General features: G+C 36.4%; 1 protein-coding gene and 1 non-coding gene across 8 annotated transcripts; one reads left to right on the plus strand and one right to left on the minus strand.

The window, feature by feature from the left end:
• Positions 1-19,778: 19,778 nt before the first annotated feature.
• On the minus strand, positions 19,779-105,854 carry PTBP2 (polypyrimidine tract binding protein 2). 7 transcript variants are annotated; one of them, XM_055585025.1, is made up of 14 exons: positions 105,789-105,854; positions 103,326-103,356; positions 77,992-78,067; positions 61,575-61,747; positions 60,485-60,628; positions 54,561-54,725; positions 54,359-54,469; positions 45,843-46,038; positions 28,606-28,760; positions 27,112-27,145; positions 26,600-26,692; positions 21,637-21,853; positions 21,452-21,529; positions 19,779-21,289 (listed from the first exon to the last, which is right to left on the minus strand). In XM_055585025.1, the coding sequence occupies exons 3-14, from the start codon at positions 78,011-78,013 to the stop codon at positions 21,157-21,159; spliced, it is 1,521 nt and encodes a 506-aa protein (XP_055441000.1). In that variant the 5' UTR covers positions 78,014-78,067; positions 103,326-103,356; positions 105,789-105,854; the 3' UTR covers positions 19,779-21,156. The 7 variants fall into 7 exon arrangements, with proteins under 7 accessions (XP_055441000.1, XP_055441001.1, XP_055440994.1 ...); XM_055585026.1 differs by lacking the exon at positions 105,789-105,854 and adding an exon at positions 105,736-105,756; XM_055585019.1 differs by lacking the exon at positions 105,789-105,854 and adding an exon at positions 105,042-105,706.
• On the plus strand, positions 55,815-55,916 carry LOC129656675 (U6 spliceosomal RNA). The gene has a single exon (XR_008716464.1). It is a non-coding gene; the product is annotated as a U6 spliceosomal RNA (small nuclear RNA).
• Positions 105,855-144,179: the final 38,325 nt, after the last annotated feature.

Below are 144,179 nucleotides of genomic sequence, written 5' to 3' on the forward strand. Positions count from 1 at the left end.
CAGCGAGGGAAGGTGAGGATGGGATGAACTGAGGAAGTAACATTAACATAAATACTCAATCCTGTGCAAAAGAGTTAGTGAAAAGTTGCTATATAACACAGGGAGCCCAGCCTGGTGCTCTGTGATGATCTAGAGGGGTGGTATGGGAATAAGTAAAAAACAGCAGGGAGGGGAGGGACGCTCACAAGGGAGGAGATATATATATATATATATATATATATATATATATATGTATATGTATACTTACACATCGGAGAAGGCAATGGCACCCCACTCCAGTACTCTTGCCTGGAAAATCCCATGGATAGAGGAGCCTGGAAGGCTGTAGTCCATGGGGTCGTGAAGAGTTGGACACTACTGAGTGACTTCCCTTTCACTTTTCACTTTCATGCATTGGAGAAGGAAATGGCAACCCACTCCAGTGTTCTTACCTGGAGAATCCCAGGGACAGGGGAGCCTGGTAGGCCGCCGTCTATGCGGTCGCACAGAGTCGGACATGACTGAAGCGACTTAGCAGCAGCAGCAGCGTACATACACATAACTATGACTGATTCACATTGTTGTATGGCAGAAACCAATACAACATTGCAAAGCAATTTTCCAGCAATTAAAAAATTGAAATAATAGTGTAACCTTCTGGTCATTAATTCTTCCTTTTCCTTCACATCCTCTCATTGAATTAATTCCCAAGTCTGTCTCTGAAAAAGTCATTAAATTCTCTTTCTTTCTATTGCCTGAGTTCAAATCATTATTTTTGGCTTGCACCGTTTCCAAGAGTTATTTCAGGGTGTCTTCACACAATCCATCCTCATCTTTCCTACTAGTTATCTAATATAAATCTGATTATATAGAGCCCTTATTTAAATACTCACAATTTCTATCTATAAAGAAGACTAAACTCCTCAGCATAACAGACAAGACTTACCTTGTCTAGTCTTATCTCTCCCTACTCCCATACTATATTCCAACAATATTGAACTATTCATATGAGTGGAAAATAAAGTCAAGTCTTTTCCATTTCTCTGTGCCTCTGCACACATATCTTTTATTGCATTAAGATGCCTTCCTTATCCCATTATTCCTTCTGGTAAATGCTTACTTACTTTTAGTACTCTAGTCAAATGTCACTTCCTTTGTAGCATTGTTTATCCTTCCCACATGCTCTCACAGCACAGTTATAGATACATCTCAATTAGAACCATGGCAATATGGTTGGTCTATGTTTTCTTTGCTAGACTGTGGGTTCTATTTGCAATTTTTGTTTGAGTTGAACAGATTTGGCAAATGCAGTGACTCAGATAAACAGTTTGTTAGGAGACAATTTACCAAGTCTAGGCTGAGAAATCAGGGAAGGATTCCAGTAACACAGTTCAGTCTCAAGAATAAGTAAAAACCAGCAGGCCAGGAAAGAGAAGTAAGAACATTATAGGCAGAACGACAGACATGCACAAAAAACAATGTTATGTACATTGATCCCTAAGTACTATTTGCTAGTGGTAAAGTTGGAAATATGTATGTATAGGCTAAGGGAAATACAAAAAGGGATTTTTTTAAAAATACAAAAAGGGATTAAAAAAAATTATTTTAAAATGTTGCAAAGTACTTGGATGAGCTGAGCTATCTGTGAGGATGTATTAAGATTTTGTTCAACTGTGCTTAGTAATTATAGCAAAAAAAAAAAAATACTGATCTGAGTTGGAATTTGCTGGTCAGATATGGCATAAGTAGACAGGTAAAAGGGAGGTGAATCTGAGTGAGAGTGGTTCAGATGACAGTTCTTAGTTCCAGACTATGTAGAAGAACTGGCAAGAATCAAGGATCATAGGCTCTGTTTTCAGAAAACCACATAAACTGAGATTGAAAAATTGAAAGTAGTAATTTGTGGAATGACTACATCTTCATTAAGCACTTCAATTCTGTTCACTCACTCAGTTGTATCCGACTCTTTGCGGCCCCATGGACTGCAGCACTCCAGGCTTCCCCACCTGTCCATCACCAACTCTCAGAGCTTACTTAAACTCATGTCCATTGAATTGGTGATGTCATCCAACCATCTCATCCTCTGTTGTCCCCTTCTCCTCCTGCCCCCAATCCCTCCAAGCATCAGGGTTTTTTCCCCAATGAATCAGTTCTTCACATCAGATGGCCAAAGTAATGGAGCTTCAGCTTCAGCATCAGCCTTTCCAATGAATATTCAGGAATGATTTCCTTCAGAATGGACTGGTTTGATATCCTTGCAGTCCAAGGGACTCTCAAGAGTCTTCTCCAACACTACAGTTTTCAAAGCATCAATTCTTCCGTGTTCAGCTTTCTTTATGGTCCAAGTCTCACATCCATACACAACAACTGGAAAAACCATAGCTTTGACTAGTTGGACATTTGACAGCAAAGTAATGTCTCTGCTTTTTCATAAGCTGTCTAGGTTGGTCATAGCTTTTCTTCCAAGGAGCAAGCATCTTTTAATTTCATGGCTGCAATCACCATCTGCAGTGATTTTGGAACCCAAGAAAATAAAGTCTGTCACTGTTTTCACATCTACTTGCCATGAAGTGATGGGACCAGAAGCCATGATCTTAGATTTTTGAATGTTGAGTTTTAAGCCAGCTTTTTCACTCTTTTCTTTCACTTTCACAAAAGGCTCTTTGCTCTTTGCTTTCTGCCATAAGGGTGGTGTCATCTGCATATCTGAGGTTATTGATATTTCTCCCTGCATTCTTGATTCCAGCTTGTGCTTCATCCAGCCCAGCATTTTGCATTGTGTACTCTACATATAAATTAAATAAGCAGGATGGCAAGATACAGCCTTGACATACTCCTTTCCCAATTTGGAACCAGTCTGTTGTTCCATGTCCAGTTCTAACTGTTGCTTTTTGACCTGCATACAGATTTCTCAGGAGGAGGTAAGATGGTCTGATATTCCCATGTTAAGAATTTTCCACAGTTTGCTGTGATCCACACAGTCAAAGGCTTTAAGGTAGTCAATAAAGTAGAAGTAGATGTTTTTCTGGAATTCTCTTGCTTTTTGTATGATCCAGCAGATGTTGGCAATTTGATCTCTGGTTCCTCTGCCTTTTCTAAATCCAGCTTGAACATCTGGAAGTTCATGGTTCAGGTACTGTTGAAGCCTAGCCTGGAGAATTTTGAACATTACTTTGCTTGCATGTGAAATGAGTGCAATTGTACAGTAGTTTGAACATTCTTTGGCATTGCCTCTCTTTGGGATTGGAATGAAAACTGACCTTTTCCAGTCCTGTGGCAACTGCTGAGTTTTCCATATTTGCTGGCTATTGAGCGCAGCACTTCAACAGCATCATCTTTTAGGATTTGAAATAGCTCAACTGAAATTCCATCACCTCCACTAGCTTTGTTCATGGTGAGACTTCGTAAGGCCCACTTGACTTCACATTCCAGGATGTCTGGCTCTAGGTGAGTGATCACACCGTCGTGGTTATCTGGGTCTTGAAGATCTTTTTTGTATGGTTCTTCTGTGTATTCTTGGCACCTCTTCTTAATATCTTCTGCTTCTGTTAGATCCATACCATTTGTGTCCTTTATTGTGCCTATCTTTGCATGAAATGTTGCCTTGGTATCTCTAATTTTCTTGACGAGATCTCTAGTCTTTTCTATTCTATTGTTTTCCTCTATTTCTTTGTATTGATCACTAATGAAGCCTTTCTTATCACTCCTTGTTATTCTTTGGAGCTCTGCATTCAGATGGGTATATCTTTCCTTTTCTCCTTTGCCTTTAACTTCTCTTCTTTTGGAACTTCTCTTCATTAAGCACTTGCTATGTGCCAAATACTGTCTTAAGCACTCAGGATACAGCAGAAAACAACAACAACAACAAAAAAGACAAAAAATCCCCATGATGTTTGTTGAAGTTCAAATTTTCAGAGGTAAAGAAAGTGCATATGTTGCCATGGGTATGGGTGACAAGTATTGTGAAGGTATGGGAGTTTAGGATAACGTGAAACTGTAAGGAGAATGTATTCCTCAAGTCATAAACATGGGTAGGCAATTAGTCAAGGCATTTGTTAGCGCTTGGGTGGTAAGACAAAAAGCCAGGTGCAAGTCTTCAATCAATGTGAAGGAGTAAATAGGAGGTTGCTATGTTGTTGAGATGAAAATGGGCAAAGGAAGGTGGGGTCAGATGCAAACGTTTCACTGGAGTAGGAATGTTTAACTTAAAAGGAGATGGAGAGAAGCTGTAGCTGAGAGGGAAAAAAAAAAAAAAAAAGCATGCCCTACCTTCTACCCCAGTGGTATATACATAAAATGAGAAGCATTAGGTTTTAGTTAAGGTAGTGGGAAAGGTGTTATATGAACGCATTAAGGACTGTGTTTACCATGGAGTGAGTGTTCCACACTCCTGGTAAAAAGGGCAAAGAGAAAGAGTATCAGTTGGAAGTTGGTTCAGAAAAGAAAAAGCACAGAAAATTATGAGGATGAATATATGGTAGGTGATAAATGATTTGAGGAAATTACATTTTGGGCAGCAATCAAGAAATGGAGTTGGCTGACTCGAATGTTACAAAAAAGTATAGGTGCATCAGGTTGAGTCCAGATTCTAGAGAGGCCTCCTAAGTTAGAGGCTCTATGACTTTGGAATTTATATAAATTACTTCATGTAGAGCTTGCACATACCAGCTCTTAGTTATAAGCTGAGAGTCCCTTGGACTGCAAGGCGATCAAACCAGTCCATCCTAAAGGAACTCAGTCCTGAATATTCTTGGAAGGACTTATGCTGAAGCTGAAACTCCAATAACTTTGGCCACCTGATGCGGAGAGCTGACTCATTTGAAAAAACCCTGATGCTGGGGAAGATTGAGGGCAGGAGAAGAAGGGATGACAGAGGATGAGATGGTTGGATGGTATCACCAACTCAATGGACATGGGTTTGGGTGGACTCCGGGAGTTGGTGATGGACAGAGAGGCCTGGCGTGCTGCGGTTCATGGGGTTGCAAAGAGTTGGACATGACTGAGTGACTGAACTGAACTGAAAGTCCAGGGGAGTGCTGCCAAGTTGAATGGAGCCAGTTACCAATTATAGGCTGATATCCTGGGAGGTCTAATCTGTGGATATTGAAGCCAGGGCAAGAGTAGGTCCCTGGTGGAAATGGAGGCCAGTGTACTGAGAAAGTCAGAATGGATTGAGGTCTCAGTGCATTAATGTCAATAAAAACAGAAATGCCCAACTTAAAAGACTCAATAGCAAAGAATACCCTCACCTGCTGTCTGATAACACACCTCCACCAGAAAGTGAGGCTAGTTTTGTTTGTCTCATCACTTGGCTCTAAAGCCTAGAGGCTGGGGTAGGCAGGAAGAACGGATAAAGAACATTCCAGTCAAAAGAAAACTATGCATTTTTATGGAGGTATCTGATAAAATGTTATCTCTAAAGGTCTGTGGGCTGAAATGATAGTGGGATTAGTTTTTAAAGCATGGGCTCAGGCTTTGCTGTGTACCATGCAACTTTGGTAGTAACACCTCCTGAGCCTCGTTCTCTAGTATGGAAATAATGTGTGCCTCACACTGTTGCTTGGCTTCCCGGGTAGTGCTAGTGATGAACAACCAGCCTACCAATTCAGGACACATAAAAGACACGGTTTGATCCCTGGTTCAGGAAGATCCCCTGGAGGAGAGCATGGCAACCTACTCCAGTATTCTTGCCTGGAGAATTCCATGGACAGAGGAGCCTGGCAGGCTGTGGTCCATAAGGTCACAAAGAGTTGGACACAACTGAAGTGACTGAGTCTGCACATACTCTGTTGCCACAGGAATTAAGTATGTAACTGTATACAAGATTCAGCATTGTGTTACTATCAAATGCTCTTCAAGTTCTAGCTATTATAATACATAATACAGGACCACAACTGTAAATCCAGACCCATAGGACATGAGATTTGTGTTTCCTGTTGTCACTGCTCCAACATGTGTCATTTCCTAAAGCTTTATTAAAACCACACACCCCCACCCCACCCCCACTATATGAAAAAGGAGACAAGATGTTTTCATGATCATCCTTCCTTTAGGAGAAAGATGGAATACAGCAGGAAGTTCTGGCTTTCCTGTGCAAAAATGCACTAAAAAGATATGATAAAAATGTACAAGATTTACATCGAAAGGACAGAAGAAATGTTACATATGTAAAATTACAGGGATAAAAGTTATATAGAGAAGCAACCAGGACCAAGAATAAAAAAAGATCTTTTATTCATCTTCCTTTGACTGAAGGGCGTGGATAGTTTGCTTTTAGTACTGGTTGCATAGACAAATTAAAGGAATGTGTCTCCTTCAGCACTGCAAATCTAACAAAGCTAGATTAGGTCCATGATTGATTTTGATCACGTCTTTATCTGTCAAAAAGCATTTAACAGGAGGCTTCCTGTGTACTGTTTTGGATCTGTCAGGAATCCTCTGTTCCTTACTAATTCCTGAATATTCAGGAATTAAGAGGAGAGGCAAGCCTCTCCCAGGGCTGAGGAATCCAGGCATTTCCTTCCTTAGTTTTTCAATACCATGATAAGTACCCTCTTCCTTTTTGTGAACCATACAGTAAAAGTGATTGTTTACAACTCTCTCTCTATTAAATATGGCTCACCTATGTTTTGTAAGTCTGGAATTTTAATATTTATTTTTGCTGAGAATAACTACCTTGTAATAGTCAACATGGGAAATAGATGGGGAAACAGTGGAAACAGTGTCAGACTTTATTTTGGGGGGCTCCAAAATCACTGCAGATGGTGACTGCAGCCATGAAATTAAAAGACACTTACTCCTTGGAAACAAAGTTATGACCAACCCAGATAGCATATTCAAAAGCAGAGACATTACTTTGCCAACAAAGGTCCGTCTAGTCAAGGCTATGGTTTTTCCAGTGGTCATGTATGGATGTGAGATACATGCTTTTGAAGAATTGATGCTTTTGAACTGTGGTGTTGGAGAAGACTCTTGAGAGTCCCTTGGACTGCAAGGAGATCCAAGCAGTCCATTCTAAAGGAGATTAGCCCTGGGTGTTCTTTGGAAGGACTGATGCTAAAGCTGAAACTCCAATACTTTGGCCACTTCATGAGAAGAGTTGACTCATTGGAAAAGACTCTGATGCTGGGAGGGATTGGGGGCAGGAGGAGAAGGGGATGACAGAGGATGAGTTGGCTGGATGGCATCACTGACTCGATGGACGTGAGTTTGAGTGAACTCCAGGAGATGGTGATGGACAGGGAGGCCTGATGTGCTGCAATTCATGGGGTTGCAAAGAGTTGGACATGACTGAGCAGCTGAACTGAACTGAAGTGAACTGAATGGTCAACACGGAAATCAGACTGATTATATTCTTTGCAGCCAAAGATGGAGAAGCTCTATACAGGCAGCAAAAACGAGATCAGGAACTGACTGTGGCTCAGATAATGAACTCCTTATTGCCAGACTTAAATTGAAGAAAGTAGAGAAAACCACTAGACCATTCAGGTATGACCTAAATCAAATTCCTTATGATTATACAGTGGAAGTAAGAAACAGATTTAATGGACTAGATCTGATAGATAGAGTGCCTGATGAACTATGGACGGAGGTTTGTGACATTGTACAGGAGACAGGGATCAAGACCATCCCCATGGAAAAGAAATGCAAAAAAGCAAAATGGCTGTCTGGGAAGGCCTTACAAATAGCTGTGAAAAGAAGAGAAGCGAAAAGCAAAGCAGAAAAGGAAAGATATAAGCATCTGAATGCAGAGTTCCAAAGAATAGCAAGGAGGGATAAGAAAGCCTTCCTCAGTGATTAATGCAAAGAAATAGAGGAAAACAACAGAATGGGAAAGACTAGAGATCTCTTCAAGAAAATCAGAGATACCAAGGGAACATTTCATGCAAAGATGGGCTCTATAAAGGTCAGAAATGGTATGGACTAACAGAAGCAGAAGATATTAAGAAGAGGTGGCAAGAATACACAGAAGAACTTTACAAAAAAGAGCTTCACAACCCTGATAATCACGATGGTGTGATCACTCACCTAGAGCCAGACATCCTGGAATGTGAAGTCAAATGGGCCTTAGAAAGCATCACTACGAACAAAGCTAGTGGAGGTGATGGAATTCCAGTTGAGCTATTTCAAATCCTGGAAGATGATGCTGTGAAAGTGCTGCACTCAATATGCCAGCCAATTTGGAAAACTCAGCAGTGGCCACAGGACTGGAAAAGGTCAGTTTTCATTCCAATCCCAAAGCAAGGCAATGCCAAGGAATGCTCAAACTACCGCACAATTGCACTCATCTCACATGCTAGTAAAGTGAAGCTCGAAATTCTCCAAGCCAGGTTTCAGCTATACGTGAACCATGAACTTCCAGATGTTCAAGCTGGTTTTAGAAAAGGCAGAGGAACCAGAGATCAAATTGCCAATATCCGCTGGATCATGGAAAAAGCAAGAGAGTTCCAGAAAAACATCTATTTCTGCTTTATTGACTATGCCAAAGCCTTTGACCGTGTGGATCACAATAAACTGTGGAAGATTCTGAAAGATGGGCATACCAGACCACCTGACCTGCCTCTTGAGAAACCTATATGCAGGTCAGGAAGCAACAGTTAGAACTGACCATGGAACAAAAGACTGGTTCCAAATAGGAAAAGGAGTACATCAAGGCTGTATATTGTCACCCTGCTTATTTAACTTATATGCAGAGTACATCATGAGAAACGCTGGACTGGAAGAAACACAAGCTGGAATCAAGATTGCCGGGAGAAATATCAATCACCTCAGATATGCAGATGACACCACCCTTATGGCAGAAAGTGAAGAGGAACTAAAAGGCCTCTTGATGAAACTGAAAGTGGAGGGTGAAAAAGTTGGCTTAAAGCTCAACATTCAGAAAACTAAGACCATGGCATCTGGTCCCATCACTTCATGGGTAATAGATGAGGAAACTGTCATTTTGGGGGGCTCCAAAATCACTGCAGATGATGACTGCAGCCATGAAATTAAAAGACGCTTACTCCTTGGAAGAAAAGTTATGACCAACCTAGATAGCATATTGAAAAGCAGACATTTCTTTGCCAACAAAGGTCTATCTAGTCAAAGCTATGGTTTTTCCAGTGGTCATGTATGGATTTGAGAGTTGGACTGTGAAGAAAGCTGAGTGCCGAAGAACTGATGCTTTTGAACTGTGGTGTTGGAGAAGATTCTTGTGAGTCCCTTGGACTGCAAGGAGATCCAACCAGTCCATTCTAAAGATCAGTCCTGGGTGTTTTTTGGAAGGACTGATGCTAAAGCTGAAACTCTAATACTTTGGCCACCTCATGCGAAGAGTTGACTCATTGGAAAAGACTGATGCTGGAAGGGATTGGGGGCAGGAGAAGTGAACAACAGAGGATGAGATGGCAGGATGGCATCCCGGACTCAATGCATGTGAGTTTGAGTGAACTCCAGGAGTTGGTGATGGACAGGGAGGCCTGGCGTGCTGCAATTCATGGGGTCACAGAGTTGGGCACGACTGAGCGACTGAACTGAACTGAAGACAGTATATATGCCCATAGCATGTTGATTAAAACACCTTTGCTCCATCAGCACTTTGGTCCCCGTGTCTTGTCTCTCCCACTCTTTCTGTCTCTCTCTCTCAGGCTATTTCTTTGGAGTGCAGAGGCCCTCTGGGTTCACTTTCCTGCCTGGGCTTCTAAGACCCTCTTGAGAAGGTGCTCTGTGCCTTCACCCCATCGAGAGGGCACCTGAGGCCTTCGTGAACAGAGCAAGCCCCGTGTCAAGGAGTTTATTGGTTTTCTGCATAAACCAAGGAATATCAGCTTCTTTCTCTCTCCTTTACTTACTTATCATCAACTCCAGACCACCAGGTTCTGGTCCATTAAAGGGCCTCAATATTTATCATAGCAAATAAAACTATAAATTTAGGTTTTTAGAGAACACATAATACTTTCTCCCCACTCAGACAGGGAAAGAAAGGGTACACCTGACTCCAGACCTCTATATTCAAAAATGGTGTAGAGTATAAATACAAAGAAGAAAAGGATGCATCTAACCTCGCGTTCTTTCAAAAATCCTGTTACAATATTGTATGACTGCTGCTTTCTGTGTCTTGTTCAAATCATCTGAATTGTCTCTTATCTCTTGCTTCAACAAATCTACAAGGAATCACATACTTAAGCTCTCCTTCCCTAATAGAAAAAAACTCTTTTTAACTGGTATACCAGTACTTGTGTATACATGTTCAGATTAAGAATTCATTAAAAATAGACGGCAAATGAAAACAAAATTTGGATTAACTTTGCCAAGTATTTTGCATTTATTACACCATGAGTTAGACCAAGATGGTATGGAATTTATGAAATAAATACATTAAATATAGACCAATGAGTCCTTTGATCTCCTTAGGCCAAACACTATTAAACTAATTAAAACTTTTCAAAAAATTGACAGCCTTTAGAATTTTTAAAGTGGGTTTTGACCTAAAAACAAATACGAGACACAGAAAGAAAATATAGAGGGAGACAATATATTGGTAAGGAACTTCTAGAATTCTAGTGATTTAGTGATCAGACAGAAAGCAAATGCCCATAAATATTGTTGGCAATTCTATTTATTATAAAAACTCAATATTCCCAAAGCCATCTTATTTGACTTCAAGTGTCAGTAATTCTCATTAAACTCAAATATATCTGGCTTTTGTGTACAGAATGATAAGCTGAGGTAAAGAGCAAATTTAGAATCTCAGATGGTGAAGAAAACTATGTTGAATTTTCAGTCAAGCTGGTTATGAGTGTGATTGTAAACTCAAGAATACATTGCATGTGTGATTCTGCTTGAATCAAACTAAAAATATGGTTGATATATTTATTTGGCAAGTAATATTTAAACTTATGGTGGGACTTGAAACTATTTTTAAAGGTTAAAACATTTTTATGGAGGGGGTCTTTGCTCTTTTACATTAATCCTTTTGACTCAACAAAATAATTATTTCAGATTTAAAATTTCTGTGTTATGTAAAAACAGTGATTCTATTGTAGAATTCTCAAGCCAAAAGAGTACCATGAACTGCTTAGGAGGGCAAACCAATATTCCTAGGGAAATCTGAGGCAGTCTAAAATGGTCCTAAAAGTACAGTGACTAAAATGGGTCTGAAATTTCATTTTAAATTGTTTGTTGTAATTGCTTTGTTTCCCATTCTTCCCATGTCTATGTTTTAGTGGGAAAATATTCTTAAATTACCATATAAAAAGACAATCCAAAATCATGTATCATGTTTGTTTCATGAATTTCTCTAATCCTTTTCATATAATTAGAATAGGATGGCAATGGCATTTAAATCATCCGAGGATAATGCAGCCTTAGAGTAAGGGTCTTCCTTTTAATGGCACCCAACAGGGTATTTTTAGAAGTCTTAATTTTATATTTGTTAAAATAATTTAAAATCAAGTTGAGTTTCTTGTAACGACAGGTTTAAATAAATTTAATACTTGTTTGATATTTTACAATTAGGAACAAAGAGCTTTACATTTAAGAGAGAGATTTTAATAAGCAGGATAAATTGATCAGTTTTGTCACTCCAACTCAGACCCTTCTCTTAAAGGGTCATTTTACTCATAATTGTTTGAAAACACTGATCTTGAGCCCAAATGCTTTAGCCTGGCCCATAATTTGAACTTTTCATACCAAAATACATTTCTCTACTGCTTCCTTGTGTCATCTCTGTATGACCTAGCAATGTTGAACTTTTAGTTTCTCCAGGGTGCCATCATCTTGATTCAGTACTATTTTTTTTTTAACAAACTATTCAGTCTTCAACACTTCCCTTCCTCACCCCTCCCTCTAACCCAGCTTTCAATTATAACTAGTTTACCCTTGGACAACACAGGTTTGGCCTACACGGGTCCACTTATACATGGGTTTTTTTCAATAAATTCATATTGTAGTACTACAGGATCCTCAGTTGAATCCCCACATGCAGAACCAAGGGTACAGAGGAAGGACTATAAAACTTGATAAGCACCTGACCCCCACGTTGTTCAAGTTTCAAATGTACCTGTGGGAATCCTAACAGATAAAAAAGATACATATATTCTAATAGCACCCTACTGTTCTTTAACTGTTGTGTTCAACTCCTTTGCAATCCCATACACTGTAGTCCACCAGGCTCCTCTGTCCACGATGTCCCAGGCAAGAATACTGGAGTAGGTTGCCATCTCTCAGGGGATCTTCCCTACCCAGGGATCGAACCCAGGTCTCCTGCAGTGGCTGTCAGATTCTTTATCACAGAGCCACCTGGGAAGCCAATAGTACCCAGTCATTTCTCCATAAAACTTTTTCAACTATACAACTGCTATTATTTCACACCAGGCTGAAAGCCCCTTGATAAGAATGAACTGTGTTTCATGCTTATTCACAGCATCTAGTTAGCATGTAATATTATTTGTTCAAGCAGATGTTAACAGGTCAGTATGGTTTATGTTTCTGGTTAGAAATTCAGGTTTAGAAGTTAGTGGTTCATCCATAATACTGGATGTTTTATACTGACAATCTTTTAAAACTGAAATCTACTTCTTCAGGTGCTCTCCTGTAATTTTATAAATGTGGACAAATAATTAAACTCAATTACTATCTAACAAAAAAAGAAAAGGAAAAAACTAACAATAAATAATCTATATCATTGTGGTGGACAGAGGAAACAGCCATGGACTTTGAGGTTAAAAAAAGACCTCCATTTGTTCAGAAAAATATTACAACCGTCTCACCCTAAAATTGATTCAAAAGGTGATTTTTAAAAATATTACTAGATATTTCCAAAGCTGTGTTTCTACAGAAGTTGATATTTTAAAAAGTGCTTGTATGAATTATTGTTTAAAACTAAAAATAATCCTTTTTATTTTGAAAATATTTTAACATTTGCCATGTTTTATTGCCGGTGCTGTTAATCTATATATTGATTTAGCAATAAATACACCACTGTTACATAGAGTGCAATATTTTTAGTATTCATGACTGGTTGAAATTAATGCTGCTATTATTTCAAGAAAGATAAATACCATGCCAAAATTCGAAACTCATGCTCAAAAGAGTAAGATTAACAAAAACTATGAAATAAACTATTGGGCATTATCTTTTTAAGCATGATTCCTTTGAAACTCCATGGACGGTAGTCTGCCAAGGCTCCACTGCCCATGGGATTTCCCAGATAAGAATACTGGAGTGGGTTGCCATTTCCTTTTCCAGGGGATCTTTCTATAATGAGGTAGATATTATCTCTATTTTACAGATGAGAAAATCAAGGCTTTGAAAGGTCTTGTAACTACTGGGTGGCAGAGAAAGGTCTTTGAATAGTCTAATGTCAATGTCTATGCTTTTTCCAGAAGAAAAAAGTTATAATTTAATGCGTTTATAATTATAAAACGCCAAACTTAGGCAAGAGACAACTACTGCAATGTAACTATGCTCTTCATGGAGCCATTTTACTTATATCTTTGAGAAACAACAGTAATTATTCCTTTGAACATATGTAGTTTTAACTTCTATGAATTGTGATTCAATGAATTGGAACCACCATTTAGAACTTTACAAGTGTACTTATAGGGAGCTCTTTAACCCCAATTCTTTGACAAATTCTCCTCCACTAGAACTGAACACACTAGTGATAAATACATTAATACTTGAGATTTCCGGATATTTTGGTGGTTTCTACCACCTGGAATTGTTATAATACCACAAGTTAAAAAACAAAATTTTTAAAAAGGATTTTAAGCTGAACTAGACAAAAACAGCACATTTGAATATTACATACAATGCATTATCATTTATCAGTTCATTAACCAGTTGAAAAGACTTTAATTGGTTATGGTTATAAAAATATAAGTCACAGGAGCAAGAAATTAGCTGCAAGGAAGAGACAGATGAAAGGTGAAGAGAAAGATAAATGTAAGTGACAGCTGAAGTGGTACCAAGGTTTAGAGAGCAATGGGAGTGGTTAAGCAGGAAATACTCAGCAAGACAATAGAGAAAACTGTTAGTCACAAGAACATGAAAAATTATGTTAAGGGTGTGGGTAATAGCCCCTGAAGGCATAGTATGGCACAGCTGAATCTATATATCACAGCTCTAACTCAGAGTATCAGCAGCATCACTCAATAAAGCTTAGGTATTCCAACTATAAAACTGTGCTATTCATTGGAGTGGAGAAAGGAACTGAAGCAGTACTCAATGAATCCAGGGAAGCCCAATGAATAGGCAAGTTGTCCATTTACCAAAATGACTCAAGGGTCATTTTATTATACCATATGATGTAACAGATGGAATCAAGATAGCTGGGAGAATTATCAATGACCTCAGATATGCAGATGACACCACCCTTATGGCAGAAAGTAAAGAACTAAAGAGTCTCTTGATGAGTGAGTGAAAAAGTTGGCTTAAAGCTCAACATTCAGAAAATTAAGATCATAGCATCCAGTCCTATCACTTCATGTCAAATAGATGGGGAAACAGTGGCTGACTTTATTTTTCTGGGCTCCAAAATCACTGCAGATGGAGATTGCAGCCATGAAATTAAAAGACGCTTACTCGTTCAAAGGAAACTTATGACCTAGACAGCATATTCAAAAGCAGAGACATTACTTTGCCAACAAAGGTCCGTCTAGTCAAGGCTATGGTTTTTCCAGTGGTCATGTATGGATGTGAGATACATGCTTTTGAAGAATTGATGCTTTTGAACTGTGGTATTGGAGAAGACTCTTGAGAGTCCCTTGGACTCCAATAAGATCCAACCAGTCCATCCCAAAGGAGATCAGTCCTGGGTGTTCATTGGAAGGACTGATGTTGAAGTTGAAACTCCAATACTTTGGCTACCTGCTGCGAAGAGCTGACTCATTTGAAAAGACCCTGATGCTGGGAAAGATTGATGGCAGGAGGAGAAGGGGACAACAGAGGATGAGATGGTTGGATGGCATCACTGACTCAATGGACACGGGTTTGGTTAGACTCCAGCAGCTGGTGGACAGGGAGGCCTGGCATGCTGCAATTGATGGGGTAGCAAAGAGTCGGACATGACTGAGTGACTGAACTGAACTGAATGATGTAATAGGGGCTTTCAACGTGGCTCAGTGGTAAAGAATCCACTGGCCCATGCAGGAGAGAGAGAAGACTCAGCTTCGATCCCTGGGTCAGGAAGATCCCCTGGAGAAAGAAATGGCAACCAACTCCAGTATTTTTGCCTGGGAAATCCATGGATAGAGATGCCTGGCAGGCTGCAGTCCACAGGGTTACACAGAGTCGGACACGACTGAGGCAGCACACACATATGCAAGCATGATGTAATACAGACAGGGCTGAAGAGTGTTAATTTCAAATCATTCAACAAAATCAATTCATGTGGACGATCTTTCATGAACTTGGTATTTATTACTAAATAAAAAAATCATTGATTACTATTATTAGCTATTTACCTATTAACTTGCACACTGAATTCCAGTAGTTTTAATTTATGAATAACAGCAGGTCTCTATTTGCTTTACACATTATAGGTCTGAACTGGAAACCCAGGGACCTGTATTCTAATTACAGATAAGTCAATACAAATGTGTTGCTAAACTATTCCTTTGACCTACCTCAACTACAGGTTAAAACCATATACCTAGGGTCCTTTTCAGCTCTACAGTTATTCCTTAGTGCTATTAACAGTACAGATCTTTCAAATAACTTGTTACATTTTCTTGGTAATTTTTTCACAAGAAGGAAAAAAGCTGATTTTCACTGAACTGAAAAGAACGTTCTACTAGCATAGAACTTTAATGTCCAGATGGGTCACACCTGCCAATCTTGTAAAAATGAAAATTCAGTAAGTCACAGACAAGGCTGGAGCATTTGAGTTTCTAATAAGCTCCCAAGTGATACTAACTGCCCTCGGTACGGGGACACCATTTTGAGTAGCAAAGTTCTAAGATCTGAAGAAATTGTAATGCTGACGAGCTTGGCTAGCCCCGATATTCTTATACAATTGCAACTATGAGCAGGAGTAAAACATGACATGGAAAATATCCCAGAAAGTCTGATGATGTTATGTGTCTGGGATTTGTGCTAATATGGGCAGTAAGTAGACAGAAGAACAAGAAAGATTAAGTTGGTAACCGAAGCTGAATGATGGAGCACTAACTAAGCACTAACACCAATTAAGGGGAATACTCTTTCTGTTCACTGAAATGAGAGGGAGGCATTAAGTTGCACCAAGGGTGGCTATAATCTAAAACTAGAAAGGGTAATGTCTGTATTTGAGGATCTCACACATAAAAATTTCTCATTTACTTTTCACAACTTTGCCTTAGAAGAAACTTGAGACTCAAAAAACTTAAACAATATTCACTGAAAAGGAATTGATTTAAAAACCTTAAAACTGGTTAAATGTCATGAGATTTGGTAAGGAGCCATTAATGTTCAGACACCCTAATCTTCAAACAATTACAAAGTGTGTTGAACAAAATATTCTTCCATTTAAACATAAATTTTGCAGTATTTTTTTTAAAGCCATAGACTATAGCACAAATTCCCTTTGAAAAACAACCACTGAGTTTAAAACATACTAAATTCAAGGCAATGATTACCTGTAGAAGGGGTATACAGGGGTTCAGATCAGGGAGAGTACAAAAATGTCAGTTCAATCTGTTTTAAGTCATATATTAAAATTACACAAAGTATGGAAAGTATTAGGCAGCGAGAGTAAATGTGTACAGGTGTTTATTATATGCTCTTCATATTTTTCTGCATATTTGAATACTTCATTTTGTCTTTAATGTGGGGCAACCTCTTTTTGTCTTTAACATTTATACTTTATTTGTAAAATATAAAACAAAAAAAAAGATAAAGGGAATAAGTGTATTTAGGAAAATAAAGAATAACTCCAAAATTAAAGGTTTTGATAACTGGTACACATACTCTAATCCTGTGGCTTAAAATTGAGATTTTTCTCCTGAATATGTCTTGAAACAGATATTTAGCCAAAATAGAAACCCATGTATGTTCAATTTCCCTAAACAGTTCCATATCCTTGTCTCCTGAATGAAAAACATGTTTTCAGATTTATGCTATTTAAAAATATTAAGGCAGTGAGGAAATCTTGACGTCCCAGGCTGTTCATGAGACAATCTTTTCTTTTCATAGCATTCCAGGACTTTAAGTGTTAGAATTATCTCCAAGTTGCACTGCAACCTTTAAAGGTATGTATATATAAAATTTTTAATGAAGTTCATAATTATGTATCTATGTTTTATTACTGGGCTATCAAATAATTCAAACAGAAAATCTAAGGCTAAATCCAGTCTTTTATTTGGCTTTGGGATGCATTATAGACTTGCTTTCTACATCTTTTTGCTTTACCAGATGCAACACTTTTTAAAAACATGAAAAGAAAATATTCCTCTGTAGCAAAAAGACATGAGGGTGTTATTTATTGCTGATAACTAAGATCTGGCAGACATGAAACTGGCATTGCAACTTTTCCTCCTACACAGCAATTTATCAATTGCATAGCATTTCTTCATTCGTACTATTTGAGCTTCACAGTACCTTGTGAGGTGGAAGAGCAGAATTTATTGCTTACATTTTGTATAAATACATAAGGGATACTGAGGCTTAGAAAAGTTAACATGTCCTTTCCCTTCAAACTGTATGGTGATCCAAAATAGAACTAATGAACCAATTAACCACCACATAATTAATAAAATTAATAAGGTTAATATTAAAATTATATTTTGAAGTTAAAATACCTCTAAAGTATTAATATATCTCTAATGTTATCTAAATATAATGATTCCTTATTATCCCTTGTTAAGCTAGGGTGTTCTTAGCTGCTTTCAAATACTGAATTAGATTTCTAACATTAAGTATACATGAATCCATTCCTTAAGTAGGTATTTAAAAAATTTTTGATGTCAAAAAAATCAGTTTTTCTCTGTTGAAGAAAAAAAAAAAGTTATCTCTTAACATTCAAGGTAAGGCCTCTACAAACAAGCAGCTGTGTCTTAAGAACACGTCACTGTTAGCTAGTTCACTCCTCTTATCTTAGAGATATCTAAGAGAGAAGACAGAGGCATCTAAGTGGTAATAATGACACAGACAAAGTTGTTTTCACATTAACACTTAAAACAATTTACTATATGCTGAAGGACTGAGTAAATGTATGAAAATATTCTAGAATGTCAAAACTCCCACTTCATGGGCTTGAACTTTGGAAGGAAGGTTGCACTGGAGTGCACTGCAGAAAAGTGAAGAATCTGTTACTCCTAGGCAGGAAAAACTTGGGTTTCTGGTCACTCCCCCAACAGAGACACTGGGAACTCTTCCCAGCTCAGTAACGAAGCAACCTCAGTTCCCACACATATTTCAGGACCTCTGTTTTCTTCTTACAAGCCAATCCCCGCCATAAGGGACTATCTGAAAAGGGATAGCACCCACTTGATTCCTGGTGGTTCAGATGCTAAAGAATCTGTCTGCAATGCACGAGACCAGGGTTCGATCCCTAGGTTGGGAAGATTCCCTAGAGAAGGGAATGGCAGCTCACTCCAGTATTTTTGCCTGGAAAATTCCATGGACAGAGGAGTCTGGAGGGGTACAGTCCAGGGGGTTGCAAAGAGTCGGACACAACAGATCAACTTTCACTTCACTTCAGATATTTCAACTACCCCCCAATCATCCTGAGAAAAACTTCACTTGAAGAAACTGCTCAGTTACTAGTCATTCATGGTACAGGTTTTTTTTTTAAATAGATATTAGGCACATCTGCTGTTGCTAGAGTTCTTCTGTACTACAGTGATACTTAAAAAAAAAATTGAGATTACTTACCTTTAAAATCACCCTCATGTTAACTCAAACGTACACAATTATTTTTATTTACTAGACTCTTTCTTTTCTGGAGATTACTAATTATTGCATTAATATAGCACACTGAAAGGTATTGCATACTCCTTCATTTGTTTTTAATTTCCCTAATGTGTGAGTTCTGCATACTTGTCAGTTATAACAGAACAAACTTCAGGAACATGAGTAACTGCAAAGTTATCTGACACCAATATGCCTAAATGCTGACAAAAGTGAACCCCCCCTCAAAAAATGTTTTAATACAAACAGTACTCTAACTGAAACCATTTAAAAAGTGAAAACTGTAATTACCCTTAAGTTTTTAAATACCCTAATGTGCATCTTCCCTCCCACCCAAAGCAAAAGCAGATGGTGTGATTCTGTTTCTTCCCAGTAACATCAAGTATCCTTTGTTAAAACTCACAAAGTAGGAAATCTTTAGCAGACACAAAAGATGAAAGATGAAACTGCAGCAAGAGAGCATGGCAAATCCAAAAGATCTATTAGTGCAGAAGTCTACTGGAAAAAAAACAACAACAACGAAAGAGATAGATAGAATTAACAAGATACAATAAAAGTTATGTCTTTAAAGCAGTAGATTGTAACAGGGTGGGAAATGTTTAATATGTGTCCTCCTGAAAAGCAGTTACCATCTTTCAAATTAAAAAAAAAAAAAAAAAAAAAACAGCTGGTATATTTTCACAGCATCTAGATTTATTTATGGTATAAAGTCATAGAATTGTATTATTATTATTCCTTTCCCACCCTGGCAGAGAATAAACATGAATTCAGAAGCACAGTGGAGTGAAAACAAAGGAGAGAGAGAAAAGGCAGCAGAGAAAGACAGAAAAGGTGAATACAGAGCTACAGAAGTGTTTATTGAGCATGCTACAGAGGTAAGCAGAGTACACACAAAAGGAAATTAAACAACCATCAAACCTCCCAACTTTGTTAGAAAATTAATTTTTAATTGTGCCGCTTTCAAACTATACTGAATTTTACATTTCTAAAGATGTAAAAACTCAACTAATAGAAAATATACATGACCATTCTGTCTACATAGATAACAGAATCTATGAATCTTGAAACTAAGTACATCAATTTCAAAAAAGTATTGGTCATTTAAACAGAATCAACAATTCAGATTGACAAGAACTGTTCAAATTAATTTGACCTGTAGATTCTGAGCCATGTTTTTATTAAAGTCAGATCTATTCCTAAATACAAAATATTTTGAAGATTTATTAAAACTGAATATTACAATGCAAGGTAAATTAAGACTAAAGGCACATAAACTTTGGTCCCACCTGGTTGTCAGTTTTAGAAAACTGCCACAAAATTAATCTTCCTGCAAATTTTCGCAGTACACTTTCTTTTATCTTTGAAAAATACATGCACCAGTTCCTGAACTAGCTAGACCGGTCTGCACATGCTCAGAAATCCACAACCATATTCCAAATCTTAATTACAAACTAAGGATGGCAATATATATTTAAATGCACATAAGTCATGTCAACTTCAAAACATCTACGAAAAATATTCAGCCACAAACAAGACATTACTTAGTGCTGACATTTATATGATACGTCCCACAAGAGTGTGTACAAAAAGGTTAAGATTCCACAATGCTTTTCCACATAGGGCTCAAACTTACAGAAATCACTTTGTTGTCTTAAGAAAGTAATACTCTGCATCTTGTTAATTTTAACTAATGCCTACATTCATAACTGAATCTAGACCAGAATTGTGAGATACAAAAGGCCAATGTTTTTTTTAAAGCAATAAAGCCTAAGGTAGTAAAAACTGGAAAAAAAAAAAAAAAAAAAAAGCTGCTTTATTCTTTCAGTATCATGTATCTTATTTGATTAAATAAAAAAATATGACAAGCCGATAATTCAAAATAAGTTCCAAGCAGGAGGAAAAAAAAACTTAACCTTTTTACACACCCCTGCCTAAACATATTGTTAATTCCCATTTAACAATGTGCCCTAGACAACCAATTCCTTTTTTCTAGTAAATGCACAATAGCAACACTAGTTTCCTTTTTAAGGCACGTATGTCAACTAAGTTGAAAAAGGAAAGTAAAATTAAACTAAAAGTTCAAACAGACAAAAATGGCTTCCCTACAGAACAGATGAAAGAGAGCAGTTAATAACTCTGCCTTTACATACGCCATTTCATTTTATAACCAAGGAATGATAACAGCATGGAAAAAAACAAAAACAAAAACAAAAAATCAAACTCTGGTCCCCACTTTTCTGAACAGTCAATAGGTGATGACACCAAACAATGTGATTCACCCTCAATCTTCATCTCCCCCCTTTTTTAAATTGTTGACTTGGAGAAAGACACTCTCAGATGATGGTTTTCACCAAGGTTATAATTATGAAGATCAATCAAGGCCTGAATAGCTTCTTCCACTGTTGCCATCTGAAGAAGGGCCATTTTGTGATCTCTTCTGAAACAAAATTATGAAATTAGATACTTCATAAAAATCAGAATGGCTTAAATACTTTTGCTCATTTCAGGATCAAAAGATATCTAGAAACGAAAACAACTATTTGGAGAAAACTTTTACTTCTATCAAGTCACTAATTTAAAGACAAGAAAGCTTGCTTACTGAAAAAACTTAAATGCTTTCACAGTGCCCCCAGTGTTAGCAAACAGTGTTCGGAGATCTTCTTCTGCTACTGAAGGACTGGGAAATTAGATGGAAAAAAAAGAGTAAAAACATTATTAAAAAAATTTTATATTTTATTCCTAAAATGTATATCCTTAATAAACTACTCCATCTTTAATACTTACGGGATATTGGATAGGTGAAGGGTTGCAGAAGGAGGGAAAATATTCTGAAAATTTTTGGATCCAGGTTTCTTAAAACGATGCAATGGGGAATTACCAAAATCTTTTGTTAGCCCTTGATCATCAAGTCCCTCTCGAGGTAGTTGTACAGTCTGATGTTTAGACAGAGTAACACGAATAATTTTTCCATACATCTTCTGTCCATTAAGATGATTCATGGCTATAAAGAGGAAGAATGCCTATTAATAAACAATATCAACATCCAAAGCAAAAATATTACAATAACTCTTAGAATAGTTGAAATACCTAATTTTGCTATGGTTTTAAAATAAATCATGAATTTACAATAGCCACTGGTGACAAAACAAATTCATTTGCACTCAACAAGGCACTGAGGCAAAGAAGCCAGCTTCTTTCATAGAATGAAAACCCAGAATGAGTTTCTTGACAGTCCTGCTGATAATGCCCAAGAAACTTTAGAAACTTTAACTTTTTCTCCCTTCTGCTCCACATCCTAATTACCAAGTCCTATGTAACCCTTTCTCCTAATTATCCCTCAAATTCATCTATTTCTACACTTTTCACTGCCATTACTTTTTATCTGTATAACTCAAATCAGTTTCCCAATTCATCTTGCTAGATTGTTCTCTATGTTCCTCCGTTCTATACAAATCTATGTCACTACCTGCTTAAAATCCTTAGGGATGAAGCCTCAACTTATTCTTCAACATGTCTTCTACATTTCTCAGTCTGACCCTAACATCTTTCTCAAGCCTCCCTGAATAAATATTTTATTGATGATTTATAATACTAGTAACTTTGTTAGTGTTGAGAATCAAATGGTAATATAAAAACCATCCTGACCCTCATGGAACTTACATTATCTTAGTACTATCCTCCTTGTACTTAAGTTTTCAGGTGTACAAAACATTTTTTTTTTAAACAAATGCTAGTATTTAACCTTTAGCCTGGTGCATGCTTTTCTATTTATAACAATTTCCTCTCTCCTTCACAATCTTTCCTAAGCTATTTGTCAGTGTTATTTCCTAAAGAGGACCCTTTCTGCACTCTTCAGAAAAGGTTCAGAACCTTAGTAGATAGTCCCCATACAGTTCTATTTCTTTTTATAAATTCATCACATTTTAATTATCATCCTCCTTCAGACTGTAAAATACATGAAAGCAGGAACCAGTGTCTCTACCCCAGCACACAGCACAGTGCCTAAACACAGAACATCACATGCCTACTTCTTGAGGCAGCAGTTGGGTTACTTTTGAACTAAATGAACTGGTCTGAGATTAGAGAACAGTTATACAGTTTTATGTTTTATTCAAGTAGTCACAACTGAAGAAAACCATGTCATAAGTCATATAGTTTAGCTAAACTGAACGTCTATTTGACTACTCAAATCAAAGTATTAGAGTATTAACAACAGAGAGGTAAAGACAATATGGAAGAGCAGGGAACTGAGAACAAAATCCCTACTCTCAAATGTTTTTAATTTGATTAGTACACTACAGTACACAGTCTGACACAGGAGATACCCAGAACTTGTTAAATCCATGCATCTTGTCATACTTACTTGTATAGAACAAACCAGTTAAATATAAAACAGGTCTGAAAAGGAAAATGCTATAAAAGTATAAGGTACCATTCTGAAAAATCTTTTTCATTTATAGCTTCCCTAATTTGTAAAATCAAATTTACTCTTCCAGTTATAAGATAAAGAGGTACTAAGGATGTAATGTACAACATAACAAATATATTTAACACTGCTGCATGTTATAAATACTCCCTCTACAGCACATTTTGCTAGAGAGTAGGTAAAGATCTATTATGAAAAACTATACTTTTAAGATGGCAGCTACATATGAAATAAAAACAGTTGAGGCTCTTTTGTAAGTAGTTCTTGAAAATACGAATTGGAGAAATAAGATAATTATTTTAACAAAGAACTACTCTTTGGTACTTCCTGAGAATTCATTTAATCACTGAAGATCAGTACACTATTTCAAACATAATTTACAAATTCTGTTATTCCTAAACTACCTAATTTAAGAAAATTCTAGTATATTAATTAAATAGGCTATAGTAGAAATGGAAACATCTTTAATGTCTGCAAATTTAAAAATTCTGGTCTAAAATAATTTAACATGGCCTCTAAGATTTGCAATAATTCCATTCACACTTGACTACTACTGACTATACCTTGCCATTTATTTCTCCCATACTACTTTCTGAACAAAAAAATATTTGCTTATACAACAACTGAGTATTTCCCAAATAGAGTCCCATGAAAACCAAGAACAGAGTTCATAAACAAAGTATATTAAAAAAAGTTTCACTTATTTTTTTCAATAGCACATCCTAGTTTTGCATAGGATTTGTGTGTGTTTTAAAGGCATTAATGCTGTGAGTCCATATTTTTATGGAGATATACTTCAAGAAAGCAAAATCTAACCTATCAGCAATGAGAAATTTGCCACTACATATAGTCCAAAAACTACGTCATGCTACGTAAGCAAAGCTTTAGTGAAAAGATAAAAATTTTATCTTTTTAATTTATAAAAATTAGGGATAAAACATTTTAAAATGTAAATAAATACTGTTAGGCAGTGAATTGCATTATCCCAAACCTCATATACTGAAGCTTTAACCTCTCAATGTGACTATTTGGAGGCAGGGCCTTTACGGAGGGAATTTAGGTTAAAAGAGGTCATAAGGGTGAGGCCCTAATCCAGTAAGACTGATGTCCTTGTAAGTACAGGAAAAGTTATCAGCACCTTAGAGGCTGAGGAAGGCTCCCAGGAAAGGCAGTGTGAGGACATATGGAGAAGGGAGCTGGTCTGCAAGCCAGGAAGAAAGTCCTCTCCAGAAACCAAATCTGTTGTCACCTAACTACTAGTCTCCAGAACTTAAGAAAATAAATTTCTGTTGTTTTAGTCGCTCAGTTTGTTGTATTTTGCTATGGCAGCCCAAGCAGACTAATACAAGTATAGTAAAAATTAAAGCATCATTTAAACAGTCCATATATAAGAAACCAAAAAGCATCCAGAAGAATTTGATTGAACAGGTACTTTCAACCATAATGACTGTGTATCCCTTATTTATAAGGGTAATGTGGAAAGACTGAAAGCAAAAGGAGAAGGGGGTGACAGAGGATGAGATCATTAGATAGCATCACTGATTTAAAGGATGTGAATTTGAGCAAACTCTGGTAGATAGTGGAAGACAGAGGAGCCTGGCATGCAGAGAATCGAACATGACTTAGCGACTGAACAACAGACACCACCCACAGTTCACACAATGAGAAAAAAGAAATCAAACATTTGAGACTGCTTTGTCAACTATGAAACACTGTAAAAGGCTTCTTATAAAGTACATAAAAATAATGACAATGACTATCCCTAACCAGAGTACAGAAGGGTACATAAGCAGAAAAAGAAAAGAATAATGAGCATCTATGACATAATCAAGGAGCTTCCCTGGTGGCTCAGATGGTAAAAAATCTGCCTGAAATGCAGGAGGAGACCTGCCTTTGATCCCCGGGTCAGAAATATCCCTTGAGAAGGGAATGGTAACCCACTCTAGTATTCTTGCCTGGAACATTTCATGGACAGAGGAGCCTGTCAGGCTATAGTCCATGGAGCTGCAAAGAGTCATATAGGACTGAATGACTAACACACACACAAACACACAATGACACAATCAGCACTTTTATATAACTTCCACTAAAGACAGACATCTCCATTTTTTAAAATGGAAAGCCAGATATATAAAATTTTACACATTGCCTGATGCTGCTAAGTCCCTTCAGTTGTGTCCGACTCTGTGCGACCCCACAGACGGCAGCCCACCAGGCTCCTCCGTCCCTGAGTTTCTCCAGGCAAGAATAGTGGAGTGGGTTGCCATTTCCTTCTCCGATGCATGAAAGTGAAAAGTGAAAATGAAGTCACTCAGTCGTGTCTGACTCTTAGCAACACCATGGACCATAGCCTACCAGGTTCCTCCGTCCACGGGATTTCCCAGGCAAGAGTACTGGTGTGGGCTGCCGACAATCCATTGCCTGGGCTACCCTAATAGCTGGTAAGAAACTGAATTTCAAACTTCTATCTGATGCCAAAGGCTAAAAGGTCTGGTTTATCATGTTGTTAGTCTGTGAATCTCACTGGATATAATAGCACAAATACACTAGTTTTTACACCAAAAATGGCAAATTTCAAAATTAATGATGTGAGTACACACGGTCTGGGGTACCATCATCCCCACATCTTAATGAACAGAATTATAAGCTAACATCATACTGACATTTACAGTCAATCACACTGTGAATATGCAACTACCTTCTGGATTTATGTGATTTGACTTTATGCATGAAGTTGAATGAGACGCTAATTAAGTGATCATTTATCTAATAATGTAAGTGCAACTTGTTGAAGTACATTTTAAGGTTCCAAAAAGGATTAAAGTGGGGCATTTGGTTTAAGTTTTTCATTTTATAGTAACCTGCTATCTCTAAAATACATTCATGTAACTCTTTACTAAGTTCAAATACTTTCAAATGACCTTAGAAGAATTAAATTAACATGGCGTTAATCAGGATCCCATGGACTATATGAACAGTTAACTTCAATTATAGGGAGTAACCAAAAATGAAAAATGCTAAGAATCTTTTAATATATATATCATAATTCGTAGGTGAAACTGTTATTTCAATCTTGAAGCCAAAACCTTTTTCCATTAAACTCTGAGCAAGAAATGGTAAGAGAATAGCACAAAAATACAAATATGTTCATCATGTACAACTATACACATGAAAATATGAAAATTAACAAGACACTGTGAACCCTGGCTATTAATAAACAGTTTCTTACTGATATAAAGGAATTTGTTTTTATTCACAGGTTTACATTATACATTTGAAATCAGATTGAAGCCGTATAGATGACACATAGTTTATTCTTACCCAGTTGTGACTGGTTTCCATCAGCCATCTGTATTAGAGCACTGTCTTTCTTATTGTACAAAATCTTCACACGCTGCACATCTCCATAAACACCTTTTTTGGAGCCACAGAGAGGTAATCCAAAAATGGAATTAATTTTTATGTGCAAGTCAGCTAAAGATTATCTTTCTGACATATTAATGAAACATTCAGACATCAACATGATCACTCATTCAAACTCATCATTCTCACAAATGAATAAAGAAGATCAAGATTTTGAACAGTGAATTTTGAAAAGAATAATTTCTGATAAACCCTCAAAGCTATGTGAATGATATTAAATTAAAGACCATGCAAAATAAATCAGCATGCATTAAAACAAATTTTGTGTCTATGGAAAGTTTTAAATAGCAAAGAAAAATAGCAAAAGATTTACTATTCAACTTTAAGCCAAAGTGCTAGCTACAAATAAGAATTAAGGTGAAACAAAAAATCAAATCAATAATAAAAGTATAGTGCTAACAATAACATACCGAAGAGGGTAAACAGACTTTGGGGCGTAACCATCTTTAGAAGGAGAGAAGAGCAAGCAGCGTAAGACAAGAAGAGAGAAGAGTCGAGGAAGAGCGGAGATGAACAGATCATCCATAACGAAGGGTGGTTCCCGCAGAATGGTGAGGTGGTCATGGATCATGGTTCAAGGCGGTTAATTGGGGCAAGTTGGTCCGAGGAACATTTGTTCAAGCACAGAAGCATGAACATAGGGAATGGAGACAGGGAATGAAGACAAGGACAAGGAAAATAAAGGATAAGACAGGGAAGGGAATGGGCATTTGGGAAAAGACAAGGAAAGGGAAGGTGAACACACAGGGAAAAGGATGAAATGGGGAAGGGAAACAGCAATGCAGAAGAAAAAAATAAGGAATCGGGGAACAAAAAAAAAAATAAAATATAGGTCAGTACATAGGAAATGCAGGATTTGGTCAGAAAATGGTTGGTTTATGTACTGTACAAGAAAAACTGAGTAAAATGTAGTCATCCAAGACAAATATGGGTAAAGTACATCTATATCAAAGAGTAAATTACAGCATTTCATCTCAACATAGGGAAGGAAAGCATGCATAGGAATTTTAAACTTTGAACTTTTAACTGCATAAGCATGGCTGGTTATGAAATGCAGGCAAAATTCTTAAAAGAAAATCAAAGGCACTCTGATTCAAACATTTTAGCATGCACAACTGTGAATGACTATAGTATTAAATGATAAAATAGCTTAATGTTCGTATTAACAGAGGCCAATTAAAAATGAAATATTCAAATTAGACATCATAAACTGATACACTGAGCTTCCCACATTTCATACCAGCTTCCATAGCAATCAAAATAAAATATACCAGACATAAAATGTACAACTAAAGAAAATAACTCAGCAATAAATTTTATTTAACAGGGTGGGAGGGGTTTGGGGAGAGGTAAAGTTGAAAAATATTTTTAGAAGACAATGACTAATAACTGCAAAGAAAAAATTACTAAGAAAGACTGGAAGAGTGCCTCGTCAAGATCTTTGGAAGAACCTTCAAAGAAAAATGTATTAGAGTAGTTCACATAAAATAAGATTTAAAAAAATGCAATGACACATAAGCATGAAATGAACAAGCAAATAATTAGAAAAGGCAAAGAGCAAAATTGTTTTACAGTTACATCTGCAAATTAGATATTTGCCTTTGAGAACAACAAAAAGATAAAAAGCCAAACTATAGTACTTCACCATATTTTTCTTAGGAAAAATAGGTAGTTAGGTTAAAAATATATATATATATATATTAAAAGAGATATGACTAGCTACAGAAATAAAGTATTACCTAAACAAGTACATAGATTTTATTTGGAAGTAGAAACACACAGAAAATACTTTGACTAATGAATGTACATAAAAAGAAAGGCAAGTGCAAAATGAAATAAACATGAAAAACTTTCACAAATGAAATGGAGTTAAAAAATAGACATTAGAAAATTATTTTACTAACCTCTTCATTTAAATTGCTAACCAACAGGACTGTATTGCCACCAGCTGAGACTCCAGGCATACCCACTCGGCCAGCAGCAGCTGCAGCAGCTGCTGCAGCAGCGTTTGGAATGGCCAAAGGACTCAGAGCTCCTGGAACAGCTGCAACAGGAAGCCCTAATTTTAAAATAAAGCATATTTTACGAAACACACACAAGTCGTTTACAAAAACCAATTTAAGCACGATGGCTGATGGCTTGGGGCCGACCGTTCCAAATGGTTCCTGAAAGTTAATTTTTGTAACATTTAGAAAAATTGTTTGTTGTAAGTAGCAGAGAAAATTCACTGGTTTCAATGAAATCATTAAGTATTAGAACCAAGGTACATACCTGTATTATGTCACAAATTAAATATATAACATTCCATTTCCTATGGAAAAGCAAACAAAGCAAAAACAATGTACTTCCAAGTCAGAGACTTATAAAATTCACTTCCATGGTTCACATAGTGAGGAGTCAAATCTAAAAAAAAATAACAAGTGCTATCTTCTTCAGAAACTTACTTGAAATCAGACAATTATAGCTCACAAAACATATATAGCAAATCCTTCATTCTTAGAAACAAATCACCCTGAACATACATTATATAATGTATTCAACTGACCTAAAGAAAATCTTACCAAAATTTGTTTTCCTTAATTCCATACTCAGGTAGGTGTAATATAAGTCTTTCAAACACAACATTTGCCCCACAGAAAGAATAAGAGAAAGTCAATATAGCACACTAGTATTTTCCTATCCTTTACCTACCAGTTTGAACATTTCCTTCTTATTTCTACTGTTCTACTTTCCAGTCTTACTATTGCTCTGTCATCTTCAGGATTCTTCATTTATTCCACAGAATTCCCTTTGTCTCAGCATCTTTAATCTACTTTTCAACAATTAATAAACTTTGATTCCTTTCATTCCTTATATTCTTACATACTAACTTATTTCTTAATAAATATTAGTTCACTAAAAAAAAAAAAATTACGTGTTTTTTTTTTCTTCCCATGATAAAGGAGATAAACATTCAACCTATATAAAATTAATTCATGACATACCTGGGTAGAACTGGCCCTTAGTACTGTTGTCCCATAAGTTCATGTTTTATTTCTTCTTTTCAGCTTTCTTGTACATGTCATAAGGATGTACTGTTAACTCTGGTGTCAGATCTTACTCTTTTAGCCACGTTTATGTTTTTACTTTACAGAAACTACTATGACCTTTTATTGGCAGGCTGAAGCTTCTTCAGGATTGACAATTCTTAACCTCTTTAGTTTTCGACTTGTAAAAATTTTCCCTCAGATTTCCTTTGATCTTTACTGAGTACCTTTCATCAGTGGAATGGTGTTTCTCATATATGTTCAAGCTCTGGGTGAGTTTACAGGTTTTTCTCCCCCAATACAATATTTTGGGAGTCCCCCCCTTTTTATTATTTCTTCACTTTTATTTTTTATATTTTTCAGTCTTTGTTTTGGAAAATTTCCAACATATACACAAGTACAGAGACTAGAATAATGAGCCCCATGTATCCATCATAACTGTTTAACAATTACTAACTCAAGGCCAATCTTGTTTCATCTATTCATCAATTTCATTTTTAAAGTAAGTGCAGAAATAAGGATCTAATTTTAACACAGAAACTCCTCATGTCTAATCATTACTATACATACTAAGTCATCTTTAGCTCCTTTTAGGATCTACCACTTTATTCTATGGTATTACTAACTTCTCCACGTTAAATGCCATAGATCCCGTTATACTTCATAGGTTGTTTCCATTTAACATTCAATGGATATCTTAAAATGCTGCCAATGTAAAGATACATTCCTAATTCCTAGGTATGTACTCACAGTCACTTTGTTCCTGCATATTCTGAGATATGTAGGTTCCCAAATTATAGTTCTAAGTAATTTATCATTTTTGTTGCCAATTCAAGAAAAACTAGTAATTCATGAAACACGTATAAAACATCAATACATTTGCTATATCAGTCTACAAACAACAGTCTAGGTAAACAAACGCTTCATTTCTATAGAAAATGGTTTCTTCTAAAATACATCTCTACCATGCCAATACACAATTAAACAATCATAAAACTTCACCAAAATATTCAAAGATGATGGAAATTTTGTTCAAAGAAACTTTAAGTCTAGGATTTATAATGGAGATACCTTGGTAGTACAATATTACTTAAATCATCAAGCCTTATCATGGAAAAATAATCAGAGAATTAAAAGAATAAGTAAAATTAATTTAAAATAGTAATTAAGAATTAAAGTCTAGGCTAAAAGCCCCCTTTTAAGTGTGAAAAAACCTGACTTAATGCCAGATTTTAATAAACATTACACTTGAGTAAAAACGAGACTAATAATTTTCTCATGAAATTTTGTGACTCAAAGCAGATACAATTTACCTCCTTCTAGTAAAGCAGCAATGGAAAGCTTAGCAAAAAGCGGAATGTAAGCTGTGACGTCCCCAATGTTGTTGCTACTACCCAAATGCTACTTCACAGTCTCCATATTTCTCCATTTATTCTTACCATGCTGGATCACTTGCTACTAAGCCAGATGATCTATCATCTTGCCAAATGATCTTCCTTCCTTTTAGGCAGTCCAGAGCATGGTGCAAAATACTTTCAGAGATGAGGGGAGTCACTGTCCTTAGTGCCACTAGCGTGTACTTCTCCTTCACTATTCCTTCTCCCAAGCGGGTAACTTAGAAAAACTATTTCAGTCATCTTTTGCAGTTCTAAGTCACTAGAATAGTCTTGCAGTTTTTACTGGACCTTTAAAAGCCTCTGAAGATAGATCCCACAATTTCTTTCAGTATATTCTTCTCTAAAAATTCTGTCAACCAGTAAATTTCAACGTCTGCTACATAAAAACAAAAACCTACAAAGTATTTCATGATGCACTATTTATACTGTAATAATAAACTCTGGAAAGAAATTCTGTATTGTATTTTTCATAGTAATGTTAACTTTTAGCCACGAGAGAAAACAATACATTTACTATCTTCTCTTTGTAAAAAAACATATAGAACATGGTATACACATTGCCTCTAATGAATTACTTTTAGCTGTAAAAACAATCTGAATGATTAACATCTTTAAGGTAGCAAATATGCTGTAAAAAACACTATCTATGCATACTGATGATGGGGGATAAAAGCACTTGTTTTACTTCTAGAACTGCTATTGCTGTAAGAATCAAGTAACATCAAAGAGCTTCATATACTACCAGATGCTAAAGAAAAGGAAGATGTGACAGGGATCCTTTCTATGTGAAATGATCTTCATTAGCTGGGCCACGCAGCATTTTGAGTAATTCAGCCATTTTATAAATTTCCTGTAATAGTTCTGACACATTACTAGCCACTCCCCCACTGAAACTGATGGCCACACTGCCACATATCTATCTGATAGAGACTCAAAGTCCATGGGGATAAAGTGATTTTAAGTTATACATCTATCCCTCTATCCCCTCAGGTCACATTCTGCTGAGGCACACAGACATTCCTTGTCCATCACAACAGAACAAAGAATTAAACTGTTTTTGGTAACTTCTCTTAAACCACTTGCCAATTTTATCTGTAATTTTTAATAAGCTTACTTTAGAACAGTTTTAGATTTGTAGAAAAATTAAACACTCTCCAAAATTCCCATAACCTGGGCACCCCTGTGCCCCCATTATTAACATCTTGCAGTAGTATGATATACTTGCTACAATTCATCAGCCAGTATTAATGTTATTATTAAAGTCCATAAAGTATTCATACTTCCTTAATTTGCATCTAATGTCCTCTTTTCTTGGCTTCCCAGGTGGTGCAGTGGTAAAGAATCTGCCTGCCAAAGCAGGAGACACGGGTTCGATCTCTGGGTTGGGAAGATCCCCTGGAGAAGGAAATGGCAAACCCTCTCCAGTATTCTTGCCTGGAAAATTCCATGGAGAGAGGAGCCTGGTGGGCTACAGTCCATGGGGTTGCAAAGAGTCAGACATGACAGCACAGAATGCATTCATGTTTTTTATTTCAGGATGCTATTATTAAATTTAGTCATGTCTCCTTAAGGCTCCTCTTGACTATGGCAGTTTTGTCTACGCTTTTTAAAGATGCATAACTTGTTTTATCCTTTCATTTCCTATTCTAAAACTTCCATCCAATGTCAATTATACCATTATTTTTTCATCTTATACTTCTTTTCCCTGTTCAAGACATCTATCTGTTGATTGTTATTCTCATATATGACTCAACAGAGGATTTGGTGGTGGGACTTTTGAGGTTTATCCTAATTCATGTAGTATAGGGTCCTGGGTGGGGAGGGCAGTTTTTACAATATATCTCCTGATTTGAAAATAAAAATTTTACCTTTGACAAGAATGACAACTGCTCTTCTTTCCTGAAACAACCCATTCCTCCTCTCCCACCAACTTTCCCTTCAATTTCTATTTTAGCCTCCAGAACCCATTTTTCTTTTGTCATTAACAATTTCACTTTTGTTCAATGTGTTCCTTAGAGAAAACATTTAACTAAAAGCTTGCTTGATCCTAATGAAACTTCTCTTATAACTCTCATTTTTATCTCCCTCAACTCTTCCCGAAAGGGAAATAAGGGATGCATTATTCATCCTACTATCCCACCATCCAATGTTACTTTCCAACTGCTGTTCTTCTATCACCAATTAGAATGCCTTTGAGGTTAATATCATGTAAACATCTCTCATCAAAACAGTCACTGGGACATTGTCTCTCCTGACATAAAAACTTTCACACCTTATTTCCTTCTCCTCGCTCAGCTCTTGTCATCCTGCAATCTGTCCGACATGCTGGTCTCATGATTCCTTAACTTCTACCTTGATTTTACTGTATCAATCTATTTTGTCAACTTCTTCTGCTACATCTTTCTTTCTTCTTTCGCCATTCATTGCTAACATTTAAATCCTCTTTCCTGACTTCATTCTTCCATCTTCTTGATTCTACTTCTATACCAACCACTTAAGCCATTTTTAGACTATATGACAAATCCACTTCCCTTTCTATTCTCCCTTGATTAGACTTTACTATGTAGCTGGAGCATTTTGGCTTGCTTGCTACTAATCTGTTAATGCTCTACTGTGCCAGGCTTGGATAAATTAAATCTTATATTGTGGACATGTCTTCATCTGGGTTTGTAAAATATTAAAGTGAAAACACACACACACACACACTCAAAAAGCACATGAGTCCACATTTTGTTATTCAACATTAGCTGATTTACTAGTCTGTTTTCAAGAATTCCCTAAAAATCCACTAGACTCCTGTACCCGACCCTCCTTCTTATGTTCAGCAAATATCTTGGAAGACTGAGATGAGAATTCCCTCAAAATGTTCAACCAACTTCAAAAGTTCTCCCTTCTTTCATCTGTTCCCCTTTCTTTATGAAGATACAAATGGTGAGAAGAAAGAATACAGACTGTAAAAAACTGACAACTTCCGTTCTGGCTCCAACTCTGCTCCTAAATTTCTATGTGAGCTTGACGGAAGTTCCTTTTAGTTCTCACAATGGTCCTAAAAATTTTCTATATATTTTGCCTCAACACTTCCATTATTCTCAATCCAATCCACTACAGTCAACTCTAGGATTTAAGCTAGCCTTCAAAACAAATACTAGCTAATATGAAATTTCCACTCATTATATATAGTCAGGCATTGTGAAAAGTTCTCTGTATGCATTAACACATTCAATCCTCACAACACTAGCTTTAGAACATGGGGATTACTATCATATCCATGACAAATGTGAAATCTAAGACAGCAAAGCTGAGCCAGATTTTGAATTGAGGATGTCTGGATTTTGAGCCTACACTCAAAATGATTATGCATACTTCCTTGCTTTTCAACTACCATCCCATTTTTCCTTCCTTCCAAGAGTGCATTACTTCAAAGAGGAGTAAATATTTTATCATATTTATATTCCTAATTCATTATAATTTGATTTATACCCATTCTTATGAATAAGAATAAACTTTATGGTCACTACTAAACTGAAAAAGCACTTCTAATTTTAATCTTATTTTATCCCTTGATCTCTTGCTTCTTTTCCCACAACATAAATGTACACTGCTTAAAGTTTCAAGACTTTAGCCCTCCTGCTCTTCTACACTTGGGAATCTTAAAGTTTTTTTTTTTTCTTTCAGTTTTATTGAGAGATAATGGACATACAGCACTGTATAAATTTAAGGTGTACAGACAGGCTAATGATTTGACTCATACACCATGAGATGATCACCACAGTTAAGTACAGTGAACATCCATCACCTCACAGATAACAAGAAGAAACAGGAAAAAAATTTTTCTCCTGTAATGAGAACTCTTAGGATTTACTCTAACTTTCATATATAACATACAGCAGTGTAAATTATATTTATCATGTAATACTTTATAACCCTAGTACTATTTATTCTATAACCGGACGTTTGTATTTTTTTGTCCACCTTTATCCCATTTCTCCCCATCCTCAAGCCCTCTGTCTGATCTGATCTCTTTAAACCAAAGTTTTAGGTATGAATCCTCTGGCCTTTCAAATTCTCAACCCCAAAGAACTCTTGCCTAAGTCTTAGGAATGAATATCCTACTGTCTAGGTCGACTTCTCAAGTTTAATTCCTCATGAGTCATCATATCATAAATTCCAAGTCTTACTACTTTTATGTTTAATTTTCTCCATGTTTCTTTCTTTCCATTCTCATTTCTATCCCTAGTATAGATTCACAATTTTATCTTACTTAGACTAATAGTCTCCAGTATACTCCTTAGGATAGCATCCATTCTAAAATCCTGACCCAAACTTAATTCTTTTCCTCCTCACTGCCTTTCATGTTTTCCTTTGCCCCTATGCCTCATTCACAACTGAATACTTGTCACTTCCTAAATATGCAAGATATATTTTTCTTCACATCTGCTCATGCAATGTTTTCAAAATCCTTTCTTCTGGACTTCCCTGGTGGTCCAGTGGTTACGAATCTGCCTGCCAATACAGGGGACATGGGTTCAATCTCTGGTCCAGGAAGATCCCACACGCTGCAGAGCAACTAAGTCCGTGAACCCCAACTATTGAGCCTGAACTCCACAACAAGAGAAGCCACCACAAGGAGAAGTCGCACACTACGATGAAGAGCAGCCCTCGCTCGCTGCAAACTGGAGAAAGCCCTCACACAGCAATGAAGACTCGACATAGCTAAAAACAAACAAAAAGTAAGTAAAAAGAAATAAATCCTGTCCTTTTATCCCAATCAAATGGCTTTTGGCCTACAATGCCCTTCAACTTTCTCTTTTGGATGATAAAGTGCCTGTTTAATTATGCTCTAATACTATAATAACTATTACATATTTCAGTTTGCCTCATAATAGATATATATTCAGATGCTTGCTGCCAGATTACAAGCACAGAAATTGTGTAATTTCTCTGAGACCCTACAGTACCCAGCACAGTGCTAAAACCATCAAAAAATGCAATGAATGAATAAAGCAGGATGCCACTGAGTTGAGGCAGAATCCTTCAAGGAATGTGAAAAGCTCAGTGCAATTACTTAAGGGTAAGAAAAATTCACAAGGGGGCAAAAAAGGAAAGGAAGACTCAGAGATAAAATACCATTTTAAAATTAAGATTAACAGGAAAAAGAAATATTGACAAATGAAAAGAGAAATATGAAGCTAGGAAGAACTCACACAAAAAAATTTATATGAAATTTCCTATATGTATCTATTGCTTTCTTGGTGCATCTTTAGAGACTCAAAACCTTCTGTATAATATTTACCTCCTTCAGATAAGAGGCGCATTTCATATTTGGTCACAATACATACTTTTTATTCTACTAATTGCAGAGACAGTAGTAATATACTTTAGAAGGCTTTTCTTTGTTTTAGTTGTACCACATATACATAAGTGTCAACTCTTAAAAACAAAATTTTTTTAAGATTAAATTTACCATCTGATTTGATTTAGAATTATCTTCTATATCTAAAGGCGGAAGTTGATTACCACTGAACTCAGGCTGTTTAGCTTTAAAAATACGAAGCCAGAATAAATAGGAAAAATGTTTTCAAATATGTGACAGGCTATCATGGAAAAGGAGAAGGTAAATACGGGATTAGTAAAAGAAATTCCTTAAAGCTACAGCTGAGAACAACATAATCAATGACCATAACAAAATCAGTTAAGCAAAGACTGTATTATCACCCATTAGGAACTCGGGAATGAAAATTTGCATCCAAGATAGTTAAAAAGCGGCCTATGAATTTACATTTTAGTACTACAGTTACAAGTTTATTCCATTTGAGAATGCTGGTGTATAAGTAAATGCAAACTCATGCATTAATGTTTTTCTCCTAATGTTTATCGCCCATTGTATCTTCAAAGTATGCTATTACCATTTCATTTGCTCAGAAGTCAAAAAAAAAAAATTTCCGATTTAAAATGTTAATTCAAATATTATTTAAAATATACTAACAGAATTAAATAAACTCTTTAAAAGGTCACTGCTTCAAGTTAATTTGTGATTCACAAGTGAAAATTTTATCCAAATTTAAAAATGAACAATTCAACTTTAGCTCTTGCAACTTCCTTTTTAGAAGAGATATTTTGAAAACTGGAAAAACCCAGTATTTTTAAAATTCAGCCATAGAAAAATAGAGGATAGTTTAATAATCCAAAGAACTCAACGTTTTCTAAAAATGCACACATGGAAAAGTAGGCAAGCTCAACTACAGTTTCTAAACTCTTAGATGTTAAAACAGAAACAAAATGAGAAAATCAAAGTTATTGGACAGGTATTTTCATGAACTTTGGATGAAAAAAATTCTGATTTATGTTGAAAATGATAAAATACTGGCTTTTAAATTATGTAGTTTTTAAAAACTTTTGTTAGTTTTGAGACTCAGTGATATACTTTAAAATGGGTGTGGTTCAGTACTTCCAGGAAATATTTCTAGGATGTTTTCATATTTGTGAGTAATTATTTTGGTCTCTTGGAGCTTTCAAACGTGACTGCAATAGATGAATTATTTGGTGTGATTTTCTGGCCACAACTGTCTTTGCTATAGTCTTAGAATATTATAGATTAGGATTCTGCTAAGTTTAAGACTTTGGTATGTAAGTTTTAATGTATATTTTGTGAAAAAATAAAAATATAAATTCAGTTTACTATCATATAATATACACATGTATATGAATGACCATATATAATTGGTTTACATATATCATATATATATGAATGATCATATATATATAAATACACAGGCACACAGCTCCTATTCTGGATCCAATTATAGAGTAGGTATATGAGTAATACTCATATTTGGTTTTGTAATCATGAAATAACCAGGTTAAACACTGCATGGACTTGGCAACAAAAAATCTGTCATGGCAACAGAAAACATCTCACTATATAAAAAAAGAAGGAAATTAAAACTACAGGCTTACCAATTTACTATATGCATGACATTATTCTACATGAACTCCACAGGGGGAAAAAAGGCAGGCTAAAAGGCTTAGCTAATCTGTAGCACATTTCATTTTAATGTTTATTAGAAGGACAGATTGTTGGAGCCATACTGCCTGGCTGGCTCAGGCCCTCACTAATGATGGGAATTTGAGCAAACTGCTAATCAATTTGTGTTCCAGGCTGTAAATCTGTAAAATGGGGGCAATAAGGATAAATTCATTTAAGAATGGTGAGGATTAACTCACAAGAGGGTTAAGAATGATGTATTGGCATATACTCAATAAATGATAGACTATTATCAATATCCATATGCATCTACCTTTTGGTTTCTGGGATTGGGACAATTCCATTCTAAAGCACAATATTTTAAATGTTTTTGCCTCAAAATATATGAAATGAAGAATTGTAAGCAACAAAGGTGAAATCTAAATAATTACTTTTAAACTACTTTTCTGAAAAGATATTCCTGTGGTAGGAACTATCCCAAAAAGGATCTCCCTAAGGCACTTTGATAGTGGAGCCAAACTTTTATAGGGAGAGAAAACAGTGGTAGAAAAAAAGCTAACCCCCTTCTATCAATACCAATTATCCCAAAAATCTCACTCCTTAGAAACTGGTACATGTGTATTTTTAAGACTCCTTTTTCACCACCATTTCTTTCTAGAAAGTGTGAGTCCTTCAGTTGTGTCAGACTTTTTGCAACCCTGTGGACTGTAGCCCGCCAGGCTTCTCTGTCCATGGAATTCTCCAGGCAAGAATACTGGAGTGGAATGCCATTTCCTTCTCAAAAGTATTTACCTACCTATATCATAAAGATGAACTTTAAGTGGCCTTACAATATACCAAGTGGCAATTTTATTCTTTCTAAGCTCTGGTGCTACTGAATGGTTCAGCAAAAACACTGAAACAAGAATTTCCAAATAACATTCATCTTTGGAGGATACAGAAACCATGAACAGCTTAAATTTATTACAAAGTATCTACAAACAACACCAAATGTATTTTATTTTCTAAAACATATACAAAAGGAAAATCACAGGCAGCACTTAAATATATTTGTTAAGACAATATTCGATTACTGCTCTATTAGCTCAATACTAATTTCCAACTTTGTAGTTCCCTGCCCCCACTGCTCTATTGTAATGGGATACATGAGACAGAAATGTTTCACAGAAGATATTTTTTACTGCACACCTACAGAGTCATATTAAAAAAAATAAAAAGACACAGAACAAACATACATATGGATACAAGGAAAAAGATGCTAACTTTTTGACTGAATTAGTAACACACTGGTGGAGGGGGGCCCCCCACCCCCGCCACAGTTAGTTTTAATAGAGAAGTGATTTTAGTCCACTAGGTTTTACAAAAAAAGTTTTTATGCTTCCTGGTTATTTCATGGGATGAATTCTTGTTTGAGATAAATATACCTAAATTTGATTAGCTCCCTTTAGTCCTTTAATCACCCCCCTCTTCCTTTTTGGGGCCATTAAGACCAGGTGTTCTTTGGAAGGAATGATGCTAAAGCTGAAACTCCAGTACTTTGGCCACCTCATGCAAAGAGTTGAGTCACTGGAAAAGACTGATGCTGGGAGGGATTGGGGGCAGGAGGAGAAGGGAACGACAGAGGATGAGATGGCTGGATGGCATCACTGACTCGATGGACATGAGTTTGAGTGAACTCTGGGAGATGGTGATGGACAGAGAGGCCTGGCGTGCTGCGATTCATGGGGTCGCAAAGAGTCGGACACGACTGAGCGACTGAACTGAAGACCAAATAATAATAACAACATAAATAAATTAAAAAAGTCACTTCTAGGGTAAGGTCACCATCTCAAACCACTCTAGGGCTATCAAAGCCTGGAAGTAACTAAGAGTTTAAAGTTTAAAGCAGAAGTAGGGAAGAATCTAGTCTGTACCCACTCACACATAATAAACTAAAAGCAAAATCTGGACATAACTTCTTCCACTAAAAACTAGCAAATAAATTCAAGAACTTAACGAACTGTCCTGCACAAACTGTAAATAGCCCTAGTTGACAAAGGAACACTAAACACTTTCAACCAATTATTGTAGAAGAAATGTTTAAATCAGAAGAAAAATCCAAAATTTGCAACCTCCAAATGAAATAAAGGTAGCAGCCATTAGTTGATACTAAAACCATTAATAGAAAAATAAAATGGAAGGATCAGAATGTCACCACCTGAAACCACAATCTTAAAGTATCACTAAAATCACTAAAAGTGACTCAACCATATATTTTACGCTTCCAACTGAGATCACAAGGAACATCATATTCCATATTCTTGTTTTAAAAATGTAAATAACAGAATCTGAATCTAATCAAGCTTTTGGAGCTAATTTCTTATTTATATAAAAGATGCAGTGGATTGAAGAACAAGTTAATGCTACTATAGCCAGACCAATCCAGACTGTGGCATTTTCTAAAAGGATATAACTAGGTTTCTATAATAAATAAGTCAATGAACCTGAGGGTTGGGTGGAAGAAGATGACTTTAATAACCTCTATATAAAAATAACCTCTATATCACTAATCTTCAGAATAATAGACACTCAGGAGACACAGCTACCAAATGCAGTATGTGGCTCTTGAAAAGATCCTATTCTGAACAAATCAACCCTTAAAAAACATTTTTTGAGACAATTGGGGAAATTCAAGATGAACTGGGTATTCAACATTAAGAGACCATTCTCAATTTTGGTAAGTTTTATGATCAGGTTTTAATCAACTTCCATCAGGTATGGCTGGTAAGAAAATGTCATTATTTTAGAGAAATTATGGAAATGTTTGAGATGACATAATGTTGAGGATTTGCTTTAAAATATAACAGGAAAAATGAATAGATACAACAAGTGTGGAAACTCGTGAATGGAGATGATGAATATATAGGGTTTATTACATCAGTATATGATAAAAAAAACTTTAATAAAAGCTTTTAAAAAATCACCATGTAAATAACCCATTCAAAAAAAAAAAGTTCACAAGTCATTTAAAGTTGTTTTAAAATATTAATTAAAAAACAAGTTTGCTTGTTAATTTTATACATCATAAACACATAGAAAAGAAAACCAAAGTAAAGTCAATATAACAGTTAAACTGAACATCTATCCAGTGGAACTGTATCAAGGCAGAGTTACAAGGCATGAATAAAAGAAAAGTATTAAAATACTGGGTCAACAGGTATGAGAATATTTTTATGAGAACACTAATAACTGTGCTAAAAAGCTAAAATAAAGCATCTTAAAATATTACATACTTTCTCTATAGTAGTAATGCTCAACTCCCACTACATAGTAAAACTATCTTGGAATCTTAAACAATTACAAATGCATGGAACCCCACTTGTAGTGATTTTCAGTCTAGGCTAGGGCCTGGTGACTTTGATGTGCAGGAAAACTGAGAAGCACAGATCTATAAGGATTACAGATTTATCTAGATGGTTGTTACATCTATTCTCAATCATCAATTATTTTAACATCAAAATATCTTATACAAAGTTTGCTTTTCTTTTAAAACTATATGATGAGAAAGGCTGCCACACAGAAGGCTCTAAAGTATTCTTGGAATGTATTAACTGCATTAATTTTAAAAATGTAGATAGCATGATCATGAAAAATTACTTTTAGCAATTTTCTAAAAGTGATCCACCCCTTAATAAATTAACTACACTTCTTAAACATGATAAAATGATCATTTTAACGACATCTCAATTTATAATCTCAAGGATTTTTGATCACCTTGTTCTTTGATGTAGAATATGAATAACTAATAGTCTGCCAGGTTTGTGATTATGGATTTAAACATCAGATTTCTAACTAATTACAAAGCACTCATCTCCATTCTTAAATAAACTGCATTTGTGAAGACACAGTGATTCCTAACTCTGAAAGAAGTAGAGAAGCCACATAAAAACTTACTGTGTAAAATCAACCAATTAAAATTTATAATATTGATTCCAAAATGACTAAACTCAGTCAACTGCTTAGATACATGATACAAAATAAAGTGAATACCCCTAAGTATTTGGCAGAAAAGAATTATCACCTAGTTATCTGTTTCCCTGGTGGCTCAGACGGTAAAGTGGCTGCCTACAATGTGGGAGACCCGGGTTCGATCCCTGGGTCGGGAAGATTCCCCTGGAAAAGGAAATGGCAACCCACTACAGTACTCTAGCCTGGAAAATCCCACGGATAGAGGAGCCTGGTTGGGCTACAGTCCATGGGGTCGCAAAGAGTTGGATACTACTGAGCAACTTCACTTACTTTCTTTTCTGTGTTCTTACAGAATTTTTGAAACACAGGGATACCTATAAATTATTTCACTTTGAACAAGTACAGCTTAAGAAAGACTCAAGCTGAAAATGGATCTTATCAATATTAGTTTGTTGTAATCTGAAGTCACCTGATTAGATATCAATGGAAGCAAATAAACAGAGACAAAAATTTAGTCACCATTCCAGAAGGTATGACCTTACTAAAGCATTACTGCATGTCACTAGTCACTAGAAACAGTGTCTGATGACTACTTTAAAAAGTAAAATAGTAAGTGATTCTTCATAAAGATTATACTATCCACCAAAGGCGAGTGAAGGGGGTGAGGGTGCAAAAAAAGTTACCTTAATGTCCTATAAATGGAAATGTTTGGATTATGATGAATTATTTTAAAACATTTTTTTCCATAACTGGCCAATCTATAGTAACAGTATAAAGTTGAATGCTTAGCTCATAAAATATGAGCAAAATATCCTTAATATACATTTAACATGTGTTATATACTCCAAAAGAAAGAATCCACACAACCAATTCAGATTTGTAAATATCTCATGAGCATTTAGAAATTATAAACTAGTTCATAAAATGATAAAAATTAAAATAATCTGACATCCTTATTAATACCCTAGCAAATAAAAATACTAATACTCAATGCTGAACAGGAAAAAGTAGAATAGCCAGCCTCACATACCATGTATGTTAAATTAATTATCACCATTCTGGAAAGAAATTTCAAACAAGAATCACAAGGCTTTAACATTTCTCTGACACAATGATTCTAGTTCTATAGTCTAAGTAAATAAAGGACAAAAATGTTACATACAGGTATTGGTGGTCACAATGCCATTTATATTAATGAAAAGTATGAAGGGAAACTAAACGTTCAACATAAATACAAAAGTATTATATATCCATTAGCAGTCTATCTTGCTATTACATATTACCATTTTTCAAAAAAAAAAAACCCTCAATAAAATGACAAACACAAAACTGCAAAGTGTGATTTTAATTTTTTACAAATATGTATTTACATAGAAAATAAGAAAAAATATATCAAAATATAGGTAGTTATCTTATAAATTATAAACATACTCCTCTATTTGATTTTTAAAATTTATAACTCACCTTTCAAAAACTATTTGAGGATATTTAAAATTTTAAAAATCCCAGTTAAAACCATTAAAACATGTAAACAATGAAGTCATTTAGTAAAGGAAGATGAATTCACATATTTTCACCCCAAAATATTTTTCTATGTTGACACTATATGGTAGTTTAAGTGTGCAAATAGTATTATGTTTTAAGAAAGTATATACCGTTATTACAAAATACTTTATTGCTAAAAAATGCTAACTATCATCTGACAATGCTGGGCTGCCACAAACCTTCAATCTGTAAAAGAACACAGTTATCTGTGAAGCACATTGAAACAAGGTATGCCAGAATATTATACTGAAATCTTCAAGACAGAGCAGCGACACCAAATTAATTTACTAAAAACTGAGCAACTTTACTCACATTCTTTTAATGCAAAAATGTAGAACACTTGAGAAATGATAAAAGCACTGAATAAGACAAAATTAAGTTATGCCAGGACTGTATAATCTTTTATGAGAAAGATTTCTTATTTATTATTACTCTAAAAAAGAATTCCACCAAGGCCATTACAAGAAAAATGATAAACTCCATAGACAAATCCATGACTCCAACCAGAATCCAAAAAACATACACATATTCATCAACTACCCCCCCAATAGGCAAATACACATAGCTCTTAGGGTCCCAGGAAGTGATTACGGGTCTAAGGAAGTACTATGTTTGAAACTAGCTGAAATTTCTCGGTCTTTTACCATTGTTTCTTTAATGAGTTGAATGTAAAATTTTAAACTCCTTAGAAACGACTATAAAATCTTCGTATCATCTTCTACTTTGGTTACTTTAAGAATTAAATAATGTATCTGCCAAGTACCTTGCAGAACCCCTAGGATCTAGAAGCTATTCAATAAATGTTGATTTTTGTCTTTTCTATAAGTTCCATCAGTAAAAAATTAAGAATTCATAGTAACAATTACAAGCAAAGGCCATGATTCATTCATTACTGTCTCATTCTTGACTTTAAAAAAATGGTACACCATAAAACTGTTAATATTATTTACTTACAAGCCAAGTTGAGGAAATAAAGCTTTAAACTAAGCCCACAGAGTGATGGAGATTCTCTCAGGAAAGAATGTTATCGACCTAAAGAATTCATTATGATAAATTTATCATGATAAATTTATTATGACAAACTGCTATAATTTCTGCAAGTTGTTATTAGACAATCAGAATAAGGTTAAGTTTTGTCTAAAATTATCAGAATTAATTTCAAATATCAAATGCTTCTCTTGTGCATTAGTGTCTCTCTGTTCATAGATGATGTATCACTTATATAACATATTTATAAATGGATAACACATGTTACATATCCATACTAAATAAGTGATGCTTTTTCTTTTTAAATTGATGAATGTAAGCTCAACTTATGTTCATCAAACTCTGGGAGACAGTGGAGGACAGAGGAGCCTGGCATGCTACAGTCCATGGCGACACAAAGAGTTGGATAATACTTTGCAACTGAATAATAGCAATAAGCTAAACTGTAAGAACAAGTTTGCGATTCATCAATCTTGGGTTCCATATGTCCAGAAACATTCATTTAATGATAATCTTACAAACTTCAGAAAACAAGAATTTCCTGAATTCATCAAAAGGAAACTAAAATTTCATCTGAAGTTATAAATCACTTATTTTACTTACAAAATAACATTTTCTGTTATTTTTTCTTCATCTTGACTCTGTCAACTATTAGTTGCAAATATTTGTGTTTTTTTATTAGGTGGGTCAAACCCATTGCTGAATGAGGTGAAATATAATAACTAAGACAAAATGCAAATAAATACCAAAATAAATTTTATATAAAATTCTTCCTAGTTAAACCTGTGTTTTAAGACTACGATATGTTTTGAAAAATCCATATAACTACGCCCATTATATGCTGCCTCTGTTAACTTTCTGGGTTTTTTTTGTGCAGGGCTAAACTGAAACAATCAGACTGGTTTTCCAATCTAACTGAAACAATTAAGACTGAATATGCACAATGGCCTCCAGATAGCATGACTTTAAAGTGTAAATGTTTTATTAAGAACTCAAATTTTTTCATTAGAGCCTTTCCTCTTCTATTTTGGGAGAGAAGATGAGATAGGTAAAAGGAATGTTACACAACTTTAATTATACTTATGAATTTAGGTTTTTCTTCCAACAGTATTCATATACATTCTTACCTGAGGCGGGGGGGGGGAATCTAACGTAATTTCTTAAATTTCAAAATGGGAGATTCATTATACTTACTGGAGTTTAACAGGCACTTGCCCATTTGGCAGAAGTGGTACAGACAATAAAAATCATACCTAAGAGAGATGTTTCCTTGGCAAATGCTGCAGCTATAGCTGGGTCCAATGCAGGTTGTCCATCCCCAGATGGAAGATCAGGTCGAGTATAATCCCTACTTTTATCATTGTTGTATTTTACATTCAAATTCACAAGTTTGGAAAAATCAATCCTTAGGGTACAGCAAGCATTATAAATATTCTGACCATCTAGGGCCTGTAAAAGTGAATAAAGTATATCAGCAATTTTAAGAGATAAAAATTAGAAAAAGTAAGACTCTGACAAAAAACTCAACAATGAAAAGCTGTACATGATAAAAGTTACCAGGAAAGGGATCAAATTCCATACTCTTTTCTTTGCTACACTAGCTGTATGTATATTGTTTTCCACAAATACTACTGTCTTTAAATAGAAAGTGCTACTTAAATATAAAATATAACCAGTTAAATATATGTGCTAATATATTTTCAATTTCAAAAACCTGCAAATATTTTAATTAAAAAAAACAAAGGTCACAAATATAGTTCATCCTGCCAAAATAGTACTGTAATATCAATAGTTTGCACAATAGTTAAAAGTTAATTTTATTACACATATAGTTTTTGCTGGATGGTAATACTTATGCTCTAGAGTTGAAAGACCACTCAATTAGGTCACCTTGAACAAGTTATTTAATATTTTCTAATCTCAGAATCTGGAAGACAGATGACAATGGCTGCCATGCTTCCTTGCAGGATTATTGTAAGGATTAGATAAAAGACCACATGTGTGCAAGTATCATGAATTATAAAGCACAGAAAAACGCATATAAAGCATATAAAAAAATATGCTGCTGTTATGTTTTTTTCTCTTCCTATATCATCGCCATTTATACTCCAGCTAGACAGAAGCTTGGAACAAACTAGAGAACAGGAGAATATATTGTTGATTTTTTATTAGAAGAACAAACATTTTCTTTATAAAGTAACAGTTCAGAAATGAAGAACATGTTTAGCTCTAATTCACTTCAAAAATAAAACAATTCTTCTGGTAACAATACATAAATAGATCAAGACTGATATCTATGTAGACCAAGATCTACTAGGTGTGTAAATATAGAACTATATTAATAGTAGATAAACATATTTTTCATACTTGATGTTTGAAAGAGAATTTTTATATTACTTCAGTATGACTATTTTAATGGCTATATTATTGGAGAAGGAACATTAACTGAAACAGACTTAAAAATAGTCAAGAGTGTTCTGTTATGGAAAAAGGAAACCTCAATAGCTGCTTTGCATATAAAGTTTATAGTTAAAATATTATATTTAAAATACTCCCACTCTGTGAAAAGAGGAAAACCCTTTCCTTTAACATACAAAATTAAGATTTAAGTGAATATATTTACCAAGCTAAAAGCTAACTTAAAAACACAATTCAACACAAGTTTCCCCATTTCTATATTCACATAAAGGGACTACATGCACATCAGGATTTGAATTCTATTTGAATTAGGGAAAGCACCTATCATCACATGAGAATGGGAAGTATCAACTCTCTCAGGCAGAGTAATATAAGTATTAATTCAATACTTCATAAGTAATTAATTCTTATTCAATACCTAATAAGTAATTAATTCAATACTCTGCTGTAAAAGCAAACAAAGCACTGAAAATAGGTCTTCATTTACTCATTCCTATAGGGGAAATGGCTAGCCATGTAATAGAATCTACGTCTCTACCTTATACATGAATGTCAAAATTCACTTTAGGCGACTATTTCAATAATATATAAAAAATCTGATATACTATAAGAAAAGACCTGACTTTGGATCATAGTACGTCTATTAATGCAAGTAACATACTGATACAAAATGACTAACTTCAAAACAAGCAGTTTCTTTGGGGCCAAGTTCTATCAAAGAGGTTGACTGCCAAATATCTTAATGAATATGCTAACTGCTTGAAAGCTGTCTAGAAACCTTTAACCAAAAAAAAAAAAAAAAAACCTTTATGTAGGTATTATACACAGGTATACCTAAGATACACACAAAGTATACACATAAGGCACACACAAAACTGTACCTTAGATACAAGAGCTAGAGAAATCAGGAAACAATATGTATATTAGCAACAGGGGAGAGGAAAAAGAGCTAAGGATACATGATAACAGAAATCCAGGCATTTTCAATAGCTGGCTGAGGTAAAATGACAAGTGAAGTAAGAAGAAAAATTAAAGTAAACTATATATGCAAGCTCACTTTAAGCTCATTGTTATTTGCCAACTTCCAGGAAATAACAGTAGCACACAAGTCAGTCAGTGTTCGGCAATCAAGATTGTAGTGATCTTGCTGGAGCAAAGATTTCTGACAGTAAAAGCCCAAGTTAATTTGCAAAAAAGCCTCTCAAATGTATCTATGCAAAGGGAAAGTTTGGAGAGTACATGAAAACAATCAGGAAAAAATATCTTCATAGTAAATATAAGATTTATGTCAAAAACATGATAAACTCAGTAAAGATGTTAAATATAGAATGCTTAATTAACAACACAATGAAACACTGCATATGGCTTAAAAATAGGAAAAACCACTAATGAAACTTAATGAAATATATTCTCCTGGAAGGAAATCATTAATGATAGGATTTCCAAAAGACACAGTGTCACTGTGCAGTGTCAACTGCACATATTCCTAATAAAAGTAGATAATACCCCTAAAAGCTGTGTTACAATTTTCTACCAAGTGTGTTACAATTTCAGGGTTGTATAAATTAAATAATTTTAAAAGATCCAGGTGAAAAGGAGTCTACTTCTATACCCTGAGGGCATCCCTGGTGATTCAGAGGTTAAAGCATCTGCCTGCAATGCGGTAGACCTGGGTTTGATCCCTGGGTCGGGAAGATCCCTTGGAGAAGGAAATGGCAACTCACTCCAGTATTCTTGCCTGGAGAATCCCATGGATGGAGGAGCCCGGTAGGCTACAGTCCACGGGGTGACAAAGAGTCGGACATGACTAAGCGACTTCACATTCTATACCTTGAAAATACAGAAACTGAACTAGAAAGCCACAGTAAGTGAATAATATTTTTGTTTGCCAATAAACTGAAAAAGATTTCTGAAAAAGGCATTAGGGCCTTTTCATTAATAAATGTGAGGATCATTTAAAATAATTTACTTTTTATTTGATAATCATTATTTTTACAATGATTGGTGATTACTGGTGGTGACTACCACCCTAAATGCCAACCTCAATATACATAACATTACCTTTTTGGTTGACTTAGGAGGGTTTTTATTTTTAATTAACTAATTAAACGATCACTACTTTACAATATTGTAATGTTTTTTGCCATACATAGACATGAATTAGCCATGGGTGTACATGTGTCCCCCTGACTTCAGAGGTTTTAAAAGAGACTGGACTGCAATATACACGAACCTCAGAACAAATTCAGGAGATGGTTAAATTTTTCCCCTCCAACCCTCACTAATACAACTCCATTTTTAAGATTTTTTTTCCTGAGTTACTATTCTCTTATAAAATAAAATGCTAGGGGGAAATAATTCCAATTAACTGAAAGTAATTGCCAAAGATCGTAACTAATACATGGCAAGAGTCTGGTTGGCAATGTCACTCAAGCTGCCTTTACACGGCAGTGATTCCCAGGGCTTGAAAAACTAAACAGAGCAGTGGGCTCCCAACCCCAAAGATTATAACTGTTAGCTCAGAGGAGCCTAAGAGTCCCATTTTTTATAAGCAATCTATATGAAAAGAAGGTTCTGAACCATACTTTAAAAGGACACTCTAAGTTCTCTTCCCCTCCAAACCTAAAGATATACCATGCCTGCTAAATGAATTCCCAAGGCACAGGTGATATTTTTTTCATTCTCTCAATCATCTGAACAACTATCACTATAGAAGTAGAGAAGCAGGCTTGAAATTCTCTTCCCAAACTATTATTCCTTACCTGTAAATTTTACATGATTTCTACTGTTTTAACAAGCATAAAAATGTAACACCTGAATTACAAAGTTTAGATCTAACTCATTTTATTACACACTGAGATGTACATGGATGGTTGAAAGGTAGGAAGAGATCTACAGCACACCAGCTGTCGGGTAAGTTGTGTCATGTTGAAAAAAAAGCCCTCATACCTATGTGTTAGGTACTAAGAACACAGCAGAGAACAAAACAGACATGACAACCACTCTTATACAGCTTATAGTCCAACAGATAACACAGACACTTTTTTGTTTAGTTGCTCAGTCATGCCCAACTCTTTTGCAACCCTATGGACTACAGCTCACCAGGTCTTCTGTCCATGGGATTTCCCAGGCAAGAATACTGGAGTGGGCTGCCATTTCCTCCTCCAGAATTCAGACACTTAATAAGTAATTATAAATTTGATCCGTGGTGGTGAGAACTAAGAAAAGAAGGGATCAAATCTAGTTGAAAGGTTATAGAAGACCTCTCTGGAGAAGAGATTTCTAAACTGAAACTTGAAAGACAGAAATGAGTTGGTCATAAAGAGATGAAGAGAAAAGTATTTTAGCACATAGAATATAGCAAGTTGTAAGCCCAAGAGATCAAATACACAAGAATTTAAAGAAGTTCAATACACATTAGATGCAAATACTGTTTGATTCCATTTATGAGATACCTAGAATACTCCAATTCATAGTCAGAAAGTACACTGGTAGATGCCAGGGGACTGGGAGTGGAAGTTGGGGAGGGGAACTGGGGAGTTAGTGTTTAATGGAGACAGAGTTTCAGTTTAGGAAGGTGGAAAATTCAGACATGGATGATGGTGAAAGTTGCACAACAATATGAATGTGCTTAGTGCCACTGAACTGTACAGTTAAATATGGTTAAAATAGTATTTTTTACGTGACTTTTTACCACAATAAAAATCATAAAAAAAAAAAAAAAAAAAAAAAAGCCCAATATGGTTACAGAGGTGTAAAATAAGACTGGAGAGGCAAGATTTAAGAGTTTTATATAAGTATGTTAAAGAAAGAGCATTTTTATACCAAGGACACAAATCAGTCATTGAAGGGTACAGAGAAAGGAAGAAATATGACTTTAAGTTGAGATCATTCTTAAAACTCGCAGTGGTGGATTTAGACTAGAAGGCCAATGAGGCACAGATTTAAGAGATGGCTTGATGGTTTAGATCAGTGCTAATCAAACTGTGGTTCATGGACTAGCAGCCCAGTTCACCTTGCATGAAAAGAAGTTTGTATCAGAATTTATGATCAATATTGACACTAAACAAACTATAGCTTAAAGTAAGCTAATTTGAATGTTGGCACAAGCTTCTTATAGCACTGGAGACTAGCACTTTGTAAAACACTAGCTTAGGCTACGGTGACGACAAGAAGAGTTGGAGGCAAAAGGATAGACTGAACAAAAATTTAGGATCTAAAATCAGTTAAGATTTGGTGATAGGCTGAAAGGAGGAAGAAGAAAGAATGATTCAATGTTTTGTCTTGTTTCTTAGATTGATGGTACTTTGTCCTGATCAATACCTAGAGAATGGTATATGAAATACAGATTTTAGTATTTTTGGTGGTGGTGGGGTGGGGGGTGACAGGAGTTTAATTGAACACACTAAGTCTGAAGGTGCTCCACAGTCCTAGCCTGGGTCTCTCAGAAGATGTGTGACCTAGAAATAAAGTTATGTGAGTACGTACTGTCAGAATCACAAAGTGTAACTAAGCTGTGTATAACAGGTGAGGTCCCCCTAGAAGAAGGGGAGGGATACAACAAATAATGAACAGAGAGGTGGGATATATCTAGGTGAGAAGTGTTCAAGACCAGGAGAAAAAAGGATTTTAAGAAAGGGAAAGACAGATTCAATGTCAAAGGTTACCTAGAGGTTAGGTAAGATAAGGACTGAACAATTCTGATGAGATTTAGCTACTCCAGTGATCCCTTGTTGAGTAAATGGGTGCTGAAACCAAATTACAATAAGTAGAGAAATAAGAAGGGAATAAGTATAATAAGCAAACAAAGACAACTTATTTAAGAAGTCTGGTTATAAACGAAAAGAAAGGGAGATAAGGTGTTAGATGGATAAATATATGAAATATGGAGTTAAGGGTAATAAATCCATTAAAAAAAAAGAGAGACACATTTAAGCACACTTGAAAAACTGGTGAGAAGTAACTAACATGGAGAAAAATACACAAGAAAGGGGAGATAAAAGTACAAAGACTCCTAAGAGGCAGAAGAGGGTGGTGTCTGGTGTTTACTGGTCTTAGAAATATCTATGCCTTATATCTAGAAGAAAGAAATGTGTGGGTATAAGTATATTTTGTGAGAAAAGCTGATAAGAGTTTCCATCTGATAGTTTCTATTTTTTTCTGAGAAGCAGTAGGCAAGGTCATAAGAGTGAAAAGCGACTTGGTAGAAAGACAAATTTCCATCTGATACAGACAATTGTGGAAAATGGGAGAACATGCTGACTGAAGAAACGTGGTAAGATTTTGCAGGCAGAGTAGAGGGCCTATTTGTAGTTAATGCTGATGAGTTTAAACTGCTATCAACTGGTTAGATTATGTGATATTCTCTGGCTACACTCAATAGTCCAGATAAGGTATGAAGAAAAAATACTGGAGTCGTCAAAAGTATAGGTTTTAAGAGGAGTCTGGATTACAAGATAATGGGACAAGCAAGATTAGAAAATAGACTCCTTTTTTCCTTCACCAATAAGTGCAATATAGTAAGCTCAGATACCAGAATAAAAGTTTAATAAAGTAATTATCTTTGTAGATTTTTGTAGAAAAGACCTGAGTGTATGTAAACATTCACAAACACTAGTTTAATGCTTATTTTCTGTGCAGAAGATCGGTTAAATGAAAACCTATTAAATACTGAAAAATATATATAAACTACTTTCCCCATTGAACCACATAGCCCAAATGAGGTACAATTCTGAAACAAATTCCATTTCACTGGTCCTTTACTAAACAGTGTTCCTCTGGATCAGAAGGGAATGACAAAAAGAAAATATTCCACATTAAGAAAAATGTGCACTATATTTAAATTTGTTTGAAGTTGTGAAAAATGCCATCAAGAACATGGCTTCTAGATTGTCTGCTATTGATCAAACCTCATAACACAATTATTTTGGTATCTATTTTTATCTCTAAAGTTGGAGGGCCGAAGCATGTTAGGAAAGTTAATTATTTTTGAAAAAACAACTCTATAATTGCTAATTTATTCCTGAAAAGGGAAATATGATTAGATCATGCAATTGGGAACCACTGAGTAGAAACATACTGGAGAAGAGTAGACTGAAAAAATGTCTACTTTACAGATGTGTACATTATAAATCATTTACCTCTTTGAATCTTAGCATCTGCTAACAGGAAAAATTTCTGTTCAGTTTACAATACAGAGTAGTCAGAAAAAGAATGAGATAACAGCACTTGGTAAATCATTTCAATTGTGCTATTATTACTAGTAAAGCCTTTCTGCTACCTGAAGCTACTTCTGCTCCCCAAATGAGATTCTAAGAATGGAAATGAAACAGTAGTTAAAAATGGCCTGGTTTCAAACAAGTTATCTTGATCTGGAGGTAGCACTGAAGTAATATACCATAATCAGTCTGAAAGTAAAAGAGTGAAAGAGAGAAAAAAGAGGTAAGACCATTTTAAGTGGAGACAGCTGATTTAATGGTTTAACCACTCCAGTATTCTTGCCAGGAGAATTCCATGGACAGAGAAGCCTGGGGCAGGCTATTATAGTCCGCGGGGTTGCAAACAGTCAGACACGACTAAGTGACTAACACTTTACACACACTTAATAAATATTTAATTTTTTAATAGTGGAATAAAAATAACAATATTATACTACAGCACAAGAAGTTAAAGAGACAAAGGAAGATTTAAATAAGACAAAGACTGGTATGCAGTTTTCAATGGTAGCTGTAACATGAGTAAATTTTGCTGCTTTGAATAGTTTCTTACCCTCCATATACAACAACAACAACAACAAGGTAAGTGATTGGAATAAAAAGGAGACCAAGAGCGTATCGAAAAAACCTATTTTTAAAAAATACTTAAAAAGAATATCGGAAATCAACTGAGAGCTTATTACAGCATTTGAGCCACATGAGCACTGATATATTTCAGCCGAAGTACCTTACAGCTAATTAAGTACTTTGAAACTCCCACTGGAAAATGTAAAATCTTAAACAGGTATGCATGCATAATATAATCCTGCTATATCCTCAAGAGCACAAAATATTTGGACCTAGATAAAACAAAAATGCAGAATATAAGCCTATATTATAGATAACTACAAATATGACAATTGTTAAAAATAAACATTTCTTTTTATCACAAATACTAAGCTTTCTAATACTATCTCTATGACATTAATCTGTGTCATCTAAAATGCTATATGGTACTGCTAAGTTATGTCAGTATTAGTTACTGACATAATATTAATATGTAAAATAATAATATTAATGATATTAGTTACATATATATGTGTGTGTATATATATCTGCCACTGAAAATTATTGCTCTCAAAAAAACCTAGACTTACTAGTTTTGCTTGCTGAGCGTTTACTGGATCGCCATACTGGAGAAGAGCTTGAAACTGGTTATTTTTTGTAAATGTGATTATCTTCAATACAGCACCAAACTTAGAAAATATCTGTTAAAATATTAAAAATCAAAACAAATTATATCTACTGTATTATTATTTCTCCATTTTATAGATAAAATGCAAATGAAATTAAACTTACTTGGTGAAGAACATCAAGTGTTACAGGATAATACATATTGTCAATAATTATTCTAAGCACTGGACTCTGGGCTGGAGTCACTGCACTCTCACTAACTGTGGTGCCACTAAGAGGAGTATTTGCCGTCTGGACAGCAGTCACAGCTTGAAGAACTGCTTGAGCACGCTAAAAATCAAAATATAAGCACTTCAGAAACATTCCTGGTATATTCACTTATACTTTGCTACATGCTACAGTATTAAATTCTTTTCTAGAACACATACGGATTAAATAAAATTTAACACTCACTCAGTAAATACACTTTTAAGCACCTGCCATCAGCATATATTGCCTGTTTACAATTCAAGTATCATACTAGTATTTACCTCAAAACAGTTATTGAGGGTTTGGGACCAATGCTGAACAAGATAGATAAGTCATGTAATTTATTCTCAAAACAACATGATGTAGTCTGACAGATTCAGAAAATGTTTTACACAGAAACTTTTAGAGAACAATGAAACTTTAACATTATTCATTCCATAAAAAAGGGAAATGGCAAACCTTAAGAGGAAATTACTAGATTATCCAAAAGAACACCTATAAAGCTTATTATTTCTAATAAATCCTAAAAGAGAAACATTCAGATACAAAATTTTTTTTTGATACTAGTGTAACTTTTGAAACCAAAATTTTTACAACAGAAACTGATGTATACCACAGTACACAGCCACAAAATTTTCAGGAATACTTCAAGATAAAATATAAAGAATCTTTCCCATCCATGTTATTGTTTCTAATATATCATTAATGGTAAAATGCACTATCCTTTTATGTAGGACTAATAAGATATTGCTAATTGAACCATGAAAGATCAACTTATAAGACACATCTTGATTTCTGAGATTTTAAAAAGTGAAAAAAATATATTCAGAATTGAGAAAATACAGTATTTTTAGGAAATATGTCAACTAAATCTATGTTAAATGCTCCAAAAACACTGCCTTTATTACCATTATGTCTTTTCTATTATTTCTCTGACAGATTCACTGATAAGGAAATAATTGTTTTCTACCTTATTTGGGGGCCAAAAAACCTATATAAAGGCAAATAACTGTTAAATATAATAGTAACTAACACCTCTATGCTGCTTTACAGTTTGAAGAAGTTGTACTGGCAGATGAATAGGCATATATATATAAACAAAGCACAGCGATAAATGAAAAGGAAGACAAACACAAAAGAATAAGAACACTTATGTATAAGGAAGGATCCGTGCTCCCTTTACCAGCACACATACAATACTGAAACAATACAGAGTTTAGCATGGTCCTATGCAAATATGACCCCCAAATTCATGAAGTGTCACATTTTTTTCTGGACCTGTTAGCTAAAGTGGTGTTGGTAATCATTTTGCAAAACATAAATAAATCATATAAATAAGTTGTATATCTTAAAACTTACACAATGTATATGTCTATTATCTCAACAAAGGTGAGGGGATGCTCATTTCACTGAGCTCAGCCTTGGGATTTCTTTGGAAGGAATGATGCTAAAGCTGAAACTCCAGTACTTTGGCCACCTCATGCGAAGAGTTGACTCATTGGAAAAGACCCTGATGCTGGGAGGGATTGGGGGCAGGAGGAGAAGGGGACGACAGAGGATGAGATGGCTGGATGGCATCACTGACTCAATGGACGTGAGTCTGGGTGAACTCCGGGAGTTGGTGATGGACAGGGAGGCCTGGCATGCTGCGACTCATGGGGTCACAAAGAGTCGGACACGACTGAGTGACTGATCTGATCTGATCTGATAACTAGGAAATCACACAGCATAATCTCAAAGAGATCACACACTCATCTAGTCAAACTTCGTCATCTAAATGGTAATTAAATACAACATGACCTATAAATTTATGTTAGCTAAAGTGACTAAAATCCAACATTTTGAAATATATGATAAATATTTAATACAATGGACACATTTACACGACTATTATAGATATTATAAAAGAGGGATGAAAGTATTCTAGAACAATGTTTGTTAAATATTTGAACATATTTAGTCCAATACAAATTTAAATAAAGTATTTTAAGTAGCTCATTGCAATATCACTTTCTTCATTAGTCAACATGTCTACATACATTTATTATTAATAAGCATGGAAATATTACAACTTAGAACAACCCTTCTGCTGCTATTTCAAATAACTGAATCAAATAATCAAATACCTTTCTAAACAGGAATCACATGATCATGGTATACTATCCAAACAGTATAAAAAGTTAACTTTCCTCTGCAACTCACTCATCCTGTATGCTTTCCCCTACGAACCCTCACAATAATCTTGGGTATTCTTCCAGAGACATCACTTACATATTCAAGCATGTATGTACATATATACTCCATACAAGCATATAAGCACTTATCTACTGCATATCTTTCTTTCCAATACTATACTCACTCTCTACATCTTCCTTTTTTTACCTTAACAATTATGTTCTCTATTAACAAATAACTTCATTCATGTTTCATATATGTTTTAAAAATATTCATGGAGCAGAGGTGACCTGCCAATCTAGATTTTAATTAAACTTTGTATTGAAACAATCATACACATAAAAGGACACAAATCATGAGTATACACAGCTTAATAAAATATCAAATAAACCATATCGTGAAAGCACTATCGAGATAAAAAATAGAACATTACCAACATGCCAAAAGCCACACACATGTTTTCTCCCAGTTATGTAAATGGAATGTACTACTCTGGTCTGGCTTCTTCCAATAAACATAATTTTTATGATGTCCATTCAAGTTTTGGATGCACCAGTAGCTTGTTCATTCTTTTTGCCAGGGAGTATTCCAACAAATAAATATACCACAACACATTCTACTGCTGCTCAACATTTAGATCATTTCCAGCCTTGGGTAATTACATATAGTGTGCGATGAACTTTCCCATACATATCTTTTGATGCACATATATATAAATTTTCTCAGATATATGACTAGCAAAATTACTATGTCAAAGAACAGGAATATGCTCAGCTTTAGTTGATAAATGAAGATTTAAAAAACTATTCTACCAACTTACATTCCCATCACTTATTTATAAGAGTTCAAGCTTTTCTACATTGTTTCAACACTTGGAATTACCTCATTGTATCCAATACGGTAGCACATGGCAGTATCTCACAGTGATTTTTAAATTGCATTAAAGGTTCTTAATCCAAACCTAATCCACTGTGTAGATCAGAGGATGGCTTTCAAGGAAACTGGCTTATGGAAACTTGAAGATGTCTAACAACTGGTCATATGAAGTATGGGATGGAAACTTGGCACAAACATAGGCAGGTCACAATATTTCAGGCAAAAGTTACATCACAGCAACAGTGGCCTCCAAAGACAAAATAAGAGAAGGTATGCCAAGTTATAGGATCCATCATTACTACTGAGATAGAAACACAGGAAAATGGAGTGGGGAGCAGCCACAGACAGAAACAGCAGTCATCTCAGAAAGGACCTTTATCCTGAGCATGAAAAGAAACTGCTGCAGGGGAGCAAGTTAGATCTGTGCATTTTAGAAAGAGATACACACACATTTGTACTAGGGAGAAAGTATTCAAGACAAAAATTAAAGATCAGTAAGAGAGTTACTAACTTTCCTAGTGGCTCAGACGGTAAAGTGTCTGCCTACAACGCAGGAGACCTGGGTTTGATCCCTGGGTCGGGAAGATCCCCTGGAGAAGGAAATGGCAACCAATCCAGTAATCTTGCTTGGAAAATCCCATGGACGGAGGAGCCTGGTAGGTTAAAATCCATGGGTCGCCAAAGAGTCAGACACAACTGAGCAGCTTCACTTCAAGAGAGTTATTAGGTAAGATTATTATATAGCTAAGAAATGGCTGTGTCTGGGCAACTGAAGTAGAAAAAAAGAAATGAAAGCTGGGCAGATATTGAGATGAGTGAATTCATAGGACTTGTGACTTGATAAAAGGTTGTGGAAGAATTCATGGTTGATGTACATATTCGTCTTTCGTTATAAAACACTATTAAAATGCCTATAAATAAATAAAAAATGGAATAAATGCAGACACTGAAGAGAGGTCATCACTGGCCAAGAATAATTTTATCAGATTCCTGGAACACAGAAACTGCATGGACTGAAGACACAGTGAACACACAGCAAACAGCATTTGCATTGGTAGCAGCCATAGGAATCAAATTAGAAACTGGCAGGTACACAAGAGGTGAAATGGAATGTGAAAATAAAAGGATTAACAGAAAGCCTGGCTAACAAACAGCTAAACTCTTCTTCCTCCTCACCATCAACCAACTTAATAAAAACAAAATCAACAACTAAACACCCCCTTAAAAGAACAGAAACTCTAAAAGAGGGTTTTAAAGGCCTAAGTAAAGACCTCTTTGGCATTTGGGGGGATCCCAGCTTAGTATCCAACTCATTACTTTACTCTAGAGGAAAGCATGTAAAGTCCAATAAAACCTAACTGCCCATTCTGAAATATAAAACAAGCAATGAGAGCGGGTGGGATGAAGAAGGAGAGCAAGATAAACAGCTAATACTAAGCAAAGTAAAAGATAGCGGAGTGTTTAAAAATACCATTAATTAGTATCCATAGACAATGACCAGGTGTAATACAAAAAGGCTATCAAAGAAGAACTTTTGTAAGTCAAAAATATGGCTGTAACCTTTTTTTCAACAGAAGGAACGTTGCACTGATTATTCCCTATGTCAAAAATAACCAAAACTGTAATAAGTGTTTTACTCTTTAATTTCTGAGGTTACTCAAATGTCACTTATCAGGCTTCCACTGGTTATCCTATTTGAAATTACAAGGCCCCCTCCACACCCCACCACAGACATCCATCTACAGATGTTTTATCTTTGTCCTTTCAACATCCTTTTCATTTCAATCTTTTAAAATGAGAATGTATTCACTAATTACTTTACTGAAAATATTAATATGTTAAACCCAACTGGGATATTAAATGCCACTTTAAGTAAAAAGAATAGAGAACAGGTATTTTCTTTTGATAAATTTTAAGAAGTACAACTTCTGGTTCAAAAGTAACGAAAATTACCAAACTTAAAAAAAAACCAAAAAACTGAAATGTTAGCCTATCTTTTAGGCAAAAAGTTTTACAAGCTTATTGTTCATATACTATCAAAATGATCTTAAGTTATTTTTTACAAAGGTTAAATTTTGTGAGGATTATTTTCCATTTGCTAAGGCAGAAGTCAAACACAGCTTTATATTTTACTAAAACAGATATAATTAGCTAAAAGCTACATTAAAAGAGCTAAAGTTTCTATATCACTGTTTACTGCAATCCTAAGTGTTTATATCTAAAACCACTCTTCTATGATATTTTTTCTAAAGAAACATTAATTTTAAATAACTAGAAACTACCTTGCATTTTTTAAAGATAACACATTCATATATTCTCAATTCTTTTATTTCCCTCCAAGAAAATCATTAATTCATCTTTAATAGGAATTTATCCATAAGAAATTAAAACCTATAAAAAGTCAAATAACCAAAGGTACTGAATTTCACACATTAAATCTAATCAAAGTTGTATAAACAGTTTATAGTTAAGTCCTACCTCAGACAGTTTCTGTACAAGTTTTAATTTGTACAAAGAAAAAGAACTTTGACCAGAACCTTAAAAAAACTGAAAAGATACTATTTAATTTATCCAGTACTAATTTAAAATATGAAAATAAAAGACTGCACATATGTTCTGTAAAGTAATATAAAATTTAATACTTAGGGACATACTGTAAGAAAATATAGCAACAACAACAAAAAATTAAAAAGATCATACAAAAATCTTCTCAATGGTTAAAAATTTTCTCCTAATATGAGTCTTAATACGCTCTAGGACATTTTGTTTATGAACCTACACATACTCACTTGGTTTAATGTATTATCTGTTTTTAGTTCCTTGTGATTGGAGTACTGGATATAAATCGGTTGGTTACGAAGGTGAGGTGTCACAGCAGAATAATAATTAACCATGGTAATAGCTGCTTCCTCTGTTGCTAGTTCCAAAAATGCCTGAAAATTTAAATAGCAAAAATTATAATACTATGAATTAAATTCAAATAAACTTCCATATCTGTGTAGCCTATTTGTCTCATTAAAAAAATCACTATCGAGAATTGCCCTAATAGGTAGAATCAGAAATCCTTATTGAAGCTTAGAAATACAATTAAAGCTAACCTCAGTAGAAAGCTCTTAGCATACACAGTATTTCTGCCTTCCATCTCTGATTTCCATACATTACAAATGTAACTCCTCAAAAAAAGGCTAGAGAAAATAAAATCCAAACATTTTCTAGAACCAGAATTTTACCATGCCTAACCTAGAAAACATGAGATCCCCAAGTCATTTTTAAAGCATTTATAATCTAGTAGAAAAAAAAATTAAATGCCATCTTATTAGTGATATTAACTATATTTAAGAGAGCATTAAATTTCTCTAAATTCTTCTAAATGGTATTAGGAACTTTAAAACAAAATTTGATTTTTAATACACCTGGACCCTACTGCTACAGATATATCTATTCAGTATAGAATATCTGGGACTAACACTATTTTTTTCTAATGCTATCAGATAAATATTTCCCTGGGATAAGCTTAAAAGGTAAGATGATACTAACGTCCCTACTGATTTCTGATATTACAAAGAGCAAAGCCACAACAAAAAAAAATATTTCATCTGTATTTCCCACAATCTCCTTGAACAATAGTTCAACTACAGTCCTAAAGTGAATTTACGAAGCAAAATTGGAAAACTATGGTGACTTACTCATTTTAATTCCCTAGCATTAATTTCTTATACACAGCTACCAGGAAAAGTCAGAGTAAAACTTCCGTCATGTTCTTTAAGAAAAGTAACCTTATGTATAATTATATAAACTATCATTTCATCAGGCCACAGCTAAATCCACTTGCTGGATAGTTTGGAGCTTAACATGGTATAAGTCCAGAAGTAAGTATACCTGATTTTTTCCTTTCAGCATAAGGATGTTGGTCACCTTACCAAAAGGTAAGCCTAAAGCAATAACTTCAGTTTCTGTCACTTCACCAGGCAATTTTCGAATATGAAGTACACGAGAAGGAGCACCATCCATTTTATCTTCTCCTTTGAATTTTTTACTATCATTACCATTGGCTGAAAGAAAGTAAAGAAACAGTTGTGTTTATCTTATGTGCGTAAAAAAAAAAAAATCACAAAACAAACTTCAATAGAGAACTTAAAAACATAGCTAAGCATACCTGTGATACTAAAAATTTACAAACACGGTTTTCAGAGTAATGGAAAAAACTCTTATCCACCAATTACTACTAAATGATCTCATCAATTAAGATTATTATTGGGTAGAGACATTTCTGGATAGCATATGTAGAGTAACAACTGACAATCAAAAACATTAAAATGAAATTTCATAAAGAAATGGTCAGTGGCTATACAAAACAATTATCTTACAATTCAATCATCTTAACAGACTAAGGAATATACAAAAACAGTGAAAATTTTGACTTAGCAAAAATTAGGGACACTATATTTTACCTGAAAAATTCTAAGTTGCTCAAATTGGAAAATGTACTAAAAAAATGGAATCAGATAATGCTTTAAAAATTATTATGCAGTCAATCCACAGTATGGCTTATATTCCTCTACCTAAATATTTTATCACTATCAACATCTACCTACTATATTATCACTCATGGACTTGATTATCTTTTCTGTTACTCTGTGCTTTAGAGTGATATATTCTGAACAACAAATTAGTTGCCTACCTTTATCCAAAACTATACCAAAACACAAAATAACAAAAAAACAAAAACAAAACTTATGAAAGACGCAATAAACAGAACATCATCTAAGACTCAAGGATAGTTCTAAGAATCTATTAAAATGAAAAACTCTTACACACAGAGAAAAATACATGTATTCTCCATTTTTGTATACAAATTTTGGTACTTCACAGTACATACCCCCAAACACTCAATACAATAAAACTAAGACCATCTTGATCTTCTAAAAGTGTCCTTAAAATTTATTCAAACATCAACTCTTTAAACAGTTACTTTCTTGAGTATCAAGAAAATGTCTGGCCTTTTAGATTCTGGAGTACATCAATGACAGCAAGCAATAAGAGCCCTGATGTTCTCTTGTTGTCTAGTGAGACAGATGGCCTACCTAGTACTTGAACCAGATCACTTCTACAAGTAGTAGTGCTATGGAGAAAGTAAAGCACAGTACTGAGATTAAAAGTAACATAACAGAGGATTGGAAGAGGGTGATATTGTAGTGATTTTACTGGATGATCAGAGATATGTGAACTCATCTGATAACTTGAAGTGTCAATTAAGTCACAGTTTAAGAGTTGCATTCAAGTTTATACAGACAACGCATTTAAAAATTGCGTTGGTTGACTCTGAACATAAAACTAGTAAGTTCTACTTCAGTCAGTTCAGTTCAGTCGCTCAGTCATGTTCGACTCTTTGCGACCTCATGAAATGCAGCACGCCAGGCCTCCCTGCCCATCAACAACTCCTGGAGTTCACTCAAATTCATGTCCATTGAGTCGCTGATGTCATCCAGCCATCTCATCCTCTGTCGTCCCCTTCTCCTCCTGTCCCCAATCCCTCCCAGCATCAGAGTCTTTTCCAATGAGTCAACTCTTCGCATGAGGTGGCCAAAGTACTGGAGTTTCAGCTTTAGCATCATTCCTTCTAAAGAACACCCAAGACTGATCTCCTTTAGAATGGACTGGTTGGATCTCCTTGCAGTCCAAGGGACCCTCCCAACACCACAGTTCAAAAGTATTAATTCTTCAGCACTCAGCTTTCTTCACAGTCCAACTCTCACATCCATACGTGACTACTGGAAAAACCATAGCCTTGACTAGACAGACCTCTGTTGGCAAAGTAATGTCTCTGCTTTTGAATATGCTATCTAGGTTGGTCATAACCTTCCTTCCAAGGAGTAAGCATCTTTTAATTTCATGGCTCCAATCACCATCTGCAGTGTTTTTGGAGCCCAAGAAAATAAAGTCTGACACTATTTCCAGTTTCCCCATCTATTTCCCATGAAGTGATGGGACCAGATGCCATGATCTTCGTTTTCTGAATGTTGAGCTTTAAGCCAACTTTTTCACTCTCCTCTTTCACTTTCATCAAGAGGCTTTTTATAGTTCCTCTTCACTTTCTGCTATAGGGGTGGTGTCATCTGCATATCTGAGGTTACTGATATTTCTCCCAGCAATCTTGATTCCAGCTTGTGCTTCCTCCAGCCCAGTGTTTCTCATGATGTACTCTGCACATAAGTTATATAAGCAGGGTGACAATATACAGCCTTGATGTATTCCTTTTCCTATTTGGAACCAGTCTGTTGTTCCATGTCCAGTTCTAACTGTTGCTTCCTGACCTGCATATAGGTTTCTCAAGAGGCAGGTCAGATGGTCTGGTATTCCCATCTCTTTCAGAATTTTCCACAGTTTATTGTGATCCACACAGTCAAAGGCTTTGGCATAGTCAATAAAGTTCACTCAAACTCATGTCCATTGACTCGGTGATGTCATCCAACCATCTCATCCTCTGTCATCCCCTTCTCGTCCTGCCTTCGCTCTTTTCCAGCATCAGGGTCTTTTCCAATGAGTCAGTTCTTCCCATCATGTGGCCAAAGTATTAGTTTCAGCCTTAACATCAGTCCTTCCAATGAATATTCAGGACTGATTTCCTTCAGGATGGACTGGTTGGATCTCCTTGCAGTCCAAGGGACTCTTAAAAGAGTCTTCTCCAACACCACAGTTCAAAAGATTCAATTCTTCTGTGCTCAGCTTTCTTTATGGTCCAACTCTCATATCCATACATGACTAATGGAAAAACCATATCTTTGACTAGACAGACCTTTGCTGGCAAAGTAATGTCTCTGCTTTTTAATATGTTGTCTAGGTTGGTCATAACTTGTCTTCCAAGGGGCCATCATCTTTTAACTTCATGGCTGCAGTCACCATCTGCGGTGATTTTTGGAGCTCAGAAAAATTAAGTCAGCCACTGTTTGCCCATCTATTTCCTATGAAGTGATGGGACTGAATGACATGATCTTAGTTTTCTGAATGTTGAGATTTAACTTTTTCACTCTCCTCTTTCACTTTCATCAAGAGGCTCTTTAGTTCTTCTTCGCTTTCTGCCATAAGGGTGGTGTCATCTGCATATATGAGGTTATTGATATTTCTCCCATCAATCTTGATTCCAGCTTGTGCTTCATCCAGCCCAGCATTTCTCATGATGTACTCTGCATATAAATTAAATAAGCAGGATGACAATATACAGCCTTGACGTACTCCTTTTCTTGTTTGGAACCAGTCTGTTGTTCCATGTCCAGTTCTAACTGTTGCTTCTTGACCTGCATACAGATTTCTCAAGAGGCAGGTCAGGTGATCTGGTATTCCCAACTCTCTCAGAATTTTCCACAGTTTATTTTCTAGTGGCTTATATGTAGTTTTAACACAAAAAAGTCTCACCAAGATTCTGGGTTATTTGTTAAATCCATATGGGTCAAAGAGCCATGTGCCCTCTCATCTTATCAAATCTCTTTTCTCACAGCACCCCAATACTCATTTTCAGTTTCTTTAATTCCTAATTCATTTGATACCTGTTTGGACCCCTCTGCTACTTCCCAGGTGGTGTAGTGGTAAAGAATCTGCCTGCCAATACAGGAGGTGCAAGAGACTGGGTTTGATCCCAGGGTCAGGATGATCCCCTGGAGTAGGAAATGGCAACCCATTCCAGTATTCTTGCCTGGAAAATTCTGTGGATAGAGGAGCTTGGCGGGCTACAGCCCATGGGGTCACAAAAGTTGGACATGACTGAGTGCACACAACAAGCAGGCATACACACACACACTGACCCCTCTGCTAATTCATTTACGTCTCAAAATGGTTACAGTGACACCCACCCACACCCCCCCCCCCCACATACCTCCACCTGCTAACTCATTTACGTCTCAAAATGGTTAGAGTGCCCCCAAGTTGTTCTGGTCTCCATGTCCTTCCTATCCTTATTTGCTCATATAAACACTCCAGTAAAAGGTTTTTTATATGCCCATTATTTTAATCTCACTCATTGACCAATATTCTAATTGTATACTTCCAACTGTATATACCAACTTGAAGTGCAAAATCTCAAAAACTACTTCCATCTATTCAGTGAAAATTATTTAACAAAACTTAAGTATACTCTCCTTATTTTCGTTTTCCAAGTCTTTCATATACAAGCACTTATAAAAAAGCACTAGTAACTTTGTTTATCAAATATGATAACTGAAAGGCAATGGAGTTTTAATCCTAAAAATGTTTGAAATTTATTTTCCCAAATAGTTTTATTTTTTTAATTAATTTAATTTTTATTGAAGGATAATTGCTTTACAGAATTTTGCTGTTTCCTGTCAAATCTGAACATGAATCAGCTATAGGTGAATACATATATGTCCCCTCCCTTTGTAACCTCCTTCCATCTCCCTCTGCATCCAACCCTTCTAGGTTGGTGCAGGGCCCATTTGAGTTTCCTAAGCCATACAGCAAATTCCCATTGGCTATCTATTTTACAATTGGTAGTGTAAGTTTCCATGTTAACTCTTTCCATACATCTCACCCTCCGCTCCCCTCTCCCCATGTCCGTAAGTTTATTCTCTATGTCTACTTCTCCACTTTTGCCCTGTACATAAATTCTTCAGTATCACTTTTCTAGATTCCGTATATATGCATTAGAATAAGATATTTATCTCTCTGTGACTTACTTTGTGCTGTATAATAGTTTCTAGGTTCATCCCACCTCATTAGAACTGATTCAAATGTGTTCCTTTTCATGGCCGAGTAATATTCCATTGTACCACAACAACTTTATCCATTCCTCTGTTGATGAACATCTAGGTTGCTTCCATGTTCTAGCTATTGTAAATAGTGCTGCAATCAACAATGGAATACATGTGTCTCTTTCAATTTTGGTTTCCTCATGATATATGCCTAGGAGTGGGATTATATGGTGCTTTTATTCCTAGTGTTTTAAGGAATCTCCATACCGTATTCCATAGTAGCTGTATCAATTTACATTCCCACAAACAGTGCAGGAGTGTTCCCTTTTCCCCACACCCTCTCCAGCATTTATTTTTTTGTAGATTTTTTGATTATGGCCATTCTGACTGGTGTGAGGTGATATCTCATTGTAGTTTTGATTTGCATTTCTCTAATAATGAGTGATGTTGAGCATCTTTTCAAGTGTTTGTTAGCCATCTGTATGTCTTCTTTGGAGAAATGTCTGTTTAGGTCTTTTTCCCACTTTGATTGGGTTGTTTGTTTCTCTGGTATTGAGTTGTATGACTAAAAGTTTTAGTTAGACTTCAAGGCAAAGCATAGTGTTACACAAGCTGCTAGCTTTAAAAAAACAATCTGAGCTAAGGAAAATAAATGATCATACTCATCTTTCTTATCTTTCCATCCCTACATGGGAAAATAAATTTCAAAGAACAGTTAACCAGAAATGTAGGTATATACTGATAGAGAATACTTTTTAGCTGTTAGTTAATTCCAACAGATGTCAAACAAAAAAAAAATCTTACTAGGTTTACTGTAAAACCTGCCTGTAACTCTATTTTTGAGTAGCTGCACAGCCTAGCTGCCAAATGTAAGTTATGCATGACTTGGAAAATAATAGAAGGCTAGGGGCTTCCCCAAGAAAAAGAAATGCAAAAAGGCAAAATGTTTATCTGAGGAGGCCTTACAAATAGCTGAGAAAAGAAGAGAAGTGAAAGGCAAAAGAGAAAAGGGAAGATTTACCTATGTAAATGCAGAGTACCAAAGAATAGCAAGGAGAAATAAGAAAGCCTTTTTAAGTGAACAATGCAAAGAAATAGAGGAAAACAGAAGGGGAAAGACTAGAGATCTCTGCAAGAAAATTAGAGATACCAAGGGAACATTTCATGGGAAGATGGGCACAATAAAGGACCTAACAGAAGCATAAGATATTAAGAGGAGATGGCAAGAATACACAGAAGAGCTATACAAAAAAGATTTTCATGACCCAGATAACCACGATGGTGGGATCACTCACCTAAAGCCAGACATCCTGGAGTGCGAAGTCAAGTGGGCCTTAGGAAGCATTACTACGAACAAAGCTAATGGAGGTGATAGAATTCCAGCTGAGCTATTTCACATCCTAAAAGATGATGCTGTGCAAGTGCTGCACTCAATGTGCCAACAAATTTAGAAAACTCAGCAGTGGCCACAAGACTAGAAAAGGTCAGTTTTCATTCCAATTCCAAAGAAAGGTAATGCCAAACAATGTTCAAACTACTGCACAATTGCACTCATTTCACATGCAAGCTAAGTAATGCTCAAAATTCTCCAAGCTAGGCTTCAACAGTACGTGGAACGTTCAAGTTGGATTTAGAAAACGTAAGAGGAACCAGGGATCAAACCGCCAACATTCTTTGGATCACAGAAAAAGCAAGAGAATGCTAGAAAAACATCTGCTTCACTGACTACACTAAAGGCTTTGGCTATGTGGATCACAACAAACTGTGGAAAATTCTTAAAGAGAATGGAATACCAGACTACCTTACCTGCCTCTGCAAACCCTGTATGCAGGTCAAGAAGCAACAGTTAGAACCAGACATGGAACAACGGACTGGTTCAAAATTGGGCCAAGGAGTATGTCAATGCTGTATACTGTCACCCTGTTTATTTAACTTATATGCAGAATACATCATGAGAAATGCTGGACTGGATGGAGCACAAGCTGGAATAAAGACTGCAGGAAGAAATACCAATAACCTCAGATATGCAGATGACACCAACCATATGGCAGAAAATGAGGAGGAACAAAAGAGCCTCTTGATGGAGAGTGAAAAAGCTGGCTTAAAACTCAACATTCAAAATCAAAGATCATGGCATCCGGTCCTATCACTTCATGGCAAATAAATGGGGCAACAATGAAAACAGTGATAGACTTTATCTTTTTGGGCTCCAACATCAATGCAGATGGTGCCTGGAGCAATGAAATTAAAAGATGCTTGCTCCTTGGAAGAAAAGCAATGACAAGCTTAGTGTATTAAAAAGTAGAGATGTTACTTTGCTGACAAAGGTCGGTATCGTCAAGGCTATGGATGTTTTTCCAGGAGTCATGTACAGATATGAGAGTTGGACCATAAAGAAGGCTGAGCACCAAAGAATTCATGCTTTTGAATTGTGATGTTGGAAAAGGCTCCTGAGAGTCCCTTGGACTTCAAGGAGATAAAACCAGTCAATGCTAAAGGAAATCAATCCTGAATATTCACTGGAAGGACTGATTCTGAAGCTCCAGTACTATGGCTTCAGAATCAGTCCTTCCAATGAATATTCCTGATGCGAGGAGCCAACTTATTAGAAAAGACCCTAATGCTGGGAAAGGAGAAGGGGATGACAGAGGATGAGATGCTTGGATGATATCACCAACTCAACGGGCATGAGTTTGAGCAAACTCTGCAAGTCGGTGAAGGACAGGGAAGCCTGGCGTGCTGCAAACAGTCGGACGTGACTGAGCGACTGGCCAACAAAGGGGATTCCCAGGTGGCTCAGTTGTAAAGAATCCACCTGCCAATACAGGAGAAAATGTGGGTTCAACCCTGGGTCAGAAAGATACCCTGGAGGAGCAAATGGCAACCCACTCCAGTATTCTTGCCTGTAGAATCCCAAGGACAGAAGAGCCTGGCAGGCTACATTCCACGGGGTCACAAATAGACATGACTGACGACTGACCGACTAAGCATGCAGACTATATTAGAGGAAGGCTCTCATCACCTCTATGCAGGAGGACATGTTGTTAGGACCCTCATAGAGATTCAAACTGAAACAACATGCTGGAATATTTTCAAAACATTACAATAAAATAAAATGACATCATATCAAAAACGTCTGTATATAAAAGTTAAAACAGACATATCTCAAACGGTTCTGAGTAACATGTAACAGAATCTGTAAAATGATTCACATAATGAAATAAAAAGTCATACTTTCAGCAATAATAAATCCTGATGCTACAGATTAACTGCAGCACTGGCAGAAATATACCTAACTTAAAGAGGTATCTCATTTCTGTACCTATATAAAATGGACTCAAGAAAGACCCTATCTTACCACTGTCAAGCCTCCTCCCCACTTTCAAATAATTACACATTCCTTCCAATAAAATCCAATTCCAATCCATTAGAGCTGTGTCTTTGAAAAGGAACTAGTTTAATACAAAATAGTTTTGAGTAAGATCATTTCCCCAAGACTAAGTTTCTAATAACATTAACTTCCCCCACTTACAAAATTCTTTTTTTCTTTGACAGAAATACAGCTATAGAGGAAGACAGTCTAGACAGGGAAAGGCTGCTGAGACATGCTATTGGAAACAAGAATTCTATATAGTAAAGTCAATTACAACAGACATGGAAAAAGCTGGAACATAAAAATGAAATACTATTTTGCATCTGCAATCATAAAAATGTCCTAGTAATATTTGTCTGTAAAGTCTGTTTTTTAGACATTTGGATGACAACTGTGCATTTTTCCAGCTAAGTACAGCTACTGGTTTTCAAAGGTCTTAATGATTCAAATTGGCATCTGTCTGCATATACACAGACCCTACCCTCATCTATGTTAGGAAAAACACAGAAATTTTAAAACTCGATGTTTCCTCTGTTCAGAAAAGGTAAAATAAACTGCATCCATGTAAATTTCTTCTGTTAAAAACAGGCTTTAAGAAACTCTATTCCATCATGACAAAAAGACTTGATTCATTCTTTAGTCATAAAGTATTGTTATTCTAAACATACTTTAAAAAAAGGAAGACAATTAACAGATTGTTCTTTCTTTTCAACAAAATCAAATCACTTTCTCTACTTTGTTCCTTTTGTTAATGGAACTACTGTACTATCCATTACCCAGTGATTCCAGGCCAAAACTCTTAATACTTCTATCAAAGTCTACTTCCCAACTCAGAAATTCTTCTAATTTCTTGATACATCATTTTCTCCATATTCTACTTCTCAGACTCTAAAATTAAGGACACTGATATCTCCAATTTGCCTCTGCCTTCTAAAAAAAAAAAAAAAACACACACCAAACAGAACAAAAATCCTTTCTAAAGTGTAAATCTTTTCTAAAAAAGTTCAGTCTCCTTAGTATAACACATGCAACTTTTTGTTAAATTTCTTCTTGGATATTTTTTCTTTCTAAAGTTTCCATAAATGGATTTTTTAAAAGTTCATTGCCCAAAAATCTGCTAAGACTATCAGAAAAAACTATCTTTGTATGTTGAACTGTATCCTGTATCTGTTCTAAAAAATCACCTGGATTCCTTTGAGTTTTCTATTTTAAAAATCATGTTGACTGCGAATAAGACAGTTTTACTTCTTCCCTTCTAAACTTTATGCTTTTTATTTATTTTACTTGCCTTAAAGAAAGTAAAAGCTAGAAATATTCAGGGAAGACACATCCTTACTTCATTCCTAATTTTAAGAAGAAAATATTCAGTGTTCCATTATCACGAATGAAATCTGTTGTAGGCTCTTAGTAGATCCCTCTGTGTATCCTGCAGAAGGTCCCTTTTCTTGTTAGCTTTCTGAGAACTTTTTATCATGAGTAGATGCTGTATTTTTTGCCAAATGCTTTTTCTGCTTCTATTAACTGGATGATTTTTTTCCCTCTATTATTCTATTACTGTGATTATGTAGAGTTCATTTGCCACTGATAAACCCTACAATCAAGGGGTAAATTTCAATTAGTCATCACGAATTATCTTTTACATACTGCTGAATGTGATTTGCTAATATCTTGTGAAGAATGTCCACATTTATGTAAATGAAAAGTATTAGTGTGAAATCTGTATTTCTTATATTATCTTTGTTAGATTTTTTTTTCAGTAGCTTCATAAAGTGAATTAAGGAGCATTCTTCTCTTTGTCTAAAAGGTTAAAAGATGGCTATTATTTCTTTCTTTGACATTTCATACAATTCAACAGTGAAACCACCTATACCCAAGTAAAACCACCTTCAAGAGAAAACCACTGACCAGTGAAATCACCTATGCCTGAGTAATCTTTGTGGAAAAATAACTTAGGGCTTTCCTGGTGGCTCAGACAGTAAAGAATCTGCCTTCAATGCAGGAAACCCAGGTTTGATCCCTGGGCTGGGAAGATCCCACAGAGAAGGGAACAGCTACCCACTACAGTATTCTTGCCTGTAGAATTCCAAGGACTGTGGAGCCTGGCAGGCTATAGTCCACAGGGTCACAAAGCAAAGACTCAGAGACAACTGAGTGACTAACACTTTAATTAAAAATTCAATTTTGATAATAGATATAAAGATAACCTATATCTATAATAATATATAAGAGGTAATCTACTATATCAGTTTTTTAAACTAGATTTGTAAGGGAATTTGTCTAGTTCATTTGTTGAATTTATTGGCATTACTGATGCCTACAATACTATCTATTAACATATAGAGAGGTAATCTAAAATATCGGTTTTTTAAACTAGATTTATAAAGGAAACTCTCTATTTCATTTGTTGAATTTATTGGCATTACTGATGCCTGTAATACTTATTTTCCTATAACAAGGATCTATAGATCACGGTATAGGATCTATAGTAATACCGCCACTTCCACTACTGCTACCAGTAATTTATGTTTTCTTTTTCTTAAATTGCAACCCACTCCAGTACTCTTGCCTGGAGAATCCCATGGACATAGGAGGCTGGTAGGCTGCAGTCCATGGTGTCACTAAGGGTCAGACACAACTGAGCGACTTCACTTTCACTTTTCACTTTCATGCACTGGAGAAGGAAATGGCACCCCACTCCATTACTCTTGCCTGGAGAATCCCATGGACACAGGAGCCTGGTAGGCTGAAGTCCATGGGGTTGTTAAGGGTCGGACATGACTGAGCGACTTCACTTTCACTTTTCTTTCTCGAAAGGAATTTTAAACCATTATTTTTTTTAATATTTTTAAGCTCATAGAGCCAACAAAGGTAGATAAGAGATAAGTATCTAATATAGGTACAAAACTATTTCCCACCATGCACTTCTTGGAGGTGATGTGGGGAATATTTCTATATTTTCTTCTATATTCCAAGGAAATACAATTTTGTTATGTTTTCACTTTCACTAAGTCAGAAATATCCTATGAATCATGTGCTGTATAGAATTATGGAAATTTCTAAATATTTGGTAATTTGCTAGATTTCTTACTGTTTTTTATTTCTAGTTAAATCCCAGGATAATCAGACACAGCTTTCTATCATTTGAAATTTACTGTAAGTTATTTTAAAATCATGTTGAATATCCTATATTGGCTTTAAAAGTTATTCTGCAGTTACTGCATGTTTTATAAATTAAGTTAAGCCAAGCCGACAGCACTGTTCAAATCTTCTATGTATTTTTTAAGACTGATTTGTCTTATTGATTACTATGAACAATATTAAAATGCCCAGTTTTAAATTTAAAATTGTAGATTTCTCTGCTTTTTGTCATTTTTAAAATGTTCTTGAACTGTTATTACTAATATACAGATTAAGGAACATTATGTTTTCCAATATATTGACCCTTTTGACACTAAAAAATATGTTTTTTTATATCAATACAACTGATACTGCTTGTCTTGAATTCTAATTCATCTGATGTCAATACAATTACACAAACTTTCCTGTGCTTACTATTTGCATGAAATCTTTTCCAACCTGTATCTCTGTATTTTAACCTGACTTCAGCAGTAGACAGTACAGTTAGGTAGTACTTTTTAATCCACTATGATTTTGTCTTTTAATTGAACTTTAGACCACTAATATTCAAAAAAAATATATAAGTCACATACTTTTAAGTTTCTAGTAACCGTATGGAGAAGTTAAAGAAAGTGAAATTAACTTTAATATATATTTTAACTCAATATATCTGAAATATTACTGTGAAAGTGAAGTGTTAGTAACTCAGTCATGTTTGACTCTTTGCAACCCCATGGACTATAGCCCACCAGGCTTCTCTCCTCTGTCCATGGAATTCTCCAGGCAAGAACACTGGATTGGTTTGCCATTTCCTTCTCCAGGGGATCTTGCCAACTCAGGGATCGAACCTGGGTCTCTTGCATTGCAGGCAGATTCTTTACAATCTGAGCCACCACATCAACATATAATCAGCAGTTTTAAAATTTTTTGAGATGTTTTACATCCTTATTTTTTCAGTACTACGTCTTTGAAGCACACACCCATTCACTTATCAATTAAGAGTAGTCACATTTTGCATGCTCTACAGCCTTATATAACCAATGGTTACTATGAGACTATGTTAGTTTAGCCAATTTACATTTAGAGATTTATGACTGGGTTTAACATCTAGCCATTAATTTTCTAACTGTCCAGTGTTTTGTTGTTCTTCTCTTGCAATATTTGACAGTATTCCATTTTAATTCCTCTATGCGTTTTTCATTTTAAACAGTGTCTCTGAGGTATGACTCACGTAAAATAAGCTTCATATAAAGCTACAATCGTCTGACAAGTTTTGACATGTTTACATCTATGAAACCTTCAGCATAAAAGAATATACATATCCATCATCTCCAAATTCCTTATGTCCTTTACAATCCCCCCCTCCCCCACCCCGCCCCATGCCCTTTGCTTTGTTGTTGTTTAGTTGCTAAGTTGGGTCTGACTCTCTTGCAACACCACAGACCGTAGCCCATCAGACTCCTCTGTCCATGGGATTTCCCAAGCAAGAATACTGGAGTAGGTTGCCACTTCATTCTCCAGGGGATCTTCTCAACCCAGGAATGGAACCCACACCTCCTGTATTGGCAGGTGGATTCTTTACCACTGAGCCACTAGGGAAGCTCATAGAACAATAGGTCACTCTATATGGCTGAGCAGCATTTCACTGTATTCATGAAATTCAATGCCAAAAGAGTCCTTCATTTACCCATTCACCACTGATGGACCCTTGGGTTGTTCTAGGCTTTAGATATTACAAATAAAACTACTATAAACATTTACATGCGTGATGAGTATATGCTATCATTTTTCTTGGGTTAAGTACCTAGGAAGAAACAAAGTTGGATCATACAGTAAATGTTTAACATTTTTAAGAAACTGCCAACTTGTTTTCCAAAATAGTTCTAAATTTTACATTCCCATCAACAGTATATGAGTGTTACAGTACCCTCACATCTTTTTCAACACTTAGTATGGTCATTCTTTAAAATATTAGCTGTTGTAGAGATAGGCAATGTTGTCTCACTTTAATTTTTATTCTGGATAAAAATCCTTTATCAACTGCATGCTTTGTAAAGATGTCTGCCACTTTATGGCTTGTCTTTTCATTCTCTTAACTGCATTTTGAATAATGTTAAGTTTTTAAAACTGATCAAATCCCATTTGTTCTCTCATAGACCATGCTTTTGGGGTCAAATTAACAACTAAACAAAACGTAGATCCAAGAAGTTTGCTGATGCTGTTGCTGTTGGCAGCATATGGATATCCTACTGTTATACAACTCTCTGCTGAAAAATCTATTTTTTCCCCTCTACTGAACTGCCTTTGTACTTTTGTCAAAAACCAGTTGTCCATAATTGTGTGGCTTTTTTCTTGGACTCTCTATTCTGTTCTACTCATCTATGTACCTTTATGTTAATATGATATTGTTTTGATTACTTTAGGGTTTACAATAACTTGAAAACAGGAGTCAGTCCTCCGAATTTGTACTGGCTTTTAACTATGCATCTTTGTTGAAGCTTCAATACGCTGGTCACCTGATGTCTAGAACCTACTGATTGGAAAAGATTCTGATGCTGGCAAGGACTGAGGGCAGAAGAAGGGGGCGACAAGAGGATGAGACAGTTGGATGGCATCACCGACTCAATGGACATGAGTTTGAGCAAACTCTGGGAGATGGTGAAGGACAGGGATGCCTGGAGTAATGCAGTCCACGGGGTCGCAAAGAGGCTGACATGACTTAGTGACTGAACAACAAAATGTTTCTTTTTTCTTATCCTACCTGGCATTTTTCTTCAGATTTTAGACATTTTCAGTCATTACTGCTTCAATTACATACATATTTGGCAACATTCTCTTTGTTCCCTCTCTGAAAACTCCAACGACACATACGTTAGACTGCCTGATCATCCAAAGACATACTTTTATTCTCTCTGGAAACTGAATAATTTCTCTCAATCTGTACTCAAGTTCACTAACCTTTCTTCAGTTGTCTCCAAACTTCTGTTAGTCTCAATCAGTGAATTTTCCATTCCAAATATGGTGTGAATATTGTATTTTTCAGTTACAGCATTTCTATATGCTTTCTTTATAGCTTTCTCAACACATTCTTCCATGTTCATTCTCTCAATATTTTCTTTTACAGCTTTAAAAATACTTATAGTCTCTGTCTGCAAATTCCAGTATTTAGGTCATTTTGAGGTCTATTCTTATTGAATGGTTCTTTACATGATTGTAACATCTGATGTAGGTAGGGTATTGTGGCTAATTGTGGGAAGACTGAATCATGTTGTCTCCCTTAGGGGATACTGTTTTATTTAGGCAGGCAATTAAATTACTGGTGAATTCTTCACGTCTTGTCAGACTGGACTATCACAGTCCCTTAGTCTTATGATTGTCACTTACTATTAGTATTAGTGTATGATCCTTTCTCTGAAAGCCTGAGCATTCTGCAGCCTAAACAGAATGTTTGAGGTAATCCACAAGACGTATAACATTCTAACTTCCCAGAACTCCAATGTCTCAGAGCACTGTACAATCTATGGAATCACCATTCTAACTCTCAGCCCCACAGTAGGTCATTCCTGACAGACCATGAGTGTGTTAACCTTCACATATGCAGTCCAGTCATTCTGGACTGCATTCAAAATTCTGATTTTGAATCCCTACACTGAATTCTGCCCTCTGACCTATGCCCAAACCCTTGGACAAATTCCTTTTTCAGGATCCTCCTCCATAAATTCCAAATATCTCAGAAGCTCTGAATACCAATCTTACTCTCTTTAGCACAGTGAAACCTTCATGCTCTGCTTGGGTTCTACCTCCATGTGCTACAACAGTAGGGTACCTCAAAGGAGAAAAGCCAAACTATGAGGTTCATTTCACATGTTTCCTTTATCTCAAGGATCACCATCTTATACTATTTACTCATTAATTCCAGACAACAGCTGTCCTACATATTTCACTCTATTTTATAGTTTTTCATTTTGAGGGAAGATGGAAAGAAGGAAAGGCTGCTACCAGTAGTCTGTCACAGCCCTACGAATCAGTTTTTAAAACATTTCCATTATCCATCATTAAATGTAGTTTCAAAAAAACGAAACTGGTAGATATACAGACATCTGAGCCTGTTTGATCAATTATTTGCACATGGTACCCTGACTTCCAAAATCATGGCCTAGTAATTTTGCTTTGTAATTGTGACATGGAAAACTCAGTAATGACAATGTGAAGAAAAATTCATCTTATCATTATTATAACTATATTTGGAGAATACTTCATTGTAATTTGTATTTAACTTGCAGGGTCTGTGTGTGTGCAATGAGGTGTACATATACATGGGTGTGATTATCTAAAGAAAATCAAAATGCTTTCATTCCTTTACAATCTTTACATTGCCCAATTTGATTCCTCAAACAAGTAATTCAGGAAAGGGTTTAGTAAAAAGAAACCTTGGTTAAGGTAAATAACATAAAATGTACAGTTATAAAGCAAACTAATTCATTCATCATCAGATTCAAATTTGGTCCAGTGGCCAAAAATCTAAGATCTAAATATTGGTCCACATATTTACAGACAGACAATATAACCAACCAATTATTTCAAACATATAAAGTTTAAATACCCCGTGAAGATTAAACAAATCTTACATTTTCAAGTAAATAAAGGAAGTCAATTCAAAGAATTAAAATACTGTTACAGCAAAGAAACATATAGAAACCACATAAAAAAGACAACTATGCAACTGAATCTTGTACTTGGGGCTGTAGGATTTGTGGGACTGAGAAGAAACACTTACAGTAAAAATATTTTATGACAAAGAAACATGAAAGCTAAACACTTAAGTACAAAAGTGAGAGTGAGGAAACTTGTAATTCAAAGAAAAAAAAAGGTTACATTTGTCATTAAAAAAAAAAAAGCTATAAGATTTAATTACTTGACCACAAGACACCCACTTCAGTTTTTTTTCCCACTTGATACATATCTACTGTAGCAAAATTTCCTCTAAAATGTTTCAACACAAAGCATTTAAAAACAAAGGCTATTCTGGTAAAGCACACCGAACTTGTAACATTCTGCCCTGCAAAATGGCAAATAATGAGACTGTTAGGAGAGTAACACTTACCTGTAACCACCATGCTGGTCATGTTAGAGTTTGGACTACTGAGAACACTGCCTGAGAGTAGTTCGTCAGATCCTCTCTATAAAAACAAGAACAAATTAGCCTAAGACCCCTTAAAATTTAAAAATGTTAATCTGAAAGTCACTTTTCAAATAGTGTCACTGAAACATGTCAGGTGTTACACTACTGGGAATAAAAAAAAATTTAATTCCTGAAACAATAAGTTAACTCCACTCTCCTATCCATAACTTCCTTTCTCACAAAGCCAACAGTAGGTCCTTCCTTCCATTAACCCAAGTCCAAAAGGCAATAAACAAGAAAAATGACCAGGTTTCATAATTAAAAGCTTTGGAAAACTACATCAATTTTTTAATAAGCAAATACCAAAGCAGCTGAACTTTCTCACAGACACTCCAAATCCTTCAACCTCATATCCTTTACTCATCCAGATAACTTAGGTCTTCAGAAAATGAGAACTTCACACTAATGATCTGGACAACTCATCTTCATAATCATTGAAATTAAATAGGTATATGTTTCAATGGCTAGAACACTGTAAGCAAAGGCAAAATCTATGGAATGAGAAATTTCTTTCTGCCAATATAAGAAGAGACAATCATGTTTTCAAATCCTTTACACATGCATCGTATGTTCATATGTTCTTAGAACTACACAATTTGTTCAAACCAAGCAATGTCGTTTCAGCTGTTTTTAAGTGTACGTACGTAATGTGCGTACTTACAAAAGTACATATGAGCACACTAATATTTAAAATAGCTAAATCAACTGTTTTGCCTATTTGAATATGTGTATACTTACATACATTGGTAAGCAATATTTAAAATAACTAAATCAATACTAGCTGATTTAGACAAACAGTACAAAGTTGAATGCAACCACCAAAATGGGAAAAAAAATATACAAAGGAGATAATTTATCAGAGCATTTCAGAAAGTCCAAAACAATTCTAATTAACCATAAACTTCATGCTAATCAGTGTTAAACTCATTCTTTAATAAGCTGTATTACAATATAATGATAAATATTCATATGTCATTGTCCTCATTGTTTTAAAATCGAACTATTTATTAACATCAAGCTCAGAGAAATACAAGAAGAAAAATAAAAACAGTATCAAGTCACATTAATGCCACATTTACATCATCTTTAATTTTTTAATCAAGATATGGAAGATGCAGCATGGCACTGTTTTATAAGGACATGACATACAGAATTAGATACTTAAGAGATCCTTAAACCGTGGTCCTTAGAGCAATATAAAAAACCTGGAAATTTCCTTAGCAAAATACGTTCTCAGATCCCTTCTAGACCTACTGAAGAAAACAATGGAGACAGGATCCAACAACCTGAGTTCATTAACAAGCCCTCCAGGTGCTTCTAATGAATGCTAAAGTTTAAGAACTGCTAATAAACATTACTGGTTAACTATCAACAACAAAAATGTTTCCTAGTTTGTTTTCTTTTTAATTTTTGTAGAACACTGTTAAATTTAAAATAAAATTGAGAAGGAACAGATTTCTCATATACTCCCTGCCACCACACATGCACAGCCTCCTCCATTATCAGCATCCTCCACCAGACTGGTACATTTATTACCAAAGATTATTAATGTATCATAATCACCAAGTCCAGTTTAATACTTTAATTAAGGTTTAATACTGTACATTCAGTCAGTTTGGACAAATGTGTAGCAACATATATCCATCTTTTAACATTTTTTTTTAACATTATTTTTACTACCCCCAAAATCCTCTGTGCTCTGGCTATTATTCATCCAAACTCCTTCCAACCCCCTGAATTTTGTTGTCTCCATAGTTTTGCCTTTTTCAGAATACAGGTGGAATCTTACAGTATGCAGCATTCTGAATTGGCTTCTTCCATTTAGTAATCTGCATTTATGCTACCAGGTACCCCCATGCCTTTTCATCGCTTGAAAATTCATTTTGTTTTACTGCTGATAAATACCACATTGTTATGTACCACAGTTTACTAATCAGTTCACCTACTGAAGGACATCTTGATTGATTTCATGTTTTGGCAATTATGAATAAAGCTGCTGTTAAGATCCATGTGCAGGTTTCTGTGTATACGTAAGTTTTCAACACCTCTGAATAAATATCAAGAAGTTATGGGATCATATAGTACAAGTATGTTCAGCTTTGTAAAAACAGCTAATTTGTTTTCCAAAGTGGCTATATAATTCTGCATTCCCACCAGGAATCTATGAGATTTCCTGACACTCAATATCCTCCCCGGCCTTTACGGGTGCCAGTGTTTTGACTATTTGAAACAGTATTTTGGCTATTCTGATAGTGCAGCAGTATTTCACTGTTGTTTCCGTTTGCATTTACTTAATGACATATGATGTGGAGCATCTTTTCATATGTGTATCTGCTATCTGTATATCTTCTTTGGTGAGGTGTCAAATTTTTTGGTCCACTTTCTAACCAGGTTGCTTTCTTACTGCTGAGTTTGAAAGTTCTGGGTATTTTAGATAACAGCCCTTTGCCCCGTGTATTATTTGCAAGTATTTTCTCCAAGTCTGTGGCTTGTCTTCTAGATATCTTTCACAGAGAAAAAAATTACCGATTTTAATCAAGTCCAGATAATCATTTCTTTCTTGGGTTATGTCTTTGGTGTTGTACCTGAAAAGATACCTTTGTACCTAATTATCGAGATTTTTCTCCCACATTATTTTCTAAGAGTTTTATAGTTTAGCATTTTACATTTAGGTCTATGATCCACCTTGAGTTAATTTTTGTGAAAAGTTTAACGTCTGTCTCAATTCATTTTTTTGCACATGGATTTCAGTTGTTCCACTAGCACCTGTCAGAAAGACTATCTTTGCTCCACTGTTTTGCCTTTGCCTCTTTGTCAAAAATAGGTTTGACTATATTTATAGGGGGCTGTTTCTCTATTCTGTTTCTATTCTGTTTGCTCCACTGTTTTGCCTTTGCCTCTTTGTCAAAAATAGGTTTGACTATATTTATAGGGGGCTCTATGCTGGGCTCTCTATTCTGTTTCACGAAAACCATGCTGCCTTGATTACTGTAGCTTCATATTAAATCTTGAAGTTGAGTAGTATCAGTCCTCCAACTTTGTTATTCTCCTTCAATACTGTGTTGGCTATTCCGGAGTTCTTGCTTCTCCATTTAAACTTCACAATCAGTATGTTGATACCCATATAATAACTTGCTGGAATTTTGACTGGGATTGCACTGACTCTATAGATCATTTTGGGAAGAAGTGACATCCTGACAATATTGAGTATTTCTATACATGAATATGGACTTCCCAGGTGATGCAAGTGGTAAAGAATCCACCTGCCAATACAGGAGATGTAAGAGATGCAGGTTCAATCCCTGGATTGGGAAGATCCCCTGGAGAAGGAAATGGCAACCCACTCCAGTATTTCTCACTTGGAAGATTACACGGAGAGAGGAATCAACCTGCCAAAACACCATGAGAGCACAAACACACACAATCAATAAAAATACAAAATAAATTTAACAATGACACACAAAAGAGGATCAATAAAATCAAGCTTTTGATTTTTCAAAAACAAGACAACAAAAGAGACAAAACAAAAAAAGATAGCTACTTATACCTCATTAATCCATGCACATAAGAATAAAAGCTCAGGGAAACAACTGAAAGCAACCAGATGAAAAAAACTTAGCTCAGTGAATAATCTCATGGAGCATAATGATACCATTTTCTTACAGTTGCAGGACTTTTATGAAAAATAAACTTCTAGGCTATTTATGCCACTATGTTCTTCACTTGCATTTTGTTACAGTGGCTTAAACTTTACACTAACATATACATATCCCTATCGCACAATTGCACTCATCTCACATGCTAGTAAAGTAATGCTCAAAATTCTCTAAGCCAGGTTTCAGCTATACGTGAACCATGAACTTCCAGATGTTCAAGCTGGTTTTAGAAAAGGCAGAGGAACGAGAGACCAAATTGCCAACATCTGCTGGATCATGGAAAAAGTAAGAGAGTTCCAGAAAAGCATCTATTTCTGCTTTATTGACTATGCCAAAGCCTCTGACTGTGTGGATCACAAGAAACTGTGGAAAATTCTGAAAGAGATGGGATTACCAGACCACCTGACCTGTCTCTTGAGAAATTTGTATGCAGGTCAGGAAGCAACAGTTAGAACTGGACATGGAACAAAAGACTGGTTCCAAATAGGAAAAGGAGTACATCAAGGCTGTATACTGTCACCCTGCTTCTTTAACTTCTATGCAGAGTACATCATGAGAAACACTGGGCTGGAAGAAGCACAAGCTGGAATCAAGATTGCAGGGAGAAATATCAATAACCTCAGATATGCAGATGACACCACCCTTATGGCAGAAAGTGAAGAAGAACTAAAAAGCCTCTTGATGAAGGTTAAAGAGAAGAGTGAAAAAGTTGGCTTAAAACTCAACTTTCAGAAAACGAAGATCTGGTCCCATCACTTCATGGGAAATAGATGGGTAAACAGTGGAAACAGTGTAAGACATTATTTTGGGGGGCTCCAAAATCACTGCAGATGGTGACTGCAGCCCTGAAATTAAAAAACGCTTACTCCTTGGAAGAAAAGTTATGACCAACCTAGATAGCATATTCAAAAGCAGAGACATTACTTTGCCAACAAAGGTCCGTCTAGTCAAGGCTATGGTTTTTCCTGTGGTCATGTATGATGTGAGAGTTGGACTGTGAAGAAAGCTGAGTGCCGAAGAACTGATGCTTTTGAACTGTGGTGTTGGAGAAGACTCTTGAGAGTCCCTTGGACTGCAAGGAGATCCAACCAGTCCATTCTGAAGGAGATCAGCCCTGGGTGTTCTTTGGAAGGAATGATTCTAAAGCTGAAACTCCAGTACTTTGGCCACCTCATGTGAAGAGTTGACTCACTGGAAAAGACTCATGCTGGGAGGGATTGAGGGCAGGAGGAGAAGGGGACGACAGAGGATGAGATGGCTGGATGGCATCACCAACTCGATGGACTTGAGTCTGAGTGAACTCCGGGAGTTGGTGATGGACAGGGAGGCCTGGCGTGCTGCAATTCATGGGGTCGCAAAGATACGGACACGACTGAGTGACTGAACTGAACTGAACTGATACATACCCCTGTAATATGGGAAATAGAAAAAAAAGACACTGCATATTTCAACTGACTAGCTCTATATAAGCAAAAAGAAATAAAACTGGATCCCCACCTAATACAGTGTAGTAACTAAAATATTTTTTGATGAATTAGAGACAAACAGAATAGGTAAGACTTTAAAATTTTTCAGAAAAAAATATCTTTTTATCTATGAGTGTAAGTCACAAAAGTGGATCACATACTATGTAATGAATACCTCAATAAGTTTAAAAAATAAGAAATTGTACAGATCGTAATATTTGATCAAACATGATATTTTAATGAAAGTAAGAGAAAAGAAAAACAGAACAAAATCTAATTGTTATAGTTTATTCAGATAAGATTTTGGAACAGTTTTTAAAAATTTGAGCCAAAAAATTACTCTGAACCTCACAGAGTAATAAGAAACTTTAAAAGACAAGTTACTCATAAAATAAGCAGCAAGAAATTAATTTTCAGTACATGAAATGAAAATTACCCTTAATCTTGATCACAGTTAAAAAGAAAAAAGGAAAAGAAAAAAAATTAATACTAGACATATATGCCATCTCACTTCTCAGACTAGCAATATCCCAAGCATTTCAATATGCTGGGCAGGCTATGGGGAACTGAGGAACCTGCATTCTAACCAGCAGTATAAAGAAATGAGAAGATTTTCCATATATAGCCATGGAGTGATTTCCAGGGTATATTTACCTTCTAGGATATGTTTTTCATTACATTAAAAAGTCAAGATATTAAACCCTGTGTATTCTGTGCTATCTTTTCTCTAAGATGCTAGGAGGGAGCATGCAGAAAAAACTCACATTTGCTTCTATTAAATAAAAGAATAAACCAAAAATTAATGAAAGTAGAAACCCTTTGTAAGGGAATACAATAAGCAAAGTAGAAGGAACAGGACTAGAAGACATCTATGAATGTAGCTTGTTTTGCAACTCTGGAAAATTTATTCAAAGTGAAAAACTATTCCCTAAAAATGAAAATCAAAATGTAACAAACAAATCTAACTATCAGGGTGATGGCAGAACCACACACAAAATTATTTCAATAAACTTTCAAAAATCCTGTAATTGTATTGGTCTAACCAAAAAATTCGTTTTTAAGTAAAAATAAAAGACACGTTTTTCATTTTTACCAAGAACTTTACTGAACACATTCACTGTTTTGTTCCACTATTTTCTGCCATTTTTCAGGCATAACTTCATAATTCTATCATCTAAAAACTTGTTTTGAGTAAAGAACTGTTCCAGGTGCTTTTTACAGTCTTCTAGGGAATTGAAATCTTTTCCATTAGGTGAATTTTGTAAAGACCAAAATAAATGGAAATCGAAAGGTGCAATATCTGGTGAATACAGCTGATGAATCAGAACTTCCCAGATAAGTTGTAATAGTTTTTTTTTTTTTTTTGGCCTGGTCATCAAATAAACATGCGGTATTGCACTATCCTGATAGTAGATTATGCATTTTCTGTTGAATAAATCCACACACTTTTTATTGGGTGCTCCTTTCAGTTGGTCTAATTGGTAGCAATATTTATTGAAATTAATCATTTGGTTCCCCAGAGGGAGCTCTTATTAGAGAACTGCTTTCCAATCCCACCATATATACAACATCACTTTCTTTGGATGAAGACTGGTGTTTGGCTGGTGGTACTTCAACTCTCTTGTCCCACAATCTCTTCCATTCCACCTGATTGTACAGTATCCACTTTTCACTGCTTGTCACAGTTTGTTTTAAAAACAGAACGTTTTCACTATGTTCAAGTAGAGAACAGCATCAAGAAGGTTTTTTTCATTTATGTAGAACCCAGACATCAAAACAATTAACATAACCAAGCTGGTGCCAACGATTTTCAAGGCTTGATCTGACTATTTTGAGTATGTCAGCTATCTCCCACGTGGTGTAACATCAACTGTTCTCAATGAATGTCTCAATTTGATCACTATGGACTTCAACTGGTCTACCCAACCTTGAAGAATCATCCAGCAAAAAATCCCCAGCATGAATCCTTCAATTAACCACTTTTGACACATTTGACCAGTCACAGCACCTTCTCCATACACTACACAAGTCCTTTTTTGTGTTTCAGTTGCATTTTACCTTCCTTGAAATAATAAAGCACAATATGCCGAAAATGTTGCTTTCCCCTCCATCCTCAACTGTAAAATGGCCGCACAAAAATTCACCAATTTTAATGTTTTTTAAATGCATGCTGATATGACAGCTGTCACAATACAATCTAACAAAATTGTTTCAAGTGAACAAAGTTAAAAAAAAAACAACTACCAAAATTGTTTCGACTGAAGTTAATACAAAGATAACTAAGCAATACTAGAGTCATCTTATGGAAAAAAACAAATGAACCTGTTGGCAAACCCAATACTGTACATTTTTCATGAAATACACTTTGAGGACAAAAATAATTGCAAAACAAATCTTAAAATTATATTACAAAAAATATACTACAATGTTAGCAGTGATGTTGCTTTTTAAAGAAATATATATGCAATTATGTTAACATTAGCAAGAATTTTCAACCTACAAGAGATACCAACAAAAAAATTGGAAAAGGAAAAATAGTAAAATTATGTACGAATTGGAAATGAACACAGATATATATGTCTTATTTTATTAGCTTTGTCAAGTGAAAAAATTTGGAAACAATAACAAACCTAAAAGACATTGGCACCTTTGCACCCACATTATTATTGTCTCTAAGGACCAGGTCCCACTAAAGGACCCATGATTTCCAGCTAACAAAAATTTTGGAGAAAAAATTATACTTTAGGTATATAGTAAAACTAGTGATATTATGAGCTGCTGATGGCCCAAGATGAGAAAATTCAAACATTTTTAAAGAAATGATCACTGCAATAAGACTAAATGTAAAAATCTTTGCCTTCACAATAACACTTTCATCAACAATAAAGAATTCACGTTGTACTGGAGTTTAGGCTAGAGTTAGCAGCTCATAAGGAAAATTTTTAGCAAAAATCTCTCCTGTTTTTCCTTTAATAAGGGTGTTTTGGTATAACCAAATATTTGAGAGGAAAAGTTCTTCTGGATAGAAAAATACTAAGTAACATATGCAGGAGAAGAGTATCACCACTTTTGCAATACCCAGTGGAATTATGCAATTATTAGCTACTAAAACCCACTAGTACAGACAGATAATGGAGCACTCTATACTGGATGCATCAAGCAGAGAACACCTGAACCTACTAATAAATATCAACATCACAAAAAGATAACTAGGCATGTTCCTTCTAGGGTGATACATTAGAAATTACACTGTACATTTACAAAGTATTCTTGCTGAAAATTAAACTTGAATCTGATCAAGTCTTATTACCTAACTACAAGTACACAAGAGATAAAGGATATGAGAAACAGAAAAAAATGACAACATAGAGGTAAAATCAGCAAAAGCATAATTTTCAAAAAATTGTACAGAACAGATGACCCAGTTTCTCTAAAAGAAAATTAATAAAGGGGGAGAGAGAAAAAAAAAAACTGTCCTATTAATAGACTTGCTTGTATGCATGCTATGTCGCTTCAGTTGTGTCTGACTCTTTTCCACCCTATGAACTGTAGCCCGCCAGGCTCCTCTGTCCATGAGGATTCTCCAAGCAAGAATACTGGAGTGGGTTGTCATGCCCCTCCAGCAGGGATACAGACCGTAAAGTACGAAATCAGTAAGCTGACTTTCCTTGATCCCTGATTTAAAAAGAAAATACACAAGATTTCTTTAAAGTGATCAGGAAATTCTGATTACTACTGTTGGAGATTACATGGCATTGGGAAATTATTTTAGGGACTTCCCTAGTTGTAACAGTGGATAAGACTCCACCTGCTAATGTAGGGCACACGGGTTTGATCCCTGGTCCGGGAAGATTCCACATGCAGAAGAGGAACTGAGTTTATGCGCCAGAACAACTGAGCCCATTATAGAGTCCCTGCTCCACAACAAGAGGCCACCACAATGAGAAGCCCGCGCACCGCAACTAGAGAAAGCAACGAAAACCCAGCGTAACAAAAAAGAAGTAACTTAAAAAAATTATTTTAGTGGTGGGGTGGGATGGGCAAAGTAAGTGAAAGTAATTAAGTGATACAAACTTTCAGTTATAAGTAAGTTACTGGGATGTAATGCACAGCATGGGGAATGTAATAATATTGTAATAATTTTATATGGTCACAAATGGCTACTAGATTTACAGTGACCAATTTGTAATATGTATAAATGTTGAATCATTATGTTATACTCCTAAATCATAATACAGTATGTCAACTACACTTAAACAACAACAAAAAAATTCTTTAAAATTTTATTATGTATAAAAATATCTTCAAGAGACTGTATCTGTTAGAGATACACATTGAAATATTTAGGAATGATATAAAATTATCGCTAAGATTTGCTTTAATATTCTTCCAAAGGAAGGCAAAGAAGTGTACTATTATACCATTCACCCCAACTTTTTACATTTTGAAGCTTTCACAAAACTTAAAAAAGTGAAAAAGGTAAAAGACACTGATGGAAGAAATTGAAGAAGATGCAAATGGAAAGATATTCTTTCTATTTATGCTCACGGATGCTCATGGATTGGAAGTATACTGTTAAAATGCCCATACAACTCAGAGCAATCTACAGATTCAATGCAATCATCAAAATTCCAATGACATTTTTCATAAAATAGAAAAAAAAAAAATCCTAAAGTCTATACGAAACAACAAAAAATCCTTAAGAACCAAAGCAATCTTGAGAAAGAACGAAAGTGGAGGCAGCACACCTCTTGGTCTTAAACTGTAATATAAAGAGTAACTCAAAACAGTACAATATCGGCATAAAAGCAGACTATTATAGATTAATTGTACTGAGTTCAGAAATAATCCATGGTCAATCCGTTTACACAGAAGGAGCCAACATACACAGTGGAGAAAAACAGTCTCTTCAAAATGATGCTGAGAAACCTGGACAGTCTCATGCAGAAGAAAGAAACTGGACCACCATCTTTCATCACACATAAAAGTTAACTCAAAATATATTAAAAATTTGAACATAAGGGCTGAAACTATAAAACTCCCAGAAGAAAACATAAGTAGTAAGCTCCTTGAAATCAATCTTAGCAGTGACTTTTTGGATTTGACACCAAAAGCAAAGGCAACAAAAGCAAAAGTAATTAGGACTATGTCAAACTTTAGCTTCTGTAGGGTGAAGAAAACCATCAACAAGATGGATGGAAGGAAAAATCTGCATATCATACATGAAATGTCAATATCAAAAATATATAAGAAACTCATAGAACTCAGAAAAAATAAACATTCAAGATTAGAGAATGGGCAGAGGACATAAATTGACATACAAATGACCAATAAGTACACGAAAAGGTACTCAATCATGAATCAGTGAAATGCCAATCAAAATCACAATGAAGTATCACCTCACACCTGTTAGGTGGATGGATGCTATCAAAAAGAAATAGCAAGCACTGGCAGGGATTTGGAGAAATGGGAACACCTGCGCAATGACGATGGAACTGTAAACTGATGCACCCACTAAGGAAAACACTATGCAAGTTTCTCAAAAAATTTTACAAAGTAAAACTGCATGCTCCAGTAATGCCATTTCTGGATATTTATCTAAAGGAAATAAAATCACTATCTAGACATTTGCACCCCCATGTTCACTGTGGCACTATTTCCCTGTCAAGACCGGGAAACAACTTAGGTCTCTATCAATGGATGAAGAAAATGTGGTTAATCTACACATTCATAACAGCCATAAACAGAAGAATTTACCATTTGCAACAACATGCAAATGAGGTCATAGGGCTAAGTGAAATAAGTCAGAGAGAGAGAGAGAGACAAACACTGTATGATCTCATTTACCTGTAAACTCTTAAAAAACAAAAACGCAAAACACTGAATTCCGGAAGCACAGTCTGGGGCAGTAGGAGATGGGGGAAGGCAGTAAAGATGGTGGCCAAAAGGTACGAACTTGGAATTCTGACATAAAGTGGAAAAGTGAAAGTGGAAGTCGCTCAGTCGTGTCCAACTCTTTGCGACCCCATGGACTGTAGCCTGCCAGACCCCTCTGTCCATGAAATTTTCCAGGCCAGAATACTGGAGTGGGTAGCCGCTCCCTCATCTGGGGGATCTTGCCAACCGAGGGAACGAACCCAGATCTCCCACACTTCAGGCAGATTGTTTACCAGCGGAGCTACCAAGGAAGCCCATAAATTAGCCCTGACCATGTAACACGTGCTGATATAGTTAACAATATTTGAAAGTTGCCTAACGCTACGCTACGCTACGCTAAGTCACTTCAGTCGTGTCCGACTCTGTGTGACCCCATAGACGGTAGCCTACCAGGCTCCCCCGTCCCTGCGATTCTCCAGGCAAGAACACTGGAGTGGGTTGCCATTTCCTTCTCCAATGCATGAAAGTGAAAAGTGAAAGTGAAGTCGCTCAGTCGTGTCCGACTCTCAGCGACCCCATGGACTGTAGCCTACCAGGCTCCTCCGTCCATGGGATTTTCCAGGCAAGAAGAGTACTGGAGAGGGGTGCCATTGCCTTCTCCAAAAGTTTCCTAAAGTAAATCTTAAAAGTTCTCAGCACAAGGAAAAAAATTTAACTATGTGTGGCAATGGATGTTTACTATACTTATTCTGGTAATTGTTTCACAATTTATACATACATCAAATCATGCTGTATACCTGAAAATAATACAATGTTATATATCAATTATATCGCAATCTCAAAAAAAAACAGGAAAAAGAGAACTCTACAAATCAAAGCTTACTGCCAAACGTATCAACTGATTTTTCTTGATCTTAAATGCATTTTTAAATAAGAAAATAAACATGTTCAGCATGTAAAGTGACAAAAAATAATAAAACAAATCTAGCTGGGTAGAAAGAGATAAAAACAGAAATTAGTGAAATAAGAAAAAAATTACAGAAGGTGGTACTTTGAAAAAACCAGTAAAATAAGGCCTCTGACAAGAAAAATAAAGGATAAAATATGAATATGTGCTTTTAGCAAAAATAAAAAAGAGGAGAATTAAAAAATGCTGTAAAATTCTGAAAATAGCAAAGTACTGAATAACTGAATAAATCAGTAAACTCTGATGAGAGGTGGGAGCATGGATCAAGAGGGAGGGGACATGTATACCTATGACTGATTCATGTTGTTGTATTGCAGAAGCCAATACTATATTGAGAGGCAATTCTCCTCCAATTAAAAAGAAATAAATCTGAAAAATAACTTTGGAAGAAACCAAACTATTTGTCAAAAAAAAGGCTCTCTCTTTCCTCATGCCTTACACATAAGATGTTTAAAATCCTTGCAACATGTAGGACAAATGATGGGAAATACAATGCATTAGCTTTGGTAAAATTGCCAGTGACTTATTTTCCTTTTTGCCTAAAGCATCAAGTTTCTGCATTGAGCATGTCTTTTACAAATAAAGAAAATATCATGGAGAAGAAATATGCTCTCCAATTAATTTATAAATTTAGTGCAACTACAATCAAAATTCAAAAGTCTTCATGGAACCCAGCCATCTTATATATATTTGTACATATAAATAAATGAAAAAAAAATGCCAAGGACAGTTTTTAAGAAAAGTTGTGAAATTTACTCACCAAAATTCCAAGACTTATCATGATGCTACATTAAATTAAGACATGTATTGATAGCAATAGGACAGTCACAAACAATGAAACAGAAGAGATAGCCCAGGGAAGTTTCTCACATATATGGCAACACGACAACTAATACTGCAGATCAGTAGGAAAAACATGAAATCAATCAAGTTTGCAGCAAATTTGTTAGCCATAAGGGGAAAAAAATCATATAACCTTTGTAACACACTAAAATTAAATTTCAAGTAGACTGAGGCCCTAAATGTGAAAATCAAAATTTTAAAATGTTCAAAATAAAATCTGGAAGACTATATAAAAGACCAATTTAATACAAATTTCTTAAAGCTAAAACAATTTAATGTTAGTATTTCCAAATCTAACCATCAATTAAAAAAAAAAATAGCCACAGACAGGAAGTTTATCTGTACCTTGTACAACAAAGCTTTAGTACCCACAATTCATAAAAACTCCTAAGAATCAATAAAAGGAAAAGTTCCATAAATCAATATATAAAAACTCCAAGAAAATAAATGAAAACTTTGAAGCTGACTTCTAATAAAGTGCTCCTTCTTAGGATTTACAGATTTACAGGACTTCCCTGGTGGCTCAGACGGTAAAGCGTCTGCCTACAATGCAGGAGACCTCGGTTCGATCCCTGGGTCGGGAAGATCTTTTGGAGAAAGAAATGGCAACCACTCCAGTATTCTTGCCTGGAAATTCCCATGGAAGGAGGAGCCTGGTAGGCTACAGTCCATGGGATCAAAAAGAGTCGGACACGACTGAGCAACTTCACTTACTCGCTCACTTACAGATTAAAGAACTATAATAAAAAGCATCACCATCATTTGAGTAGTTATGTACCATGTTGTGCTAATTCTTTTACATATTGTTCAATCAAGACAACTTTTGAAATAGGTCCCGTTAAACCCATTTTAAAAGTTGTAAAACTGAAACTCAGGTTACCTTGTTCAATGTTAACTCGTCTGTTAATTCTAAATCATGTGTTTTTAATTTGACAAGACCTACACTGACAAACATTTCTTTTTCATTGTCAATAACTCCAACCTATATTATATTTTAATACTGCTGCTGCTGCTTCTGCTAAGTCGTTTCAGTCATGTTCGACTCTGCTTTATTATAAAAATTTTATTTGGACTTTCAAGATACACATCTTTGCATATATCCTTTAAGAATACTGATGAACAAAAAAAAAAAGAATACTGATGAACAGATACTTATCGAAAAGACTATGCTGAGCATAAACAGGTTTAACAAAGTTATTTAAACAAATGTTCTTGAAAAAAGTATCACACAGACGTATGCAAAAAAAAAATCAGCTATCATGTATCTTTTAACGGAAAAACATTCCACCACTTACAAAATATTACTAAAAATCAAGAGAATGTGATGGCCTCTAGATCCATCCACCAACTGACACATATGGAGAACATAATAATTGTAACATCAGAATACAATCAGTAGATGCAGACTATGGATAACTCTGTACCACCAACAACCAGTTTTCTTCAAAAATAAAATGTAATTATAAAAGCCTCACAAGGATAAAAGGATAATTTGCAGATCCAAAGAAATTTATTTACTGAATGTGTTGATCTTTGATCCTGAACCTTCCATACCACTAAAAATAAAGACAGTAAACGTACTACAACTTTTACAAGACAAATAGAAATCTTAACACAAATTTGGCACTTAAGAACATTAAGCAATTGCTGCTTTTTTTTTTCTTTTGGAGGGAGTGCACTGTGGTTGTATTTCTTTAAATCAGAGAGGGAGGGGGGTAGACAGAGAGAGAGAACTGACTCTATCTTTAAAAGAGACACAATAAAGTACTTTCGAATGAAAACAAATACCCAGAATTTTTCTCAAAATAACAGGAGGAGAAAAGTAGAGTGTGGATAGCCTAAATTTTAGCAATGGGTTGTTTGTTGATGATTGTTTGGACTGAGTGACAAATAACAGTTTATAATACCACTATGTCTTTTTTCTAGGTTCAAAATTCACAATAGCTATAACAAGAATCATTTCTCAAAAACACATTTCTTCCATAAATTTTTGATTATATTTTATTACTTTTCAAGTAAAAAAAATTACCTAACCACCTTAGTCCTTCATGAATAGCTAAAACTAAATTAGGAAACCTATTTAACTTTCAATTTAGCAACACAAATGAACCAAATAAGATATCTAAACAGTTAACTACAGAGGCTCATGATTCTAAATCATAGTGCTCCATATAATACCAAAGCTAAGGACTTTGCAGCTCAGTTGAGACATTCTAAAAATAGAATAATGAGCTACTTTCATATATGGAAGCTTACAGGTATATGGTTTTCCAGTAGTCATGTATGGATGTGAGAGTTGGACTATAAACAAAGATGAGCAGAGAAGAATTGATGCTTTTGAACTGTGGTGTTGGAGAAGCCTCTTGAGAGTCTCTTGGACTGCAAGGAGATTCAACCAGTCCATCCTAAAGGAAATGAGGCCTGAATACTCATTGGAAGGACTAATGCTGAAGCTGTAACTCCAATACTTTGGCCACCTGATGAGAAGAGCTGACTCATTTGAAAAGACCCTGATGCTGGGAAAGATTGAAGGTAGGAGGAGAAGGGGACAACAGAGGATGAGATGGTTGGACAGCATCACGGACTCAATGGACATGAGTTTGAGTAGACTCCAGGAGTTGGCGATGGACAGGGAAGCCTGGCGTGCTGTAGTCCATGGGGTCGCAAAGAGCCAGACACGACTGAGCAACCGAACTGAACTGAACAGGTATATGGAATACTGCCTACCACATGAAGTACAATCTTTCTGCCTACCTATCTGACATCCTATATTTTCTCTCCCTCCCACAGACAAACTCTGCAGTAAAATTCAAACGATTCAGCTGATTGTTCAATGGTTATGAATCTGTGCCAGCCTATTGACACAACTTTAGACATGTCTTTCCCTCAACATATATTGCTCAGTTCTGCACCCAAACATTCACATGTACTGGTCACAATCCACTAGTTTCATGAAATCTACTCTGATTCTACCAATTAATGTTCCCTACTGTAGCCTTAGGGCATTTTCGTAAACCTTGAATTAGTATATTTATGTCTTTAACTAGATGAGGTCCTAGAAGATATAGCTCTTTTGGATCTCCAGGGAAAAGGAAGAAGGTTAAGCAATAAAATTGGCATTGACCTTTTTACTGATAAGTAGCTCATGAGGTTATGAGCATATTGAAGCCAGAGACCTTTCAAGAGTCATTAAGTATACTATGTACTATGTAATATGTACTACCAATGATGGAAAATCAACAAAATAAGTAAGGTCTCTGCTCTCAAGACACACATATTCTATTCTTAGTGTCTTTGAATCACCAGTTTTTAACATAGTGCTGTCATTTAGCAGACACACTATGCTGCTGCTGCTAAGTCACTTCAGTCGTGTCCGACTCCGTGTGACCCCATAGAAGGCAGCCCACCAGGCTCCCCCGTCCCTCAGATTCTCCAAGCAAGAACACTGGAGTGGGTTGCCATTTCCTTCGCCAATGCATAAAAGTAAAAAGTGAAAGCGAAGTCCCTCAGTCGTGTCCGACTCTTAGCAACCCCATGGACTGTAGCCTACGAGGCTCCCCTGTCCATGGGATTCTCCAGGCAAGAGTACAAATGTCTTTAATTTGAAATTCTAATATAAATACCCTAGCAAGAATTATGTAACATTTTAAGAAAACTCAAAACCTAAAAACCCGAGTTAACACAGTTTTTGGTTAAAATACTGGTCATCAATCAGTTATATTCAACTACTATTAAAAGGTTATGTTTAGTACTATTTTATTGCAATTATCTAGGAAAGCCAATGATGCTGAATAAAGTACCCATATTACAACTTAAACTGTCTTTGCATTCAACAGTTTACAACTGGTGCTTTCAAAATTTTAGTGAAATTTAACCCAAAAAAAGCTAACTATTTGGGCCCATTATTCTGCAAGAATTTCAGAGGCAAAATGGTTAAGAGTATAGAAATAAACCTCTAAAACAAATTACAAAGAATTAAAAAAAAATGTTTTTTAAGGAATGCAACAAACTTTGTATTAAAATCTACCAATTTCCTTTCTGTTTCACAGTCTCACTGACCTAACCAAATAAAAAGGGGTCTATAAAGAAGGCTAAGTGCCGAAGAATTTATACTTTTGAACTGTGGTGTTGGAGAAGGCTCTTGAGAGTCCCTTGGACTGCAAAGAGATTCAACCAGTCCATCCTAAAGGAAATGAGGCCTGAATACTCATTGGAAGGACTGATGCTGAAGCTGAAACTCCAATACTTTGGCCACCTGATGAGAAGAGCTGACTCATTTGAAAAGACCCTGATGCTGGGAAAGATTGAAGGTGGGAGGAGAAGGGGTCGGCAGAGGATGAGATAGTTGGATGGCATCACCGACTCAATGGACATGAGTTTGAGTAAATTCCAGGAGTTGGTGATGGACAGGGAGGCCTGATGTGCTACAGTCCGTGGGGGTCACAAAGAGTTGAACACAACTGAGGTACTGAACTAACTGAACTAAAATTAATGAAAACATTCATAGGGATAATGAAAAATGAGATTTCAACATACCCCAGAGCTACAAAAACTGGATATTCTATATGCAGTATAAATTGGTTAACATTAATAAAGGACTTAGTTCATGGAAAATACTTTTTATGTACAATCACATTTAATATTCAAAGTTTGTCATCTCAATTCTAAAGAAACTTAAGTTTAAAATGTTTTAAAATGTTTAAGTATCAAACAGGAAAAAAAGCTGAATTATACTACTTAATAATTCAAATGGGCTTCCCTGGTGGCTCAGATGGTAAAGAATATGCCTGCAATGCAGGAGACACAGGTTCGATTCCTGGGTTAGGAGAATCCCCCAGAGAAGGGAATGACTACCCACTCCAGTATTCTTGCCTGGAGAACCCCATGGACCAGCGAGCCTGGTGGGCAACATCATCTAAATGCCCAAAACTGTATCAAAAAAGTAATAAAACTGTAGGAAAAAGTACCTATAATGCATATGAATCAATTATCTTTTTATATAGAGTTGGACAAACAAGATAATCATTAAAATAGATCCCATATTCAAAGAGGCAGTTCACAGAAAGCCAAAGTTTTAAAATCTCACCTATTTTAAAATATAAATTACAAAGCTTTTTTTACCCTAAAATTAGCTAATATTCTAAATTTTCATTAAAACTCAGAATTGGTAAGGGTGCAGAAAAACAAGCACTCCCATACACAATTGTAGAAAACAAATGAGTAAGAATCCTCTTGGCATTGTGGTTTTAATAAACTCTTTAGCTGTAATTTAATTTGACACAGTATTTTTACTTTTACTTTTAATATTCTCACTTGTTAACTGCAAAAATAATTAAATCAAAATATTAGTCGATGTGGAACTCAACTGTGATGTGTAAAGCAACTACACTGTGAGGTAGTTGTAACAAGACAAAACTGTAATTGCAGAGACCATATTAAGTAAAATTTTTAAGTGAACTTCTACTTCTGGCCAAGAAGGTGTAACAATGGACCAATATGGCCTACTTAGGAAAACAAAAAAGTCACACATAATATATACAACACTGGTTTTCAAGACCACTGGACACCAGACAACGATGCACCATGGGATAAGCCATGATTGTCCCAGCTTACTGGCTTGAGAAAGTCCAGGTCAAGGCCCAGCTCCAATAAGGAAACCAGGTTGAACTTCAGAAATTCCCTGAGAGTTAAAAGTCAAAAATTCAAGATCAAAGCAGCTCAAGTTTGTTTGGCAGAGTTCAACAGACAGCTGCACAAAGAGAACTCTGGAAAGTCAGCAGAGAATCCTCCCTGAGTATTCAATGCACGTGCTTAACTGTGTAAAGTAGAAGGTTATTTCTCTTGTTGTTTAAGTCTTTTAAAAAGATAAATGGCTACTTAAAGAATGCACTATAGAATTTATAACATGTAGAAGTACAATGTTATAATAACAATAGTACACAGGCCAAAAGGGGAGAAGTATTCTAATACTTTAATGGCAAAGAGCCACTGCTGCTGCTGCTGCTAAGTTACTTCAGTCGTGTCCGACTCTGTGCGACCCCATAGACGGCAGCCCACCAGGCTCCGCCGTCCCTGGGATTCTCCAGGCAAAAACACTGGAGTGGGTTGCCATTTCCTCCTCCAGTGCATGAAAGTGAAAAGTGAAAGTGAAGTCGCTCAGTTGTGTCCGACTCTAGCGACCCCATGGGCTGCAGCCTACCAGGCTCCTCCATCCATGGGATTTTCCAGGCAAGAGTACTGGAGTGGAGGGCCATTGCCTTCTCCTGATGAGGGTGAAAATGAAGAGTGAAAAAGTTGGCCTGAAACTCAAAATTAAAAAAACTAAGATCATATCATCTGGTCCCATCACTTAACAGCAAATAGAAGGGGAAAAAGTGGAAACAAGTGCCAGATTTTATTTTCCTGGGCTCCAAAATAACTGCAGACAAAGACTGCAGCCATGAAATTAAAAGACACTCGCTCCTTGGAAGAAAAGCTATGACAAAACTAGACAGCACATTAAAAAGCAGAGACATCACTTGGTCAACAAAGGTTCATATAGTCAAAGCTATGGTTTTTCCAGTAATCATGTACAGATGCGAGAGTTGGACTGTGAAGAAGGCTGAGCGCTTAAAAAATGATATTTTTGAACTGTGGTGCTGGAGAAAACTGTTCAGAGTTCCCTGGACAGCAAGGAGATCAAACCAGTCAATCCTAAAGAAAATGAACCCTGAATTTTCATTGGAAGGACTGATGCTGAAGCTGAAGCTCCAATACTCTGACCACCTGTAGTCTACAAGAACTACACTTTAAACTGAAGGATACAAATAGCCTGAAAGTAACACAATGGAAAAAGATATACCATGTGAACTCTACTCAAAACAAAGCCAAGATGAGTATATTAATATTAGAAAAAGTATACCTTAAAGCAAAGAAGATTACCATGAATAAAAATGGTCACTGTATAATAATAAAGAGGTGAATATATCAAGAGGACATAGTAATCTTAAACATTTATGTACTAATTGTAATTTCAAAAATATAAAGTGAAAATGATAGAAACACAAGGCAAAACAAACGAACGCACAATATAGATTTCAATGTCATTTTTTCAGTAAGTGACAGCAATAGAAAGACATCACTTGAACAACATTACCAATAAGCATGACCTAATTGACATATACAGAACACATCGCCCAATAACAGAATACACCTCTCTATAAAGCACTTAAAACTAACAGGATATATGATATCTAAACCATAAAATAAGAAAAAATTACAAAGATTCAAGTCTTCCAAAATATGTTCTCCAGGCACAATGAATTAAAATTAGAAACAAACAAAAAGTATATGGAAAATTCCAAATACCTGGAAATTAAATAACATACCTCTCAATAACCCATGGGTCAAAGAAATAAACATGGTCGATGTACTCTGAACTGAATGAAAAGAAGCTTACATGTCAAAACTTGAGGGATGCCATGAAAGCAATATTTGTATGAAAATACATAACATTAATCCTCTGTATTAGAAAAGATACCATGTCAACTACATCAACTTTAATATTAAATAGGAAAAAAGCAAACTAAATACAAAGCAGAACATTCAAACAGCAGAAATCAATAAAATGGGAAATGGAAAACATAGAAAATTCAATGAAGCCAAAAGCTGATTATTTAAATTAATAAAATCAATGTATTTCTAAATTAATAAAATCAATGTATTTCTAGACAGACTGATAAGGGAAAAGACACTAATTATCAATATCAGGAATGAGAGAGATGACATCACTATAGATTCTAGTTATTAAAAATATAAAAATGTAATACAACAAACAACCCTACAAATAAGTTTAGCAACTATGATGAAAAGTTTAGCAACTTTGATGAAACAGACTAATTCTATGAAAACAAAATTGCCAAAGCTCACTCAAAAGGATAATCTGAATAATCCTACAGCTATTCAATAAATTGAATGTGTAGTTTAAAATCTTCCCACAAAAACAGCAAACCCATACAGCTTCACTGGTGAACTGTACCAAACATTTAGGAAAAAAATAACGTCATTTAAGGTATTTAATTTCAGGAACAAAGAATGCTTGCTCTCCCTATTTAAACATTGCACTAGATGCTTTTTCATACTTAGTGACTGAACAACTAAATGCCATAGGTAAGAAAAAGAAAAGACATTCAGATAGAAAATATGATAAACAGTGTACACAGAAAATCTGATGGCATCTAACAAAAAGCTGTATACTGTAATAAAAATGTCTGGCAAATGTGCTAAATACAAAAGCAATGGGCAAAAATAATCTTTATTTCTATATATTAATAACAAATGGACATTTGTTTTAAATATTACTTAGAATAGCACCAAAAAAACCCCAAAATAAGGATAAATCTGAGTAAAAAAACAAAAAATCTGTACAGTGAAAATATAACTGCTCCAAAAAGTAAAAGATTGAATTAAATGTTAAGATAATTTGTGTTCATGGGTGGAAAAACTCAACATTAAGATGTTAATTTTCCCCAAATTGCTCTATTGATTCAAGTTAATTTCAATTAAATTCCAGCAGGCCTTTCTGTAGAAACTGACTCATAGGAAAATGTAAAAGACCCAGAAGAGCCAAAACAACTTTGAAAACAAACACAGTTCTACTTTATCTCAAGATGTGATATAAAACTAAAGTAATTAAGATAGTACATTTTTGGCTACTAAATAGACAACAACGGGTCAATGAAAAAGAATACAGTACAAAGAATCATATGTAGATACATAATTGTTTTTGACCAAGATGCACAGCCAATTCAATAGAAAAAAAAGTCTTTTCAACAAATCATGCTAAAAAAAGTGAATTTCCATATCCAAATCCAAAAAATCTTGATTCATACATTGCATCATATTAAAAAAAGTTAAAAAGAACTTAAATGTAAAACTAAAAACTAAAAAATCGATCAGAAAACAAAGGAGAAATCTTTGTGACCCTGGGTTTCACAATGACCTGTTTTTGTTACTTAGTCACTAAGTCACTTCAGACTCTTTTGTGACTCCATGGACTGCAACCCACCAGGCTCCTCTGTCCATGGTATTTACCAAGGAAAAATACTAGAGTGGGTTGCCATTTCCTTCTCCAGGGAATCTTCCTAACCCAGGGATCAAACCTGTATCTTCTGCATTGCAGGTGGTTTCTTTACCCCTGATCCACTGAGAAGCCCTCAATGAGCCACCAGAGAAGCCCTAAAGATGATGAGTGAGTGAGTGAAGTCACTCAGTCGTGTCCGACTCTTTGCGACCCCATGGACTGTAGCCTACCAGGTTCCACAATCCATGGGATTTTCCAGGCAAGAATACTGGACTGGGTTGCCATTTCCTTCTCCAGGAGATCTTCCGACCCAGGGATTGAACCCGGGTCTCCCACATGGTAGGCATTGTAGGCAGACGCTTTACCGTCTGAGCCACCAGGGAAGATCCTAAAGATGACTTAGATATGACCAAAAGCATGAGCCACACTAACAAACACCTGGTGAACTTAAATTCATCAGAATTAAAAAATGCTATTTTTCAAAACACCATTGAGAGAATCAAAACAAAAAAGGCAGAAAATACTGTAAACCATATATCTGATAAAGAACCTGTAACCAGAATGTAGACTTCTCAAAACTTAAAGAAATAAATCAATTTGAAAAGTAGACATTTAAATAGAGTTAACCAATGACATATAGCTTGCAAAAAAGTCCATGAAGAGATGTTCAACACCAAAGACACTAGAAAAATGAAAAATAAAACCACAAAGAGATTACCAGTTCACATCCATGAGACTGTCTATAATTAAGAAAAAACAGTAACAAGCACTAGAGAGGATGTAGATGGGGGATGCCACCGGCAGTAAACTGGTAGCAATGTAAAAATTTAACCACTTTAGAAAATTGCAATTTGTTAAAAAGTTAAACATTTGCCTAACTATATCATCTAGCCATTCTAATTATAGGTATTTCCCCAAGAGAAATGAAAGCATTTGTTCACAAAAAGACCTGCACAGAAACTTTATTTATAATAGACCCAAATTGGAAACAATCCAAATGTCCATCAAGAGCTGTGTGGATAAACAAACTGCTTTATGTCTGTACAATGTAGTACTACTAAGCAATAAAAAGGAATGAACTACTGATACACAACATGGCTGAAATTCCAATAATGCTGAGTGGAATGATCCAGGGAAAAAGAGGATACATACTGTACGACTCTTTGCTTAAAATTCTTAAAACTGCAAACTAATCTACAGTGACAAAAAACAGATCAGTGGTTGGTTGGGGAAAGAAAGGCAGAAGGGAGGAATTACAAAGGAGCAAAATGATACTCCTGGGGTTCATTATCCTAATAGTAGTGGTTCATAGGTGTATATATGTAAAAACACTGTATACCTTAAATATAGGTGGTTTATCTCAAATTATATCCCAATAAAGCTTCTTTTTAAGGCACAATATGGGCCAGTACCCATGGCATGAATCCATTTGTGTAACTAAACAAGGATGTTTATATGTGTGGTAATACGTAAACTAATAATTTCAGGAAAAAAAATGCACCAAAAAATTTTTAACATAATCACCTACACCTAAGAAAAAGGACTGGAAATCAGGGAGAAATATTTTTCACTTGAATTTTTTTTAACTACACACATGTATTACTTTTTTAAATTTCATGAAAGCTTAATTACTTGGCACATAAATCTGACACCAAAGAAAAAATTCTTAACCCTTATCCTAGCAAATTATAAGCACCCCACTCCAGTACTCTTGCCTGGAAAATCCCATGGACAGAGGAGCCTGGTAGGCTGTAGTCCATGGGGGTCACGAACACTCGGACACGACTGAGTGACTTCACTTTCACTTTTCACTTTCATGCATTGGAGAAGGAAATGGCAGCCCACTCCAGTGTTCTTGCCTGGAGAATCCCAGGGCTGGGGGAGCCTGGTGGGCTGCCATTTACGGGGTTGCACACAGTCAGACACGACTGAAGCGACTTAGCAGCAGCAGCAGATTATAAAAATACAACTTCAGCTATCAAAACTTTTATATTAAACAACAGACAAAAAAAGGCTAGCAACCACTTTAACATAATTCTCTAACAACATTCCCTCTTCAAACTACTAATGTAGAAAACTGCCAATAAACCACATCTGAACACCCTCTTCCAAGCATCTTCATTTCTTTCTGCTTGTTCTAGGTTTTGTGAATTCCTTTTCTCCTTATCCAGTAATTGACAACTCAGACTTGCATCATTTATATTCTTTTTAAAAATTCACTTCCAGAAGATATGCTTGGATGGTTAACTACATCTGACCCTCTTAGAAAATACCATTGCTGAATAAAAAAAAATACACCTTCCCACAAAAAGCTCATTACTTCTCCCTCAATCTACATTATATGAACTTAACAGGTAAGGCAAAATAGTACAGCATGGATAAGTGCTTAATTTACTAGAAAGAGAGGACAGAAAATAAGCAAGAAAACACAAAATATCTCCAAGTGTTCTAAAGAATATCACATTGTTATTGATGAAATTTTAAGAATTCCAAAAATTATTTAGAATGGTCAAGAATAACTGGACTCTCAAGAGCAAACTGCCTCTCGTGACCACTCATACTTGAAGGAGGTAAATGTCTTGTATCCAACAAGTATTTGAGATCTAGGCCTGAAAGACATTTCCCCAGGCTTGGAAAATTAAAGATTTAAGAATCGTGCCCTAACAGGGCAAAGGTTTACAAACAGAAATTTGTAATACATCCCAATGTTAAAATGTACAAGGATTCAAGGAAATGAAAGGCCTAAGCACTAGATCTAAGGTTTAAAGTATGAATAGTTTTTCCGGCCAAAGTGAGTGACGAAAGATTCTAAACAATCTCTACTATAAGGACTAACTTTAATAGACGCACAAACCAACTCTATAACTTCTGACTCAAATTTGAAGCTAACTGCCTGAACAAGTTTCCTTATTCTCTTTAAAAATCAGGGTAAACTGATTTCTAATGAAGCTTATTACTAGTGAAAATATCTCAGACTTCATAACAGAAAAGCAGAGTGAAAAAAATCTCATATTACTATAATTATATCATTTAGGTCAAATCTCTTTATCTGTCCATTTAGAACCATAAGTTCCCCTCAGAAAATTGGGTTATCGTTTTATATTTACAAGAAGCCATGTCTGAAAGCTTTTTCAATTCCTTGAACACCATTCATACTTTAAAATGTTATTCTCAGAGACTGCTTTTCTAGAAAAATTTATGGTTGTCTATTTAGGTTAAAACTATTTATATAAACCAATGTTAAAAATTCAACAAGTACTTTCCACTGGAATTTTTGTAAGCTATATTATAGTTTTCAAAAGTCAACAGAAAGTTTCCTTTAATGATAATACACTCAGTAGATGGAGGAACCCAGCTTTCTTTAGTTTTAAACACTGTTTTCCTACCTTTACGCCAACTGCAACATCAGTGACAATTCTGTAAAACAAACAAACAAAAAGCTTCAACCTCTAGTTATTCAAATGGTCACTGTTTGAAACTTTTTAGGGTAGTTCATCATTCATAAATCTTCCACTCAAAATGCAGATGGAAAACACACACAAAGATGGTCAGTGGAACATTATCAACTTGGCTTTCTAGAAATGACTTTCAAACATGTGAGGAAACTCACAGTTTCGGTGTTTTTTGTTTTTTGTTTGTTTTTTAAATTTCAAATAGCAAAAAGAACAAAACCCCAAAGCCTACATAATGTCCCGCTACACTTAGGTTAATAATTTAAAACTTAATTCAACTCTTTAGTAATCTTAATTGGATGAAGAAACATGAAATTCAATACAAAAATTTTGCCATCTATTTCCATGCTGATCTGGGGAAAACAGTGAAATCTGGATTTGTTTCATCTAGAAAATAATCTTTAGAGAACCTCTAGGATGAGTCAAATTTCGTTAGTCTGTTAACTTTTACTAGATCTGCACTTGGTATCCTTAAAAAACATCGAAATCCAGATGCTTAAAAAAACCTCGTATTTTACTTCTGACCCTTCAAATACAGGCACTGATTCCAATAAAAAATACTGTTTTCCTATGCTCCCAAACGGGCTGAATATGGCTATATTTCGCCCTAAAGGGTGCCTCCTTTAACAATGAGTTAAATTATTAGTCTTTTCAGGTGTGGAGCGTTAAGTACAGGGAAACCCTGGTCCCGTATCGTTTCCCAAAGCCTTTGCCTCACCTCACTTAGCATTCTATCGCCAGCCTCAAAGATGCAGATGGTTCTGGCTTTTTAAGAGTTGTTTTTGTTTTTCCAGAAACTGGTCAAAGTAGCTGAAAAGATGGCCCTGTGTTGACTATCTGCTCTTCTTTCTGCCACAGCTCTTAGCCTTTGCCCATGTGACTGATGTCCACCACAAACACTTCGTTTTTGAGATGATTTAATTTCTGGGCCCTTCTGCCAAGCCTTCAACGTTCTTAGGCCGCACAGAAAGGCATTTTTCAGCCTCCCGCCCCCACTAGCAGACTCCAGTGAAAACAAAGGAGTGTGACATCTGCCCTCCCCCTTCCTCCCGCCGCCGCACGCCTCCCCGCCCCCCTTCCCCCGCGGCTCCCACTTAGCTTTCCCCGGAGCTCCCGCCACCGGCATCTCCCCCAGCCAGGGCGGGCCAGGCGGGGCCAAGAAGGCCTGGGACTTCTAGGGAGGGGCTCCGGGGGGGGCGGGGGGGGGCCTCTGTTCTCTCAGCGGGGAGCCGCCCCCCTCCCCCCAACGTAGGCCTCGCTCTCCGGCCGCTACACTCGCTTCCACCGGAACCGCTCGTCCGGGGTCCGGGTCCCCGGTTACGGATCGAAATGGCTCCTAGAGGGGGGGAGGGCCGGGCGAGACATTTTGGGGCCCCCACCGCATCCCTCGCCGCCCCTCCAAGACCCGCTGCTTCTCCGGGATCGTCGCCCCAATGCCGGCCAAGCCTACGAGTCCGCTTTCTTCCCGTTTTCTCGACCAGAGCCCGCTGGGGGAAGCCCAGGGAGGGGTGTGTGCGATGGGACGGGGGTTGGGTAACGGCAGCCCAGCCCTGGGAGGGGCCGCCAGAGGGTTTCTGCCCGACCCCAGACGGGGCCACAGGCGGGCCCCACTCCCCTCTCACACACCACCTCGCCAAACCCGTTACCTACCCGTCCATTGCCGAACCGAACAAAGCTTCGCTCACAAGAACCGAGCCACGCAGCCGGCGAGACACACAAGCGGAGAGAAAATGGCGGCTAGAGCCCGACGGAAATTGCCGAAGGTGCCGGAGCGCACGGGGCAGCGCGTGGCAGCGGCGGCGGCGGAAAGAGCCGAGCGCGGCGGCGCCCGGCTGCAGGCGGCGAGCGGCGGGGCGCAGGGACGGCGGGGAGGGGGCGCCGCCGCAGTGGCCTCCTACGCGCCGCCGCGCGCCTGGGGCCCTCCGCCCTTTGCGCTCTGGGCCTCGGCCTGTTGCTGAGCAGAGTGGCTTGCTTGGTTTCTATTGTACGTTCCTCCTCGAAGTCCCTGTTGCCGTCTCAGGGCGGTGTGGGTGGACTAGCACCCAGCCCTCCACACCCACTGCCCTGGACCTCGGGAGGGTGTCCCCTGGACCGCAGGACTGCCCAAAGACCTCCTCCACTTTTCCCTCCAAAGCAGGTCCCAACTTGGCTACCGTCGACTTAGATGGGCAAAGAAAAAAACTATTTCATAGCTTTTTTCTTTTTTTACTATGCCATCTTTTATTAACAGACCCCTCCATCCTCTCAAAACCAAAAACCAGAAGAAACTTTATCCCATTAACCAAGACCACTGCTTAGTGAAAACTGTGCTTCTGAAGCAAGTAGACATCAGATTGAAACATACGGCTTTTGCTTCCCGACGCTTGAAGTTCCAAGTGGAGGAATAACGATTCTCACCTCACTCAGCTGATGATTAGTCTGCACCTGTAGGAAATACAATACCTAGATGCAAAAGAACACAGGTTGAGAGATGTATTAAAAAGTTGGTAAGAAATCTGCTACCAACAGTCAGATCTACCGTTTGGAGGCTTGAAAGAGCAAGTGGGGATGGAAGTACTAGCTCCATCTTTACCGTTGGTTAAAGATGGAAACACTAAGATGGGCTACTCAAATCGACTCCCTTTTCTATATCTCTCACCGGTTTCCTTTTACGTTTTAAAAGCATATCGGACAATTCCTTTAAAGTGTTTTTATCAGAGGCTCAACGTTTGAAAAGGCATCCGTTTTTGAAAAATTTGCTCAGTGGGCGACTTTTCTCTATCCTCCATCCTTCCCCCGCAGCCACAACACACACATACGCACACTTCTAATCCTGGAAATGAAAAATATTCTCTTTGTCTCTCCAATTACTCTCAATGACTACTCTGGGTTTTCTGATATCTCCTTCATACAAATCTCTTATCCATTTACTATTTGGAATTTCACTGTACTAAATATACTTTATGATTCATAAAATTACATTGTTTTTAACTTGAACAAAACTTATAGAACATCTGGTCCAAATAGAACTCTTCAGAGCACTCAAGTGTTAAGAATTCTTGATTTGCTTCAGGGATTAGAATTTCTTAAAAAACAAACCAAAAAAACATTATTTCCTACATTGTCTTCCCTTTGCCGTTAACATTAACTTGTGATACATAGAGGACCCATTATCAGTGCCATTAATCATCACTTTTCAAACGTTTGTGGTTTTGAACAGGTATTTTCACTCAACAATTAAATATGTAAGCTCCAAAGGCCAGGAACTCTGTCATAATTCTCTGTATTCCACCACAGTGACTCAATCAATGTTGATTCATTAGCTCTTGTTTTATCTTGGCAAAGACAAACTGCTCCACCAAAGGAAACCTGTCCTTAGGTGGCAAAACAAACAAAAAAAACTTATCCTGTTAACCAAGACCAAACTATAATATTCACAAAAACGTGTTTTTCTTTTTTTCTCCTAATAAAATACAAGACTACGGACAGACAATAATCAGTGTGCTTGCTTATTTAGACCCATCACTTTCTAGAAAAAATTTAAGTTTCTTTATAAGTTAAGACACAAAAAGTAGTAGGTAAAATATATAAAGTGAAATAAATAAAAGGGTGATACAACATAGAACCAGAAGTGAGACTAATGCAACAACTATATCACAAAAGCATGGTGATTAAAGATTGGATTCAAATCAGAGCTCTTTTCATTTAGTAGATGTGTGACACTAGACATGTTCATTAACCTCTCCAGGAAAAAGTTTCATTAACTGATGTTAATGGGATTTCCTCTACTGTAAGTAAAAATGGGATTAAAAATAAGACCTTCATCCCAGATGACTGACCTTAAAAGTCCTAATGTATGTAAAACAGAACTCTAACTCACTGATGGGCTACAGTAAATGCTCAATAAAGGAATAAAGGGTGCTATCATCATTCTATTTTTTTGTTGTTGTTGTTACTAAGTATTATTATTCACTTGAGAAGGAACAGGTTGCAATTTTTTGGCCCTTGGATTTTTTAGCACCAATAATATTCATATAAATAAACCTATATAGAGACTTTCACAAAGGTTAAACACATCACTAACATAATTAGATTGGCTGATATCTAGTGGAATAAATCTGAGGAAATGTCATAGATAAATTTCTAAAACCTCATCCAAATCGAGATTTGTGTGATTTTATGAGTTAACCATGGTGGAGATTATTAATCTCAACATTAGCAGATGATCAACCTTTGTAATATATGAGAAGACTATATTAGTGTTTATGACTTCCTAACAAAATAAGGCAATAAAAATTAAAGTGCCTGTACAGTATTATTTTCATTTCAATATCTTTTTTCAGTATAATGATTTGTTCTTTCTCCTCTGAGTGGTAAATGTTTTGACCTTTTACAGAGATTTACACTTATGTGAACAATGATTAAATCTAAATTTCAGTGTATGTTAAGTCAAAATGAGGTCTAATATTGATGCAATAAAAATAGGAGATAGGATCTTTTCATAATATTCTGATTTTATTCCTAGCTTTACATCTTTCCTGCCTATATTACTAAAGAATTCCTTTAACTTTTTTATGCTACTTTTCTTCTTATGAAAAGAGGAAATAATCATAGGATCAATTAGATAATTCCAGGGGAGTATGTATTTTTATGCTAATGGAAATATTCTAAAAGTAAATTGTGGTGATAGTTATACAATATACTGCTGCTGCTGCTGCTAAGTCACTTCAGTCGTGTCTGACTCTGTGCGACCCCATAGACGGCAGCCCACCAGGCTCCCCCGTCCCTGGGATTCTCCAGGCAAGAACACTGGAGTGGGTTGCCATTTCCTTCTCCAATGCAGGAAAGTGAAAAGTGAAAGTGAAGTCACTCAGTCGTGTCCGACTCTTAGCGACCCCATGAGCTACAGCCTACCAGGCTCCTCCATCCATGGGATTTTCCAGGCAAGAGTACTGGAGTGGGGTGCCATTGCCTTCTCTGATACAATATACTAAATATAAAAAAATTCATTGAATTATACACTTAATACTGATGTTTTCATAAATGTAAATTGTATATCAATAAATCTGTCAACCAGAAAAAGCATATATCTTTAACTCTAGCTACTGAGGAAACCCATCCTACCAGTTTACTGGTATATTCTCCACATATAAAATGTATAAATTGATTACATACAGAGTTAAATAGGTTTTATTACAAAGTAGTAACCACAGTACACATTGTCCTGTAACTTATTTTTTAATTTAAAAATATATGTTAGAGATCTGTCCTTATCGGTAACCACATTAAGAACTATCTTATTCTTTATATATGTCAATGTGCAGGCTCAGTCACTCAGTCGTGTCTGACTCTTTGCAACCCTATGGACTATAGCCCACCAGGTTCCTCTGGCCATGGGATTTCCCAGGCAAGAATACTGGGGTAGGTTGCCATTTCCTTCTCCAGGGAACCTTCCCAACCCAGGGATCAAACACATGTCTCCTGCCTTGGCAGGCAGTTTTTCTTTACCACTGAGCCACCAGGAAAGCACCCATTCTTTATATATAGCTGCATAATACTCCATCAAATAAGAATCATGATTTATTTAACTAGAACTCATAGATAATACTTATGTTGCCTCCAATCTTGCTATTTACAAACAATTTTGTGATGAATATTCTTATTTCTAGGTCATTTTTCACATGTATGAATATATCTTCTGGATAGATACTACAAATTTCTGGGTAGAATTCACTTTTTATTTTAAAAGATGCTATCAAATTACCTTCCAGGTGCTTGAGTCCTTGCAGGAAAATATTACCAATTCTTATCATTAAAAAGGGCTGATATCTCTAATATATAAGGAGTTCCTAAAAATAAAAAAATCAAAGTCCAACAACCAAATTTTAAAAATGGGAAAGCATATGAATGAAATATTAGCAAACTTCATAGGAAAGTAAAAGCAAAAATTATAAATCCTCAGCCTCACTTATAATAAGAAACATCCAAAGTAAAACTGTACTAATGTACTAATTTCACCTGTCAATGCCCACCTCCCTCCTCCACCTCAGGCAAATATCATACAAAGTTCAGTACTGAAAGGATTCCTTTCCAAAGTATCAATTGTGAAAGTAGAATAAAGATACCTCTAGATATCAGTTCAGTTCAGTCGCTCAGTCCAACTCTGCAACCCATGGACTACAGCATGCCAGGCTTCCCTGTTCATTACCAACTCCCAGAGCTTGCTCAAACTCATGTCCGTCAAGTCACTGATGCCATCTAACCATCTCATCCTCTGTTGTCCCCTTTTCTTCCTGCCTTCAATCTTTCCCAGCATCAGGGTCTTTCCAATGAGTCATTTCTTTGCATCAGGTGGAGTTTCAGCTTCAGCATCAGTCCTTCCAATGAATGCTCAGGACTAATTTCCTTTAGGATGGACTGGTTGGATCTCCTTACAGTCCAAGGGACTCTCAAGAGTCTTCTCCAACACCACAGTTCAAAAGCATCAATTCTTAAGGGCTCAGCTTTCTTTATAGTCCAACTCTCACATCCATACATGACTACTGGAAAAACCATAGCTTTGACTAGATGCACCTCTGTTGGCAAAGTAATGTCTTTGCTTTTTAATATGCTTTCTAGGTTAGTCATAGCTTCTTTTTCAAGGAGCAAGCATCTTTTAATTTCATGGCTGCAGTCACCATCTGCAGTGATTTTGGAGCTCAAGAAAATAAAGTCTGACACTGTTTCCATTGTTTCCCCTTCTGTTTGCCATGAAATGATGAAACTGGATACCATGATCTTCATTTTTTAAATGTTGAGTTTTAAGCCAGTTTTTCACTCTCTTCTTTCACTTTCATCAAAAGCCTTTTTAGTTCTTCTTCATTTTCTGCCATAAGGGTGGTGTCATCTGTGTATCTGAGGTTATTGATATTTCTTCTGGCAATCTTGATTCCAGCTTATGCTTCGTCCAGCCTGGCATTTCTCATGATGTACTCTGCATGTAAGTTAAAAAGCAGCATGACAATATACAGCCTTGACGTACTCCTTTCCCAATTTGGAACCAGTCTGGTGTTCCATGTCCGGTTCTAACTCTTTCTTCTTGACCTGCAGCCTTTCCCTTCTCCAGGGGATCTTCCCAACCCAAGGGTCAAACCCAGGTCTCCAAAATTGCAGGTGGATTCTTTACCAGCTGAGCCACCAGGGAAACCCACCTCTGGATATACTAAATGTCAAAATGTCTATTCCCTACACACTTTTTATTTGGCAGTCTTCTGGAAGATGTATTTCACAATAAAGCAATGTATCAGTAAAGAAGACTTGGTACCCAGGAAACCAGAGAGCCAACAAATAAGAGAAGAAAATTAGGTATCAATGAAAGAAGGCCTAGGCCAATAGCTATACAGTCATATAGCAGTCGTAAGGTTCCAATACAGTATGAGACCAGAGAGCTCCAGAAAACATGTCTCCAAGGAAAAACATGGAACTTATAGACTGAAAATGTATGAATATATTGAGCAGAGTTTTATAGCACTGTTGGCAAGCTTAGGGGTAAAATTAATAAAAGATACATGGAAATTTTTTAAAAGTTAGCTTCAGGATAAACAAAAAGTTGTAAGGAGATATGATCACGTACACTGTGAATCAGTTATAAAAATAGTTACATCTCCATAAAAATGTAAGCATTGAATATTAATAAAATTAAGAGTGTGAAGCAATTTCATGGGAGGATGGAAGAGAAGTATAGATGTATGCATATGTATATGTGATGGGAATGCAAATTCTCATATTCCAAAGTAGGAAGCCAATAGATAGTGTCTAGCCTTGATAGGTAAGAAAATGGCAGATGAACATACTGTTCAGAAGCATGGAGGTAAATACCAGGAAAATCAGGAAGAAGAGTTGAATGCAGTTGTTTCTGGGGTATAATACTTGGGGATAAGAAAAGGGTGAGACAAAAGAGTATAGTTTGGATTTTGTTTATTTCATGATAACTCTTCCAAAACTATTTACTTTTTAAGTTTTGTGCATGTGTTACTTTGGTAAAAATAAATTTTACATGAAAAAAAGAAAGGATTAGATGGCAGCGAGCAAAGGACTGTCTTAGCACAACCATTACCTCTTTTGTATTCTGCAAAAGTGACTGCTTATCTACATGTTCACTGAAAAAAGCTCAACATAGCTGGCTGTCCTTCCTATATTGTGCATATAATAAAGATTATTCTTGGAAGAGAACACAATAGTTTAAGCGGATCAGCAGTTTTTAGAATGTTCATGCATAAAGAACTAAACTAGGGGAGTGAATGTGAAAAATAAAGAAAAATGCACAGAAAAGTAAAAGATGAAAAATATGCTAAATACAAAAGAAACAACATCATTTTTGCTTTATAATATTATAAACTATGAAATAGTATAAATGTATTATAAAATCCACATTATAATTTACTTACCTTTACGCAAATAACCACACAAATGATGAGTGACAAGTGGTCTGCAAATAAAACTACAGATTTGAAGCTCATTCCTGGAATGAGTAACTCTTCCAAACTAACTTTCTTTGTTAACTTCACACAGAAAGGAACCAAATAACAAATGGAAACCTTCGGCCTTTTCAAAATCTATTTTAATAATCTAGAGTGTTCAAAGTAATTTGAATACATTTGCTCCTTAACACCGGCAATGAAAAGCTGAGAAATGAGAGCTGAAAATTGTTCAGATTTGGTTAAATCTCTTAATTATCTTGCAATAGATATTTCTGTTGGAGCATTGTTACTTCAAGTCTGATCTCTTACCCTCTATACCCATTTTCTATTAGAGAAAATAAGGTATGTTTTAAAGGAAGAAGAAACGAATATGATTTTGTTCTTATTTAATATATTTAATATTTATGGTGAAGTATTTTTTCCAAATTTGCAAGTGACAGGTACTTTATATTAGGAAGATAGAATCAGTATTCAAAATGATATTGGAAGGAATTCAATAGGAATATAAATGTAAATTGTCCTATTTAGATTTTTAAAAAATCAACTGTAAAAGGTTCTGCATATTAAGGGGTATGTGGTTTGATGATACATTCTGTACAGAAAATATGAAGCATTGACCCAAAGCAATTAGGATTCTTAATAAAATAAAAGTATTCAATTAAGAAGGTAATAGTTCCATTATATTCGACTCAGATTTTTCCCATGGACTTTGTTTAGTTGGAATGTGTTGAAAAAAAAATAATATAGAGAACAATATTGTTGGCAGCCCTATTCTCTTTATGGATAGCCATGCAATTTGGTGAAGGGTAAGCCAATTGAAAAGCAGAGACATTACTTTGCCAACAAAGGTCCATCTAGTCAAGGCTATGGTTTTTCCTATGGTCATGTATGGATGTGAGAGTTGGACTGTGAAGAAGGCTGAGTGCCGAAGAATTGATGCTTTTGAACTGTGGTGTTGGAGAAGACTCTTGAGAGTCCCTTGGACTGCAAGGAGATCCAACCAGTCCATTCTGAAGGAGATCAGCCCTGGGATTTCTTTGGAAGGAATGATGCTAAAGCTGAAACTCCAGTACTTTGGCCACCTCATGCGAAAAGTTGACTCCTTGGAAAAGACTCTGATGCTGGGAGGGATTGAGGGCAGGAGGAGAAGGGGACAACAGAGGATGAGATGGCTGGATGGCATCACTGACTCGATGGACGTGAGTCTGAGTGAACTCCGGGAGTTGGTGATGGACAGGGAGACCTGGCGTGCTGCGATTCATGGGGTCTCAAAGAGTCGAACACGACAGAGGGACTGAACTGAACTGAACTGAACTGAAGCCAATCAAAGTAATCATCCCCTTCCTTCCATGGTGATAATTTCAGGTCATCCAGACCTAAGGCTAATCAGAGCATGTCATTCCATTGAAAACAGAGGTTGGGTCAAGGATGGGTCAGTCAGCATGAAATCTCATAGACACAAACATGGAAGCATGTAGTTCTGATCAGTGCTGGTAACCACACTAGAATCACAACAGGAGACTGCCTAAACATAAACCTTACAGAAAGACAGAAAGAAATCTATTTTTAATAGGAGCCAGGCAGTTTCTTTTGTAAGCAAAATCTTATCACTACTCTGCCCAGAAGCTGGAAATGGAGCTTGATTTCACTTTGAGTAAAAGGCAAGGTCCTTACAAAGGTTTATAAATCTGACATGATCTGGTCCCCCGTCCTCTTTCTGTCCTCATCTGTAGTGACTCTCCTTTTTTATACTCATTCCTTACAGATGTACTGGCCTTTGCTGTTAGAATATTCCAGGTACTGTCTCACCTTAATATCTTCTCTAAATCTGTTTCTCTGCTCTTCCTTCAAATATCCCCTGCCCACCTCCTATGTACACCCCCAATAAAGTCATCATCTTTAAGTCTTCATTCAAATCTCAAAGAAAATTACCCTGATATAGCCTTTGTACCCCATTCTCAACAATCTCAGCCCCCTTTCCTTGTTCTACTTTTTCATTTTACTAAAAGCACCTGCCACATTCTAACTTACTATTCAATTTGTTTATATTCTTACATTTATTGTTTACCATCAGTCTTTCTCCACTAGAATATAAGCTCTAGAATGGTGGTTTATTTGGGGCCTGACATACCTCGAGTGCCTAGTACAAATGCCTGGCGCACAGTAGGTGCTCCTCAATCCTTTGTTAAGGGATGAATGAGCAACCTAGCTGCTGGATCACCCACTTGCAGAAAACTGACTCTGGACTTGCCGATGATGTGAGCCAAGGTGAGTCCTTCAGGGCTTTATACACTTGAAACAAAAATATCTTTTTTAGGCAACTGAAAGCAAACTAATTATTAAAGTACTGAAGGATAGGAGATTTCATACCAGAGAAAAAAATGAAGGACTTGGAGATGTTTTTACCCTGGGGAACATCAGTGAAGAACGTGTTAGCTATCTTCTAATAAATAAAGGGCTTCCAGGAAGAATTTAGGTATATATTGTCCCATAAAGCAGAATGGATTGAAGTTATAGAGATCTCAGCTCTGTGTACAAATGGACCTTCTAACAATGAAACTGCCTCACTCTGGAATGAGCTGCCTCAGGCTTTAGCCAGCTTTCTGCTATCCAAGCAGATACTGAATACATCCATGGGTCAGAGAGAGGATAGCAGAGGTCACTGCATTTGGCAGTAGATTGAACTCTGATTTTTAGAGTCATTTGCTACTCTAGAATCAGATCTGAAGTATTTTGATGTGAGCACTTATAAGATATTTGCTTTACCCATAAAAACATCTACCTCTTTCTTCATTCCTTGACTCTTTTTACTTGGATGGGCTTCCAGCAGTCAGATTTGTATTGTGAGAGCCCAGCTCCTTTGGACATAGGTAATTAGACTAGGGATGGGCATCTTAGGAAACTGAATCAGTCAGATTCTTCCACCTAGAAATTTAGAGATAGGAGAAAAATCTTTCAATTCGTCTTCTTATGTGATTAGAAAGGTAACATCTGAATCCAGAAGTAATGAACAATCATATTCTAGCATATGAATTCTACCATATGAGCTAATGAGTGAAGATAAGTGGTCTGTAGAAGGATTAAAAGAATGTAGCTGATGCAAAGAAATAAAACTGAATGAATGTTTATGCTGTTTGACTGTCAGGCTTTCCAGTTCCTATTTCAGTCCTTCCCAATGCCCAATGGTTTTCCTGTACTTGAGTCTCTCTCTTTCTCATTTTCGCTCTCGCTCTATTTGTCCCCTTAAGTTAGTAAGCTAGTCAATTTCTTTGTATTACTTGCATTTAATAAATATTTTATTTCACTTTTAACCCCTGTTTATCTGCATTTTTAGGTTCTGGATTAATACATGAAATCTATCATTTATATACAAAGGGTAAAGGTAATATTCTCTCTACACATTAATTGGGATGCATACTCTGCCAATTGAAAAAAGTAAATGTAGTGTGGGGAAATTGTAGGGATACATAAGAAAACAAGCATAAGCTCTTGGCCAGATCTCCACCATGTGAACCTATCTCATGGAAGTCAGATCTGCCCCCTGAGATAATCTCACCACTGCTACTATCCTCTCCCTCAGTGCATGGGAACAGAGGCAGAACACTGGAAAATGTTTCACAACTGGGAGAAAAGCTCTGATTGGTCATGTTTGCTGATTTGCATGCGGGTCAGATGGTAAAGCATCTGCCTACAATGCGGGAGACCCGGGTTCAATCCCTGGGTCAAGAAGATCTCCTGGAGAGGGAAATGACAACCCACTCCAGTCTTCATGCCTGGAAAATTCCATGGACGGAGGAGCCTCCTGGGCTACAGTCCATGGGGTTGCAAAGAGTCGGACACAACTGAGCGACTTCACTTTCTTTCACTTTCACTTTCAAATACTTCCTCCATGGTTGATTTCAAGCCACAAACATGAATTTGGGAAGATGTGAGCCTAGTTCGTTCTCAAGCCTGTGTACAAGCCAGTTCCAGCATACCACTGATACAGGCCACCTTACTGAATCCAGAATCTACTTCCAAGGATGTCAGCCTCAGGCTGGGCTCGTCTGTCTTGAATGCTTTTCTCCCTTTGCATGTTTTTCTGCCTTCCTTCTAGTCTTGTTCAGAAGTGACCCCACCTCAGAGAGGCCTTCCCAAACAGTTCTGCTTAAAATAACAACTCTCTTCCATTATTCTCTGCCTTACTTCTTTTTTTCTCCTTAAGAATTAACAGCCTAAGAGTATACTGTATGTCTAAATGTTTAATTGATTATTATTTGTCTCATCGCCCAAAATGCAAACTACAGGAGAGTAATAAATTTGCATTTTTTGTCCTTTGTTGCTCTTCAAACACTTAGAACAATGCCTGGCACAAAGCAAACAGTCAATAAATCATTATGAAATGAATTAATGAATAGACTTCGCTAAATCAAGTGGTAATCATCTCTCTATTGTACGTGCTTAGCACAATGCCTGGACCAGAATTGACACTCAATAAAAATGTTTGAATATATGAATAAGTGATTAGATATATAAGACAAATGAGCTAAAGTGGAAAGTTAGAAGAAAGTTTACTTAGAAATTATTTCTAGTGATCTGCCTGGACAATAGATGGCATATCTTTTCCTCTTTATCCTATTTCATAGTTTGGAAGATTGAAATACAGAAAAACAAATGACTTTACCTATTGATGTAAAGTGTATTGCATTTATATAAGGCCAGTAATTTGATTCAGAAAAGACTGTCTGAATTAGAAATGGAAAGAGCAAAGGATAAGTAGTTCAGGAGAGCTGGCTCTTGTGTCAGTTGCCTAAACTGGGTGGCACTAAATGATTTTTTGCTGAAAGAAATATTGTGAAATGGCATGATTAGAGGTTTCCTTCCAACTCGAAGAGTCTATGATCAGGTTATTTTACTTGAGAATATAAATTTTTCAATTCCTTTTTACGTGAGGCGAAATATCCAGTTCAAACAAAAATAAGTTTCCGTTCTAGAAGTTACCATTCATGTTGTTGTTGGTGAGCCAAAGATATTTAACTAATGCAAGTTTAAATATGTATAAAATAGTTGACCACATACAATAAGAGATATTCATTCATTCATTAGACAAGTATATATTCACACAATACATATTTGTATAATCAATAAATGTTTATTTATTCATAAATATTTATTTGACTGTCCTATTTAATAGTACAAGTTGTCCCTGTAGCAAATCTGATCCTCTTCACCCTACTTTCACTTCTTCATAACATCTTTCAATATAGTAAACAATTTCCTTTTGTATTAAATTTAATTTTTGTTTCCTTTCTTTCCTTCAACAATCTTTCACCATGGACACTCACAAGGGAAAGGTCTTTGCTCATCAATGTACCCCAAGCCTTTAGAACGGTGCCTGGATCTATAAAATACTAATCTTATTAACAATAAATATTTGTTAAATGAAAGAATTTACACTTTCTATGTTTCAGACTCTATTTTAGGGACTAGGAATATGATCACACTATATGCGTGTGTATATATATATATTCATGTATGCATACACACATATATGTCCATATATATGTCAGGAGATGATAACTGCTAGATAGAAAAATAGCAAGGCAGGGTAGAAAAAGGCAATAAATGAGAACTGAGTGATGTGTTTTAATAGGGAGATTAGGGAAACCAATTCTGATAAAGTAATATTTAAGCAGAAACTTAAAAGAAGGTAAAACAGTATGAGACTGCACTTTAACACTCTCTGTGTAAGTATGGAAATATATTGACTGTGGCTGTTCAAAATTTTTGAAAATTAAGTTATTTAACACATAATTTATTGGAAATGTACCATATTTTAAATCTCCGTGTGAGGTACTGAAGCCATAAGGATGAAAACAAGCAAAGAAACAAAACAGTCCAACAATCCTCAGCCTCGTGTAATTTGACTTCTGGTAGAAGGAGGAGCCATTCCGTTCTCCAGTGGACCACGTTTTGTCAAAAACTCTCCACCATGACCCATCCATCTTGGGTGGCCCTACACAGCATGGCTCATAGGTTCATTGAGTTAGACAAGGCTGTGGTCCATGTGATAGGATTAGTTTTTTTGTGATTGTGGTTTTCAGTCTATCTGCCCTCTGATGGAAACAGATAAAAGGCTTATGGAAGCTTCTTGACAGGAGAGACTCACTGAGGGGGAAACTGGGTTTTGTTCTGATGGGCAGGGCTTTGCTCAGTAAAACTTTAATCCAATTTTCTGTTGATGGGTGGGGCTGTGTGCCCTCCCTGTTATTTACCTGGGGCCAAACTATGGTGGAGGTTATAAAGATAATGGTGACCTCCTTCAAAAGGTCCCATGTACTGCTGCACACAGTGCCTCCAACCCTGCAGCAGGCCGTCATCAACACACGCCTCCGCTCAAGACTCTTGCACATTCACGGGCAATTCTGGATCAGTCTCTTGTGGGGACACTGCCCCTTTCTCCTGGGTCCTGGTGCACAAAAGATTCTGTCTGTGCCCTCCAAGAGGCACAAACATGGTCCACTGGAGAAGGGAATGGCAAACCACTTCAGTAATCTTGCCTTGAGAACCCTATGAACAGTATGAAAAGGAAAAAAGATAGGACACTGAAAGATGAACTCCCCAGCTCAGTAGATGCCCAATATGCTCCTGGAGATCAGTAGAGAAATTACTCCAGAAAGAATGAAGAGATGGAGCCAAAAAAAACACAACCACCAGCTGTGGATGTGATGGGTAATAGAAGTAAAGTGCAATGCTATAAAAAGCAATATTGCATAGGAACTTGGAATGGTATGTTCATGAATCAAGGCAAATTGGAAGTGGTCAAACAGGAGATGACAAGAGTGAACATCAAAATTTTAGGAATCAGTGGACTAAAATGGACAGCGATGGGTGAATTAACTCAGATGACCATTATATCTACTACTGTGGGCAGGAATCCCTTAGAAGAAATGGAGTGGCCATCATAATCAACAAAAGGGTCCAAAATGCAGTACTTCGATGCATTCTCAAAAATGACAGAACGATCTCTGTTTGTTTCCAAGGCAAAGCATTCAATATCATGGTAATCCAAGTCTATGCCCCAATCAAAAATGCTGAAGAAGCTGAAGTTAAACGGTTCTATGAAGACCTACAAGACCTTCTAGAACTAACACCAAAAAAAAGATGTCCTTTACATTATAGGGGACTAGAAGGCAAAAGTAGGAAGTCAAGAGATACCTGGAGTAACAGGCAAATTTGGCCTTGTAGTACAGAATGAAGTAGGGAAAAGGCTAATAGAGTTTTGCCAAGAGAACTCACTGATCATAGCAAACACCCTCTTCCAAAAACACAAGAGAAGACTCTACACATGGACATCACGAGATAGTCAACACTGAAATCAGATTGATTATATTCTTTGTAGCCAAAGATGGAGAAGCTCTATACAGTCAGCAAAAACAATACCAGGAGCTGACTATGGCTCAGATCATGAACACTTTATTACCAAATTCAGACTTAAATTTAAGAAAGTAGGGAAAATGAAAACCCTTATGATTATACAGTGGAAGTGACAAATAGATTCAAGTGATTAGATCTGATAGACAGAGAGCCTGAAGAATTATGGACAGAGTTTGTGACATTGTACAGGAGGCAGGGATCAAGATCATCCCTAAGAAAAAGAAATGCAAAAAGGCAAAATGTTTGTCTGAGGAAGCCTTACAAATAGCTGTGAAAAGAAGAAAAATGAAACATAAAGGAGAAAAGGAAAGATATACTCATTTGAATGCAGAGTTCCAAAGAATAACAAGGAGAGATAAGAAAGACTTCCTCAGTGATCAATGCAAAGAAATGGAGGAAAACAATAGAATGGGAAAGACTAGGAATCTCTTCAAGAAAATTAAAGATACCAATGGGTCATTTAACGCAAAGATGGGCACAATAAAGGACAGAAATGGGACGGACCTAACAGAAGCAGAAGATAGTAAGAAGAGGTGGCAAGAATACACAGACCTATACAAAAAAGATCTTCATGACCCAGATAATCATGATGGTGTGATCACTTACCTAGAGCCAGACATCCTGGAATGTGAAGTCAAGTGGGCCTTAGGAAGCATCACTATGAACAAAGCTAGTGGAGGTGATGGAATTCCAGTAGAGCTATTTTAAATCCTAAAAGATGATGCTATGAAAGTGCTGTTGCACTCAATATGTCAGCAAATTTGGAAAACTCAGCAGTGGCCACAGGACTGGAAAAGGTCGGTTTTCATTTCAATCCCAAAGAAAGGCAATGCCAAAGAATGCTCAAACTACCACACAATTGCACTCATCTCACATGCTAGCAAAGTAATGCTCAAAATTCTCCAAGCCAGGCTTCAACAGTATGTGAACCAAGAATTTCCAGATGTTCAAGCCGGATTTAGAAAAGGCAGAGGAACCAGAGATTCAACTGCCAATATCCATTGGATCATCAAAAACGCAAGAGAGTTCCAGAAAAACATCTATTTCTGCTTTATTGACTATGCCAAAGCCTTTGACCATGTGGACCACAACAAACTGGAAAATTCTTGAAGAGATGGTAATACCAGGCTACCTGATCTGCCTCCTGAGAAATCTGTATGCAGGTCAGGAAGCAACAGTTAGAACTGGACATGGAACAGACTGGTTCCAAATTGGGAAAGGAGTACATCAAAGCTGTGTATTGTCACCCTGCTTATTTAACTTATATGCAGAGTACATTAGGCGAAATGTATTTCATTGGGCTGGATGAAGCACAAGGTGGAATTAAGTTTGCCAGGAGAAATATCAATAATCTCAGATACACAGATGACACCACCCTTATGGCAGAAAGTGAAGAACAACTAAAGAGCCTCTTGATGAAAATGAAAGAGGAGAGTGAAAAAGTTGGCATAAAACTCAACATTTAGAGAATTAAGATCATGGCATCTGGTCCCATCACTTCATGGTAAACAGATGGGGAAACAATGGAAACAGTGTCAGACTTTATTTTGGGGGGGCTCCAAAATCACTGCAGATGGTTACTACAACCATGAAATCAAAAGATGCTTGCTCCTTTGAAGAAATGCTATGACCAACCTAGACAGCATATTGAAAAGCAGAGAGACATTACTTTGCCAACAAAGGTCCTTCTAGTCAAAGCTATGGTTTTCCAGTAATCATGTATGGATGTGAGAATTGGGCTATAAAGAAAGGTGAGTGCCGAAGAATTAATGCTTTTAAACTGTGGTGTTGGAGAAGACTCTGGAGAGTCACTTGGCTGCAAGGAGATCCAACCAGTCCATCCTAAAGGAAATCAGTCCTGAGTATTCATTGGAAGGACTAATGCTGAAGCTGAAACTCCAGTACTTTGGGCCCCTGATGCAAAGAGCTGCTTCTTTGGAAAAGACCCTGATGCTGGGAACAACTGAAGGTGGGAGGAGAAGGGGACAACAGAGGATGAGATGGTGGATGGCATCACCAACTCAATGGACATGAGTTTGAGTAAACTCCTGGAGTTGGTGATGGAAAGGGAGGCTTGGCATGCTGCAGTCCATGGGATCACAAAGAGTTGGACATGACTGAGTGACTGACCTGAACTGCACTGTTAAGGAGGAGCTAGGAAAATCAATTATTAAAACTCAGTTCAAAAAAAAAAAATTCAATACAGCTCTAGTAAAACCAGAAGCATAAAGAAGGGCCCACTGTATTGGGGAATATGTGAATTGGAGAGAGTTCTCTGGGTGATTGAAGCTTCAGGCCTCAGGTTGCCAATAAATGAGACAGGCAAGAGCATTTCAGATAAGAGGAAACAGCACGTGCAAAAAAGGGCATCAGGAGAAAGAATGAAGTGCTTAGAACCTGTGGTGGTGGTGGTTTAGTCACTAAGTCATGTCTGACTCTTGAGATCACATGGACTGTAGCCCGCCAGGCTCCTCTGTCCATGGGATTCTCCTGGCAAGAATACTGGAGTGGGTTGCCATTTCCTTTTCCATGGAAGATGTACAGAGAGGTAATAATGGTGTTGAAGATTTTGTTGTAAGGAATGGAGTGTGAGGAGAGAACCTGGTAATGAAATGTCTGTATATGCCTACCTATGGAGTTTGACTCTTGAGAGTCCCTTGTGCAGCAAGGAGATCAAACCAGTCAATCCTAAGGGAAATCTACCCTGAATTTTCATTGGAAGGACTGATGCTGAAGCTGAACCTTCAATACTTTGGTCACCTGATGTAAATAGCCGACTCTTTGGAAAAGACCCTGATGCTGGGAACGATTGAGGGCTGGAGGAGAAGTGGAGCGACAGAGGATGCTATGGTTGGATGGCATCACCGACTCAATGAACATAAGTTTGAGCTAACTCTGGGAAATAGTGAAGAACAGGGAATCCTGGCATGCTGCAGTTCATGGAGTCACAAAGAGTCAGACATAACTTAGCAACTGAACAACAAAAAGTAAGGATTTGAACATTATCCTAAAGGCAATGCAACAAGAAGCTGTTGGAAGATTTTAAGCAGCAGAATATGTGAGGTTGCTATAAGATGTTTTGGTAGGAACTCAGGGTAGATATTTCCACTTTAAAATTTTTGGAAGTTACAAGACTGTTTCATAAAACTGCTACCCATTGGAGACTCTTGATATCTCAGAAGAGGGGGAAAGGCCAGATAAAGAGTTCATAGTTTCTCTATAATACTGAAATACATAAAGCACCAAGATATTTATGTCACTAACTTTTTCATGACACTTAGTATAGCCTGGAGATTGTCTTTGATTTGAAGCTTCTATAAAAGGAGAATTGGATATTTTCCCACTGATATTGAAAGCAGCTTTTTTGCCCCTTTCCTGTTTGCCAATTTCTATTCTCCTCTAACCTTAAAAGAATCTAATTATAGGAAAGAGATCACTAAGCTGTCAAAACTAACACCTGACTTATGCCCTCCTGAATGCACACCAGCCTTGTCTAACTTGTTGCTTTTTTTCCTATCTATAAAGAAGAATGAAGAATTAAGTAAAGAATAATTTGCTCTCTACTCCTAACAGTTCCCAGAGGACTCCTCCAGGCAGATCACTCTGGAAATAACATTTGAAGAGAGAGTCAGCCAGTCAGCACTCAATGGAGAGTGACTAGAACCCATCCTCCTGACCTGATGACTTACTGATATTCTTCCCCCTTTTAAAACTTTAAAAACTGTCATGACTCAGCAGAATCTTTGGAGTTGGTCTCTGGGCACACATCCACCATCTCTCCAGATTGCCTGCCTTTCTGAATAAAGCACCTTTCCTTTCTACTGACACTTTTGTCTCAAATTACTGGCTTTTGAGTAGTGAAAGCTGAACCTGAGATCAGTAACAATGTTAATGCTAGTAATCTGATGATATTATTTAGATTTTACCTTGATTAAGGTCAGGAGGGGTGGCCATGAGGAGATACCCCTTGTCCAAGGTAAGGAACAGCGGCTGCACTTTGCTGGAACAGCCATGAAGAGATACCTCATGTCCAAGGTAAGAGAAACCCAAGTAATACGGTAGGTGTTGCGAGAGGACATCAGAGGGCAGGCACACTGAAACCATAATCACAGAAAACTAGTCAATCTGATCACGTGGACCTTGTCTAATTCAATGAAACTAAGCCATGCCCTCTGGGACCACCTAAGATGAATGGGTCATGATGGAGAGGTCTGACAGAATGTGGTCCACTGGAGAAGGGAATGGCAAACCACTTCAATATTCTTGCCTTGAGAACCCCATGAACAGTATGAAAGGGCAAAATTATAGGATACTGAAAGAGGAACTCCCCAGGTCAGTAGGTCCCCAAAATGCTCCTGGAGATCAGTGGAGAAATAACTCCAGAAAGAATGAAGGGATGGAGCCAAAGCAAAAACAATACCCAGTTGTGGATGTGACTGGTGATAGAAGCAAGGTCCAATGCTGTAAAGAGCAATATTGCATAGGAACCTGGAATGTCAGGTCCATGAATCAAGGCAAATTGGAAGTGGTCAAACAGGAGATGACAAGACTGAACTTCGACATTCTAGGAATCAGCAAACTAAAATGGACTGGAATGGGTGAATTTAACTCAGATGACCATTATATCTACTACTGTGGGCAGGAATCCCTTAGAAGAAATGGAGTAGCCATCATGGTCAACAAAAGAGTCTGAAATGCAGTACTTGGATGCAATTTCAAAAATGACAGAAAGATCTCTGTTTGTTTCCAAGGCAAACCATTCAATATCATGGTAATCCAAGTCTATGCCCCAACCAGTAATGCTGAAGAAGCTGAAGTTGAATGGTTCTATGAAGACCTACAAGACCTTTTAGAACTAACACCCAAAGAAGATGTCCTTTTCATTATAGGGCACTGGAATGCAAACGTAGGAAGTCAAGAAACACCTGGAGTAACAGGCAAATTTGGCCTTGGAGTATGGAATGAAGCAGGGCAAAGGCTAATAGCGTTTTGCCAAGAGAACGCACTGGTCATACCAAACACCCTCTTCCAACAACACAAGAGAAGACTACTCATGGACATCACCAGATGGTCAACACTGAAAACAGATTGATTATATTCTTTGCAGCCAAAGATGGAGAAGCTCTACACAGTCAGCAAAAACAAGACCAGGAGCTGACTGTGGCTCAGATCATGAACTCCTTATTGCCAAATTCAGACATAAATTGAAGAAAGTAGGGAAAACCACTAGACCATTCAGGTATGACCTAAATCAAATCCCTTATGATTATCCAGTGGAAGTGACAAATAGATTTAAGGGACTAGATCTGATAGATAGAGTGCCTGATGAACTATGGATGGAGGTGCGTGACATTGTACAGGAGGCAGGGATCAAGACCATCCCCATGGAAAAGAAATGCAAAAAGCAAAATGGCTGTCTGAGGAGGCCTTACAAATAGCTGTGAAAAGAAGAGAAGTGAAAAGCAAAGGAGAAAAGGAAAGATACACTCATTTGAATGCAGAGTTCCAAAGAATAGCAAGGAGAGATAAGAAAGCCTTCCTCAGCGATCAATGCAAAGAAATAGAGGAAACAACAGAATGAGAAAGACTAGAGATCTCTTCAAGAAAATTAGAGATACCAAGGGATCATTTCATGCAAAGGTGGGCACAATAAAGGACAGAAATGGGATTGACCTATCAGAAGCAGAAGACACTAGGAAGAGGTGGCAAGAATACACAGAAGAACTGTACAAAAAAGAGCTTCATGACCCAGATTATCACAATGGTGTGATCACTCACCTAGAGCCAGATATCCTGGAATGTGAAGTCAAGTGGGCCTTAGAAAGCATCACTATGAACAAAGCTAGTGGAGGTGATGGAATTCCAGTTGAACTATTTCAAATCCTGGAAGATGATGCTGTGAAAGTGCTGCACTGAATATGCCAGCAAATTTGGAAAACTCAGCAGTGGCCACAGGACTGGAAAAGGTCAGTTTTCATTCCAATCCCAAAGAAAGGCAATGCCAAAGAATGCTCAAACTACTGCACAATTGCACTCATCTCACACGCTAGAAAAGTAATGCTCAAAATTCTCCAAGCCAGGCTTCAGCAATACGTGAACCATGAACTTCCAGATGTTCAAGCCTGTTCAAGGAAAGGCAGAGGAACCAGAGGCCAAAGTGCCAACATCTGCTGGATCATCAAAAAAGCAAGAGAGTTCCAGAAAAACATCTATTTCTGCTTTATTGACTATGCCAAAGCATTTGACTGTGTGGATCACAATAAACTGTGGAAAATTCTTAAAGTGATGGGAATACCAGACCACCTGACCTGCCTCTTGGAAAATCTGTAGCAGGTCAGGAAGCAACAGTTAGAACTGGCCATGGAACAACAGACTGGTTCCAAATAGGAAAAGGAGTACTTCAAGGCTGTATATTGTCACCCTGCTTATATGCAGAGTACATCATGAAAAATGCTGGGCTGGAGGAAGCACAAGCTGGAATCAAGATTGGCGGGAGAAATATCAATAACCTCAGATATGCAGATGACACCACCCTTATGGCAGAAAGTGAAGAGGAACTAAAAAGCCTCTTGATGAAAGTGAAAGAGGATAGTGAAAAAAGTTGGCTTAAAGCTCAACATTCAGAAAACTAAAATCATGGCATCTGGTCCCATCACTTCATGGGAAATAGATGAGGAAACAGTGGAAAGAGTGTCAGACATATTTTTGGAGGGCTCCAAAATCACTTCAGATGGTGATTGCAGCCATGAAATTAAAAAACACTTACTCCTTGGAAGGAAAGTTATGACCAACCTAGATAGCATATTGAAAAGCAGAGACATTACTCTGCCAACAAAGGTCCGTCTAGTCAAAGCTGTTGTTTTTCCAGTGATTGTGAATGGATGTGAGAGTTGGACTGTTAAAAAAGCTGAGTGCTGAAGAGTTGATGCTTTTGATGTGTTGGAGAAGACTCTTGAGAGTCCTTTGGACTGCAAGGAGATCCAACCAGTCCATCCTAAAGGAGATCAGTCCTGGGATTTCTTTGGAAGGAATGATGCTAAAGCTGAAACTCCAGTACTTTTGCCACCTCATGAGAAGAATTGACTCCTTGGAAAAGATCTGTTGCTGGGAGGGATTGGGGGCAGAAGGAGAAGGGGACAACAGAGGATGAGATGGCTGGATGGCATCACCGACTCGATGGACATGAGTTTGAGTGAACTCTGGGAGTTGGTGATGGACATGGATTCATGGGGTCACAGAGTGGGACATGGCTGAGTGACTGAACTGAACTGAACTGAGAGCAGTGGACAAATATTTTCTTTTGTTATTAACATGCAGCATAGCTTATTTATATATCATCAAAAGCTATCCCTTTTTCATATTGTCTACCAATATAGGGGTTTTCTGAGTTTTAACAGCAACAAACAAATCTTATCCCTGAGAGTAGAAGAATTTGCCACCCCAAATATGCCACTTTGGCATAAGAATGATTTCGAGCTGAAGGCAATTAAGAAGCAGATGAAAGAAAAGTCCTCTGTTCTCCTCCTAATTTGTTTAAAAGGAGCACAAACATTTACAAAGATGTCCCCCATTGGAGACAAATTTAGAAATTTAGATCCTTATCAGCTTGGAGACAGCACCAGAGGAATCAGCATAATAAAGTTTACTAACTAGCCTTTACTAACCATGGATATGCAGATATTTATCTTCTAACAATTTGAGACCTAGAGGCTTCTCTTCTTTTGTCTTGTTACTTCTTTAAAAATGTTTTATTCCTTTGTTTAAATACTGTATGAACAGAAGGTCTAGCCATCCCTTTGAGTTACTAATCCCTGAGTCTCTCCTTTCATACATGGGATATACATGTTAATAAACTTCCGTTTCCTTTTCTCTTGTTAATCTGTCTTTTGTCAGTCTAATTTACAGGCCCAAGTTGGAGAACCTAAAATAAGCAGAGGAAGAGATTATTCCCTCCCTACATTCCATCGGACACATGAATATAGTAGAATAGAAGATGGCAGCCTGGCTACTCTGATGTTATATGTGCTTTGAAATGCAAAGTGACCAATTAGGGTATATTTTAAGCCAAGGTTTTAATAATTTATGAAATATATCTTTGGACCTTTTTTAATACTTGTCAAGTGTAGGCATATCTTCTGGATCTCCTTCCCAAAATCTCTTTAAAAAAAGAAAAAAGAGAAGATTTAGAAGCTACAATAAAACCTTTAAAAGAAAACTCCACAATATCCAGATTTTTGTGGCTTTTAGAACTTTAGAGATTGAGTCAGACTTATATAAAGTTCATCTTCCCCCAAAGAATTCCTTACTTACAAATAACACGACTTAATTGTCTAAGTGTAAGCAGAATGTTTAAAATAACATTAACTATAAACTATTTCTAAGCACCTTCAACACCCTCAAGTACTTCAGAACTAATTAATTTACATACAATTGATATGACAACTATGGTTAATTTATGAATAATTCTTATCTATTTGTTCAATCAGTCCCTTAGGATTTTTATTAGTCAGCATATTGTTAGCTGGAAGAGTTTGAGTTACTTCAGACTTGACAGCAAATGAATAAGACGAAATGGTGAAATAGTTGCTGCCTTTCATCTTTGTCAAGTGAACTTAGACATTTATTTCCCCTTTCTTCAGTGACTATCTCATCTTGTTTGGTACTTTTTTGCTTAGGACCCAATACCATTATGTCTGTTGAAATGTGAAAGTGTTTGTCACTCGGTCGTGACTGACTCTTGCAACCCCAAGGACTGTAGCCCGCTAGGCTCCTCTGTCCATAGAATTCTCCAGGCAAGAATACTGGAGTGGGTATCCACTCCCTTCTACAGGGGATCTTCCTGACTTAGGGATCGAAACTGGGTCTCCTGTATTGCAGGTGGATTCTTTACCATCTGAGCCACCAAGCTGGATATGTCTGCTGAAAATATCCACCAGATATTTTATCAGCCAGAGTGGTTTTTTGAAGACATAATTAGGTACAAAATTAAAGTTTCCATCATATGGGGTCCGGACTCACTAAAATATATAACCTTAGTACAGTTAATATCTTATTTTTCGAAAAGGGCAGAAGCAGGAAGGTCACTCTGACCTCCCATCACCCCCCACACCCTTCTTCTCTGAAGAAGAAGAAAAATATGTGAAAGATTCACTCCCTGTACCAGAACGAAAGACAACATTCTTATTACCAGAGCTGGGGAAATCTGCACAAACAAACCTTGTTAAACACACCCTTACCTTCCTAGTTATTTCTTCACCACCCATACCTCAAACTGCTTTGGTCAATTCTTCACAAACTTACTACTTCTTTTTCTAAGAGGAGTAAAATAACAGTTTCCTGTTCTAGTCACTTCTTCAAGTCTTTGTTCTCTTGTGAAGGCTCCCGTACATGTAAAAATTCAATAAAATTTGTATGCTTTTCTCTTGTTAATCTTTGTCAATTTGACTTTCAGACCCATCCAGGGACTCTAAAGAGGCCTAAGAACACTCCCCCTCCCCCCAAATCTCTCCAGCTCACAATTTAATCCAAAATTTAGGGCAGGGAAAAATCCCTAAACCTTGCCCAATACATTTTCCTCTAGTGACTATTTGGAAGCTTTTCACTCAAAACAAAACAAAACAAAACACGTGGTGCTCCTATCTTGCTAGAATCCTAAGCATGAATTTAGCTTGATTATCGGTTAAACTGGTATTAGGCACTTTAGTGGCCAACATGATAAGTTTTTGGCAGATAATGTCCTGAACCAGCCAGAGGAGAACAGAGAGCCAGCATTTAAACTTTAGAAATAGATACCTATGGCTTTGGGTATAGGTTGCTATAAGGGTGGCTTTACCTACAGCCCAGCCACATAAATTTACAGTAGATACTGAATGCAAGCGTGTTTCTGTTAGTCCAGTCTCTCTTAGAAAATTTACCTGTGCTTTCCTAGTACTTCAGTGTTTGAAAATGTTGTGCCCTTGTTATATGAAAATGACAATGCTGAACTGTGCTTTGAGTTGTTTATTTGAAGGCAATGAAAGGTTACAGATCCAGTCACTCTTTCCTTTCCTGTTCCTCTTATAAAAGGTAGCATGCATCCTTGAGACAGATGACTCAGAATGGAGTTTATCAATTGAATGCTCCCCATGTGTAAGGCATATGCCAGGCAGTCAGGAGATATGGAGGGACTGGTTTGAATTCAGCCCCTGAGAAGCTATTGTGGAGGCTTTCCTGCCACTAAAGATAAAGTTGGTGTGAATCATCAGTGTCCACTCCTGGGAGCTTCGATTCTCATGATCTACTTTGCCTCCAGCTCCTGTGTCTATATTTCCTACATCCTTACACCTTGCACTAACATATATGTGGAATTCAATCCCTTGTTTAGTTTACATAATAAATCAGCTTCCACCATGAATCCATGAGATTCATCCTGAATATTTGGAGGTGAAAATGAAGTTATATTGTACTGAGGTTAGACTTTTACAACAACTTTCTTTTTCTTCTCTCTTCCTGATTTTGTACTCTCCTCTCCGTTGAAGCAAAACAAAATGTCCTTCCTCTCTCATGGGTACAGTTTTAGCGACCATCATCTATTGCTACAACTTGTCTTTGAGAGTCTCATTCAAAACATCAGAAAATAATTCTTCCTTGTAATACTGTTCTTCCCTAGAGGAATTCTGATGACTACATTTCTCTCCCCTCCATTATAGGAGTATGAGAGAGAAATTTTAAAAGGATTTAAAATTTAGAAATTTTAAAAGGATTTAAAATTTAGATTTGATTATTTAGAGAAAGCTTTTAACTACTGCTCAAAAAACAAAAACAAAACTCCCAAGTGCTATAGTCCCAACTCCTCCTAATAGCATTCCAATCAAGCCTCTAATTTATCACCTTCTCTTTCCTCCACCTGAACAGTTAAGTGCCACTTGTGAAACATCTCCCAGTCTTACAGATGTTGCCTCCATAAAATCACATTTTCAAAACTCAGTTGGATCCTCAGCTTCTCCTATTAATCCCTTGAGTTGTACTCAGCCTCCTCTCCCTCAACTACGAATCCAAATCGGCACAAATCTTATCAAACTCTCCATTCAGTTTCAGGCCACTTCCACTGAGAAAACTGAGGCCATGATATACAATTTCTCTTAACTGGACGTCCATCTCTCACCTATGAGGTAATTTAGATAAACCATTCACACTTACTCTTTTTCTCTAATTTTGAGGATGAAGGGTACCTCTTGTAGTTCCTGGATATTATACCATCCAGGTCTTTAATCTTTCAATGACTCCCACTATCACTTAATTTTGTTTGGGACAAGCATCTTCTCTTAACTCAATTACTATAATAACTTCTGACTCTTCTAACCACTATTCTTATTCATATTAACTCTACACGCCACAGGATCTCTGTAAAACCAGATCTGAATATGGAATCATCCTTCTCAAAAAAGTTTAATGACTCCCTTTCACTGTAGATAAAGTCCAAGCTTATTTACATGGTATGCAAACTCTTCATGGTGTTGAATCTCACTTTTGGACACTCCCAGTCTCCCACTTTATGCCCCAGACAAATAGGACACCAATAGTTCCTGCACCTAGCATGTCATTCTTGTCTCAATGCCCTTGTTTACACCTGTTTATGACCTTGCCAACTTTCGCACAGTACGCTACACTGAATAACACATTTCCTTTGCCTAATTAATTTCTGCTTACTTTACTGAAGTCATTTAATATGTCACACTAAAACTTTTTCTTTTTTTGCTCTGATAATATCCCGTGGCTCTCCATCACCTATTTTTATCTGTTATTTTCTAATTCCCTCTTTAAGTCTGAGCCACACATACCTTACAGGTTCTTGAGGGTAGAAGCTAGATTATTTTTCAACCTTGATCTACCAAATCCTTTATTGTATTGCAATGTGAAACTCTGAATTTTTACTGTGAAATATTTCATCCATACCAGACACAAGTGCTCATAAACAAAGAATACTAATGGAATTAATACCACCTGGGTTAAGAAATAGTGGCCAAGACTTGAGTGAATCCCTGGTAGCAATAAAGTTCACCAATCTGGACATCTGGCCCAGCTGCTATGTGGAAAAGGTCCTTGCCCTAAAGCAGAAATTATGTCCACAGGGAGTAGGCCACTCTATATACTTTTTCTTCTAAGATTGCTCTGTTCTATTTCTAGCTCTCAGGAGTAATCAACCTGAACATATTTCTATATAGTGAGATCAGAGTTCTTAGCTAATACAGCAGGGAAAAATGGAAACTTCGCTTGTAAATAGCCAAGACAAGTCAATCACAGATAAGAATCTGGGCTAGGCTCATTAGTATCCTTGGCCATAAAAAGTAATTGGGACCTGACATGCCCTCCTACCATTAAAATGATAAGAAACACTATAAAACTTGAAAAATGTAAACAAATGTTTTCATACACTGGACAACAAACAGTGCAAAACTGAGAAAAGGAAAAAAATGAAGTGAGCCCTATGATCTCTCCAACTTGTCCCTGAAGGCACTTTCTGAAATACGGTGAGGAGAGAATTAAACAAAGCACAATATGACAGTCTCACTAAGTTGAGGTGACAGATATCAGATGTAGAAGAGGCTAAATCACTTGAAATTTGAACTGATGAGAAACTGAAACAGAAGGAAAGCAGAGGAATTGCTCCAGAAATCTGTAAGAGTTACCCTAGAGTCTATTGGCGAATACTGAGCTACACATGCATAGAATAAACCCTCTGTAAAGCTGGTCAAAGAATGACTGATGATCTGTAAGCTGAGTAATGATCATTGCTCTCACAGGGCCAGGAGATATTTGAGCTCCAGTATCTTTGTCTGGGTATAGTCTTGGTGGCTCAGATGGTAAAGAATCGGCCTGCAATGCAAGAGAACCAGGTTCGATCCCTGGGTCGGGAAAGTTCCCTGGCGAAGGAAATGGCACCCCATTCTGGTATTTTTGCCTGGAGAATCCCATGGACAGAGTAGCCTGGAGAGCTACCGTCCATGGAGTCACACAGAATCAGACACAACTGAGCGACTAAACACACACACAAACCATGGTAGACAGTCTTCATTGAATGTCCGTATATTCAGTGGAAACCCCAGAAATGTCATCCTTTAATAGTGGAGCTAAACAACCCTTAGCAGTGTTAAGATTACTCTTTACCTTCCCTGACCAAGCACCTCCCCCTCAAAAAAAAATGAGTTAACTTGATCTGAAAGTAGCTAAATTGATCTGAAAGTCAGTATTAGTCACTCAGTCTTGTCCAGCTCTTTGCAACCCCATGGATTGTACCCCACTGGGCTCCTCTGTCCATGGAATTCTCCAGGCAAGAACTGAAGTGGGTTGTCGTTTCTTTCTCCAGGGGATTTTCCTGATCCAGGGCTCGAACCAGGGTCTCCTGCATTGCGGTCAGATTCTTTATCACCATCTGAGTTGTCAGGGAAGCCCAAAACTAACTTAAATGTCTACCAAAATAATTCAACTCTCTTTAAAAGACAGTGAAACACGACACAGAACAAAGTAAACTTTGCTATGTCCAGAACTCAATACAAGTTTAAAAGACATATAAGTGAAAGTGAAGTCGCTCAGTTGTGTCCAACTCTTAGCGACCCCATGGATTGCAGCCTACCAGGCTCCTCCGTCCATGGGATTTTCTAGGCAGGAGTACTGGAGTGGGGTGCCAGCAGAAAAAGAGACTCATGCAAGAAAAATGTCAATTAATAGAAATATACCTTGAAATTATAGGGATGATGGGTTTTAGCAGAAGTTTTAAAAGTGATTATACATATGCTTATAAATATAATGATAAATATAAATATTATGACAGAAATAAAAGATATAAAAAGATTATTTTATATAAAATCATTTTTATATAACATATATAACTAAGAAATTAAAAAATCACATGGAACTTCTACAGCTGAAAAAGATAATAGGTGAAATAAAATATTTTGTGGATAGGTTTAATGGAGCTTTTAAACACTGCTGAAGAAAAGATCAATGAACTTGAAGACATAAAAATCAATGTCCATATATATCCAAACTGATATATAAGAAGGAAGAAAAGACTGAAAAAAATGAACAGAATTTCAATGTCCCATGTTACAATAGTAAATAGTCTAAAACATGGATAATTGAAGTTCTGAATAGGGAAGGGAAGACTGGAAATACTTGACAAATTAATGAATGAAAAATTTCCAAATTTGATAAAACTCTTAACTCACAGATTCAAGAATTCAAGAAAAACCAAGCATAAGCACACAAAAACCCCTAAATATGCCACATCATAATCAAATTGTTGAAAATCAGTGACAAAGAGAGAGTCTTAAAACCAGACAGAAGAAATAAAATATGATTGCAGATCTCTTTCCAGAAAAAATTGCAATCCAGATGATGTGCAATGACATCTTTAAAGTGTTGAAAAATTTTCCTTTCAAACTAGAATTCTGTATTCAGAGGAAATATCTTTCTGAAGTTAAGGAAAATGAAATCCTATTCCAGACAGACAAAGTTGAGAAAATTATCAGCATACTGGTACTATAGTTTCCTCAGATAAAAGGAAAATTATAGTAGAGAGGGAATTGAATCCTGATGAAGGAATGAAAATGCTGGAAAAGGTGAATATGTGGTATATTTGAAGTTTTTTTTTTTTCATTTTAAAAATTTCTTCAAAACATAATTGATTTCTTAAAGCAAAAATAAATGCAATTTATTAGACCCAGGGAACTGAGGAGGGTACCCAAGACAGTTTTCACATAGCATAATTCTTAGTTCAAAGGAGGGTGTTAATCACTGTAAGATGGGATGAGGGTCATGATAGACAAGCACGGGCGTCGTGGTTGATCCATCTAGCACAGAAACAAAAGGAGACTTCAGAATATCTCTCTGTATTTTCAAGGTGGGGACAAAAAAAAAAAAAAGAAAGCCACTATTATCTTCCAATGATCTCTAAAATTTAGCCCTTTGCCCTTTAAAGCTCAAACATGAATTACTTGATATTTACATTGAATAGCTCCTTAGCAACCATCTCATATATATGGAGAATGGTACAAAACTGCTTTAATAGAGCTGAAAATTAAACAAATCTCAGCTATATCAAAATATTAGTATACAAACATATGTCAAAGATTTTTAAAAATTAAATTTATAGTCACCACACATCATTTCAAAATGGCCAGTGATGTATTAGTGATTGTAAATTTTTCAAAATAATAACAAAGAATACAACTTACACTAACAAATATTTGTTATGGTTGCTAACTGAACATATTGTTACAGGTTATTGCGCCAGTACAGAGTAGCAGTTGGGAAGAAGGCTTTGTTAGGGATCCATGGTCAGACAATGTGTCAGGGGTTCAGGGTTCCAGTTATGCTGTTGCTGTTGTTAAGTCACTAAGTAATGTTGAACTCCTTTGCGACCCCATGGACTGTAGCCCTCTAGGCTCCTCTGTCCAGGGAATTTCCCAGGCAAGAATAATGCTGTGGGTTGCCATTTCGTTCTCTAGGGGATCTTCCTGACCCAGGGATTGAATCCGTGTCTCCTATATTGTAGGCGGATTCTATACCACTGAGCCACCTGGGAAGCCCACTCCAGTTATATGAGAGACTTTAAATAGACAAATTCATAGAGACAAAAGGTAGAATAGTGTGTGCACGGGTACAGAGTTTCAGTCTGGGATGGTGAAAAATCTGGAGGCTGATCATGGTGATGGTAGCACAACAACATGAATGAACTAAATGCCCCTGAATTGTGTGCCTAAAGTGGTTAAAATTATACATTTTATATTATGTCTATTTTGCCACGGTAAAAAAAAACACATATAAGCATTCATTTTTTAATTTAATATTAATGAATATTAGAGATGGCCAATAAAAATATGAGACTGAAATTTGAATGTCAGAAAAACAAATTTTTTTTTAGTGTAAATGTGTAACTTGAATATTTGGGACCTACTTATAGTAAAAAAGTATTTGTTTTCTGAAATGGAGCATATTTATACTGAAAATATTATTCTTTATATGAAATTCAAATTTCACTGGGAATCCTGTAGTTCTACATGCTAAGCATAGGAAAATTCAGTTCAGTTCAGTCAAACAGTCGTGTCCAACTCTTTGTGACCTCATGGACTGCAGAGCACCAGGCTTCCCTGTCTATCACCATCTCCCAGAGCTTCCTCAAACTCACGTCCATGAAGTCGGTGATGTCATCCATCCTGTGAACTCATCCTCTGATGTCAACTCACACTCTGTCATCCCCTTCTCCTCCTGCCTTCAATCTTTCCCAGCATCAGGGTCTTTTCAAATGAGTCAGTTCTTCACATCAGGTATTGGAACTTCAGATTCAACATCAGTCCTTCCAATGAATATTCAGGACTGATTTCCTTTAGGATGGACTGGTTGGATCTCCTTGCAGTCCAAGACTTGCAAGAGTCTTCTCCAACACTACAGTTCAAAAGCATTAATTATTTAATGCTCAGCTTTCCTTATGGTCCAACTCTCACCTCTATACATGACTACTGGAAACACCATGGCTTTGACTATATGGACCTTTGCGGGTAAAATAATGTCTCTGCTTTTTAATATGCTGTTTAAGTTGGTCATAGCTTTTCTTCCAAAGAGCAAGCATCTTTTAATTTCATGGCTGCAGTCACTGTCTCTTTGATTTTGGAGCCCAGGAAAACCAAGTCTGTCACTGTTTCCAATGTTTCCCCTTCCATTTGCCATGAAGTAATGGGACCAGATGCCATGATCTTCATTTTTTGAATGTTTAGTGTTAAACCAGCTTTTTCACTCTCCTCTCTCACTTTCATCAAGAGGCTCTTTAGTTCCTCTTCACTTTCTGCCATAAGGGTGGTGTCATCTGCATATCTGAGGTTATTGATATTTCTCCCTGAAACTTTGATTCCAGCTTGTGCTTCATCCAGCCTGGCATTTCTCATGATGTAGTCTGCATATAAGTTAAATAAGCAAGGTGACAATATACAGCCTTGACATACTCCTTTCTCAATATGGAACCAGTCTGCTCTTCCATGTCCAGTTCTAACTGTTTCTTCTTGACTTGCATACAGATTTCCCAGGAGACAAGTAAGGTAGTCTGATATTTCCATTTCTTTAAGACTTTTCCATGGTTTGTTGTGATCTATACAGTCATCATGGAAAAAGCAAGAGAGTTCCAGAAAAGCATCTATTTCTGCTTTATTGACTATGCCAAAGCCTTTGACTGTGTGGATCACAATAAACTGTGGAAAATTCTGAAAGAGATGGGAATACCAGACCATCTGATCTGCCTCTTGAGAAATCTGTATGCAGGTCAGGAAGCAACAGTTAGAACTGAACATGAAACAACAGACTGGTTCCAAATAGGAAAAGGAGTTCGTCAAGGCTGTATATTGTCACCCTGTTTATTTAACTTCTATGCAGAGTACATCATGAGAAACGCTGCACTGGAAGAAACACAAGCTGGAATCAAGATTGCCAGGAGAAATATCAATAACCTCAGATATGCAGATGACACCACCCTTATAGCAGAAAGTGAAGAGGAACTCAAAAGCCTCTTGATGAAAGTGAAAGTGGAGAGTGAAAAAGTTGCCTTAAAGCTCAACATTCAGAAAACGAAGATCATGGCATCTGTTCCCACCACTTCATGGGAAATAGATGGGGAAACAGTGGAAACAGTGTCAGACTTTATTTTTCTGGGCTCCAAAATCACTACAGATGGTGACTGCAGCCATGAAATTAAAAGACGCTTACTCCTTGGAAGGAAAGTTATGACGAACCTAGATAGCATATTCAAAAGCAGAGACATTACTTTGCCAACAGTGGTTCGTCTAGTCAAGGCTATGGTTTTTCCTGTGGTCATGTATGGATGTGAGAGTTGGACTGTGAAGAAGGCTGAGCACCGAAGAATCGATGCTTTTGAACTGTGGTGTTGGAGAAGACTCTTGAGAGTCCCTTGGACTGCAAGGAGATCCAACCAGTCCATTCTGAAGGAGATCAGCCCTGGGATTTCTTTGGAAGGAATGATGCTAAAGCTGAAACTCCAGTACTTTGGCCACCTCATGTGAAGAGTTGACTCATTGGAAAAGACTCTGATGCTGGGAAGGATTGGGGGCAGGAGGAGAAGGGGACGACAGAGGATGAGATGGCTGGATGGCATCACTGACTCGATGGACGTGAGTCTGAGTGAACTCCGGGAGTTGGTGATGGACAGGGAGGCCTGGCGTGCTGCAATTCATGGGGTCGAAAAGAGTCGGACACGACTGAGTGACTGATCTGATCTGATCTGATACAGTCCCTGGCAATTCAGCTGGTAAAGAATCCACCTGCAATGCGGGAGACCTGGGTTTGATCCCTGGGTTGGTAAGATCCCCTGGAAAAGGGAAAGGCTACCCACTCTAGTATTGTGGCCTGGGAAGTTCATGGGGTAGCAGTCCTATACAGTCCATGGGGTAGCAAAGAGTTGGACGCAACTGAGTGACTTTCACACAGTCAAAGGCTTTAGCATAGTCAATGAAGCAGAAGTAGATGTTCTTCTGGAATTCTTTTGCTTTTTCTATGATCCAGCGGATGTTGGCAATTTGATCTCTGGTTCCTCTGCCTTTTCTAAACCTAGCTTGAATATCTGAAAGTTCTCGATTGCTGTACTGCTGAAGACTATCTTGGAGAATTCTGAGCATTACTTTTCTAGTGTGTGAGATGAGTACAATTGTGCAGTAGTTTGAACATTCTTCGGCAATGTCTTTCTTTGGGATTGGAATGAAGACTGACCTTTTCCAGTCCTGTGACCACTCCTGGGTTTTCCAAATTTGCTGGCATATTGAGTGAAGCACTTGCACAGCATTATCTTTTAGGATTTTAAATAGCTCAGCTGGAATTTCATCACTTTCACTAGCTTTGTTTCTAGTGATGCTTCCTAAGGTCCACTTGACTTCACGCTCCAGATGTTTTCCTCTATTTCTTTGCATTGATCACTTAGGAAGACTTTCTTATCTCTCCTTGCTATTCTTTGGAACTCTGCATTCAGATGGATATATTTTTGGAACTCTGCATTCAGGTGGATGGATATATTTTTCCTTTTCTCCCTTGCCTTTTGCTTTTCTTCCTTTCTCAGCTATTTGTAAGTCCTCCTCACGCAACCATTTTGCCTTTTTGCATTTCTTCTTTTTGGGTATGGTTTTGATCACTGCCTTCTGTACAATGCTATGAACGTCTGTCTATAATTCTTTAGGCACTCTGTCTATCAGACCTAATCCCTTGAATCTATTTGTCACTTCTACTGTATAATTATAAGGAATTTGATTTAGGTCATACCTGAATGGTCTAGTCATTTTTCCTACTTTCTTCAATTTAAGTCTGAATTTTGCAATAAGCAGTTCATAATATGAGCCACAGTCAGCTCCTGGTCTTGTTTTTGTTGACTGTAAAGAGCTTCTCCAGCTTTGGATACAAAGAATATAATCAATCTGATTTTGATATTGAATATAATCAATCTGATTTTGATATTGACCATCGGGTGATGTCCATGAACTTACTATGTATCAGATATTATGCTAGAGGCTGAAATATGTGGGGTATGAGATAGAATTCTGGCATTTGAGTAGTTTTCTTAAGTTATGGTGATGCTTAGCCACATTAGCATATGAATTATACCTTTATATAAACGTTATTAAATACAACAGTGACATATCTTCAAAAATTCTTCAAGTTTTTTTTAAGTGATTAGGAAACAGAAAGCTAATAATAAAAAAGCAAGAAAAGACCTATGAATTCATTCCCAGTTTTTGCAGTGTTTACTTGTAGTATTGTCACAATCTTGTGTCATTTTTTTCATTCTTATTTAAAGAATACAATTAAAAGGAAAAGGTTTTTTAAAGCTTATTTCTTTATAAGAAAAACACAATAAGTTATGCTTCTTAACCCTATTTTAGAATTTTAAAGTCTGTATTTATGATGTTATATATATATTTAGTTAAAAAATGACAGACTCCACTGTTGTTCAGCCAGTATTGCAATATACCACTAATCTCTCTCCCATGTAGAATTTCTACTTCCTGCAACCGATCCCTGATGGATTAATCTTCCTATTACAAACTCTGATATTGTTACTTCCTCCCCCTGATTTTCAGTGGTTCCTCTCTATATTAGAATAATACATGAAGTCTTTGGCTTGGATTTCAAATTTCTCCAAAATTCATTCCCTTCCTCACCTCATTTTACTTTTCCATTCTTTTCTCACTCCTCTAGTGAAGTCTATCTTTAAGATGCTGAGTTATTTTATTCTTCAGTATGTTTCTATATTTTGACCTTTGCCAAAGCTATGTCTATTTTCCTAGCTCATTTTCTTCCTTGAATCCTTTCTGTTTTTAACATAGTGAATTTCAAATGGTTTTTGCTTTGTTTGCTTTGTTTTACTGAGACCTACTGAAAGAAATGTATTTTACTTGCAACCTAATGCACATATATATGTACATTAAAAAACAGAAGCAAAATTCTCCTGAAAGTATATTTCCCTTACTTTGAGTCATAGAAAACTTCTTTTTGATTGTATTGTGTTTTGTTCTCTACCATTCCATATCACTAAAAGAAAATGCTAATCTCATCCCACTAGATCGATTTCTTGACCCAATTATGGGATACTGTTATATTCTCCAGTTGGAAACACTGCCTTAATGCTTATCTAAAATGTCCCCTCCTATATGAAGACGTTTATCCCTCTAATCAGAAACAGCCTTTCTTTTCTCTCTACGCTGATAAGGGCTTTTACTACTGATGCACTTAATTAACACAAAATCTGACATTATAGCTATTTGTGTCCATTTTATGACTTCTTGTAAGATTGTAAACTTCTCAAGAGTAGGCTGATATCTTATTTGTGTCCTATTTGATACAATATTGTAGAGTCTCATAGGAAGTTAGTCAAAAGAAAGAAATCAGATATTAGTCTTTATATGCCTCATCTAATCTACTCTAAAAGATTTGTTTCTTCTTGAGCTGTATCTGATTTAGGGACATGATGATAAAATTCATTAAGGTATTCTCTATTATCTGTAATCACTTAATGCTGCTCTTGAGTAATTCATCCAGACACTGCCAATTCTTACAGAGCTTCCTATGCTAGGTCATATTTCTATGTTGGTTCCTTAAATGGGGTAGTAATTTTTACAGTACTTCTGAATCTGATCTGATGTGGGGTGAGGCTGAGAAATCCAATCCTAGTTTTATAGCAGTTAGGAGGAGTGCTGGTATATTAATAACTTCAATCTCTCTTATTAGAACAAAATAATTAAATGTATGTTAATAATAGGGAAAAATGAAAAGAAAAGCAAACCACTTGAACAGAGAATAACATTTTTCAGAAAAGCAGTACTCAAAAACATGAAAACATTCAAAGGGGGAAATCCTTTAAATATTGTTTAAAAAAAAACTTCAAAGAGGATACCCAAGTCATGCAACTGTTTTTTAACATGAAAATCTTCAAATACATTTCCCATGCAATGCTTAAAATTCTCAAAGGGGGCTCCCTCTGGAGTAAAACTCTTTGAAGGTGAAATCTCTTCAATCATATGAGTTTTTTCAAAGAGAAAACCTTTTCCAAATTTTCTTTAAGCCAGGGACATTCTTTAAGGAGGAATTATTTCTGAAATAGCAAAACTGCCTTTTCAGTGATATGTGCATTTTTAGATTCCTCCAGGTGAAGCCCTTAAAAATAATGAAAATAAAATATGACCAATAATATATTCTGCATTAAGTTTGGCAAAAGAAAGTAAGTTCTTGTCAGCAATGTATGTAATATACTTCATTTTAATGTTATTAAAAATGTAAGTGCCTTGAGATTGTTAGATATATTGATTTAATTAAAATAAGGGAAACAAAAAGATTTTCCCTAGGATCTTCCTTTTGGCTCAAAAAGGCAGCAAGAAGCTTATTATGTGTGGTTAGACTTAATTTCTAACTTTTATACTTAATGTAACCTTTGATGTGATCTTACCATCAGTTTCTCTTTAGCTACCTATTGTAAAGCTAATTTTGCAGGTTACTATGACATCTGAAGAGGAAAACTGCCAGACATCTTGGGTCAGATCCATTGCCCACAGAGCTCAGTATTTTGTTAGTCATACAGATGACGTGGTTTTGTTGTCTGGCCACTTATTTGGTTATTCATCAACAAATACTTATTGCATTTACAGTATACCACTTATTATACTGTCATTACTCATGATATCAATATAAGAAACTTGGATATTTGCCCACCAAATAGTCTCTTTCTCATTTTCTTTTCTCTAGAAGCTTCTGAGATTAGTCACTAGAAGGAACAAAACAGGGGCAGGTGTTTTCACCCTCACAATTAATTTAGGCCTTGACGTCCACTCCAGACTAGGCATGCAGCTTATCTTTGTATCTCTAGTGCATGTATTCCACTGCTTTAGTAAACAAAAGAACTACGTACCAGGATTTCTAGGCTTAGCACAACCCAATACTGGCACCAGTTTTGACAGGTGTTGCATGTGATACAAAATGTTCACTTTGTTTTGTAAAATAGCAGCATCATTTGGAATATAAAAATTAATGGACTAGTATACTTCACCTCTGTGAGATTCTTCCTCCAAATCTATAAACAGTCTAATCATGACACAGTAGACATACTCAAATTGAGAGACAGTCTATAGAATTATCGACAACAAATCTTCATAAGTGTCTATTAGTCAAGATCATGAAGAAACAAGGAAAGACCAAGAAATTATAACAGTTTAGAAGGGGACTAAGCATGGCAACCCACTCCAGTACTCTTGCCTGGAAAATCCCATGGACGGAGGGGCCTGGTAGGCTGCAGTCCATGGGGTCGCTAGGAGTCGGACACGACTGAGCGACTTCACTTTCACTTTTCACTTTCATGCATTGGAGAAGGAAATGGCAACCCACTCCATTGTTCTTGCCTGGAGAATCCCAGGGACGGGGAGCCTGGTGGGCTGCCGTCTATGGGGTCACACAGAGTCGGATACGACTGAAGTGACTTAGCAGCAGCAGCAAGGAATCATTATAAATGCAACATGGTATTCTGGGCTGCATTCTGGAACAAAAAATGATGCTAGTAGAAAAACTGGTAAAATACAAGTACAATACAATTAGTGGTGCCGTATCAATGTTAATTTCCATGTGTTGACAAGTGTTTCATGGTTGTATAAGATGTTAGCATTAGGGGAAACTGGGTGAAGGGTATATGGGAATTCTATGTACTATCTTTACAACTCTTCTTTAAATCAAAAATTGTTTTATAATAAATAATTGAAAAATATATCTGCAGCTGTGATGTAGGGGAAGAAGCAAGTTTAAAAGTGATATTTAAATGCTTGAGGTCCAGTAAATGTCACCTTAGTTCATGCTCTCTCCTGAGAATTGAATCAGCTTCTATGTGAATTTCATAGAAAATGAATTGCATTGTCTTACTTGTCTTTGAACCCTACAGCTGACTAGAAAAGCTTGCAGGACACCTGATAAACAAAAGACATATATGCTTGGCCCAAAGGTAGATTCCAATGCACTATCTCTGGATTGGAAAGAAATTTTTTTTTTTTCTACTGGTTCTACTTCCAAATAATTAATTCAACAAATATTCATTGATGCAAAGAGGTCTCAGACAGTGAACTGGATGCTGGATGTACAAAACCCAATTCAATATGGTTCTTATTCCCAAGTGTCTTACAGTCTCCTAGGGGAGGGAGACCTATTCATTCAATACACAGTTATTGTTTGAGTATGTTCTCTATGCTAGCCACTATTCTTGGCGCTTGGGATGCAACAGTTGAACACATCTACAAAGACACCTGCCCCGAAGGATTTTATATTCTCTTAGGAGTGGTTTTGGGGAAGACAGCCGATTTACAATCAGGGAAATATTTGAGTAAATGATGAATCTTCTGATTTAAACCCAAGATTTGTCTTTGTCAGTGGTTTTTGGAGGCAAGTATGGCTGGCCTGTGTCATAATTTCCCCTCACTTGAAGTGGTTGTATTATAACTCATCTCCACTCATACATGGTCAAGCAAAGACACTGAGTGGGCAAATAATGATATAATTATGATTACATATCCTCCAAAGGACACTTTAAAAATTATTTATTTATTTTTGGCTGTGCTGGGTCTTTCTTGCTGTGTGGGCTTTTCTCTAGTTTCAGCAAGAGGGGGCTACTGTCTAGTTGCAGGCTTTTCATTGAGATGGCTTCTCTCATTGCAGAGCACAGTCTCTAGACTGCATGGGCTCAGTAGTTGTGGCTACCAGGCTCTAGAGTACAGACTCAATAGTTGTAGCGCTCAGACTCAGGTGCTCCGCAGCATGTGAGATCTTCCCAGATCAGGGATTGAACCCATGTCTCCTGCTTTGGCAGGTGGATTTTTTACCTTTGAGCCACCAGGGAAGCCCCCAAAGGCATATTTGTTGGGGCAAGGAAAACTAACTTTGTACCTATGAAGTAGAAACTGTAATATGTCTGGGACCAAGGAACTTGTTACCTTAGTGGGTCTTTGTAATGATTTCCTCTATAGGCCAGTGAGTCCCACACCCATTTTAAGCAACACTATCTAGCCTCTCCATTTATTCTCATTTACATTCAATATTTTCAACACCATTTTATTCTTTTTCTAGATGTCTTTAAGGTGTCCCAGTAGTGTCTGTTAAATAGTTCATACTAAGATAATTTTTCTTTGATAGTTGTGTAAGTATACAATTGTAATGACTTCAAGTAATGTTTCCTCTGTTTTGTCAACCAATGCAAGTATTTATGTATTGTAGTTCTAATGTTATATTTTAATATTTCTACAGCTTATGCAATTTATCACTTCTTCCAGGCATTGTTTCAAAATTATCTTCATATTTATAATAAGAAAATAATATTAAAATCCAATAAAACAATGTAAAATTAATGAAAAAAAAAAAGAATTGTTACATTGAATAGGTA

The sequence above is a fragment of the Bubalus kerabau genome, chromosome 6, assembly GCF_029407905.1.
Source record: "Bubalus kerabau isolate K-KA32 ecotype Philippines breed swamp buffalo chromosome 6, PCC_UOA_SB_1v2, whole genome shotgun sequence".
Classification (NCBI taxonomy): Eukaryota; Metazoa; Chordata; class Mammalia; order Artiodactyla; family Bovidae; genus Bubalus; species Bubalus kerabau.

What these genes read in the sequence shown, in the direction of transcription:
- PTBP2 (XM_055585019.1), bottom strand. An exon ending in CAGATAATACATTAAACCAA is followed by an intron (nt 54,726 to 60,484) that starts GTGAGTATGTGT and finishes TTTGATTTTTAG; the next exon opens with CGTGCTCAAGCAGTTCTTCA. An exon ending in AAAGCATTTAAGTTTTTTCA is followed by an intron (nt 21,290 to 21,451) that starts GTAAGCAAGCTT and finishes ATTTTGTTTCAG; the next exon opens with AAGAGATCACAAAATGGCCC.